Below are 137,831 nucleotides of genomic sequence, written 5' to 3'. Positions count from 1 at the left end.
AGGCAGGTAGCACGCAGCAGCCCCGGCGGGGTGCTAGGGGTGCCGAAAGGCAGGTCGCCCGCAGCAGGCCCGGCGGGGTGCTGCAGGTGCCGAAAGGCAGGTAGCCCGCAGTGCGGGTGCCAAAAGGCAGGTAGCCCACAGCAGGCCCGGCGGGGTACTGGGGGTGCCGAAAGGCAGGTAGCCCGCAGCAGCCCCGGCGGGGTGCTGGGGGTGCCGAAAGGCAGGCAGCCCGCAGCAGCCCCGGCGGGGTACTGGGGGTGCCGAAAGGCAGGTAGCCCGCAGCAGCCCCGGCGGGGTGCTGCGGGTGCCGAAAGGCAGGTAGCCCGCAGTGCGAGTGCCGAAATTGCAGAATTGACAAAAAAACGAAAATCACATTTTTTTCCTTTTGCTTTGCTTGAATTCATTCAAAAACTGTGGGGTCAAAATGGGCAGTTCACCTCTAGATAAATTGGTTAAGGGGTGTAGTTTTCAAAATGGGGTCACTTGTGGGGGTTCTCTTTGGTTTTGGCCGCTCAAGAGCCCTACAAATGTGCTATGGGGCCTAAAACGCCTTCAAGCAAAATTTATGTTCTGAAAGACACTGACTACTCCTTTCATTTTGGGTCCCGTTGTGCATCCAGACATAAGATTAGGGCCACAATGGCTATATTTCTGAACACGGGAGAAACGGGGGTATCCATTTTGGGGTGTAAATCCTCATTTTCATGGGCACTATAGGAAAAAATATGTCTTTAAAATGACATATTTGCAAAAATATGACATTTTATTTTTTCTCCTCTAAATTTAATTAATTCCTGAAAACAACTGTGGGGTCAAAATACTCATGACACCCCTCAGTGGATACATTAAGGGGTGTAGTTTTTAAAATGGGGTCATTTGGGGGGGAGTATCTATTATTCTGACACTAATGAGCCTTTGCAAACTTGGCTTGGTGCAGGAAAACAAAGTGTTCCTCAAAATGCTGAAAAGTAATGTTAAATTTGTATGTCCTATAAATGGTTAAAAAAACACAAAAGTTTTTCAAATGTGCATTCAGAATAAAGTAAACAGATGGAAATATATATCTTATCAAAAATGTGTACAGTATGTTTGGACATATTTAAAGGGGTTGTCCCGCGCCGAAACGGGTTTTTTTTTTTTTCAACCCCCCCCCCCCGTTCGGCGCGAGACAACCCCGATGCAGGGACGTACAGACAGCTTACCGGAGCGCTTACCTTGATCCCCGCGCTCCGGTGACTTCTATACTTACCTGTGAAGATGGCCGCCGGGAACCTCTTGCTTCGTGGACCGCAGCTCTTCTGTGCGGTCCACTGCCGATTCCAGCCTCCTGATTGGCTGGAATCGGCACGTGACGGGGCGGAGCTACACGGAGCCGCTCTGTGGCACGAGCGGCTCCATAGAAGACTACAGAAGACCCGGACTGCGCAAGCGCGGCTAATTTGGCCATCGGAGGGCGAAAATTAGTCGGGCTCCATGGGAACGAGGACGCTAACAACGGAGCAGGTAAGTATAAAACTTTTTATAACTTCTGTATGGCTCATAATTAATGCACAATGTATATTACAAAGTGCATTATTATGGCCATACAGAAGTGTATAGACCCACTTGCTGCCTCGGGACAACCCCTTTAAGATATTACAGTTGAAAATGTGAAAAAATGACAATTTTTTCAAAATTTTCCCAATTTTGGCGCTTTTAATAAATTTACACAAATTATATAGGTCTCTTTTTACAACGAAAATCAAGTACAACATGTGGCGAAAAAACAATGTCAGAATCACTTGGATATGTAAAGCCTTTACGGAGTTATGCTACGTTGAACAACGCATGTCAGATTTCCAAAATTTGGCTCCGTCACTAAGGCGCAAACAGGCTTCGTCACTAAGGGGTTAAAATGCAGCAGCCAATGTGCACGTCTGTTATATCTGCCACTCTGTTGTAGTAGACAATGTGCAAAACGACCTAGAATTGTCTTTCCTGCATTGGCTAATGAGTACAGACACGGCTCTTGGGGTACTTTTAGTACATTCGGTATACATGTTCCCCTGGATAGTGTGATGCAGCAGAAATAGTGAATGAATTATATTGATAACATTCTTCTTTTCCTACTTGATGACTTAAAAGCAAAAAAAAAAAACCAACCTACCGGAAAACCCATTTAAATACAAGGTTAATATTCCTTTAACGTGAGTTGGATCACAAGTCCTACCCACAATCTCTTCATACAGCTTCACATTGAGCAAAGCATAAGGGAGTGTGATAATTGCTTATTAATCTTGCGTTTCCTTTCTTCCATCTCTTTATCTCTTCCTTTCTCTCATCGCTTTCTAGCTGTACAGCTCTCGCCTTTCTTACCAGCCAACTGTCCTTGGAGCTGCATCCTCAGACCTGGGCTACCCTGTGGCCTTGGCTGCTGGAGTGAGCGCTACCCTTCCATACCAGGTACTCCTCGGGAGGAGGAGACGGGCTTAATGCACAAGAATAGGATTAATGAAACACGTTTATGGGGAGGTGGCGAATCTCATGGGTTCTGGTAATGTGAATAATGGCATCACAGAGAGTTTATCTGTCCTAAGCTCTAGTGCACCCAGATCAATGGGAGGAAAATTTGGATGGGGATCATGTATTGATTCTGCTTTTCCCCCTAAGCTTGTGCTGCTGCGGGGAGCTGATGGATAAAGCCGGCTGCTCTGAAGCTGATAACTTTGTAGTAAACTGTGGTCATGGGGTAGATTAGAACCAACATGCTGTGCTAGCTATTCTGGAAATGTTTTCTTCAAGTCTCATTAGTTCTATGGTGGTTTTTATCCTAAGGCCTATCTAGAGAATAGAGCACATGGAATATGTTGCAATAATGATTGTATCCCTAGACGCACCTAATACCCACCGTGCATTGGTAGTGTTCAACTATTGGTGTACTACACCCACTCTGATTGGCCAGAGTAGCTACATGAGAAATCCAAGGTCAGTGGTGGCCTCTGTATTAAGACAATGGGATGGGAGTCATTTATTAAAGGTTTTATGCCAATTTTGTGGCATCAAAAAAGTAAGTTGCGGGTTATGGTGTACATCAAATTTGTTCAGTAATTTGTGACTATTTGATTCTGGTAAGTAGGAGGGGCTTATTGGGAGGGTGGGGCCTCCTGTGGAGCAACACATTTACTATCATTTCAAATCATAACACACAAATCTACACCGGCTCATAGCTGGCATAGATGTGCTCTTCTGGCCAAAAGATGCGCCAGCTTATTTTGAAGTGTGAGCCCTTGCAAAGAATCCTGCTTGAATCCAAGGTTTAAAGTGTGTTTCCACAACTTGGAGCTGTGTTCTCAACTCCGTATAAGGAAACAGCATTCCTAACCATTCCTGAATATACTTGTATTAGCAGATTTGCTTAAATGGGTTGTTCAGGACTTTTACTGTTGATAATCTATCCTCAGGATAAGTCATCAGTAGTTGAACAGTGGGGGTCCGCCACTCGGGATCCCCTCTCATCTGCTGTTTTCTGGGCTGCTGTCAGTGTGAACAGCCTTGGAAGCAGATAGTGCTGTCCGTATTGCAGTGGTCGGTGATGGTACTGCAGGTACAGCATTGATTCAATGCAGTACCAACCCGGGTTGCTGCAATGTTGACAGTGCTACTTGCTTCCAGCGCTGTCAGCAGGCCCGGCGAACAGCTGATCGGTATGTATCCCAAGTGGCAGATCATCAATAGTGTAGAGAGAAAGGAAAAAAAACTCCCTGACATCTCCCTTAATTTCTGTATCGGGTTAAACAGAATGTAACGGGCCAACAACTGCAGGAATTAAAAATTTCCAAGGTGACTTGTCCATTAGCAGGCATAAATGGTCTGTAGTCAGTCAAGCTTACTTGGTTGGACCTTAAAGAATCCTAAAATATAACTTTTATTCTAATTAATTAAAAAGGTATAGAAGGACAAACATATACATGTATTTACAAAAAGAGAAAGGATTGTTGAAAATAATCCGTTTAGAGCCACTAAAGCACTAAGTTGGATGATTCCAGTCGTAATGAACCGGATAGTCCACCACCAGGGCTGACATGCCGCGTTTTTTTTCATTTATTTAGTTTTCATTTTGGATCTAGCTTGCGCCGTTAGCTATTTAGCTGCACTAGAAGTTATTATCCAGTTTGGGTTATATCTAGTTTCTGGCTGAGCTTTATTTCAGTGACCAGCTGGCATGATACTTACTCCAGATATCTTAGTGGAGGGTTCAGTTTGGATCACATGCATTAGAATATAACGGCATGACTGAGATTAGGACTTGTTATTCTATCATACTAGTCCTTATCAACGTGGGGGATTGATTGCCTATCCATCTTTTGGATTGCTATTATGCTCTTACTCAGATATGCAACTTTTTTAGCCACTATCTGGTCTGACTAAAGCTAATCTCTCTATATATTAATCTTCTAAGCCACTATCCGGTTCATTACGACTAGAATCATCCAATTTTTCTTGCCCCTGAGGAACCCTTTAATGGGGGAAACGAGTAGGGATAAACTTACCGTCCAGGTCTCCTTGTAGTAGTCACCCAGCTATCGGGTAGACACCTGCGCTGTAATCACTGTAAACAACCAAGATATCTGTTACGTTCTGGACTGATTGAACTAGTTGGTTGAGCGCCCACCATTGGAACTTAACCAAATCAGTCGTTATCTTAGTGCTTTAGTGGCTCTAAACGGATTCTTTTCAACAATCCTTTCTCTTTTTGTAAATACATGTATATGTTTGTCCTTCTATACCTTTTTAATTAATTCGAATAAAAGTTATATTTTAGGATTCCTTAAGGTCCAACCAAGTAAGCTTCTCGATATACACAATTCTTGGACTCACACTGCCGCTGTGAAATTCTGGTCTGTAGTCAGTCAGGGGTATAGTGAGCAGCCAGAATTATGAATTCCAGCAGCAAGTTTCCTTATATATAGTGAAGAGTGTAACTCCAAGGTCCTAATTGTTCGTTAACCCATTTTTTTTTTTGTATTAATAGATGATGGTGCCAGGAAAGGAGGGTGGGTTGCCCAATATTACTGCCCAACCTGCACATGGTACTCAAGCAGATCATGACAGAGCGGTTTTGACTTCACCATCACATGTAACTGGCACTACCTCCAGCAGGTAAGTCCTCAGCCTATGAGTCCATAGACCTTCCAATCTTACTGTGACTTAGTTTTTACAGTTATCCTTGCTTTTCTTTTCACCCGTAAAGTTGGGGCTTTTGTGGAAAAACCTTCCCCTCAGGTGAGTGAACACAGCTTTAGAGGATGTCCAAGTGGATGTCTGTGCTGATCCTATTAACCCCTTAAGGATATGGCCTCATTTGGTTCTTAGACTATCAGGCAAAAGCCAGGAGCCAAGTGCACTGGCTTAATACTATGTTATCCACATAGAAAATGGTAACCTTAAAGCAACCCTGCAATTTCGGAACAGGGGATTTATTGCCTACAGTTGTTCTTCTCTGCCAGTACTCCAATTCGCACGTTTTGGGCCCTCTTTTCGGCTGTCCAAGATGGCAGGATCAATTTTCTGTCTACCTAATGTTGATCATGATACCTGTTCTGGCCAATCAGAGAGCAGGTATAGTGCATTGGTAGTCTAACACTACCAATGCACTGTGGGAATTAGGTAGTCTAAAGATTGTCGGCCATCTTGGATGACTGAAAACAGGACCTGGAATCCGTGGAGGGAGGGACAGCAGAGAAAAATAGCTGTAGGTAATATGCCCCCTTCTGGTTCTGAGACAGAATTTTGTTCTTCCGGAAGGTTGTTTAAAGCAAGAAACAAAACTAATTCAAAGCTTCCTGAATCTTAGATTCTAGAAAAGTATAGTTTAATGAACAAAAACTATAAAAAAAAATGTTTAAAAAAAACTAGTAAAAAACATAAAAAATAGAAACCATACATCAAGCATCAGAACTTCAACCTGTTATAGGCTCCTTGCAGCCAAAATGCTAGTAATACAAATGTGTTGTACTGTGAGTATAATTCCTCATAAGGCTGCGTTCACACAGGGAATGTCCTGCGGGTTTTACAGAGCAGAAATATCCACGTCAAAATCGGCACCATTTGATAGAGGTTTTGGTGCAGATCTGTACAAGATTTCACCTTTTTGCTTTAATTCAAATCAATAGGGTGAGATCTGCTGCGGATTTACACTAAATAGTGCAGATTTATTTCTACTGTAAAGAATGTGTTGCAAATCCGCCACTTGTGAAGGCAGCCTTACAGACAAAGATCTCATATTTATAATGATTGTGTCCTCTTGGTATTCATGGTTCCTCCAGTAGAAAGGTAATGCAGTCACACAATTGTTGTAGGTCACCTCCCACGCGTATGCGCCCTTCACACTCTTTGGTGTACATATGTGTGAGTCTCTCCTTTTTGCTAAAATGTCAATGGATGAAATTCCCAAAGTGGGTTATTGGTGCTATGTGAGACGTTGATGGGGCCAACTCGTCTGTCTTCTCATGACAGTTTCTGCCAGCCATGATTTCCATTACTCACCAGCCATGTACTGCATGTAGCAGTGTGTGTCATTGGAGACGCCAGCGCATGTGCAGTGGTGTCCTTCAAAGTTCTGGGTGCAGTAGTAACCGCTCCTGTCACAGTGGTTCACATTAAATGCATAGCTGCCACAACGACCTAGGAGAGAATGAGTTAAACCACTGCCCATTGCTATATACACACTGTGAAAAGCATGAATTGTTTCTGATCTATTCTCAGGTCACTTATGCCAGCACAGATATACCATTCGCTGTGTTTGCACCCAGACTGATTGATGTGGAGGACACCGACCACATGGTATGTCCTCACCCCTGATCCTAGTACTTTAGTGCTATGAGTGTTCTAGCTCATAAGGATTGACTTACAGATTTTCCACTGATTTATGATACATGGTTTGCGGTAATTTTTTTCTTTCATTTTAGGTGGTTTGTCCCGAGACTCCGGAAGAGGTGACCCCAGATGCTCGCAGTTTGCAGAGCTCCTGCTCAAGCAATGAAGTACCCCAGGATGACTTTGTTATGGTGGACTTTGTAAGTGCTGCCCACTCTACCAATTAAATATGCTCATTTCAATATGGGATTGGAAGTCGCCAAAGTGTGTATATGCTATTTATGGCATAATGCTGGCAGTGCACACTATCAGGGATGTGATAGCTGGTGCACACAGAGGATCCGAGATATGACAAAGGCCCCCTGTCCACGGCCGTTGCGGAATATTGGCAGCGATATTCTACCGCGAGGGAGTAGGGGGGCTGCTGTCAGTTCTCTGCAGTGAGCCTATCTGACAGATAGACTCACCGCGGAGAATCGCGGCATGCTGTGATTTAGAACCCGCAAGCGGAGAATCGCTATCATTCTCCGCTCATGGATGCTGCAGCTGCGCTTTCCATAGCAATGCCGGATTATTGCTGCGGGTAACGCAATGAACAATCACCGGTGGACAGGCAGCCTAATATATAAAAAAGGATGCACCTTTTCATGTTTTAGGCGTATCGTCAACCAACAGCAATAATATTTAATAGTGTATAAGAATAACACAAGGTATCCATATAAGAGTAAGGCCAGTATTTGGTAGAAATGCCAAACAAATCAGTATTCCGTATCACTCCACCATATATTAAGCACAAAGGAATGTAGTGAGAACTACATACTATATATTTTTTATTATACAAAACACACAATACATTATAAGCATTTAATAGGAACAACACATTTAAAGAATCAATCATAGGTGGAATCACAATCGTATAAAATGTAAAGCAGAGCAAAGAGAGGCTATATATTTTTTGTGCCGAAAAAGCCTCGGCTTATACTTTAGTCAGGGAAGAGTTTAAAAAAAAAACCCTCCATACTCCCCTCCCAGCCGGCATCCGTGTCCCCAGCGGTGGTGCCAAGCTGCTTGAATTCCTGTGTTACCGGTGGTGATGCGGCAAGCTGCTTGAATTCTTCCCGCTGTCCTCCCCCGTCGTCCTCTCTGCTCGGCTCTGTCATCCCCTGCCGTCAACGCTGTGATGTGATCGAGCGCCAGACAATCACAGTCAGCGCTCGATCTTTCACAGCCAATCAGTGAATGACATTCACTGATTGGCTGGCGCTCGATCCCATCACAGTGCTTACTTACACGGCGCTGACAGCGAGGGATTTCAAAGCCGAGCAGGGAGATGACAGCAGCGAGAATTCTAAAGCAGCTTGCCGCACTTACTGTGTAAGTAAGCGCTGTGATTGGATCGAGTGCCGGCTGTGATTGGCTGGTGCTCAATCCAATCACAACGCTTACTTACAAAGCGATGACAGAGCTGAGCACAGATGACAGCGGGGAGAATTCAAGCAGCTTGCCGCACAGACACAGGCGCTGGCTGGGAGGTGAGTTTGTTGTGTTTTTTTTTTTACCCAGTATATACGAAAGTATAGCTCAGCTTATACTCGAGTCAATAAGTTTTCCCAGTTTTTTTGTGTTAAAACTTATTGACTCTGCTTATATTCGGGTCGGCTAATACTCGAGTATATATGGTACCCTATTATTTCAGCCAAGCTACTCTGAATCCTGAGCAGTAGAACTATATGACTTAGAGGAACTGCATTTTAAAAAAACTTTTGACATGTCGGAGCAAGCTTTGGTGAGTGTGGGTCCGGGACCCTCATTGATTGCTGAAACAAAGAGGCTGCAGCGCTAACCTGAGTGCTGCGCCCCTTCAGCTATCTCACTGTCTGTCAGCTCCTCTCTGCAGCGGAAGACTGATGCATACCTGTCTATTGAAGTCTGTGCGTCAGGCGCCTTCTGCTGCTGAGAAGAGCGAGCCAGCAAGTAACGAAGACAGCCGAAGGGGCACAGTGCTACAGCTCCTTCATCTCAGTGATCAGTAGGAGTTTCAGCACTCGGACCCAGGCTAATTAAAACTTCTAACATGTCAAAAGTTTTTAAAAAGTGCAAATACTTTTTAAACTTAGTAACGTTTTTCCTTAACAAAAAGTGAGACTTTATTCCATTTTCTAACGACCGGCTTTTTCTAAGGATGACCTTCCTATGGATGTGGGAACCTTCTACCGGGAGTTTCAGAACCCGCCTCAGCTGAGCAGCCTTTCTATTGACATTGCTGTCCAGTCAATGGCAGAAGACCTGGTGAGAAATTCTCTTTAAAGGTTATGCTTCTTAGACTTTATTAGTTGTAACCGCAGGTATAAATATTCAGTGGTGTATGTTTTACACGGAGGGTTCTCTGACAGTTTCCATCATGATTAAATATACGGTTTTGCTCATACTATAGGGCAGACCTCAGCAGCAACTGATTAAAATTGCAGCAAAAGTAAAGCCCTGTTTGCATACACAGCCACCATGGGTTTCTAGTGGACACATGTCTAACTTGTGTCCTTTCTTGAAAAACTTTTAGGTTTTTTTTTAAACAAGGTTACTAAAAAGTATAGGCAACCACTCAATACAACAAATAAGTAGAACACACAGTATGTGTGTTAATCCATCAGCAGATGTCAGATATATACTTGCTTTTGGCAGATCATTTTCATATCTTTTGGCCTCATGTCCACGGGCGGATTTCTGTTGCGTAATCCGGAGCCGGTGTCCGCCTCTGGATTCCGCAGCAATAACCCTCCGTAGCATGCTATGGAAAAACAATTCTTCATGCACATGAGCGGAAATCGCACTCTGTTTCCGCTCGCAGATGAAAAATCGCAGCACGCTCCATTTTATTGCGGTTCCTGCACGGACAGCTTCCATTAAAGTCAATGGAAGCTGTCCAACCCGCAGCCTGTCTGCAATTGACATTGTGGATGGGCCACGGATTCCACAGGAGATTAAAAAAAAAAATCTGTACTGCGCATGCGCGTCGGCACGTCCGCACACATCTGCAGTACAGAAGAAAGAAGACAGGCAGGTGCGTGTGCCATGGACATGATGCCTTTAGGTCACATTCAGAATGCTGTTATGTGGTTGCATCTTGGCATCCATATTACTCCTGCAGGACACCCCACTAAGGTTCAAGTTCAGTTCACATCGTGTCTAGATCCTACGTCAGGAGGGTCTCTGATGTAAACCTCTGATGGAAGGCTGCGACGTATCCCACTGTATAGGCATAGAATGGGATACATCACCTATAGTCTTCTATTGTGTGTATTTTAAATGAAAAGATCTACGCTGTTTCTTTATCACAAAACGTATGCCAGCTTATACTGGTCTGACAAAAAGGACTCAGGTGAAAGAAGTGGAAATTTGTGGCTCCAAACGTAATCTGAACAGAACCTCAGATCATCCTAGAACCTTATAGTGAGCCAACTGCACATCGCTTTACTGCCATAAGAAAGATGCAGAAATGCAGCCACATTATGGCCATCAAATTACTGAATGAATGTTTCTTTTTTGTTTTTTTTTTGCGATGGGAAGGCAAGTGAGGAAGTAATAGGAGAAACCTGTTTGGAAGGAGTTGCCCTTAAAAAGGATGATCCACTTTAAAATAAACTACTTAAAAAAAAAAACAAAAAAAAACAAAGCACGTAAATCACACATTTGATCTGGATTCGCCATCGCTTCTGCTTTCTTATTGGACAGATGGACAACCCTGAAGATTCAGTGACTTTAGGTTATTCTGTGATGTTTATGGGTGTATTCACACAGGTACGGTTTGGATACTGTAAAGACCGCACCACAAACTGCGGCGGGAAAACAGTGCTTGCTTTTGCCGCTGTTTGCCGATGCAGTTATGGTTGTGGTAAGTGTTCCCTTAACTATTAGAGATGAGCGAACGTACTCGTCCGAGCTTGATACTCGTTCGAGTATTAGGGTGTTCGAGATGCTCGTTACTCATAACGAGTACCATGTGATGTTCGAGTTACTTTCACTTTCTTCCCTGAGAAATTTGCGCGCTTTTCTGGCCAATAGAAAGACAGGGAAGGCATTACAACTTCCCCTTGCAACGTTTAAGCCCTATACCACCCCCCTGCAGTGAGTGGCTGGCAAGATTAGGTGTCACCCGAGTATTGAAATCTGCCCCTCCCGCGGCTCGCTACGGATGCATTCTGACATTAGTTCAGGGAAAGTGCTATCGTGTTGGAGCTGCTATAGGGAGAGTGTTAGGAGTATTTTAGGTTTCAAGAACCCCAACGGTCCTTCTTAAGGCCATAAATCTTCTCTATATGCGCTCAATGGGGCCGGCGGCAGCAGCGCCGACCCCATTGAGAACATATAGAAGACAAATCCTTCTTCTCTGCCACAGCTGTAACAGCTGTAGCAGAGAAGAACGATGTTTGCCCATTGAATTCAATGGAGCCAGCAATACAGCAGGTTCCACTGAAAGCAATGGGCTGCCGGCGATCGCAGGATGAATTGTCGGGAAGGGGTTAAATATATAACCCCTTCCCTGCAATTCATCCAGAAATGTGATACACTAAAAATATATACCGGCGTATAAGCCGACGGGGCGTATAAGACGACCCCACAACTGTCACCTTATACGCCGGGAATACAGTGGAGCAAAGAATAAAAATCATTACTTACTTCTTCTGACGTTCTGCGTTTACTTTACATTGACTCCAGGTAAAAGCTGAATTTATTTGGCTTTTGCCTAGAGGGTCACACATTTCTGAGCACTTTTTCTTCAGCATTTTCCATCAATGTAGATGAATTCTGTCACCAGCACAACACAAACTTTAATATATGGTCATTGCCTACTGCACTAAATTCACCCTCTGTCTCCTCTCCATAGGATTCGCTGCCGGAAAAGTTGGCCATGCATGAAAAAAACATGGAGGAGTTTGATGCCTTTGTGGATTCCCTGCAGTAAGCTGGAGTGTCTCCAGTTGCTCAGCCCTGCTTTTCAAACTCAGGCCATTTTTTGTTGTGCCCCTACTTGTAATTCTTATTTCCGGAAGCACTTTGTGGACTTCTGTAAGGCATTCTTGTAGCACAGCTGCTATAACTGTACAGGACTCGCAGATTGAGGAATGTGGTAATCCTACCACCAGGGAACTGGTTTCTTCAGGGAGACTTGACCATTTCTGGGTCACTGTTAAGAAATGAACAAGACGACCAGAGGAAGGATGAGAAAGCGAGATGTTGAGAATAACTCTACAACACTTGTATCTTCGCATTACTGTAAATATAATGCTGTGGTCCAGGACAGAGACTGCCAGGCTGCACTGCACCTTAAATGCCCCATGTGGGCAAAGTGCGCTTGTAAGATCAGCACTACCATTATATGGGAACCCCAGCGCGTCTTGCCTGTCTCCGTCTCAGGTATGTCAGTATGAAGGGGTTTCCTTATTTTACACAGGGTCAGCTATGGCTGACGTTGTGTAATACAATCACAAATGTTCATGGAAGTCATATTGTTTCTTAAAGGGGTTGTCCCGCGCCGAAACGGGGTTGTTTTTTTTTCAACCCCCCCCCCCCCCCGTTCGGCGCGAGACAACCCCGATGCAGGGACCTAAAGAAAGCTTACCGGAGCGCTTACCTTAATCCCCGCGCTCCGGTGACTTCTATACTTACCGGTGAAGATGGCCGCCGGGATCCTCTTCCTCCGTGGACCGCAGCTCTTCTGTGCGGTCCATTGCCGATTCCAGCCTCCTGATTGGCTGGAATCGGCACGTGACGGGGCGGAGCTACACAGAGCTACACGGAGCCCCATAGAGAACAGGAGAAGACCTGGACTGCGCAAGCGTGGCTAATTTGGCCATCGGAGGGCGAAAATTAGTCGGCTCCATGGGAACGAGGACGCTAGCAACGGAGCAGGTAAGTATAAAACTTTTTATAACTTCTGTATGGCTCATAATTAATGCACAATGTACATTACAAAGTGCATTATTATGGCCATACAGAAGTGTATAGACCCACTTGCTGCCGCGGGACAACCCCTTTAACATCTCCAGCCCTTGTGCTTTTTAACACTACTCACCACTGCCCCAAGTGGTGAAAAATGTAATTACAGCAGCACGGTCACCGGCATCTATCTGCAGACCCCTCCGACTTTTTCTCCTCACTCTCCTTCGCATTCTGATTTATCTGCCACTCAGCAAATGTAAGACATTGTACATTATAACACTAATAAGTGTTGGCACAAAGCAAAACGCTTCAGATCAGCATAATAGGAGGCGCTCAGGTACTCCGTAGATTAGGTGTGTCTGCAGGAGATGCATTACTCTGTGGGCTTCGTCACACACACATTTTGATGTTTTAATGTTAGTAGAAATCTTCGAAGGGTTTAATGCTGCTACCCCATCCCCTCCCAATACGTCCTTTGCATCCAGAAGGAGGAAATCCAGCACTGTAATAATGAAAGATGTCATAATTATATGTATTATAAAATAAATATATGTATTTCCAAGATCTGTGCAGTTTGTTGGTTCTGTACATCATTCATGTTGGTTGCACTTGTGGTGTATTAAATTTAATATTGAGTAGATCACCTTTCTTTGAATGTCAGCAGCGCATAGAGAACATGAACAGGAAGAAATCTCAGCATCAAAATGGTGCCTGATAAGTATCAGACAGGAGGCTGCACTGCATGCAAGTGACTGCAATATACATTAGAGACCGCCAGAGTGTGATAGGCAATAAAAGTGTGGGGGACAGAGATAGAAAAATGTATTTTTCACCGGAGCGGCCCTTTAAGGTGGCCATAAACATTAGATGTATAGCATGTATGGGGCCTCCTGACTGTCCCCCTCACAGCAGATGTCGGGACAGATAAGGGTCAAGCAGTTAAATTTCAACAGTCTAATGTGTTGTTTTTTTTGGAAGATAAGCCTTAGGTTCTGACAGCAACGTACACCTCGCTGTACATTCACTAAACATGCGTGCTTCACTGAGCAAGAACCCACTTGGGATGAGTGGTTTGGACACAATCAGTCTCCTTACCCTTCTGGCAGCTGACTTTTTACTTCACTGCAAAATCAGTCTTCTCATCTCTACTGCCATGGCAGAAAACTATTTCTACTGGCTGCCCTGCAGTGAACGGAGAATCACTATGCAGAGACCTGGCTGTGGGGAAAGGGACCGAGCATGTATGTCCTCCAGGACTCGTAGTAACATAGTATGATAGGCTGAAAGAAGACAACGTCCATCTAGTTCAGCCTGTTTCCACCCCCACCCCTGCCTTGTTGATCCAGAGAAAGGCAAAAAAAATGCAATAAGGCAGAAGCCAATTTTAGTCCATTTGGGGGAAAAATTCCTTCCCTACTCCATAATGGCAGTCAGAATAATCCCTGTCAGTTACGCGGATCCACAGCGATTTGGAAATTGACATTCTGAAATCCGCGTGGGAAGGATTGCTTACATTGACTGCAATGGAAACTGTCAGTGCAAGTCTCACACAAAAATAGAGTATGCTGCGATTCTTCCTCGTGAGCGGAAATCAAAAGGAATTTGCGCTCGTGTGCTTGGAAGAATCATTTTACGTTGCATGCTACGGACGGACATTGCTGCAGAACTCGCAAGCGGTGTGTGGCAGCGAATTCCATAGCAAAACTCCGTCCGTGTGCATTGGGCCTTAACCGCCCAATTTTTTTTTCAGTGTGAATGATCCCAGTTTTGAGCCTCTCTGGGTATTCCAGTCCTCCCATTCTGTTTATTAATTTAGTTGCCCTTCTTACCCCTCAAGCACTGCAACATCTTTCCTGAGCACCGGTGTCCAGAACTGTACACAGTATTCCATGTGGGGCCTGACAAGTGCCTTATATAGTGGAAGAATAATGTTCTCGCCCCTCTACCTCTTTTGATGCACCCCAAAACTTTATTTGCTTTTCCAGCAGCTGACTGGCATTGATTGCTCCAGTCAAGTCTACAGTCAACTAATACCCACAGGTCTTTTCCCATAGAATTGAAGGGTGACTACTCCCTACTGATCCTACTCGATCTCTCCGCAGCGTTTGACACTGTTGACCACAAACTCCTCCTCAGTATGCTTTGCTCCATCGGCCTAAAGGACACTGCTCTCTCCTGGTTCTCCTCCTACCTGTCTGACGCCTCTTTAGTGTCTCCTTTGCTGAGTAGTAGCCTTCTTGTAACGAGCACTATTCAATGAAGCAGAGGATTTTTTACTTTCATAAACCCAAGCTCCTATTTTACGTCTGTCTATGAAACGAAGAGCTACTGGGATCGAGTGGCTTAGGGTAGAAAGGATTGCTTGCTGAAAGAAGGATATGAAACAAACATAAGATGAAAGCAAGCACAACCTGATGCAAAGGTGAGAAAATTTTATTTTTCATCTCCTTCGCTGACTCTACCTCCTTTACTTTTCCCCTCACTGTTGGGATGCCCCAGGGCTTGGTTTAAACTTGCCACCTTCACCCATAAAGCTCTCCACAGCACCGGGCTGCCATACATTGCTTCCCTCATCTCAATCCACCACCCAGCCCGGGCTCTCCGCTCTGCTAATAAAATCAGACTGAGTGCCCCTTTAATTAGAACCTCTCATTCTCGCTTCCAAGACTTCTCCAGAGCAGCACCTGTTCTCTGCAACGCGCTACCCCAAACTATCCGGGCAATTCCTGACACACAAAACTTCAGGCGTGCTGTAAAAATGTACCTCTTCAGGGAGGCGTACCGCATCCCCTAAACCAAAGCCCTCTGTACTCCACCTGATTATATGCTGCCTGTCCTACTGACTGCAATCCCTACCATCTGCCATCAACTCCCCCTGCAGTCACACCGATTCTGCCACCACACAGCTCGAGTCTGACCATTGTCTGTGTATAGCACCCCTCACTCTCCACTCCACCATACCGTGCACATCTCCAGCCCCTTTACCTTCTGTATCACCCCCTTATTTGTAACATGTAAGCTCATTGGAGCAGGACCCTCACCCCTACTGTCTCCATCAACTGATTACTACACGTAACCATGGTTTTTGTACTTTTGTCATTCTGTATCCTCCTGTTATTGTGAGCGCTGCGGAATATGTTGGTGCTATATAAAGATTATTAAATCCCTTTTCCCTAGCAGTACCCCATTTAGTGTATATTGGTGGCATCCGTTTCTCCTGCCCATGTGCATAACCTTACATTTATCCACATTGAACTTAATTTGCCATTTTTCTGCCCAAGCCCCCAGCTTATCTAGGTCTGTTTGTAGCCGTACAAACATTGCATTGATTATATTGTATAATTTTGTGTCATCTGCAAATATTGATATTTTACTGTGTAGTCCCTCTATCAGGTCATTGATAAATATATTGAACAGAGTGGGGACTAATACTGAACCTGTGGCCCCCCACTAGCAACAGTGGTCCAATCAGAGTACGAACCGTTTATTACCATCCTCTGCTTTCTATCTCTGAGCCAGTTCTTTACCCAGATACACACGTTCTTGCCTATACTGAGCTGTGTCATGTGACCTATACGGGGAGGAGGTGAGCTGTGACCATCACTTATAGACTTGCTGTGTGGACATGCTTTGTGATCTGTGCCAGGAGGTGAGCTGTGACATAATTTATAGACTTCTATGGGAGAGTGTTGTACATATGCTCTGTGACTTATGCAGGCAGGAGGTGAGCTGTGATCATCTCCTATTGACGTCTGTGGGGGAGATCTGTGGGCATGCTCTGTGACTGTGCAGGGAGGTGGTAGGAGGTGAGCTGTGACATCACCTATTGTAAATGTTGGATATTTATGTATATAAGGACGGCTCCACACTGGAACCTAGGGAAACCTGTCTCGCCCTGGATGGTAACAGGCAGGAACACCAGACAAGGACGTAGCGTACAACAAACACAGTTGAGAATACTCCATTCAATTTTAAGAGAACCGTGAAAATCAGACAACGGCCATAGGCTGTGCAATGTTTGTTTGTGTCCAATTTTGCGGACAGAACAGATCCACGTCCCGTTACTTTCAGTCTAAACGTGTGATTTCTTTTCCATGCATAAAGCCACATGCTAAATAAAAAAAATAATGTCACTTCCTGACCCAAACTTCACGCTAGATCCACGTCAGGAGTTCCAGAAGCAGATTTACCCATTTAAAAGGGCTCCATCTGCAGGTATACATGTGCATAGCTTCTGCCGAAATCCACAGCTCTGCCACGTGGCTTCTGCCAGGGGAATTAGTAAAATTACCAAAAATATTTATGTATATTTAGACATTTTTAAACATACTGGGGTGATTTACTGACGCTAGTACTCTGGTGTCAAAAACGTCAAATTTTGGTGCACGTGAGGTTTTTTCACAAAACATTACTTTTTGCAGCTACCGTATGTGCAGCCTCTACCACTTTTCTGAATAATGGACAGGGCGCAGCAGTGTGGCCTCTTGCAGCACAAGACGGCTGGACATGCGAGAAATTTATTAAGATGCATGCCACCTAAACTTTACCCATCTAACATCGGCAGGCACATCATTACAACCAGTCTTCGTAAACCTACCCAGTTTAATAATTTTGTACAATTTAACCCTAATAGAAAAAAAAACTAATAATAAAAAAAAAAATTATGAAAAAAAAATGTAATCGACCAACAAAAAGCTTTGGCCATTAAACCACGATGTGCGCAAAACTCTAGAAACGTGTCTGTTCAGTAAGAGCTTGTTCACGTCCGCATTAACCTCGTTTGAAACAGAGAAACGTAATTCCCTTTCTTGTAGCATATTTTTTGTAACGATGTGCCGCCTCTGCCGCCGTCGCACCATCTCGCATCCAACAAAACCAAACGTTACCACCGGCCTGATTCACTGGGATAGATGTTGTCTCAAGCTATATATCAGCAGGGATGCGGCAGCCATCTTGGAAAATAGTGAGGTGGGGAAACATCAGAAATGGGGGACAGGATAAGAAAGTAACGGCTGTGTGATTTATACCCATAAAATGGCGCATACCCCTTTTATATATGGAAGTATTGTAAATTTCCTTCACAAGTGGAAAACCACTTTAAAGGGAACCCGTCACCTCCGAACAGCACCTTAAACTAAGTTATGGGTGCTGTGGGTGCCAAGGCAGGTAGCCTGCAGCCGTAGTGCTGTGGGTGCCGGGGCAGGTAGCCTGCAACTGGGGTGCTGTGGGTGCCAGGGCAGGTAGCCTGTAGCCTGCAGACACGTACTGTATATTAGATTGTAAGCTCTCAGGATCAGGACACATACTGTATATTAGATTGTAAGCTCTCAGGATCAGGACATGTCCTGTATATTAGATTGTGAGCTCTCAGGATCAGGACATGTACTGTATATTAGATTGTGAGCTATTAGGGCCAGGCAGTGAACCATATGGTAGGTTAAAAAAGCCTTTGCTGGCCTTATATATATATTAGGTTACCAACTCGTAGAGAAAAAAAAAACAGCAGTAGAATGTATGATGACATCACGAGTCACATGATGTTACAGGGCTTATGACATCTTAGACAGGACATGACATCATAATGGACCAGAATGTGAAAGTTCTAAAGCAGAAGCTTCTTGTGTCAACTCAGCAGGACAGCCTGGCGAGGACGGGTGCAGGTAAGTAGCTCCTCACTCAGCGCTGAGGCCGTGTTCACACATCGTGTAGCCGGGGGACAAGTGGTGAAGTTCAGTACTGCACCATTTTCTCCCCCCACATCTCAGCACAGACACCTGTAGGACGTGTTACTTGCTGCGATTTTCAGGAAAAAAACTTTGAAAGGAAATATTTTAAAGAACTGATCTTTGACCTGATTTTATGGAGAATGTGCGCATCTGGGCGCCATGTGTTCTGTCTCTCCAAAAAGAACAAAATGCGCCCTGTGTGAATCCGGACTCACAGGGGTTTCCTATAAAGCTATAGTAGACAGACAGGGTACAGTAGACAGGGAGGTAGCCTGCACCCGGAGTGCTGTGGGTGCCAGGGCAGGTGGCCTGCAGCCTAGGTGCTGTGGGTGCCAGTGCACGTAGCCTGTACCCGGAGTGCTGTGGGTGCCAGGGCAGGTAGCCTTCAGCCGGGGTGCTGTGGGTGCCAGGGCAGGTGGCCTGCAGCCTAGGTGCTGTGGGTGCCAGGGCAGGTGGCCTGCAGCCTAGGTGCTGTGGGTGCCAGGGCAGGTAGCCTGCAGCCGGGGTGCTGTGGGTGCCAGGGCAAGTAGCCTGCCGCCGGGGTGCTGTGGGTGCCAGGGCAAGTAGCCTGCAGCTGTGGTGCTGTGGGTGCCAAGGCAGGTAGCCTGCAACCGGGCTGCTGTGGGTGCCAAGGCAGGTAGCCTGCAACCGGGGTGCTGTGGGTGCCAAGGCAGGTAGCCTGCAACCGGGCTGCTGTGGGTGCCAAGGCAGGTAGCCTGCAACCGGGGTGCTGTGGGTGCCAAGGTAGGTAGCCTGCAACCGGGGTGCTGTGGGTGCCAGGGCAGGTAGACTGTAGCCTGCAGACACGTACTGTATATTAGATTGTACGCTCTTAGCATCAGGACACGTACAGTGTTTTAGATTGTAGGCTCTCAGGATTGGCACATGTACTGTATATTAGATACTAAGCTCTCAGGATCAGGAAATGTACCGTATATTAGATTGTGAGCTCTCAGGATCAGGACACGTACTGTATATTAGATTGTGAGCTCTCAGGATGTATATTAGATTGTAGGCTCTCAGGATCAGGAAATGTACCGTATATTAGATTGTGAGCTCTCAGGATCGGGACATGTACTGTATATTAGATTGTGAGCTCTCAGGATCAGGACATGTACTGTACATTAGATTGTGAGCTATTGGGGCCAGGAAGTGAACCATATGGTAGGTTAAAAAAGCCTTTACTGGCCTTATATATATTATGTTAGCAACTCGTAGAGAAAAAAAAAAACAGCAGTAGAATGTATGATGACATCACAAGTCACATGATGTCACAGGGCTTATGACATCATAAACACATTACCTCATAATGATGTCACAGGCCTTATGACATCATAAACACTACATGACCTCATAATGGGCCCAGAATGTTTAAATTCTAAACCAGATGCATCTTGTGTCAGTTCAGCAGGACAGCCTGGCGAGGATGGTTCCAGGTAAGTAGCTCTTAGCCTGAAGGTAAGGGGGGTGCGGGTGCCAAAAGCAGCCGGTGGGGTACTGCGGGTGCCAAAAGGCAGGTAGCCTGCAGCAGCCGGTGGGTGCTGCGGGTGCCAAAAGGCAGGCAGCCTGCATAGCCTGAAGGAAAGGGGGGTGCGGGTGCCAAAAGCAGCCGGTGGGGTACTGCGGGTGCCAAAAGGCAGGTAGCCTGCAGCAGCCGGTGGGGTACTGCGGGTGCCAAAAGGCAGGTAGCCTGCAGCAGCCGGTGGGGTGCTGCGGGTGCCAAAAGGCAGAGCCAGCCTGCAGCAGCCCGTCCGGGGTGCTGCGGGTGCCTTTTTAAAAGACAGAGCCAGCCTGCAGCAGCCCGGCCGGGGTGCTGCGGGCTGCGGGTGCCAAAAGGCAGAGCGAGCCTGCAGCAGCCCGGCGCCTTTTCGAAAAGGCAGAGCCAGCCTGCAGCAGCCCGGCCGGGGTGCTGCTGGTGCCTTTTCGAAAAGGCAGAGCCAGCCTGCAGCAGCCCGGCCGGGGTGCTGCGGGTGCCTTTTCGAAAAGGCAGAGCCAGCATGCAGCAGCCCGGCCGGGGTGCTGCGGGCGCCTTTTCGAAAGGGCAAGAGCCAGCCTGCAGCAGCCCGGCCTGGTGCTGCGGGCGCCTTTTCGAAAGGGCAAGAGCCAGCCTGCAGCAGCCCGGCCGGGGTGCTGCGGGCGCCTATTCGAAAGGGCAAGAGCCAGCCTGCAGCAGCCCGGCCGGGGTGCTGCGGGCGCCTTTTCGAAAGGGCAAGAGCCAGCCTGCAGCAGCCCGGCCGGGGGGCTGCGGGCGCCTTTTCGAAAGGGCAAGAGCCAGCCTGCAGCTGCCCGGCCGGGGGGCTGCGGGCGCCTTTTCGAAAGGGCAAGAGCCAGCCTGCAGCCGCCCGGCCGGGGGGCTGCGGGCGTCTTTTCGAAAGGGCAAGAGCCAGCCTGCAGCCGCCCGGCCGGGGGGCTGCGGGCGCCTTTTCGAAAGGGCAAGAGCCAGCCTGCAGCCGCCCGGCACTGGGGGCTGCGGGCGCCTTTTCGAAAGGGCAGAGCCAGCCTGCAGCCGCCCGGCACTGGGGGCTGCGGGCGCCTTTTCGAAAGGGCACAGCCAGCCTGCAGCCGCCCGGCACTGGGGGCTGCGGGCGCCTTTTCGAACGGGCGGACGCCTTTTCGAAAGGGCAGAGCCAGCCTGCAGCCGCCCAACACTGGGGGCTGCGGGCGCCTTTTCGAAAGGGCAGAGCCAGCCTGCAGCCGCCCGGCACTGGGGGCTGCGGGCGCCTTTTCGAAAGGGCAGAGCCAGCCTGCAGCCGCCCGGCACTGGGGGCTGCGGGCGCCTTTTCGAAATGGCAGAGCCAGCCTGCAGCCGCCCGGCACTGGGGGCTGCGGGCGCCTTTTCGAAAGGGCAGAGCCAGCCTGCAGCCGCCCGGCACTGGGGGCTGCGGGCGCCTTTTCGAAAGGGCACACAGCCAGCCTGCAGCCGCCCGGCACTGGGGGCTGCGGGCGCCTTTTCGAAAGGGCAGAGCCAGCCTGCAGCCGCCCGGCACTGGGGGCTGCGGGCGCCTTTTCGAAAGGGCACAGCCAGCCTGCAGCCGCCCGGCACTGGGGGCTGCGGGCGCCTTTTCGAAAGGGCGGACGCCTTTTCGAAAGGGCAGAGCCAGCCTGCAGCCGCCCAACACTGGGGGCTGCGGGCGCCTTTTCGAAATGGCAGAGCCAGCCTGCAGCCGCCCGGCACTGGGGGCTGCGGGCGCCTTTTCGAAAGGGCAGAGCCAGCCTGCAGCCGCCCGGCACTGGGGGCTGCGGGCGCCTTTTCGAAAGGGCACACAGCCAGCCTGCAGCCGCCCGGCACTGGGGGCTGCGGGCGCCTTTTCGAAAGGGCGGACGCCTTTTCGAAAGGGCAGAGCCAGCCTGCAGCCGCCCAACACTGGGGGCTGCGGGCGCCTTTTCGAAAGGGTAGAGCCAGCCTGCAGCCGCCCGGCACTGGGGGCTGCGGGCGCCTTTTCGAAAGGGCAGAGCCAGCCTGCAGCCGCCCGGCACTGGGGGCTGCGGGCGCCTTTTCGAAATGGCAGAGCCAACCTGCAGCCGCCCGGCACTGGGGGCTGCGGGCGCCTTTTCGAAAGGGCAGAGCCAGCCTGCAGCCGCCCGGCACTGGGAGCTGCGGGCGCCTTTTCGAAAGGGAAGAGCCAGCCTGCAGCCGCCCGGCCAGGGGGCTGCGGGCGCCTTTTCGAAAGGGAAGAGCCAGCCTGCAGCGCCCGGCAGGGGTGCTGCGGGCGCCTTTTCGAAAGGGCAGAGCCAGTCTGCAGCAGCCCGGCCGGGGTGCTGCGGGGGAGCCTTTTTAAAAGGCTTTCGAAAAGGCAGAGCCAGCCTGCAGCAGCCTGGCCGGGGTGCTGCGGGCGCCTTTTTAAAAGGCTTTCGAAAAGGCAGAGCCAGCCTGCAGCAGCCCGGCCGGGGGGCTGCGGGCGCCTTCTCGAAAGGGCAAGAGCCAGCCTGCAGCTGCCCGGCCGGGGGGCTGCGGGCGCCTTCGCGAAAGGGCCAGAGCCAGCCTGCAGCAGCCAGGCACGGGGGGCTGCGGGCGCCTTTTCGAAAGGGCACAGAGCCAGCCTGCAGCCGCCCGGCACTGGGGGCTGCGGGCGCCTTTTCGAAAGGGCACAGAGCCAGCCTGCAGCCGCCCGGCACTGGGGGCTGCGGGCGCCTTTTCGAAAGGGCACAGAGCCAGCCTGCAGCCGCCCGGCACTGGGGGCTGCGGGCGCCTTTTCGAAAGGGCACAGAGCCAGCCTGCAGCCGCCCGGCACTGGGGGCTGCGGGCGCCTTTTCGAAAGGGCACAGAGCCAGCCTGCAGCCGCCCGGCACTGGGGGCTGCGGGCGCCTTTTCGAAAGGGCACAGAGCCAGCCTGCAGCCGCCCGGCACTGGGGGCTGCGGGCGCCTTTTCGAAAGGGCACAGAGCCAGCCTGCAGCCGCCCGGCACTGGGGGCTGCGGGCGCCTTTTCGAAAGGGCACAGAGCCAGCCTGCAGCCGCCCGGCACTGGGGGCTGCGGGCGCCTTTTCGAAAGGGCACAGAGCCAGCCTGCAGCCGCCCGGCACTGGGGGCTGCGGGCGCCTTTTCGAAAGGGCACAGAGCCAGCCTGCAGCCGCCCGGCACTGGGGGCTGCGGGCGCCTTTTCGAAAGGGCACAGAGCCAGCCTGCAGCCGCCCGGCACTGGGGGCTGCGGGCGCCTTTTCGAAAGGGCACAGAGCCAGCCTGCAGCCGCCCGGCACTGGGGGCTGCGGGCGCCTTTTCGAAAGGGCACAGAGCCAGCCTGCAGCCGCCCGGCACTGGGGGCTGCGGGCGCCTTTTCGAAAGGGCACAGAGCCAGCCTGCAGCCGCCCGGCACTGGGGGCTGCGGGCGCCTTTTCGAAAGGGCACAGAGCCAGCCTGCAGCCGCCCGGCACTGGGGGCTGCGGGCGCCTTTTCGAAAGGGCACAGAGCCAGCCTGCAGCCGCCCGGCACTGGGGGCTGCGGGCGCCTTTTCGAAATGGCAGAGCCAGCCTGCAGCCGCCCGGCACTGGGGGCTGCGGGCGCCTTTTCGAAAGGGCAGAGCCAGCCTGCAGCCGCCCGGCACTGGGGGCTGCGGGCGCCTTTTCGAAAGGGCACACAGCCAGCCTGCAGCCGCCCGGCACTGGGGGCTGCGGGCGCCTTTTCGAAAGGGCGGACGCCTTTTCGAAAGGGCACAGAGCCAGCCTGCAGCCGCCCGGCACTGGGGGCTGCGGGCGCCTTTTCGAAAGGGCACAGAGCCAGCCTGCAGCCGCCCGGCACTGGGGGCTGCGGGCGCCTTTTCGAAAGGGCAGAGCCAGCCTGCAGCCGCCCGGCACTGGGAGCTGCGGGCGCCTTTTCGAAAGGGAAGAGCCAGCCTGCAGCCGCCCGGCCAGGGGTCTGCGGGCGCCTTTTCGAAAGGGAAGAGCCAGCCTTCAGCCGCCCGGCACTGGGGGCTGCGGGCGCCTTTTCGAAAGGGCACAGAGCCAGCCTGCAGCCGCCCGGCACTGGGGGCTGCGGGCGCCTTTTCGAAAGGGCACAGAGCCAGCCTGCAGCCGCCCGGCACTGGGGGCTGCGGGCGCCTTTTCGAAAGGGCACAGAGCCAGCCTGCAGCCGCCCGGCACTGGGGGCTGCGGGCGCCTTTTCGAAAGGGCACAGAGCCAGCCTGCAGCCGCCCGGCACTGGGGGCTGCGGGCGCCTTTTCGAAAGGGCACAGAGCCAGCCTGCAGCCGCCCGGCACTGGGGGCTGCGGGCGCCTTTTCGAAAGGGCACAGAGCCAGCCTGCAGCCGCCCGGCACTGGGGGCTGCGGGCGCCTTTTCGAAAGGGCACAGAGCCAGCCTGCAGCCGCCCGGCACTGGGGGCTGCGGGCGCCTTTTCGAAAGGGCACAGAGCCAGCCTGCAGCCGCCCGGCACTGGGGGCTGCGGGCGCCTTTTCGAAAGGGCACAGAGCCAGCCTGCAGCCGCCCGGCACTGGGGGCTGCGGGCGCCTTTTCGAAAGGGCACAGAGCCAGCCTGCAGCCGCCCGGCACTGGGGGCTGCGGGCGCCTTTTCGAAAGGGCACAGAGCCAGCCTGCAGCCGCCCGGCACTGGGGGCTGCGGGCGCCTTTTCGAAAGGGCACAGAGCCAGCCTGCAGCCGCCCGGCACTGGGGGCTGCGGGCGCCTTTTCGAAAGGGCACAGAGCCAGCCTGCAGCCGCCCGGCACTGGGGGCTGCGGGCGCCTTTTCGAAAGGGCACAGAGCCAGCCTGCAGCCGCCCGGCACTGGGGGCTGCGGGCGCCTTTTCGAAAGGGCACAGAGCCAGCCTGCAGCCGCCCGGCACTGGGGGCTGCGGGCGCCTTTTCGAAAGGGCACAGAGCCAGCCTGCAGCCGCCCGGCACTGGGGGCTGCGGGCGCCTTTTCGAAAGGGCACAGAGCCAGCCTGCAGCCGCCCGGCACTGGGGGCTGCGGGCGCCTTTTCGAAAGGGCACAGAGCCAGCCTGCAGCCGCCCGGCACTGGGGGCTGCGGGCGCCTTTTCGAAAGGGCACAGAGCCAGCCTGCAGCCGCCCGGCACTGGGGGCTGCGGGCGCCTTTTCGAAAGGGCACAGAGCCAGCCTGCAGCCGCCCGGCACTGGGGGCTGCGGGCGCCTTTTCGAAAGGGCACAGAGCCAGCCTGCAGCCGCCCGGCACTGGGGGCTGCGGGCGCCTTTTCGAAAGGGCACAGAGCCAGCCTGCAGCCGCCCGGCACTGGGGGCTGCGGGCGCCTTTTCGAAAGGGCACAGAGCCAGCCTGCAGCCGCCCGGCACTGGGGGCTGCGGGCGCCTTTTCGAAAGGGCACAGAGCCAGCCTGCAGCCGCCCGGCACTGGGGGCTGCGGGCGCCTTTTCGAAAGGGCACAGAGCCAGCCTGCAGCCGCCCGGCACTGGGGGCTGCGGGCGCCTTTTCGAAAGGGCACAGAGCCAGCCTGCAGCCGCCCGGCACTGGGGGCTGCGGGCGCCTTTTCGAAAGGGCACAGAGCCAGCCTGCAGCCGCCCGGCACTGGGGGCTGCGGGCGCCTTTTCGAAAGGGCACAGAGCCAGCCTGCAGCCGCCCGGCACTGGGGGCTGCGGGCGCCTTTTCGAAAGGGCACAGAGCCAGCCTGCAGCCGCCCGGCACTGGGGGCTGCGGGCGCCTTTTCGAAAGGGCACAGAGCCAGCCTGCAGCCGCCCGGCACTGGGGGCTGCGGGCGCCTTTTCGAAAGGGCACAGAGCCAGCCTGCAGCCGCCCGGCACTGGGGGCTGCGGGCGCCTTTTCGAAAGGGCACAGAGCCAGCCTGCAGCCGCCCGGCACTGGGGGCTGCGGGCGCCTTTTCGAAAGGGCACAGAGCCAGCCTGCAGCCGCCCGGCACTGGGGGCTGCGGGCGCCTTTTCGAAAGGGCACAGAGCCAGCCTGCAGCCGCCCGGCACTGGGGGCTGCGGGCGCCTTTTCGAAAGGGCACAGAGCCAGCCTGCAGCCGCCCGGCACTGGGGGCTGCGGGCGCCTTTTCGAAAGGGCACAGAGCCAGCCTGCAGCCGCCCGGCACTGGGAGCTGCGGGCGCCTTTTCGAAAGGGCAGAGCCAGCCTGCAGCAGCCCGGCCGGGGTGCTGCGGGGGAGCCTTTTTAAAAGGCTTTCGAAAAGGCAGAGCCAGCCTGCAGCAGCCCGGCCGGGGGGCTGCGGGCGCCTTTTCGAAAGGGCAGAGCCAGCCTGCAGTCGCCCGGCACTGGGGGCTGTGGGCGCCTTTCCAAAGGGCAGAGCCAGCCTGCAGCTGCCCGGCCGGGGGGCTGCGGGCGCCTTCTCGAAAGGGCAAGAGCCAGCCTGCAGCTGCCCGGCCGGGGGGCTGCGGGCGCCTCCGCGAAAGGGCTGCAGCCGCCCGGCACTGTGGGCTGGCGGGCGCCTTTTCGAAATGGCAGAGCCAGCCTGCAGCCGCCCGGCACTGGGAGCTGCGGGCGCCTTTTCGAAAGGGAAGAGCCAGCCTGCAGCGCCCGGCAGGGGTGCTGCGGGCGCCTTTTCGAAAGGGCAGAGCCAGCCTGCAGCAGCCTGGCCGGGGTGCTGCGGGGGAGCCTTTTTAAAAGGCTTTCGAAAAGGCAGAGCCAGCCTGCAGCAGCCCGGCCGGGGGGCAGCGGGCGCCTTTTCGAAAGGGCAGAGCCAGCCTGCAGCCGCCCGGCACTGGGGGCTGTGGGCGCCTTTCCAAAGGGCAGAGCCAGCCTGCAGCTGCCCGGCCGGGGGGCTGCGGGCGCCTTCTCGAAAGGGCAAGAGCCAGCCTGCAGCTGCCCGGCCGGGGGGCTGCGGGCGCCTTCGCGAAAGGGCCAGAGCCAGCCTGCAGCCGCCCGGCACTGGGGGCTGCGGGCGCCTTTTCGAAAGGGCACAGAGCCAGCCTGCAGCCGCCCGGCACTGGGGGCTGCGGGCGCCTTTTCGAAAGGGCACAGAGCCAGCCTGCAGCCGCCCGGCACTGGGGGCTGCGGGCGCCTTTTCGAAAGGGCACAGAGCCAGCCTGCAGCCGCCCGGCACTGGGGGCTGCGGGCGCCTTTTCGAAAGGGCACAGAGCCAGCCTGCAGCCGCCCGGCACTGGGGGCTGCGGGCGCCTTTTCGAAAGGGCACAGAGCCAGCCTGCAGCCGCCCGGCACTGGGGGCTGCGGGCGCCTTTTCGAAAGGGCACAGAGCCAGCCTGCAGCCGCCCGGCACTGGGGGCTGCGGGCGCCTTTTCGAAAGGGCACAGAGCCAGCCTGCAGCCGCCCGGCACTGGGGGCTGCGGGCGCCTTTTCGAAAGGGCACAGAGCCAGCCTGCAGCCGCCCGGCACTGGGGGCTGCGGGCGCCTTTTCGAAAGGGCACAGAGCCAGCCTGCAGCCGCCCGGCACTGGGGGCTGCGGGCGCCTTTTCGAAAGGGCACAGAGCCAGCCTGCAGCCGCCCGGCACTGGGGGCTGCGGGCGCCTTTTCGAAAGGGCACAGAGCCAGCCTGCAGCCGCCCGGCATTGGGGGCTGCGGGCGCCTTTTCGAAAGGGCACAGAGCCAGCCTGCAGCCGCCCGGCACTGGGGGCTGCGGGCGCCTTTTCGAAAGGGCACAGAGCCAGCCTGCAGCCGCCCGGCACTGGGGGCTGCGGGCGCCTTTTCGAAAGGGCACAGAGCCAGCCTGCAGCCGCCCGGCACTGGGGGCTGCGGGCGCCTTTTCGAAAGGGCACAGAGCCAGCCTGCAGCCGCCCGGCACTGGGGGCTGCGGGCGCCTTTTCGAAAGGGCACAGAGCCAGCCTGCAGCCGCCCGGCACTGGGGGCTGCGGGCGCCTTTTCGAAAGGGCACAGAGCCAGCCTGCAGCCGCCCGGCACTGGGGGCTGCGGGCGCCTTTTCGAAAGGGCAGAGCCACCGGGGTGCTGCGGGCGCCTTTTCGAAAGCGCAGAGCCAGCCTGCAGCGCCCGGCCGGGGTGCTGCGGGCGCCTTTTCGAAAGGGCAGAGCCAGCCTGCAGCAGCCCGGCCGGGGTGCTGCGGGTGCCTTTTTAAAAGGCTTTTGAAAAGGCAGAGCCAGCCTGCAGCAGCCCGGCCGGGGTGCTGCGGGTGCCTTTTTAAAAGGCTTTTGAAAAGGCAGAGCCAGCCTGCAGCCGCCCGGCACGGGGGGCTGCGGGCGCCTTTTCGAAAGGGCAGAGCCAGCCTGCAGCAGCCCGGCACTGGGGGCTGCGGGCGCCTTTTCGAAAGGGCACAGAGCCAGCCTGCAGCCGCCCGGCACTGGGGGCTGCGGGCGCCTTTTCGAAAGGGCACAGAGCCAGCCTGCAGCCGCCCGGCACTGGGGGCTGCGGGCGCCTTTTCGAAAGGGCACAGAGCCAGCCTGCAGCCGCCCGGCACTGGGGGCTGCGGGCGCCTTTTCGAAAGGGCACAGAGCCAGCCTGCAGCCGCCCGGCACTGGGGGCTGCGGGCGCCTTTTCGAAAGGGCACAGAGCCAGCCTGCAGCCGCCCGGCACTGGGGGCTGCGGGCGCCTTTTCGAAAGGGCACAGAGCCAGCCTGCAGCCGCCCGGCACTGGGGGCTGCGGGCGCCTTTTCGAAAGGGCAGAGCCAGCCTGCAGCCGCCCGGCACTGGGGGCTGCGGGCGCCTTTTCGAAATGGCAGAGCCAGCCTGCAGCCGCCCGGCACTGGGGGCTGCGGGCGCCTTTTCGAAATGGCAGAGCCAGCCTGCAGCCGCCCGGCACTGGGGGCTGCGGGCGCCTTTTCGAAAGGGCAGAGCCAGCCTGCAGCCGCCCGGCACTGGGAGCTGCGGGCGCCTTTTCGAAAGGGAAGAGCCAGCCTGCAGCAGCCCGGCCGGGGTGCTGCGGGGGAGCCTTTTTAAAAGGCTTTCGAAAAGGCAGAGCCAGCCTGCAGCAGCCCGGCCGGGGTGCTGCGGGCGCCTTTTTAAAAGGCTTTCGAAAAGGCAGAGCCAGCCTGCAGCAGCCCGGCCGAGGGGCTGCGGGCGCCTTTTCGAAAGGGCAGAGCCAGCCTGCAGCCGCCCGGCACTGGGGGCTGTGGGCGCCTTTCCAAAGGGCAGAGCCAGCCTGCAGCTGCCCGGCCGGGGGGCTGCGGGCGCCTTCTCGAAAGGCCAAGAGCCAGCCTGCAGCTGCCCGGCCGGGGGGCTGCGGGCGCCTTCGCGAAAGGGCCAGAGCCAGCCTGCAGCAGCCCGGCACGGGGGGCTGCGGGCGCCTTTTCGAAAGGGCAGAGCCAGCCTGCAGCCGCCCGGCCGGGGGGCTGCGGGCGCCTTTTCGAAAGGGCAGAGCCAGCCTGCAGCCGCCCGGCACTGGGGGCTGCGGGCGCCTTTTCGAAAGGGCACAGAGCCAGCCTGCAGCCGCCCGGCACTGGGGGCTGGGGGCTGCGGGCGCCTTTTCGAAAGGGCACAGAGCCAGCCTGCAGCCGCCCGGCACTGGGGGCTGCGGGCGCCTTTTCGAAAGGGCACAGAGCCAGCCTGCAGCCGCCCGGCACTGGGGGCTGTGGGCGCCTTTCCAAAGGGCAGAGCCAGCCTGCAGCTGCCCGGCCGGGGGGCTGCGGGCGCCTTCTCGAAAGGCCAAGAGCCAGCCTGCAGCTGCCCGGCCGGGGGGCTGCGGGCGCCTTCGCGAAAGGGCCAGAGCCAGCCTGCAGCCGCCCGGCACTGGGGGCTGCGGGCGCCTTTTCGAAAGGGCACAGAGCCAGCCTGCAGCCGCCCGGCACTGGGGGCTGCGGGCGCCTTTTCGAAAGGGCACAGAGCCAGCCTGCAGCCGCCCGGCACTGGGGGCTGCGGGCGCCTTTTCGAAAGGGCACAGAGCCAGCCTGCAGCCGCCCGGCACTGGGGGCTGCGGGCGCCTTTTCGAAAGGGCACAGAGCCAGCCTGCAGCCGCCCGGCACTGGGGGCTGCGGGCGCCTTTTCGAAAGGGCACAGAGCCAGCCTGCAGCCGCCCGGCACTGGGGGCTGCGGGTGCCTTTTCGAAAGGGCACAGAGCCAGCCTGCAGCCGCCCGGCACTGGGGGCTGCGGGCGCCTTTTCGAAAGGGCACAGAGCCAGCCTGCAGCCGCCCGGCACTGGGGGCTGCGGGCGCCTTTTCGAAAGGGCACAGAGCCAGCCTGCAGCCGCCCGGCACTGGGGGCTGCGGGCGCCTTTTCGAAAGGGCACAGAGCCAGCCTGCAGCCGCCCGGCACTGGGGGCTGCGGGCGCCTTTTCGAAAGGGCACAGAGCCAGCCTGCAGCCGCCCGGCACTGGGGGCTGCGGGCGCCTTTTCGAAAGGGCACAGAGCCAGCCTGCAGCCGCCCGGCACTGGGGGCTGCGGGCGCCTTTTCGAAAGGGCACAGAGCCAGCCTGCAGCCGCCCGGCACTGGGGGCTGCGGGCGCCTTTTCGAAAGGGCACAGAGCCAGCCTGCAGCCGCCCGGCACTGGGGGCTGCGGGCGCCTTTTCGAAAGGGCACAGAGCCAGCCTGCAGCCGCCCGGCACTGGGGGCTGCGGGCGCCTTTTCGAAAGGGCACAGAGCCAGCCTGCAGCCGCCCGGCACTGGGGGCTGCGGGCGCCTTTTCGAAAGGGCAGAGCCACCGGGGTGCTGCGGGCGCCTTTTCGAAAGCGCAGAGCCAGCCTGCAGCGCCCGGCCGGGGTGCTGCGGGCGCCTTTTCGAAAGGGCAGAGCCAGCCTGCAGCAGCCCGGCCGGGGTGCTGCGGGTGCCTTTTTAAAAGGCTTTTGAAAAGGCAGAGCCAGCCTGCAGCAGCCCGGCCGGGGTGCTGCGGGTGCCTTTTTAAAAGGCTTTTGAAAAGGCAGAGCCAGCCTGCAGCCGCCCGGCACGGGGGGCTGCGGGCGCCTTTTCGAAAGGGCAGAGCCAGCCTGCAGCAGCCCGGCACTGGGGGCTGCGGGCGCCTTTTCGAAAGGGCACAGAGCCAGCCTGCAGCCGCCCGGCACTGGGGGCTGCGGGCGCCTTTTCGAAAGGGCACAGAGCCAGCCTGCAGCCGCCCGGCACTGGGGGCTGCGGGCGCCTTTTCGAAAGGGCACAGAGCCAGCCTGCAGCCGCCCGGCACTGGGGGCTGCGGGCGCCTTTTCGAAAGGGCACAGAGCCAGCCTGCAGCCGCCCGGCACTGGGGGCTGCGGGCGCCTTTTCGAAAGGGCACAGAGCCAGCCTGCAGCCGCCCGGCACTGGGGGCTGCGGGCGCCTTTTCGAAAGGGCACAGAGCCAGCCTGCAGCCGCCCGGCACTGGGGGCTGCGGGCGCCTTTTCGAAAGGGCACAGAGCCAGCCTGCAGCCGCCCGGCACTGGGGGCTGCGGGCGCCTTTTCGAAATGGCAGAGCCAGCCTGCAGCCGCCCGGCACTGGGGGCTGCGGGCGCCTTTTCGAAATGGCAGAGCCAGCCTGCAGCCGCCCGGCACTGGGGGCTGCGGGCGCCTTTTCGAAAGGGCAGAGCCAGCCTGCAGCCGCCCGGCACTGGGAGCTGCGGGCGCCTTTTCGAAAGGGAAGAGCCAGCCTGCAGCAGCCCGGCCGGGGTGCTGCGGGGGAGCCTTTTTAAAAGGCTTTCGAAAAGGCAGAGCCAGCCTGCAGCAGCCCGGCCGGGGTGCTGCGGGCGCCTTTTTAAAAGGCTTTCGAAAAGGCAGAGCCAGCCTGCAGCAGCCCGGCCGAGGGGCTGCGGGCGCCTTTTCGAAAGGGCAGAGCCAGCCTGCAGCCGCCCGGCACTGGGGGCTGTGGGCGCCTTTCCAAAGGGCAGAGCCAGCCTGCAGCTGCCCGGCCGGGGGGCTGCGGGCGCATTCTCGAAAGGCCAAGAGCCAGCCTGCAGCTGCCCGGCCGGGGGGCTGCGGGCGCATTCTCGAAAGGCCAAGAGCCAGCCTGCAGCTGCCCGGCCGGGGGGCTGCGGGCGCCTTCGCGAAAGGGCCAGAGCCAGCCTGCAGCAGCCCGGCACGGGGGGCTGCGGGCGCCTTTTCGAAAGGGCAGAGCCAGCCTGCAGCCGCCCGGCCGGGGGGCTGCGGGCGCCTTTTCGAAAGGGCAGAGCCAGCCTGCAGCCGCCCGGCACTGGGGGCTGCGGGCGCCTTTTCGAAAGGGCACAGAGCCAGCCTGCAGCCGCCCGGCACTGGGGGCTGGGGGCTGCGGGCGCCTTTTCGAAAGGGCACAGAGCCAGCCTGCAGCCGCCCGGCACTGGGGGCTGCGGGCGCCTTTTCGAAAGGGCACAGAGCCAGCCTGCAGCCGCCCGGCACTGGGGGCTGTGGGCGCCTTTCCAAAGGGCAGAGCCAGCCTGCAGCCGCCCGGCACTGGGGGCTGCGGGCGCCTTTTCGAAAGGGCACAGAGCCAGCCTGCAGCCGCCCGGCACTGGGGGCTGCGGGCGCCTTTTCGAAAGGGCACAGAGCCAGCCTGCAGCCGCCCGGCACTGGGGGCTGCGGGCGCCTTTTCGAAAGGGCACAGAGCCAGCCTGCAGCCGCCCGGCACTGGGGGCTGCGGGCGCCTTTTCGAAAGGGCACAGAGCCAGCCTGCAGCCGCCCGGCACTGGGGGCTGCGGGCGCCTTTTCGAAAGGGCACAGAGCCAGCCTGCAGCCGCCCGGCACTGGGGGCTGCGGGCGCCTTTTCGAAAGGGCACAGAGCCAGCCTGCAGCCGCCCGGCACTGGGGGCTGCGGGCGCCTTTTCGAAAGGGCAGAGCCACCGGGGTGCTGCGGGCGCCTTTTCGAAAGCGCAGAGCCAGCCTGCAGCGCCCGGCCGGGGTGCTGCGGGCGCCTTTTCGAAAGGGCAGAGCCAGCCTGCAGCAGCCCGGCCGGGGTGCTGCGGGTGCCTTTTTAAAAGGCTTTTGAAAAGGCAGAGCCAGCCTGCAGCAGCCCGGCCGGGGTGCTGCGGGTGCCTTTTTAAAAGGCTTTTGAAAAGGCAGAGCCAGCCTGCAGCCGCCCGGCACGGGGGGCTGCGGGCGCCTTTTCGAAAGGGCAGAGCCAGCCTGCAGCAGCCCGGCACTGGGGGCTGCGGGCGCCTTTTCGAAAGGGCACAGAGCCAGCCTGCAGCCGCCCGGCACTGGGGGCTGCGGGCGCCTTTTCGAAAGGGCACACAGCCAGCCTGCAGCCGCCCGGCACTGGGGGCTGCGGGCGCCTTTTCGAAAGGGCACAGAGCCAGCCTGCAGCCGCCCGGCACTGGGGGCTGCGGGCGCCTTTTCGAAAGGGCACAGAGCCAGCCTGCAGCCGCCCGGCACTGGGGGCTGCGGGCGCCTTTTCGAAAGGGCACAGAGCCAGCCTGCAGCCGCCCGGCACTGGGGGCTGCGGGCGCCTTTTCGAAAGGGCACAGAGCCAGCCTGCAGCCGCCCGGCACTGGGGGCTGCGGGCGCCTTTTCGAAAGGGCACAGAGCCAGCCTGCAGCCGCCCGGCACTGGGGGCTGCGGGCGCCTTTTCGAAAGGGCAGAGCCAGCCTGCAGCCGCCCGGCACTGGGGGCTGCGGGCGCCTTTTCGAAATGGCAGAGCCAGCCTGCAGCCGCCCGGCACTGGGGGCTGCGGGCGCCTTTTCGAAAGGGCAGAGCCAGCCTGCAGCCGCCCGGCACTGGGAGCTGCGGGCGCCTTTTCGAAAGGGAAGAGCCAGCCTGCAGCAGCCCGGCCGGGGTGCTGCGGGGGAGCCTTTTTAAAAGGCTTTCGAAAAGGCAGAGCCAGCCTGCAGCAGCCCGGCCGGGGTGCTGCGGGCGCCTTTTTAAAAGGCTTTCGAAAAGGCAGAGCCAGCCTGCAGCAGCCCGGCCGAGGGGCTGCGGGCGCCTTTTCGAAAGGGCAGAGCCAGCCTGCAGCCGCCCGGCACTGGGGGCTGTGGGCGCCTTTCCAAAGGGCAGAGCCAGCCTGCAGCTGCCCGGCCGGGGGGCTGCGGGCGCCTTCTCGAAAGGCCAAGAGCCAGCCTGCAGCTGCCCGGCCGGGGGGCTGCGGGCGCCTTCGCGAAAGGGCCAGAGCCAGCCTGCAGCAGCCCGGCACGGGGGGCTGCGGGCGCCTTTTCGAAAGGGCAGAGCCAGCCTGCAGCCGCCCGGCCGGGGGGCTGCGGGCGCCTTTTCGAAAGGGCAGAGCCAGCCTGCAGCCGCCCGGCACTGGGGGCTGCGGGCGCCTTTTCGAAAGGGCACAGAGCCAGCCTGCAGCCGCCCGGCACTGGGGGCTGGGGGCTGCGGGCGCCTTTTCGAAAGGGCACAGAGCCAGCCTGCAGCCGCCCGGCACTGGGGGCTGCGGGCGCCTTTTCGAAAGGGCACAGAGCCAGCCTGCAGCCGCCCGGCACTGGGGGCTGCGGGCGCCTTTTCGAAAGGGCACAGAGCCAGCCTGCAGCCGCCCGGCACTGGGGGCTGCGGGCGCCTTTTCGAAAGGGCACAGAGCCAGCCTGCAGCCGCCCGGCACTGGGGGCTGCGGGCGCCTTTTCGAAAGGGCACAGAGCCAGCCTGCAGCCGCCCGGCACTGGGGGCTGCGGGCGCCTTTTCGAAAGGGCACAGAGCCAGCCTGCAGCCGCCCGGCACTGGGGGCTGCGGGCGCCTTTTCGAAAGGGCACAGAGCCAGCCTGCAGCCGCCCGGCACTGGGGGCTGCGGGCGCCTTTTCGAAAGGGCACAGAGCCAGCCTGCAGCCGCCCGGCACTGGGGGCTGCGGGCGCCTTTTCGAAAGGGCACAGAGCCAGCCTGCAGCCGCCCGGCACTGGGGGCTGCGGGCGCCTTTTCGAAAGGGCACAGAGCCAGCCTGCAGCCGCCCGGCACTGGGGCTGCGGGCGCCTTTTCGAAAGGGCACAGAGCCAGCCTGCAGCCGCCCGGCACTGGGGGCTGCGGGCGCCTTTTCGAAAGGGCACAGAGCCAGCCTGCAGCCGCCCGGCACTGGGGGCTGCGGGCGCCTTTTCGAAAGGGCACAGAGCCAGCCTGCAGCCGCCCGGCACTGGGGGCTGCGGGCGCCTTTTCGAAAGGGCACAGAGCCAGCCTGCAGCCGCCCGGCACTGGGGGCTGCGGGCGCCTTTTCGAAAGGGCACAGAGCCAGCCTGCAGCCGCCCGGCACTGGGGGCTGCGGGCGCCTTTTCGAAAGGGCAGAGCCACCGGGGTGCTGCGGGCGCCTTTTCGAAAGCGCAGAGCCAGCCTGCAGCGCCCGGCCGGGGTGCTGCGGGCGCCTTTTCGAAAGGGCAGAGCCAGCCTGCAGCAGCCCGGCCGGGGTGCTGCGGGTGCCTTTTTAAAAGGCTTTTGAAAAGGCAGAGCCAGCCTGCAGCAGCCCGGCCGGGGTGCTGCGGGTGCCTTTTTAAAAGGCTTTTGAAAAGGCAGAGCCAGCCTGCAGCCGCCCGGCACGGGGGGCTGCGGGCGCCTTTTCGAAAGGGCAGAGCCAGCCTGCAGCAGCCCGGCACTGGGGGCTGCGGGCGCCTTTTCGAAAGGGCACAGAGCCAGCCTGCAGCCGCCCGGCACTGGGGGCTGCGGGCGCCTTTTCGAAAGGGCACAGAGCCAGCCTGCAGCCGCCCGGCACTGGGGGCTGCGGGCGCCTTTTCGAAAGGGCACAGAGCCAGCCTGCAGCCGCCCGGCACTGGGGGCCGCCTTTTCGAAAGGGCACAGAGCCAGCCTGCAGCCGCCCGGCACTGGGGGCTGCGGGCGCCTTTTCGAAAGGGCACAGAGCCAGCCTGCAGCCGCCCGGCACTGGGGGCTGCGGGCGCCTTTTCGAAAGGGCACAGAGCCAGCCTGCAGCCGCCCGGCACTGGGGGCTGCGGGCGCCTTTTCGAAAGGGCACAGAGCCAGCCTGCAGCCGCCCGGCACTGGGGGCTGCGGGCGCCTTTTCGAAAGGGCAGAGCCAGCCTGCAGCCGCCCGGCACTGGGGGCTGCGGGCGCCTTTTCGAAATGGCAGAGCCAGCCTGCAGCCGCCCGGCACTGGGGGCTGCGGGCGCCTTTTCGAAATGGCAGAGCCAGCCTGCAGCCGCCCGGCACTGGGGGCTGCGGGCGCCTTTTCGAAAGGGCAGAGCCAGCCTGCAGCCGCCCGGCACTGGGAGCTGCGGGCGCCTTTTCGAAAGGGAAGAGCCAGCCTGCAGCAGCCCGGCCGGGGTGCTGCGGGGGAGCCTTTTTAAAAGGCTTTCGAAAAGGCAGAGCCAGCCTGCAGCAGCCCGGCCGGGGTGCTGCGGGCGCCTTTTTAAAAGGCTTTCGAAAAGGCAGAGCCAGCCTGCAGCAGCCCGGCCGAGGGGCTGCGGGCGCCTTTTCGAAAGGGCAGAACCAGCCTGCAGCCGCCCGGCACTGGGGGCTGTGGGCGCCTTTCCAAAGGGCAGAGCCAGCCTGCAGCTGCCCGGCCGGGGGGCTGCGGGCGCCTTCTCGAAAGGCCAAGAGCCAGCCTGCAGCTGCCCGGCCGGGGGGCTGCGGGCGCCTTTTCGAAAGGGCAGAGCCGGCCTGCAGCCGCCCGGCCGGGGGGCTGCGGGCGCCTTTTCGAAAGGGCAGAGCCAGCCTGCAGCCGCCCGGCACTGGGGGCTGCGGGCGCCTTTTCGAAAGGGCACAGAGCCAGCCTGCAGCCGCCCGGCACTGGGGGCTGGGGGCTGCGGGCGCCTTTTCGAAAGGGCACAGAGCCAGCCTGCAGCCGCCCGGCACTGGGGGCTGCGGGCGCCTTTTCGAAAGGGCACAGAGCCAGCCTGCAGCCGCCCGGCACTGGGGGCTGTGGGCGCCTTTCCAAAGGGCAGAGCCAGCCTGCAGCTGCCCGGCCGGGGGGCTGCGGGCGCCTTCTCGAAAGGCCAAGAGCCAGCCTGCAGCTGCCCGGCCGGGGGGCTGCGGGCGCCTTCGCGAAAGGGCCAGAGCCAGCCTGCAGCCGCCCGGCACTGGGGGCTGCGGGCGCCTTTTCGAAAGGGCACAGAGCCAGCCTGCAGCCGCCCGGCACTGGGGGCTGCGGGCGCCTTTTCGAAAGGGCACAGAGCCAGCCTGCAGCCGCCCGGCACTGGGGGCTGCGGGCGCCTTTTCGAAAGGGCACAGAGCCAGCCTGCAGCCGCCCGGCACTGGGGGCTGCGGGCGCCTTTTCGAAAGGGCACAGAGCCAGCCTGCAGCCGCCCGGCACTGGGGGCTGCGGGCGCCTTTTCGAAAGGGCACAGAGCCAGCCTGCAGCCGCCCGGCACTGGGGGCTGCGGGCGCCTTTTCGAAAGGGCACAGAGCCAGCCTGCAGCCGCCCGGCACTGGGGGCTGCGGGCGCCTTTTCGAAAGGGCACAGAGCCAGCCTGCAGCCGCCCGGCACTGGGGGCTGCGGGCGCCTTTTCGAAAGGGCACAGAGCCAGCCTGCAGCCGCCCGGCACTGGGGGCTGCGGGCGCCTTTTCGAAAGGGCACAGAGCCAGCCTGCAGCCGCCCGGCACTGGGGGCTGCGGGCGCCTTTTCGAAAGGGCACAGAGCCAGCCTGCAGCCGCCCGGCACTGGGGGCTGCGGGCGCCTTTTCGAAAGGGCACAGAGCCAGCCTGCAGCCGCCCGGCACTGGGGGCTGCGGGCGCCTTTTCGAAAGGGCACAGAGCCAGCCTGCAGCCGCCCGGCACTGGGGGCTGCGGGCGCCTTTTCGAAAGGGCACAGAGCCAGCCTGCAGCCGCCCGGCACTGGGGGCTGCGGGCGCCTTTTCGAAAGGGCACAGAGCCAGCCTGCAGCCGCCCGGCACTGGGGGCTGCGGGCGCCTTTTCGAAAGGGCACAGAGCCAGCCTGCAGCCGCCCGGCACTGGGGGCTGCGGGCGCCTTTTCGAAAGGGCACAGAGCCAGCCTGCAGCCGCCCGGCACTGGGGGCTGCGGGCGCCTTTTCGAAAGGGCACAGAGCCAGCCTGCAGCCGCCCGGCACTGGGGGCTGCGGGCGCCTTTTCGAAAGCGCAGAGCCAGCCTGCAGCGCCCGGCCGGGGTGCTGCGGGCGCCTTTTCGAAAGGGCAGAGCCAGCCTGCAGCAGCCCGGCCGGGGTGCTGCGGGTGCCTTTTTAAAAGGCTTTTGAAAAGGCAGAGCCAGCCTGCAGCAGCCCGGCCGGGGTGCTGCGGGTGCCTTTTTAAAAGGCTTTTGAAAAGGCAGAGCCAGCCTGCAGCCGCCCGGCACGGGGGGCTGCGGGCGCCTTTTCGAAAGGGCAGAGCCAGCCTGCAGCAGCCCGGCACTGGGGGCTGCGGGCGCCTTTTCGAAAGGGCACAGAGCCAGCCTGCAGCCGCCCGGCACTGGGGGCTGCGGGCGCCTTTTCGAAAGGGCACAGAGCCAGCCTGCAGCCGCCCGGCACTGGGGGCTGCGGGCGCCTTTTCGAAAGGGCACAGAGCCAGCCTGCAGCCGCCCGGCACTGGGGGCTGCGGGCGCCTTTTCGAAAGGGCACAGAGCCAGCCTGCAGCCGCCCGGCACTGGGGGCTGCGGGCGCCTTTTCGAAAGGGCACAGAGCCAGCCTGCAGCCGCCCGGCACTGGGGGCTGCGGGCGCCTTTTCGAAAGGGCACAGAGCCAGCCTGCAGCCGCCCGGCACTGGGGGCTGCGGGCGCCTTTTCGAAAGGGCACAGAGCCAGCCTGCAGCCGCCCGGCACTGGGGGCTGCGGGCGCCTTTTCGAAAGGGCACAGAGCCAGCCTGCAGCCGCCCGGCACTGGGGGCTGCGGGCGCCTTTTCGAAAGGGCACAGAGCCAGCCTGCAGCCGCCCGGCACTGGGGGCTGCGGGCGCCTTTTCGAAAGGGCACAGAGCCAGCCTGCAGCCGCCCGGCACTGGGGGCTGCGGGCGCCTTTTCGAAAGGGCAGAGCCAGCCTGCAGCCGCCCGGCACTGGGGGCTGCGGGCGCCTTTTCGAAATGGCAGAGCCAGCCTGCAGCCGCCCGGCACTGGGGGCTGCGGGCGCCTTTTCGAAAGGGCAGAGCCAGCCTGCAGCCGCCCGGCACTGGGAGCTGCGGGCGCCTTTTCGAAAGGGAAGAGCCAGCCTGCAGCAGCCCGGCCGGGGTGCTGCGGGGGAGCCTTTTTAAAAGGCTTTCGAAAAGGCAGAGCCAGCCTGCAGCAGCCCGGCCGGGGTGCTGCGGGCGCCTTTTTAAAAGGCTTTCGAAAAGGCAGAGCCAGCCTGCAGCAGCCCGGCCGAGGGGCTGCGGGCGCCTTTTCGAAAGGGCAGAGCCAGCCTGCAGCCGCCCGGCACTGGGGGCTGTGGGCGCCTTTCCAAAGGGCAGAGCCAGCCTGCAGCTGCCCGGCCGGGGGGCTGCGGGCGCCTTCTCGAAAGGCCAAGAGCCAGCCTGTAGCTGCCCGGCCGGGGGGCTGCGGGCGCCTTCGCGAAAGGGCCAGAGCCAGCCTGCAGCAGCCCGGCACGGGGGGCTGCGGGCGCCTTTTCGAAAGGGCAGAGCCAGCCTGCAGCCGCCCGCCGGGGGGCTGCGGGCGCCTTTTCGAAAGGGCAGAGCCAGCCTGCAGCCGCCCGGCACTGGGGGCTGCGGGCGCCTTTTCGAAAGGGCACAGAGCCAGCCTGCAGCCGCCCGGCACTGGGGGCTGGGGGCTGCGGGCGCCTTTTCGAAAGGGCACAGAGCCAGCCTGCAGCCGCCCGGCACTGGGGGCTGCGGGCGCCTTTTCGAAAGGGCACAGAGCCAGCCTGCAGCCGCCCGGCACTGGGGGCTGCGGGCGCCTTTTCGAAAGGGCACAGAGCCAGCCTGCAGCCGCCCGGCACTGGGGGCTGCGGGCGCCTTTTCGAAAGGGCACAGAGCCAGCCTGCAGCCGCCCGGCACTGGGGGCTGCGGGCGCCTTTTCGAAAGGGCACAGAGCCAGCCTGCAGCCGCCCGGCACTGGGGGCTGCGGGCGCCTTTTCGAAAGGGCACAGAGCCAGCCTGCAGCCGCCCGGCACTGGGGGCTGCGGGCGCCTTTTCGAAAGGGCACAGAGCCAGCCTGCAGCCGCCCGGCACTGGGGGCTGCGGGTAGCCGCCCGGCACTGGGGGCTGCGGGCGCCTTTTCGAAGGGCACAGAGCCAGCCTGCAGCCCGCCCCGGCACTGGGGGCTGCGGGCGCCTTTTCGAAAGGGCACAGAGCCAGCCTGCAGCCGCCCGGCACTGGGGGCTGCGGGCGCCTTTTCGAAAGGGCACAGAGCCAGCCTGCAGCCGCCCGGCACTGGGGGCTGCGGGCGCCTTTTCGAAAGGGCACAGAGCCAGCCTGCAGCCGCCCGGCACTGGGGGCTGCGGGCGCCTTTTCGAAAGGGCACAGAGCCAGCCTGCAGCCGCCCGGCACTGGGGGCTGCGGGCGCCTTTTCGAAAGGGCACAGAGCCAGCCTGCAGCCGCCCGGCACTGGGGGCTGCGGGCGCCTTTTCGAAAGGGCACAGAGCCAGCCCTGCAGCCGCCCGGCACTGGGGGCTGCGGGCGCCTTTTCGAAAGGGCACAGAGCCAACCTGCAGCCGCCCGCACTGGGGGCTGCGGGCGCCTTTTCGAAAGGGCCAGAGCCAGCCTGCAGCCGCCCGGCACTGGGGGGCTGCGGGCGCCTTTCGAAAGGGCACAGAGCCAGCCTGCAGCCGCCCGGCACTGGGGGCTGCGGGCGCCTTTTCGAAAGGGCACAGAGCCAGCCTGCAGCCGCCCGGCACTGGGGGCTGCGGGCGCCTTTTCGAAAAGGCAGAGCCAGCCTGCAGCCGCCCGGCCGGGGGACTGCGGGCGCCTTTTCGAAAGGGCACAGAGCCAGCCTGCAGCCGCCCGGCACTGGGGGGCTGCGGGCGCCTTTTCGAAAAGGGCACAGAGCCAGCCTGCAGCCGCCCGGCACTGGGGGCTGCGGGCGTCTTTTCGAAAGGGCACAGAGCCAGCCTGCAACCGCCCGGCACTGGGGGCTGCGGGCGCCTTTTCGAAAGGGCACAGAGTCAGCCTGCAGCCCGCCCGGCACTGGGGGCTGCGGGCGCCTTTTCGAAAAGGCAGGAGCCAGCCTGCAGCCGGCCCGGCCGGGGGTCTGCGGGCGCCTTTTCGAAAGGGAAGAGCCACCGGGGTGCTGCGGGCGCCTTTTCGAAAGGGCAGAGCCAGCCTGCAGCGCCCCGGCCGGGGTGCTGCGGGGCGCCTTTTCGAAAGGGGCAGAGCCAGCCTGCAGCAGCCCGGCCGGGGGTGCTGCGGGTGCCTTTTTAAAAGGCTTTTGAAAAGGCAGAGCCAGCCTGCAGCAGCCCGGCCGGGGTGCTGCGGGTGCCTTTTTAAAAGGCATTTGAAAAGGCAGAGCCAGCCTGCAGCAGCCCGGCCGGGGTGCTGCGGGTGCCTTTTTAAAAGGCTTTTGAAAAGGCAGAGCCAGCCTTGCAGCCGCCCGGCACGGGGGGCTGCGGGCGCCTTTTCGAAAGGGCAGAGCAGCCTGCAGCAGCCCGGCACTGGGGGCTGCGGGCGCCTTTTCGAAAGGGCACAGAGCCAGCCTGCAGCCGCCCGGCACTGGGGGCTGCGGGCGCCTTTCGAAAGGGCACAGAGCCAGCCTGCAGCCGCCCGGCACTGGGGGCTGCGGGGCGCCTTTTCGAAAGGGCAGAGCCAGCCCTGCAGCAGCCCGGCACTGGGGGCTGCGGGCGCCTTTTCGAAAGGGCACAGAGAGCCAGCCTGCAGCCGCCCGGCACTGGGGGCTGCGGGCGCCTTTTCGAAAGGGCACAGAGCCAGCCTGCAGACCGCCCGGCACTGGGGGGCTGCGGGCGCCTTTTCGAAAGGGCACAGAGCCAGCCTGCAGCCGCCCGGCACTGGGGGCTGCGGGCGCCTTTTCGAAAGGGCACAGAGCCAGCCTGCAGCCGCCTGGCACTGGGGGCTGCGGGCGCCTTTTCGAAAGGGCACAGAGCCAGCCTGCAGCCGCCCGGCACTGGGGGCTGCGGGCGCCTTTTCGAAAGGGCACAGAGCCAGCCTGCAGCCGCCCGGCACTGGGGGGCTGCGGGCGCCTTTTCGAAAGGGCACAGAGCCAGCCTGCAGCCGCCCGGCACTGGGGGCTGCGGGCGCCTTTTCGAAAGGGCACAGAGCCAGCCTGCAGCCGCCCGGCACTGGGGGCTGCGGGCGCCTTTTCGAAAGGGCACAGAGCCAGCCTGCAGCCGCCCGGCACTGGGGGCTGCGGGCGCCTTTTCGAAAGGGCACAGAGCCAGCCTGCAGCCGGCCCGGCACTGGGGGCTGCGGGCGCCTTTTCGAAGGGCACAGAGCCAGCCTGCAGCCGCCCGGCACTGGGGCTGCGGGCGCCTTTTTCGAAAGGGCACAGAGCCAGCCTGCAGCCGCCCGGCACTGGGGGGCTGCGGGCGCCTTTTCGAAAGGGCACAGAGCCAGCCTGCAGCCGCCCGGCACTGGGGGCTGCGGGCGCCTTTTCGAAAGGGCACAGAGCCAGCCTGCAGCCGCCCGGCACTGGGGGCTGCGGGCGCCTTTTCGAAAGGGCACAGAGCCAGCCTGCAGCCGCCCGGCACTGGGGGCTGCGGGCGCCTTTTCGAAAGGGCACAGAGCCAGCCTGCAGCCGCCCGGCACTGGGGGCTGCGGGCCGCCTTTTCGAAAGGGCACAGAGCCAGCCTGCAGCCGCCCGGCACTGGGGGCTGCGGGCGCCTTTTTCGAAAGGGCACAGAGCCAGCCTGCAGCCGCCCGGCACTGGGGGCTGCGGGCGCCTTTTTCGAAAGGGGCACAAGAGCCAGCCTGGCCAGCCCGCCCGGCACTGGGGGCTGCGGGCGCCTTTTCGAAAGGGCACAGAGCCAGCCTGCAGCCGCCCGGCACTGGGGGCTGCGGGCGCCTTTTCGAAAGGGCACAGAGCCAGCCTGCAGCCGCCCGGCACTGGGGCTGCGGGCGCCTTTTCGAAAGGCAGAGCCAGCCTGCAGGCCGCCCGGCCGGGGGACTGCGGGCGCCTTTTCGAAAGGGGCACAGAGCCAGCCTGCAGCCGCCCGGCACTGGGGGCTGCGGGCGCCTTTTCGAAAGGGCAACAGAGCCAGCCTGCAGCCGCCCGGCACTGGGGGCTGCGGGCGTCTTTTCGAAAGGGCACAGAGCCAGCCTGCAACCGCCCGGCACTGGGGGCTGCGGGCGCCTTTTCGAAAGGGCACAGAGTCAGCCTGCAGCCGCCCGGCACTGGGGGGCTGCGGGCGCCTTTTCGAAAAGGCAGAGCCAGCCTGCAGCCGGCCCGGCCGGGGGTCTGCGGGCGCCTTTTCGAAAGGGCAGAGCCACCGGGGTGCTGCGGGCGCCTTTTCGAAAGGGCAGAGCCAGCCTGCAGCGCCCGGCCGGGGGTGCTGCGGGCGCCTTTTCGAAAGGGCAGAGCCAGCCTGCAGCAGCCCGGCCGGGGTGCTGCGTGGTGCCTTTTTAAAAGGCTTTTGAAAAGGCAGAGCCAGCCCTGCAGCAGCCCGGCCGGGGTGCTGCGGGGTGCCTTTTTAAAAAAGGCTTTTGAAAAGGCAGAGCCAGCCTGCAGCCGCCCGGCACGGGGGGCTGCGGGCGCCTTTTTCGAAAGGGCAGAGCCAGCCTGCAGCAGCCCGGCACTGGGGGCTGCGGGCGCCTTTTCGAAAGGGCACAGAGCCAGCCTGCAGCCGGCCCGGCACTGGGGGCTGCGGGCGCCTTTTCGAAAGGGCACAGAGCCAGCCTGCAGCCGCCCGGCACTGGGGGCTGCTGGGCGCCTTTTCGAAAGGGCAGAGCCAGCCTGCCAGCCCGGCACTGGGGGCTGCGGGCGCCTTTTCGAAAGGGCACAGAGCCAGCCTGCAGCCGCCCGGCACTGGGGCTGCGGGCGCCTTTCGAAAGGGCACAGAGCCAGCCTGCAGCCGCCCGGCACTGGGGGCTGCGGGCGCCTTTTCGAAAGGGCACAGAGCCAGCCTGCAGCCGCCCGGCACTGGGGGCTGCGGGCGCCTTTTCGGAAAGGGCACAGAGCCAGCCTGCAGCCGCCTGCACTGGGGCTGCGGGCGCCTTTTCGAAAGGGCACAGAGCCAGCCTGCAGCCGCCCGGCACTGGGGGGCTGCGGGCGCCTTTTCGAAAGGGCCACAGAGCCAGCCTGCAGCCGCCCGGCACTGGGGGCTGCGGGCGCCTTTTCGAAAGGGCACAGAGCCAGCCTGCAGCCGCCCGGCACTGGGGGCTGCGGGCGCCTTTTCGAAAGGGCACAGAGCCAGCCTGCAGCCGCCCGGCACTGGGGGCTGCGGGCGCCTTTTCGAAAGGGCACAGAGCCAGCCTGCAGCCGCCCGGCACTGGGGGCTGCGGGCGCCTTTTCGAAAGGGCACAGAGCCAGCCTGCAGCCGCCCGGCACTGGGGGCTGCGGGCGCCTTTTCGAAAGGGCACAGAGCCAGCCTGCAGCCGCCCGGCACTGGGGGGCTGCGGGCGCCTTTTCGAAAGGGCACAGAGCCAGCCTGCAGCCGCCCGGCACTGGGGGCTGCGGGCAGCCTTTTCGAAAGGGGCACAGAGCCAGCCTGCAGCCGCCCGGCACTGGGGGCTGCGGGCGCCTTTTCGAAAGGGCACAGAGCCAGCCTGCAGCCCGCCCGGCACTGGGGGCTGCGGGCGCCTTTTCGAAAGGGCACAGAGCCAGCCTGCAGCCGCCCGGCCACTGGGGGCTGCGGGCGCCTTTTCGAAAGGGCACAGAGCCAGCCTGCAGCCGCCCGGCACTGGGGGCTGCGGGCGCCTTTTCGAAAGGGCACAGAGCCAGCCTGCAGCCGCCCGGGCACTGGGGGCTGCGGGCGCCTTTTCGAAAGGGGCACAGAGCCAGCCTGTAGCCGCCCGGCACTGGGGGCTGCGGGCGCCTTTTCGAAAGGGCACAGAGCCAGCCTGCAGCCGCCCGGCACTGGGGGCTGCGGGCGCCTTTTCGAAAGGGCACAGAGCCAGCCTGCAGCCGCCCGGCACTGGGGGCTGCGGGCGCCTTTTCGAAAGGGCACAGAGCCAGCCTGCAGCCGCCCGGCACTGGGGGCTGCGGGCGCCTTTTCGAAAGGGCACAGAGCCAGCCTGCAGCCGCCCGGCACTGGGGGCTGCGGGCGCCTTTTCGAAAGGGCACAGAGCCAGCCTGCAGCCGCCCGGCACTGGGGGCTGCGGGCGCCTTTTCGAAAGGGCACAGAGCCAGCCTGCAGCCGCCCGGCACTGGGGGCTGCATGCGCCTTTTCGAAAAGGCAGAGCCAGCCTGCAGCCGCCCGGCCGGGGGGACTGCGGGCGCCTTTTCGAAAGGGCAGAGCCACCGGGGTGCTGCGGGCGCCTTTTCGAAAGGGCAGAGCCAGCCTGCAGCGCCCGGCCGGGGTGCTGCGGGCGCCTTTTCGAAAGGGCAGAGCCAGCCTGCAGCAGCCCGGCCGGGGGGCTGCGGGTGCCTTTTTAAAAGGCTTTTGAAAAGGCAGAGCCAGCCTGCAGCAGCCCGGCCGGGGTGCTGCGTGTGCCTTTTTAAAAGGCTTTTGAAAAGGCAGAGCCAGCCTGCAGCCGCCCGGCACGGGGGGCTGCGGGCGCCTTTTCGAAAGGGCAGAGCCAGCCTGAAGCAGCCCGGCACTGGGGGCTGCGGGCGCCTTTTCGAAAGGGCACAGAGCCAGCCTGCAGCCGCCCGGCACTGGGGGCTGCGGGCGCCTTTTCGAAAGGGCACAGAGCCAGCCTGCAGCCGCCCGGCACTGGGGGCTGCGGGCGCCTTTTCGAAAGGGCACAGAGCCAGCCTGCAGCCGCCCGGCACTGGGGGCTGCGGGCGCCTTTTCGAAAGGGCACAGAGCCAGCCTGCAGCCGCCCGGCACTGGGGGCTGCGGGCGCCTTTTCGAAAGGGCAGAGCCAGCCTGCAGCAGCCCGGCACTGGGGGCTGCGGGCGCCTTTTCGAAAGGGCACAGAGCCAGCCTGCAGCCGCCCGGCACTGGGGGCTGCGGGCGCCTTTTCGAAAGGGCACAGAGCCAGCCTGCAGCCGCCCGGCACTGGGGGCTGCGGGCGCCTTTTCGAAAGGGCACAGAGCCAGCCTGCAGCCGCCCGGCACTGGGGGCTGCGGGCGCCTTTTCGAAAGGGCACAGAGCCAGCCTGCAGCCGCCCGGCACTGGGGGCTGCGGGCGCCTTTTCGAAAGGGCACAGAGCCAGCCTGCAGCCGCCCGGCACTGGGGGCTGCGGGCGCCTTTTCGAAAGGGCACAGAGCCAGCCTGCAGCCGCCCGGCACTGGGGGCTGCGGGCGCCTTTTCGAAAGGGCACAGAGCCAGCCTGCAGCCGCCCGGCACTGGGGGCTGCGGGCGCCTTTTCGAAAGGGCACAGAGCCAGCCTGCAGCCGCCCGGCACTGGGGGCTGCGGGCGCCTTTTCGAAAGGGCACAGAGCCAGCCTGCAGCCGCCCGGCACTGGGGGCTGCGGGCGCCTTTTCGAAAGGGCACAGAGCCAGCCTGCAGCCGCCCGGCACTGGGGGCTGCGGGCGCCTTTTCGAAAGGGCACAGAGCCAGCCTGCAGCCGCCCGGCACTGGGGGCTGCGGGCGCCTTTTCGAAAGGGCACAGAGCCAGCCTGCAGCCGCCCGGCACTGGGGGCTGCGGGCGCCTTTTCGAAAGGGCACAGAGCCAGCCTGCAGCCGCCCGGCACTGGGGGCTGCGGGCGCCTTTTCGAAAGGGCACAGAGCCAGCCTGCAGCCGCCCGGCACTGGGGGCTGCGGGCGCCTTTTCGAAAGGGCACAGAGCCAGCCTGCAGCCGCCCGGCACTGGGGGCTGCGGGCGCCTTTTCGAAAGGGCACAGAGCCAGCCTGCAGCCGCCCGGCACTGGGGGCTGCGGGCGCCTTTTCGAAAGGGCACAGAGCCAGCCTGCAGCCGCCCGGCACTGGGGGCTGCGGGCGCCTTTTCGAAAGGGCACAGAGCCAGCCTGCAGCCGCCCGGCACTGGGGGCTGCGGGCGCCTTTTCGAAAGGGCACAGAGCCAGCCTGCAGCCGCCCGGCACTGGGGGCTGCGGGCGCCTTTTCGAAAGGGCACAGAGCCAGCCTGCAGCCGCCCGGCACTGGGGGCTGCGGGCGCCTTTTCGAAAGGGCACAGAGCCAGCCTGCAGCCGCCCGGCACTGGGGGCTGCGGGCGCCTTTTCGAAAGGGCACAGAGCCAGCCTGCAGCCGCCCGGCACTGGGGGCTGCGGGCGCCTTTTCGAAAAGGCAGAGCCAGCCTGCAGCCGCCCGGCCGGGGGACTGCGGGCGCCTTTTCGAAAGGGCACAGAGCCAGCCTGCAGCCGCCCGGCACTGGGGGCTGCGGGCGCCTTTTCGAAAGGGCACAGAGCCAGCCTGCAGCCGCCCGGCACTGGGGGCTGCGGGCGTCTTTTCGAAAGGGCACAGAGCCAGCCTGCAACCGCCCGGCACTGGGGGCTGCGGGCGCCTTTTCGAAAGGGCACAGAGTCAGCCTGCAGCCGCCCGGCACTGGGGGCTGCGGGCGCCTTTTCGAAAAGGCAGAGCCAGCCTGCAGCCGGCCCGGCCGGTGTCTGCGGGCGCCTTTTCGAAAGGGCAGAGCCACCGGGGTGCTGCGGGCGCCTTTTCGAAAGGGCAGAGCCAGCCTGCAGCGCCCGGCCGGGGTGCTGCGGGCGCCTTTTCGAAAGGGCAGAGCCAGCCTGCAGCAGCCCGGCCGGGGTGCTGCGGGTGCCTTTTTAAAAGGCTTTTGAAAAGGCAGAGCCAGCCTGCAGCAGCCCGGCCGGGGTGCTGCGGGTGCCTTTTTAAAAGGCTTTTGAAAAGGCAGAGCCAGCCTGCAGCCGCCCGGCACGGGGGGCTGCGGGCGCCTTTTCGAAAGGGCAGAGCCAGCCTGCAGCAGCCCGGCACTGGGGGCTGCGGGCGCCTTTTCGAAAGGGCACAGAGCCAGCCTGCAGCCGCCCGGCACTGGGGGCTGCGGGCGCCTTTTCGAAAGGGCACAGAGCCAGCCTGCAGCCGCCCGGCACTGGGGGCTGCGGGCGCCTTTTCGAAAGGGCAGAGCCAGCCTGCAGCAGCCCGGCACTGGGGGCTGCGGGCGCCTTTTCGAAAGGGCACAGAGCCAGCCTGCAGCCGCCCGGCACTGGGGGCTGCGGGCGCCTTTTCGAAAGGGCACAGAGCCAGCCTGCAGCCGCCCGGCACTGGGGGCTGCGGGCGCCTTTTCGAAAGGGCACAGAGCCAGCCTGCAGCCGCCCGGCACTGGGGGCTGCGGGCGCCTTTTCGAAAGGGCACAGAGCCAGCCTGCAGCCGCCCGGCACTGGGGGCTGCGGGCGCCTTTTCGAAAGGGCACAGAGCCAGCCTGCAGCCGCCCGGCACTGGGGGCTGCGGGCGCCTTTTCGAAAGGGCACAGAGCCAGCCTGCAGCCGCCCGGCACTGGGGGCTGCGGGCGCCTTTTCGAAAGGGCACAGAGCCAGCCTGCAGCCGCCCGGCACTGGGGGCTGCGGGCGCCTTTTCGAAAGGGCACAGAGCCAGCCTGCAGCCGCCCGGCACTGGGGGCTGCGGGGCGCCTTTTCGAAAGGGCACAGAGCCAGCCTGCAGCCGCCCGGCACTGGGGGCTGCGGGCGCCTTTTCGAAAGGGCACAGAGCCAGCCTGCAGCCGCCCGGCACTGGGGGCTGCGGGCGCCTTTTCGAAAGGGCACAGAGCCAGCCTGCAGCCGCCCGGCACTGGGGGCTGCGGGCGCCTTTTCGAAAGGGCACAGAGCCAGCCTGCAGCCGCCCGGCACTGGGGGCTGCGGGCGCCTTTTCGAAAGGGCACAGAGCCAGCCTGCAGCCGCCCGGCACTGGGGGCTGCGGGCGCCTTTTCGAAAGGGCACAGAGCCAGCCTGCAGCCGCCCGGCACTGGGGGCTGCGGGCGCCTTTTCGAAAGGGCACAGAGCCAGCCTGCAGCCGCCCGGCACTGGGGGCTGCGGGCGCCTTTTCGAAAGGGCACAGAGCCAGCCTGCAGCCGCCCGGCACTGGGGGCTGCGGGCGCCTTTTCGAAAGGGCACAGAGCCAGCCTGCAGCCGCCCGGCACTGGGGGCTGCGGGCGCCTTTTCGAAAGGGCACAGAGCCAGCCTGCAGCCGCCCGGCACTGGGGGCTGCGGGCGCCTTTTCGAAAGGGCACAGAGCCAGCCTGCAGCCGCCCGGCACTGGGGGCTGCGGGCGCCTTTTCGAAAGGGCACAGAGCCAGCCTGCAGCCGCCCGGCACTGGGGGCTGCGGGCGCCTTTTCGAAAGGGCACAGAGCCAGCCTGCAGCCGCCCGGCACTGGGGGCTGCGGGCGCCTTTTCGAAAGGGCACAGAGCCAGCCTGCAGCCGCCCGGCACTGGGGGCTGCGGGCGCCTTTTCGAAAGGGCACAGAGCCAGCCTGCAGCCGCCCGGCACTGGGGGCTGCATGCGCCTTTTCGAAAAGGCAGAGCCAGCCTGCAGCCGCCCGGCCGGGGGACTGCGGGCGCCTTTTCGAAAGGGCAGAGCCACCGGGGTGCTGCGGGCGCCTTTTCGAAAGGGCAGAGCCAGCCTGCAGCGCCCGGCCGGGGTGCTGCGGGCGCCTTTTCGAAAGGGCAGAGCCAGCCTGCAGCAGCCCGGCCGGGGGGCTGCGGGTGCCTTTTTAAAAGGCTTTTGAAAAGGCAGAGCCAGCCTGCAGCAGCCCGGCCGGGGTGCTGCGTGTGCCTTTTTAAAAGGCTTTTGAAAAGGCAGAGCCAGCCTGCAGCCGCCCGGCACGGGGGGCTGCGGGCGCCTTTTCGAAAGGGCAGAGCCAGCCTGAAGCAGCCCGGCACTGGGGGCTGCGGGCGCCTTTTCGAAAGGGCACAGAGCCAGCCTGCAGCCGCCCGGCACTGGGGGCTGCGGGCGCCTTTTCGAAAGGGCACAGAGCCAGCCTGCAGCCGCCCGGCACTGGGGGCTGCGGGCGCCTTTTCGAAAGGGCACAGAGCCAGCCTGCAGCCGCCCGGCACTGGGGGCTGCGGGCGCCTTTTCGAAAGGGCACAGAGCCAGCCTGCAGCCGCCCGGCACTGGGGGCTGCGGGCGCCTTTTCGAAAGGGCACAGAGCCAGCCTGCAGCCGCCCGGCACTGGGGGCTGCGGGCGCCTTTTCGAAAGGGCACAGAGCCAGCCTGCAGCCGCCCGGCACTGGGGGCTGCGGGCGCCTTTTCGAAAGGGCACAGAGCCAGCCTGCAGCCGCCCGGCACTGGGGGCTGCGGGCGCCTTTTCGAAAGGGCACAGAGCCAGCCTGCAGCCGCCCGGCACTGGGGGCTGCGGGCGCCTTTTCGAAAGGGCACAGAGCCAGCCTGCAGCCGCCCGGCACTGGGGGCTGCGGGCGCCTTTTCGAAAGGGCACAGAGCCAGCCTGCAGCCCTTTCGTAAGGGCAGAGCCAGCCTGCAGCCGCTCGGCACTGGGGGCTGCGGGCGCCTTTTCGAAAGGGCACAGAGCCAGCCTGCAGCCGCCCGGCACTGGGGGCTGCGGGCGCCTTTTCGAAAGGGCACAGAGCCAGCCTGCAGCCGCCCGGCACTGGGGGCTGCGGGCGCCTTTTCGAAAGGGCACAGAGCCAGCCTGCAGCCGCCCGGCACTGGGGGCTGCGGGCGCCTTTTCGAAAGGGCACAGAGCCAGCCTGCAGCCCTTTCGAAAGGGCAGAGCCAGCCTGCAGCGCCCGGCCGGGGTGCTGCGGGCGCCTTTTCGAAAGGGCAGAGCCAGCCTGCAGCAGCCCGGCCGGGGTGCTGCGGGTGCCTTTTTAAAAGGCTTTCGAAAAGGCAGAGCCAGCCTGCAGCAGCCCGGCACTGGGGGCTGCGGGCGCCTTTTCGAAAGGGCAGAGCTAGCCTGCAGCTGCCCGGCCGGGGTGCTGCGGGCGCCTTTTTAAAAGGCTTTCGAAAGGGCAGAGCCAGCCTGCAGCCGCCCGGCACGGGGGGCTGCGGGCGCGCCTTTTCGAAAGGGCAGAGCCAGCCTGCAGCCGCCCGGCACTGGGGGCTGCGGGCGCCTTTTCGAAAGGGCAGAGCCAGCCTGCAGCCGCCCGGCCGGGGGGCTGCGGGCGCCTTTTCGAAAGGGCAGAGCCAGCCTGCAGCCGCCCGGCCGGGGGGCTGCGGGAGCCTTTTTAAAAGGCTTTCGAAAGGGCAGAGCCAGCCTGCAGCAGCCCGGACGGGGTGCTGCGGGTGCCTTTTCGGAAAGGCAGAGCCAGCCTGCAGCAGCCCGGCCGGGGGTGCTGCGGGCGCCTTTTCGGAAAGGCAGAGCTAGCCTGCAGCAGCCCGGCCGGGGTTGTGCGGGCGCCTTTTCGAAAGGGCAGCAGCCGGTGAGGTGCTGCGGGTGGCAAAAGGCAGGTAGCCTGCAGCAGCCGGTGGGGTGCTGCGGGTGGCAAAAGGCAGGTAGCCTGTAGCAGCCGGTGGGGTGCTGCGGGTGGCAAAAGGCAGGTAGCCTGTAGCAGCCATTGGGGTGCTGTGGGTGCCAAAAGGCAGGTAGCCTGCAGCAGCCGGTGGGGTACTGCGGGTGCCAAAAGGCAGGTAGGCTGCAGCAGCCGGTGGGGTGCTGCGGGTGCAAAAAAGGAAGGTAGCCTGCAGCAGCCGGTGGGGTGCTGCGGGTGCCCAAAGGCAGGTAGCCTGCAGCTGTCGGTGGAGTGCTGCTGGCGCCAAAACAGGTAGCCTGCAGCAGCTGGTTGGGTGCTGTGGGTGCCAAAAGACAGGTAGCCTGCAGCAGCCGGTGGGGTGCTCGATGTGCCAAAAGACAGGTAGCCTGCAGCAGCCGGTGGGGTGCTGCGGGTGGCAAAAGGCAGGTAGCCTGTAGCAGCCATTGGGGTGCTGTGGGTGCCAAAAGGCAGGTAGCCTTCAGCAGCCGGTGGGGTGCTGCGGGTGCCAAAAGGCAGGTAGGCTGCAGCAGCCGGTGGGGTGCTGCGGGTGCAAAAAGGAAGGTAGGCTGCAGCAGCCGGTGGGGTGCTGCGGGTGCCCAAAGGCAGGTAGCCTGCAGCTGTCGGTGGAGTGCTGCTGGCGCCAAAACAGGTAGCCTGCAGCAGCTGGTGGGGTGCTGCGGGTGCCAAAAGACAGGTAGCCTGCAGCAGCCGGTGGGGTGCTCGATGTGCCAAAAGACAGGTAGCCTGCAGCAGCCGGTGGGGTGCTGGACGTGCCAAAAGGCAGGTAGGCTGCAGCAGCCGGTGAGGTGCTGGAGGTGCCAAAAGGCAGGTAGCCTGCAGCAGCCGGTGGGGTGTTGCGGTTGCCAAAAGGCAGGTAGACTGCAGCAGCCGGCGGGGTGCTGCGGTAGCCATAAAGCAGGTCGCCTGCAGCAGCTGGTGGGGTGCTGCGGGTGCCAAAAGGCAGGTCGTCTGCAGCTGGGTTGCTGCAGGTGCCAAAAAGCAGGTAGCCTGCAGCAGCCGGTGGGGTACTGCGGGTGCAAAAAGGCCGGTAGCCTGCAGCAGCCGGTGGGGTGCAGCGGGTGCCAAAAGGCAGGTAGCCTGCAGCTGTGAGTGCCAAAAGGCAGGTAGCCTGCAGCAGCCGGTGGGGTGCTGCGGGTGCCAAAAGGAAGGTAGCCTGCAGAAGCCAGTGGGGTGCTGCGGGTGCCAAAAGGCAGGTAGCCTGCAGCTGTCGGTGGAGTGCTGCTGGCGCCAAAAGCAGGTAGCCTGCAGCAGCTGGTGGGGTGCTGTGGGTGCCAAAATGCAGGTAGCCTGTAGCAGCCATTGGGGTGCTGTGGGTGCCAAAAGGCAGGTAGCCTGCAGCAGCTGGTGGGGTGCTGCGGGTGGCAAAAGGCAGGTAGCCTGCAGCAGCCGGTGAGGTGCTGCGTGTGCCAAAAGGCAGGTAGCCTGCAGCAGCCGGTGGGGTGCTGCCAGTGCCAAAAGTAGGTAGTCTGTAGCAGCCGGTGGGGTGCTGGATGTGCCAAAAGGCAGGTAGCCTGCAGCCGGGGTGCTGCGGGTGCCACTGCAGGTAGTCTGCAGCAGCCGGTGGGGTGCTGGAGGTGCCAAAAGGCAGGTAGCCTGCAGCAGCCGGTGGGATGCTGCGGGTGCAAAATCGCAGGTAGCCTGCAGCAGCCGGTGGAGTGCTGCGGGTGCCAAAAGGCAGTTAGCCTGCAGCATCCGGTGGGGTGCTGCAGGTGCCAAAAAGCAGGTAGCCTGCAGCAGCTGGTGGGGTGCTGCCGGTGGCAAAAGGCAGGTAGCCTGCAGCAGCCGGTGGGGTGCTGCGGGTGCCTAAAGGCAGGTAGCCTGCAGCAGCCGGTGGGGTGCAGCGGGTGCCACAAGGCAGGTAGCCTGCAGCAGATGGTGGGGTGCTGCGGGTGCGAAAAAGCAGGGAGCCTGCAGCTGGGGTGCTGCGGGTGCCAAAAGGCAGGTAGCCTGCAGCAGCCGGTGGGGTGCTGCGGGTGACAAAAGGCAGGTAGCCTGCAGCAGCCGGTGGGGTGCTGCAGGTGCCAGAAGGCAGGTAGCCTGCAGCAGCCGGTGGGGTGTTGCGGGTGCCAAAAGGCAGGTAGCCTGTAGCAGCCGGTGGGGTGCTGCGTATGCCAAAAGGCAGGTAACCTCCAGCAGCCGGTGGGATTCTGTGGGTGCCAAAAGACAGGTAACCTCCAGCAGCCAGTGGGGTGCTGCGGGTGCCAAAAGGCAGGTAGCCTGCAGCCAGGGTGCTGAAAGGGGGGCCAAAAAGCAGGGAGCCTGCAGCAGCCAGTGGAGTGCTGCGGGTGCCAAAAGGCAGTTAGCCTGCAGCAGCCGAAGGGGTGCTGCAGGTAACAAAACGCAGGTAGCCTCCAGCAGCCGGTGGGATGCTGTAAGTGCCAAAAGGCAGGTAGTCTGCAGCAACCGGTGGGGTGCTGGATATGCCAAAGGGCAGGTAGCCTGCAGCGGGGGTGCTGCGGGTGCCAATGCAGGTAGTCTGCAGCAGCTGGGGTGCTGTGGTTGCCAAAAAGCAGGTAGCCTGCCGCAGCCAGTGGGGTGCTGCGGGTGCCAAAAGGCAGGTAGCCTGCAGCCGGGGTGCTGCGAATGCCAAAAAGCAGGTAGGCTGCAGCAGCCGGAGGTGTGCTGCAGGTGGCAAAAGGCAGGTAGCCTGCAGCAACCGGTGGGGTGCTGCGGGTGGCAAAAGGCAGGTAGCCTGCAGCAGCCGGTGAGGTGCTGCGTGTGCCAAAAGGCAGGTAGCCTGCAGCAGCCGGTGGGGTGCTGCCAGTGCCAAAAGTAGGTAGTCTGTAGCAGCCGATAGGGTGCTGCCAGTGCCAAAAGTAGGTAGTCTGCAGCAGCCGGTGGGGTGCTGGAGGTGCCAAAAGGCAGGTAGCCTGCAGCAGCCGGTGGGGTGCTGGAGGTGCCAAAAGGCAGGTAGCCTGCAGCAGCCGGTGGGATTCTGTGGGTGCCAAAAGACAGGTAACCTCCAGCAGCCAGTGGGGTGCTGCGGGTGCCAAAGGGCAGGTAGCCTGCAGCCAGGGTGCTGAAAGGGGGGCCAAAAAGCAGGGAGCCTGCAGCAGCCGGTGGGTTGCTGCGGGTGCCAAAAGGCAGGTAGCCTGCAGCAGCCGGTGGAGTGCTGCGGGTGCCAAAAGGCAGTTAGCCTGCAACAGCCGAAGGGGTGCTGCGGTTGCCAAAAGGCAGGTAGCCTGCAGCAACCGGTGGGGTGCTGGACTTGCCAAAAGGCAGGTAGCCTGCAGCAGCCGGTGGGGTGCTGCCGGTGCCAAAAGGCAGGTAGCTTGCAGCTGCTGGTGGGATGCTGCCGGTGCCAAAAGGCAGGTGACCTGCAGCAGCCTAAGGGGTGCTGGATGTGCCAAAAGGCAGGTAGCCTGCAGCCGGGGTGCTGCGGGTGCCAATGCAGGTAGTCTGCAGCAGCCGGGGTGCTGTGGGTGCCAAAAGGCTGGTAGCCTGCAGCAGCCGGTTGGGTGCTGCGGGTGCGAAAAGGCAGGTAGCCTGCAGCAGCCGGTGGGGTGCTGCGGGTGCCAAAAGGCAGGTAGCCTGCAGCAGCCGGTTGGGTGCTGCGGGTGCGAAAAGGCAGGTAGCCTGCAGCAGCCGGTGGGGTGCTGCGGGTCGCAAAAGGCAGGTAGCCTGCAGCCGGTGGGGTGCTGCGGGTGCCGAAAGGCAGGTAGCCTGCAGCAGCCGGTGGGGTGCTGCGAGTGCCAAAAGGCAGGTAGTCAGCAGCAGCCGGTGGGGTGCTGGAGGTGCCAAAAGGCAGGTAGCCTGCAGCAGCCGGTGGGGTGCTGCAGGTGCCAAAAGGCAGGTAGCCTGCAGCAGCCGGTGGGGTGCTATGGTTGCCAAATGGCAGGTAGCCTGCAGCCAGTGGGGTGCTGCGGGTGCCAAAAGGCAGGTAGCCTGCAGCAGCCGGTGGGGTGCTGCGGTTGCCAAATTGCAGGTAGCCTGCAGCAGCCGGTGGAGTGCTGCGGGTGCCAAAAAGCAGGTAGCCTGCAGCAGCCGATGGAGTGCTGCGGGTGCCAAAAAGCAGGTAGCCTGCAGCAGCCGGTGGGGTGCTGCGGGTGTCAAAAGGCAGGTAGCCTGCAGCAGCCAGTGAGGTGCTGCGGGTGATAAAACGCAGGTAGCCTCCAGCAGCCGGTGGAATGCTGCGGGTGCCAAAAGACAGGTCACCTGCAGCAGCCAGTGGGGTGTTGCGGGTGCCAAAAGGCAGGTAGCCTGCAGCCGCGGTGCTGCGGGTGCCAAAAAGCAGGGAGCCTGCAGCAGCCGGTGGGGTGCTGCGGGTGCCAAAAGGCAGGTAGCCTGCAGCAGCCGGTGGGGTGCTGGATGTGCCAAAAGGCAGGTAGCCTGCAGCTGCCGGTGGGGTGCTGGACGTGCCAAAAGGCAGGTAGCCTGCAGCAGCCGGTGGGGTGCTGGATGTGCCAATAGGCAGGTAGCCTGCCGCTGCAGGTGGGGTGCTGCCGGTGGCAAAAGGCAGGTAGCCTGCAGCAGCCGGTAGGGTGCTGCATGTGCCGAAAGGCAGGTAGCCTGCATCAGCCGGTGGGGTGCTGCGGGTGCCGAAAGGCAGGTAGTCTGCAGCAGCCGGTGGGGTGCTGCGGGTGCCAAATGTTGCGGATTTTCCGTGTGGAAAATTTGGATGGAAAATCTGCTCCATGTAGATGTAGCCTAAAGGAATGCTAAATCTGGAAGTACATAAAGCCAAAATACCGAAAACCCGTTTTTAAGTCGGTGGAGGGAAATTGTCCTAAAAGCCAATAAGGCATGCTGCAGTTTGATGTCACAAAAACTGCATTATTGAAGTGAACTGTGGTGGATTATGTGCAGTTTATTCGTGTAGCGTTCTAAGTAATGAGCATCTTATGAAACTATTCTGGATAGACCCTTAAAAAATGCTCTTACATACAAGCTCCTTTTTACTCCTATAGTAATCTGCTGTGCAAAGCTCGCTGCACATGGTTGGCAGTCCATGACCTAAAGCCCTAGGGCAGCACAGATTTTAATTCTATTGCTATTTCATGTGACTGAACTGTAATTGTCAGTGTATCTACAGATCACTCTAGTCCTTGGTGTAGTTGTCACTATCAGTCCTCATTGCTGTTTCTTTTTTGCAGGTTTCCAAGCAGTTTGTGTCGGGACCGTAGGGACCCCCATTGGAACCCTAACATTGACCTGCGCCTATAGAACCAATCTGGCTTTCATGTCTACTCGGTAAGCCAAGTCGCCACAGGTATGCAGTTATACGGTAGACTCCCGATAAAATAACGTGTACGTCATTATTCACAATGCACACTTCTAGACTAGTTCAGTGCCTTATCATACACTTCCATTATACTAGATTTGTATGCCAATACCCCTACACCCAAGGATAAATTTAGCTACAAGATAGATGGCAGTAAGCGTCTATAGGACAACTAGGCCCAGCAGCTCAATAACATCAATGTGTTTGTTGCATTTCAGGCAGTATGAAAGGACCCAGCCCATCATGGGGATTATTATTGATCATTTTGTTGACCGACCTTTCCCCAGTACCTCACACATGCATCCCTGCAACTACGGGTGAGGACACAGGCAGCATGCACACATACCGTCTAGAGCCACAGAGGACATCAGCTCAGAATCTACTCAGATTACACACATCTTGTAAATGTATAACAACTGATAGGACATATGTTGTAGCTCGTTTTAACCTTTCTGATCTCTTGTGGAAGTCAAGACACTATCTCTGCTGGTACATGTAGATTCACAGTTCGTGGAAATTGTCATTTTCTTTAAAATCAGGATCTATGGATCTCCCCTAATTACTTGACTTGTAAAAGAAAATACAGTAAAACCATAAGTCTTGTTATGGGAAATACATCATATCCCTCTGACTTCACTGTACTGCTCCAAATTGGTTACAATGAGAAGTGCATGCATGCAGAGTAATTGACACTGACACAATGTTTGTCAACATCAGTAAGCTTCTGATCTATTAATAGCATCACTATCCCAAATGACATAGCAATAGAGATACATGCCCCTAAAGTCATAACAACTCATGATTGGCTTAGTTTGCAATGACTAACATATGTTAACGCCTTAAGGTGTGTGTTACTACTAAAATACGTGATTCCTAAGAAAATAAACTTATCCTGTGTTCATTATCCTTTAAAATGCGATGGTGGGGGCCTCAGAGTGCTCTCAACAACTTTTGTCCTGGGAAAGAAGTGTGGGAGTCACAGAAGCATCTTGTACATTCCAGCATACAAAACGTTAACCATTTAGATGGAAGGAAGATATATATATATATATATATATATATATATATATATATATATATATATATATATATAATGTGTGTCTGCATAGGCTGATGTGAGAAGCATAGAAAATATATATAATATAGAATATATATTATTACTGTAACAGTCTATTCAGGTAGATGTCTAGTTATGGCCATGATGTCTTATCTGTTAACGATAACTACGTTATGGCGCTCAAACATGATGGAAGGAGTGGTGGTGTTTGATGCTCACCAGGCACCCAATTCCTGCGCTGTGCCCCCCTGAAGTTGGCACGTGCGTAGTGATACTTTTTTCAGCTTGCTGTTTGCATGCACTCTCCAATTTATATGTAGTAGAGCGTGCACACTGTGAGCAGAAAAGAGGTAAGCTGTGTTGCTGGCAGAGACAGCGCAGGAGTGTGGCATCCGGTATCAAACGCCACTCCGCATTCCTTCATGTCTGAGCCCCATAACATAGTTTATGGGGCTCAAACGTGATGACAAGTTAAAGAAGCACTCAGAAGTTATCCTGTTTGTACTCCCATTTGTAAACTTTAGGTAAAAGGTAGTTCTGGGAATTGTCTTACCCAGTGCTTTATCGCAGAATTATTAGCTCTCATCTTGGTCGCTGTTGACTATGTGACAATGCCAAACCTCCACAAACGCACATACAGACGCGCTGACAACCCAATTTGCACAGCGCGTACTGTGTGGACTAGCATTCAGTCTCACTGCACATCTATGAGAGCCTTGATGTGGATCTCCAAAGCTTGAATAGAAAAGACTGACTTCTAAGCTAAACAGCAGGAACTATGGGATTTAGGTTTTAAAATGTCCACATGGTATATAGAGAGGTCCATGTCCCGGGACCCCCCTATCTAGGGGGTATAACGTGACCTAGAGGATGTGGGGAGGACCCATGTGTTGGCTAGAGGCGCGTTATTGAAAGCAATAGCTCGGGCTTACCGGAGAATAGTGAGAGTGATCACTGAGTTGAACAGGTTACCACGGGAGGTGGTGAGTTCTTCTTCCATAGAAGTGTTCAAACAAAGGCTGGACAAATATCTGTCTGGGATGATTTAGTGAATCCTGCACTGAGCAGGGGGTTGGACCAGATGACCCCAGGGATCCTTCCAACTTTACCATTCTATGATTCTATGAATATATGCGAGAGAGGAGAGAAGCAAGAAATTGAACTAGTAATAAGTAGGGTGTCAACTTAGTTTATTGTTATTTGTACAGTTGTAAAGGATCAAACGATCAGACCCAAAGTTTGTGCCCCCCTCCACTCCAGTTTTCCCTCCCTTTCCATTTCTCCCCCTTCCCTTCACCCATTTCTTTGCCACCCTTACTCTTCCCTTTCATGCAAGACAGGCTGAAAAATATGGCAAGAGTTCCGAAATTCCATAGAATCGATGAAAGGTCATCTGACATGAACCCCCATCCCCCCAGAACATAACTCATACCGCAGTGGATATGACTGGGTATGCGAGGGGAAAATTTTGCGTAATTGTTAAAAGGAAAAATTTCTTTCAATAAAAATATTTAGAGGTAAAACAACCCTAACGGCAGCCTGGACCATAGCTATTAACCCTTTCCAATCCACTATATGACGTCTAAAGACATTCTGAATGAAGGCTGTACAGCTTCTGATATCGGAAGACGTACGGCAGGGTATTCTTACTGTATATTACTGGCCGCTCTGTTGTCAGGGGGCCTCTTCAGAATACCGCAGTACTGGCTCTAGCCAGCAGGGGGTGTCATTGTGTAATGGCAGAAAGAGAAAATTCCCTAAAAAACCCTGAATTCAAAATTGGACTGCAAAGGGTTAATTCTACATTAAAGCAACGGGTAAGCAATCGTTTACCTAATTCACTAACATCTGGATGCAATTTATGCCTGAACAACGTGCATTGCAACCAATGTCGCCATGTAGCCTTAGCTAAGAAGCCAAATTACCCCTTTCGGTGCCGACTTTGTACCTCGGGTATGTGCTTTGTTTTAGTTTGTGGTAAAAGACCTTAATAGGTGTCTTTGTGGCTACTGAAGCCACCAATCTGGTCAGTTCGGCCAGATAAGCAGATCTTTTGTGTCCGTCCTATAGCAGTGCTGGGTGTATCACACACTAAATAAGTATGGTGTTTGCACTTCTATAATAGTCTGGGATCATTCTTTTGCATGGGCTTTGTTTTAATGTATCCCAACAGGGCACCCGAGGAGCCAGGAGCTGCATACCCATCTGTGGAGGATTCCCAGGATGTCTGTGCCACATCCTTTTCTACATCCCCTCCATCACAGGTAAGTGTGCGCTGCATTTACAGCATAACCCATCATCCTGCCATGTGCAGATACTCACTGTAGCAGATTTCATTAACCACATCTCTTAAGAAAACTGAAGCCTTTCAGATGGTTGTGATGGTATCATTTCAATTTATAAAGTTGGTTCCTTCATGGTTTATTTAAAAAAGTATTTTAGCAGCGTGAGGTTTCAAAGCGAATGTCAACCCTTGACTACCCTTGTTAGAGTTAAAGAAAAGAAAGCGTTCAAAAACCGCTGAAGATTATATTCTTTATATCTTGATTATAGGAGGGGCTCAGTTTTTCTGACACAGCTGCATATTCGCTGCAGACATAGATTTAAAAGCTACCTGCAGCCACCACTAGAGGGAGCTGACTGCATAGTATTACAGACTAGACCCAATGACAACACAATATGTAGTCAGCTCATTTTAGTGGTGGCTGCAGAAGCCAAAACATCATCATTATTTTTAAAGATTGTGGGTGTATTCACGCAGGCAATATTTTTTCCCCGTTCACTGGGGGCTGCGGGCGCCTTTTCGAAAGGGCACAGAGCCAGCCTGCAACCGCCCGGCACTGGGGGCTGCGGGCGCCTTTTCGAAAGGGCACAGAGCCAGCCTGCAGCCGCCCGGCACTGGGGGCTGCGGGCGCCTTTTCGAAAGGGCACAGAGCCAGCCTGCAGCCGCCCGGCACTGGGGGCTGCGGGCGCCTTTTCGAAAGGGCACAGAGCCAGCCTGCAGCCGCCCGGCACTGGGGGCTGCGGGCGCCTTTTCGAAAGGGCAGAGCCACCGGGGTGCTGCGGGCGCCTTTTCGAAAGCGCAGAGCCAGCCTGCAGCGCCCGGCCGGGGTGCTGCGGGCGCCTTTTCGAAAGGGCAGAGCCAGCCTGCAGCAGCCCGGCCGGGGTGCTGCGGGTGCCTTTTTAAAAGGCTTTTGAAAAGGCAGAGCCAGCCTGCAGCAGCCCGGCCGGGGTGCTGCGGGTGCCTTTTTAAAAGGCTTTTGAAAAGGCAGAGCCAGCCTGCAACCGCCCGGCACGGGGGGCTGCGGGCGCCTTTTCGAAAGGGCAGAGCCAGCCTACAGCAGCCCGGCGCTGGGGGCTGCGGGCGCCTTTTCGAAAGGGCACAGAGCCAGCCTGCAGCCGCCCGGCACTGGGGGCTGCGGGCGCCTTTTCGAAAGGGCACAGAGCCAGCCTGCAGCCGCCCGGCACTGGGGGCTGCGGGCGCCTTTTCGAAAGGGCACAGAGCCAGCCTGCAGCCGCCCGGCACTGGGGGCTGCGGGCGCCTTTTCGAAAGGGCACAGAGCCAGCCTGCAGCCGCCCGGCACTGGGGGCTGCGGGCGCCTTTTCGAAAGGGCACAGAGCCAGCCTGCAGCCGCCCGGCACTGGGGGCTGCGGGCGCCTTTTCGAAAGGGCAGAGCCAGCCTGCAGCCGCCCGGCACTGGGGGCTGCGGGCGCCTTTTCGAAATGGCAGAGCCAGCCTGCAGCCGCCCGGCACTGGGGGCTGCGGGCGCCTTTTCGAAAGGGCAGAGCCAGCCTGCAGCCGCCCGGCACTGGGAGCTGCGGGCGCCTTTTCGAAAGGGAAGAGCCAGCCTGCAGCAGCCCGGCCGGGGTGCTGCGGGGGAGCCTTTTTAAAAGGCTTTCGAAAAGGCAGAGCCAGCCTGCAGCAGCCCGGCCGGGGTGCTGCGGGCGCCTTTTTAAAAGGCTTTCGAAAAGGCAGAGCCAGCCTGCAGCAGCCCGGCCGAGGGGCTGCGGGCGCCTTTTCGAAAGGGCAGAGCCAGCCTGCAGCCGCCCGGCACTGGGGGCTGTGGGCGCCTTTCCAAAGGGCAGAGCCAGCCTGCAGCTGCCCGGCCGGGGGGCTGCGGGCGCCTTCTCGAAAGGGCAAGAGCCAGCCTGCAGCTGCCCGGCCGGGGGGCTGCGGGCGCCTTCGCGAAAGGGCCAGAGCCAGCCTGCAGCAGCCCGGCACGGGGGGCTGCGGGCGCCTTTTCGAAAGGGCAGAGCCAGCCTGCAGCCGCCCGGCCGGGGGGCTGCGGGCGCCTTTTCGAAAGGGCAGAGCCAGCCTGCAGCCGCCCGGCCGGGGGGCTGCGGGCGCCTTTTCGAAAGGGCAGAGCCAGCCTGCAGCCGCCCGGCACTGGGGGCTGGGGGCTGCGGGCGCCTTTTCGAAAGGGCACAGAGCCAGCCTGCAGCCGCCCGGCACTGGGGGCTGCGGGCGCCTTTTCGAAAGGGCACAGAGCCAGCCTGCAGCCGCCCGGCACTGGGGGCTGCGGGCGCCTTTTCGAAAGGGCACAGAGCCAGCCTGCAGCCGCCCGGCACTGGGGGCTGCGGGCGCCTTTTCGAAAGGGCACAGAGCCAGCCTGCAGCCGCCCGGCACTGGGGGCTGCGGGCGCCTTTTCGAAAGGGCACAGAGCCAGCCTGCAGCCGCCCGGCACTGGGGGCTGCGGGCGCCTTTTCGAAAGGGCACAGAGCCAGCCTGCAGCCGCCCGGCACTGGGGGCTGCGGGCGCCTTTTCGAAAGGGCACAGAGCCAGCCTGCAACCGCCCGGCACTGGGGGCTGCGGGCGCCTTTTCGAAAGGGCACAGAGCCAGCCTGCAGCCGCCCGGCACTGGGGGCTGCATGCGCCTTTTCGAAAAGGCAGAGCCAGCCTGCAGCCGCCCGGCCGGGGGACTGCGGGCGCCTTTTCGAAAGGGCAGAGCCACCGGGGTGCTGCGGGCGCCTTTTCGAAAGGGCAGAGCCAGCCTGCAGCGCCCGGCCGGGGTGCTGTGGGCGCCTTTTCGAAAGGGCAGAGCCAGCCTGCAGCAGCCCGGCCGGGGGGCTGCGGGTGCCTTTTTAAAAGGCTTTTGAAAAGGCAGAGCCAGCCTGCAGCCGCCCGGCACTGGGGGCTGCGGGCGCCTTTTCGAAAGGGCACAGAGCCAGCCTGCAGCCGCCCGGCACTGGGGGCTGCGGGCGCCTTTTCGAAAGGGCACAGAGCCAGCCTGCAGCCGCCCGGCACTGGGGGCTGCGGGCGCCTTTTCGAAAGGGCACAGAGCCAGCCTGCAGCCGCCCGGCACTGGGGGCTGCGGGCGCCTTTTCGAAAAGGCACAGAGCCAGCCTGCAGCCGCCCGGCACTGGGGGCTGCGGGCGCCTTTTCGAAAGGGCACAGAGCCAGCCTGCAGCCCTTTCGTAAGGGCAGAGCCAGCCTGCAACCGCTCGGCACTGGGGGCTGCGGGCGCCTTTTCGAAAGGGCACAGAGCCAGCCTGCAGCCGCCCGGCACTGGGGGCTGCGGGCGCCTTTTCGAAAGGGCACAGAGCCAGCCTGCAGCCGCCCGGCACTGGGGGCTGCGGGCGCCTTTTCGAAAGGGCACAGATCCAGCCTGCAGCCGCCCGGCACTGGGGGCTGCGGGCGCCTTTTCGAAAGGGCACAGAGCCAGCCTGCAGCCCTTTCGAAAGGGCAGAGCCAGCCTGCAGCAGCCCGGCCGGGGTGCTGCGGGTGCCTTTTTAAAAGGCTTTCGAAAAGGCAGAGCCAGCCTGCAGCAGCCCGGCACTGGGGGCTGCGGGCGCCTTTTCGAAAGGGCAGAGCTAGCCTGCAGCTGCCCGGCCGGGGTGCTGCGGGCGCCTTTTTAAAAGGCTTTCGAAAGGGCAGAGCCAGCCTGCAGCCGCCCGGCACGGGGGGCTGCGGGCGCGCCTTTTCGAAAGGGCAGAGCCAGCCTGCAGCCGCCCGGCACTGGGGGCTGCGGGCGCCTTTTCGAAAGGGCAGAGCCAGCCTGCAGCCGCCCGGCCGGGGGGCTGCGGGCGCCTTTTCGAAAGGGCAGAGCCAGCTTGCAGCCGCCCGGCCGGGGGGCTGCGGGAGCCTTTTTAAAAGGCTTTCGAAAGGGCAGAGCCAGCCTGCAGCAGCCCGGACGGGGTGCTGCGGGTGCCTTTTCGGAAAGGCAGAGCCAGCCTGCAGCAGCCCGGCCGGGGTGCTGCGGGCGCCTTTTCGGAAAGGCAGAGCTAGCCTGCAGCAGCCCGGCCGGGGTTGTGCGGGCGCCTTTTCGAAAGGGCAGCAGCCGGTGAGGTGCTGCGGGTGGCAAAAGGCAGGTAGCCTGCAGCAGCCGGTGGGGTGCTGCGGGTGGCAAAAGGCAGGTAGCCTGTAGCAGCCGGTGGGGTGCTGCGGGTGGCAAAAGGCAGGTAGCCTGTAGCAGCCATTGGGGTGCTGTGGGTGCCAAAAGGCAGGTAGCCTGCAGCAGCCGGTGGGGTACTGCGGGTGCCAAAAGGCAGGTAGGCTGCAGCAGCCGGTGGGGTGCTGCGGGTGCAAAAAAGGAAGGTAGCCTGCAGCAGCCGGTGGGGTGCTGCGGGTGCCCAAAGGCAGGTAGCCTGCAGCTGTCGGTGGAGTGCTGCTGGCGCCAAAACAGGTAGCCTGCAGCAGCTGGTTGGGTGCTGTGGGTGCCAAAAGACAGGTAGCCTGCAGCAGCCGGTGGGGTGCTCGATGTGCCAAAAGACAGGTAGCCTGCAGCAGCCGGTGGGGTGCTGCGGGTGGCAAAAGGCAGGTAGCCTGTAGCAGCCATTGGGGTGCTGTGGGTGCCAAAAGGCAGGTAGCCTTCAGCAGCCGGTGGGGTGCTGCGGGTGCCAAAAGGCAGGTAGGCTGCAGCAGCCGGTGGGGTGCTGCGGGTGCAAAAAGGAAGGTAGGCTGCAGCAGCCGGTGGGGTGCTGCGGGTGCCCAAAGGCAGGTAGCCTGCAGCTGTCGGTGGAGTGCTGCTGGCGCCAAAACAGGTAGCCTGCAGCAGCTGGTGGGGTGCTGCGGGTGCCAAAAGACAGGTAGCCTGCAGCAGCCGGTGGGGTGCTCGATGTGCCAAAAGACAGGTAGCCTGCAGCAGCCGGTGGGGTGCTGGACGTGCCAAAAGGCAGGTAGGCTGCAGCAGCCGGTGAGGTGCTGGAGGTGCCAAAAGGCAGGTAGCCTGCAGCAGCCGGTGGGGTGTTGCGGTTGCCAAAAGGCAGGTAGACTGCAGCAGCCGGCGGGGTGCTGCGGTAGCCATAAAGCAGGTCGCCTGCAGCAGCTGGTGGGGTGCTGCGGGTGCCAAAAGGCAGGTCGTCTGCAGCTGGGTTGCTGCAGGTGCCAAAAAGCAGGTAGCCTGCAGCAGCCGGTGGGGTACTGCGGGTGCAAAAAGGCCGGTAGCCTGCAGCAGCCGGTGGGGTGCAGCGGGTGCCAAAAGGCAGGTAGCCTGCAGCTGTGAGTGCCAAAAGGCAGGTAGCCTGCAGCAGCCGGTGGGGTGCTGCGGGTGCCAAAAAGCAGGTAGCCTGCAGCAGCCGGTTAGAGCTGCGGGTGACAAAACGCAAGTCTCCTCCAGCAGCCGGTGGGATGCTGCGGGTGCCAAGAGACAGGTAACCTGCAGCAGCCAGTGGGGTGCTGCGGGTGCCAAAAGGCAGGTAGCCTGCAGCCGGGCTGCTGCGGGTGCCAAAAAGCAGGGAGCCTGCAGCAGCCGGTGGAGTGCTGCTGGCGCCTAAAGCAGGTAGCCTGCAGCAGCTGGTGGGGTGCTGTGGGTGGCAAAATGCAGGTAGCCTGCAGCAGCCGGTGGGGTGCTGCGGGTGCCAAAAGGCAGGTAGCCTGCAGCTGTCGGTGGAGTGCTGCTGGCGCCTAAAGCAGGTAGCCTGCAGCAGCCGGTGGTGTGCTGCGGGTGCCAAAAGGCAGGTAGCCTGCAGCAGCTGGAGGGGTGCTGCGGGTGCCAAATGGCAGGTAGCCTGCAGCAGCTGGAGGGGTGCTGCGGGTGCCAAAAGGCAGGTAGCCTGCAGCAGCCGGTGGGGTGCTGCGGGTGCCAAAAGGAAGGTAGCCTGCAGAAGCCAGTGGGGTGCTGCGGGTGCCAAAAGGCAGGTAGCCTGCAGCTGTCGGTGGAGTGCTGCTGGCGCCAAAAGCAGGTAGCCTGCAGCAGCTGGTGGGGTGCTGTGGGTGCCAAAATGCAGGTAGCCTGTAGCAGCCATTGGGGTGCTGTGGGTGCCAAAAGGCAGGTAGCCTGCAGCAGCTGGTGGGGTGCTGCGGGTGGCAAAAGGCAGGTAGCCTGCAGCAGCCGGTGAGGTGCTGCGTGTGCCAAAAGGCAGGTAGCCTGCAGCAGCCGGTGGGGTGCTGCCAGTGCCAAAAGTAGGTAGTCTGTAGCAGCCGGTGGGGTGCTGGATGTGCCAAAAGGCAGGTAGCCTGCAGCCGGGGTGCTGCGGGTGCCACTGCAGGTAGTCTGCAGCAGCCGGTGGGGTGCTGGAGGTGCCAAAAGGCAGGTAGCCTGCAGCAGCCGGTGGGATGCTGCGGGTGCAAAAACGCAGGTAGCCTGCAGCAGCCGGTGGAGTGCTGCGGGTGCCAAAAGGCAGTTAGCCTGCAGCATCCGGTGGGGTGCTGCAGGTGCCAAAAAGCAGGTAGCCTGCAGCAGCTGGTGGGGTGCTGCCGGTGGCAAAAGGCAGGTAGCCTGCAGCAGCCGGTGGGGTGCTGCGGGTGCCTAAAGGCAGGTAGCCTGCAGCAGCCGGTGGGGTGCAGCGGGTGCCACAAGGCAGGTAGCCTGCAGCAGATGGTGGGGTGCTGCGGGTGCGAAAAAGCAGGGAGCCTGCAGCTGGGGTGCTGCGGGTGCCAAAAGGCAGGTAGCCTGCAGCAGCCGGTGGGGTGCTGCGGGTGACAAAAGGCAGGTAGCCTGCAGCAGCCGGTGGGGTGCTGCAGGTGCCAGAAGGCAGGTAGCCTGCAGCAGCCGGTGGGGTGTTGCGGGTGCCAAAAGGCAGGTAGCCTGTAGCAGCCGGTGGGGTGCTGCGTATGCCAAAAGGCAGGTAACCTCCAGCAGCCGGTGGGATTCTGTGGGTGCCAAAAGACAGGTAACCTCCAGCAGCCAGTGGGGTGCTGCGGGTGCCAAAAGGCAGGTAGCCTGCAGTCAGGGTGCTGAAAGGGGGGCCAAAAAGCAGGGAGCCTGCAGCAGCCAGTGGAGTGCTGCGGGTGCCAAAAGGCAGTTAGCCTGCAGCAGCCGAAGGGGTGCTGCAGGTAACAAAACGCAGGTAGCCTCCAGCAGCCGGTGGGATGCTGTAAGTGCCAAAAGGCAGGTAGTCTGCAGCAACCGGTGGGGTGCTGGATATGCCAAAGGGCAGGTAGCCTGCAGCGGGGGTGCTGCGGGTGCCAATGCAGGTAGTCTGCAGCAGCTGGGGTGCTGTGGTTGCCAAAAAGCAGGTAGCCTGCCGCAGCCAGTGGGGTGCTGCGGGTGCCAAAAGGCAGGTAGCCTGCAGCCGGGGTGCTGCGAATGCCAAAAAGCAGGTAGGCTGCAGCAGCCGGAGGTGTGCTGCAGGTGGCAAAAGGCAGGTAGCCTGCAGCAACCGGTGGGGTGCTGCGGGTGGCAAAAGGCAGGTAGCCTGCAGCAGCCGGTGAGGTGCTGCGTGTGCCAAAAGGCAGGTAGCCTGCAGCAGCCGGTGGGGTGCTGCCAGTGCCAAAAGTAGGTAGTCTGTAGCAGCCGATAGGGTGCTGCCAGTGCCAAAAGTAGGTAGTCTGCAGCAGCCGGTGGGGTGCTGGAGGTGCCAAAAGGCAGGTAGCCTGCAGCAGCCGGTGGGGTGCTGGAGGTGCCAAAAGGCAGGTAGCCTGCAGCAGCCGGTGGGATTCTGTGGGTGCCAAAAGACAGGTAACCTCCAGCAGCCAGTGGGGTGCTGCGGGTGCCAAAGGGCAGGTAGCCTGCAGCCAGGGTGCTGAAAGGGGGGCCAAAAAGCAGGGAGCCTGCAGCAGCCGGTGGGTTGCTGCGGGTGCCAAAAGGCAGGTAGCCTGCAGCAGCCGGTGGAGTGCTGCGGGTGCCAAAAGGCAGTTAGCCTGCAACAGCCGAAGGGGTGCTGCGGTTGCCAAAAGGCAGGTAGCCTGCAGCAACCGGTGGGGTGCTGGACTTGCCAAAAGGCAGGTAGCCTGCAGCAGCCGGTGGGGTGCTGCCGGTGCCAAAAGGCAGGTAGCTTGCAGCTGCTGGTGGGATGCTGCCGGTGCCAAAAGGCAGGTGACCTGCAGCAGCCTAAGGGGTGCTGGATGTGCCAAAAGGCAGGTAGCCTGCAGCCGGGGTGCTGCGGGTGCCAATGCAGGTAGTCTGCAGCAGCCGGGGTGCTGTGGGTGCCAAAAGGCTGGTAGCCTGCAGCAGCCGGTTGGGTGCTGCGGGTGCGAAAAGGCAGGTAGCCTGCAGCAGCCGGTGGGGTGCTGCGGGTGCCAAAAGGCAGGTAGCCTGCAGCAGCCGGTTGGGTGCTGCGGGTGCGAAAAGGCAGGTAGCCTGCAGCAGCCGGTGGGGTGCTGCGGGTCGCAAAAGGCAGGTAGCCTGCAGCCGGTGGGGTGCTGCGGGTGCCGAAAGGCAGGTAGCCTGCAGCAGCCGGTGGGGTGCTGCGAGTGCCAAAAGGCAGGTAGTCAGCAGCAGCCGGTGGGGTGCTGGAGGTGCCAAAAGGCAGGTAGCCTGCAGCAGCCGGTGGGGTGCTGCAGGTGCCAAAAGGCAGGTAGCCTGCAGCAGCCGGTGGGGTGCTATGGTTGCCAAATGGCAGGTAGCCTGCAGCCGGTGGGGTGCTGCGGGTGCCAAAAGGCAGGTAGCCTGCAGCAGCCGGTGGGGTGCTGCGGTTGCCAAATTGCAGGTAGCCTGCAGCAGCCGGTGGAGTGCTGCGGGTGCCAAAAAGCAGGTAGCCTGCAGCAGCCGATGGAGTGCTGCGGGTGCCAAAAAGCAGGTAGCCTGCAGCAGCCGGTGGGGTGCTGCGGGTGTCAAAAGGCAGGTAGCCTGCAGCAGCCAGTGAGGTGCTGCGGGTGATAAAACGCAGGTAGCCTCCAGCAGCCGGTGGAATGCTGCGGGTGCCAAAAGACAGGTCACCTGCAGCAGCCAGTGGGGTGTTGCGGGTGCCAAAAGGCAGGTAGCCTGCAGCCGCGGTGCTGCGGGTGCCAAAAAGCAGGGAGCCTGCAGCAGCCGGTGGGGTGCTGCGGGTGCCAAAAGGCAGGTAGCCTGCAGCAGCCGGTGGGGTGCTGGATGTGCCAAAAGGCAGGTAGCCTGCAGCTGCCGGTGGGGTGCTGGACGTGCCAAAAGGCAGGTAGCCTGCAGCAGCCGGTGGGGTGCTGGATGTGCCAATAGGCAGGTAGCCTGCCGCTGCAGGTGGGGTGCTGCGGGTGCCAAAAGGCAGGTAGCCTGCAGCAGCCGATGGGGTGCTGGAGGTGCCAAAAGGCAGGTAGCCAGTAGCAGCTGGTGGGGTGCTGCCGGTGGCAAAAGGCAGGTAGCCTGCATCAGCCGGTGGGGTGCTGCGGGTGCCGAAAGGCAGGTAGTCTGCAGCAGCCGGTGGGGTGCTGCGGGTGCCAAATGTTGCGGATTTTCCGTGTGGAAAATTTGGATGGAAAATCTGCTCCATGTAGATGTAGCCTAAAGGAATGCTAAATCTGGAAGTACATAAAGCCAAAATACCGAAAACCCGTTTTTAAGTCGGTGGAGGGAAATTGTCCTAAAAGCCAATAAGGCATGCTGCAGTTTGATGTCACAAAAACTGCATTATTGAAGTGAACTGTGGTGGATTATGTGCAGTTTATTCGTGTAGCGTTCTAAGTAATGAGCATCTTATGAAACTATTCTGGATAGACCCTTAAAAAATGCTCTTACATACAAGCTCCTTTTTACTCCTATAGTAATCTGCTGTGCAAAGCTCGCTGCACATGGTTGCCAGTCCGTGACCTAAAGCCCTAGGGCAGCACAGATTTTAATTCTATTGCTATTTCATGTGACTGAACTGTAATTGTCAGTGTATCTACAGATCACTCTAGTCCTTGGTGTAGTTGTCACTATCAGTCCTCATTGCTGTTTCTTTTTTGCAGGTTTCCAAGCAGTATGTGTCGGGACCGTAGGGACCCCCATTGGAACCCTAACATTGACCTGCGCCTATAGAACCAATCTGGCTTTCATGTCTACTCGGTAAGCCAAGTCGCCACAGGTATGCAGTTATACGGTAGACTCCCGATAAAATAACGTGTACGTCATTATTCACAATGCACACTTCTAGACTAGTTCAGTGCCTTATCATACACTTCCATTATACTAGATTTGTATGCCAATACCCCTACACCCAAGGATAAATTTAGCTACAAGATAGATGGCAGTAAGCGTCTATAGGACAACTAGGCCCAGCAGCTCAATAACATCAATGTGTTTGTTGCATTTCAGGCAGTATGAAAGGACCCAGCCCATCATGGGGATTATTATTGATCATTTTGTTGACCGACCTTTCCCCAGTACCTCACACATGCATCCCTGCAACTACGGGTGAGGACACAGGCAGCATGCACACATACCGTCTAGAGCCACAGAGGACATCAGCTCAGAATCTACTCAGATTACACACATCTTGTAAATGTATAACAACTGATAGGACATATGTTGTAGCTTGTTTTAACCTTTCTGATCTCTTGTGGAAGTCAAGACACTATCTCTGCTGGTACATGTAGATTCACAGTTCGTGGAAATTGTCATTTTCTTTAAAATCAGGATCTATGGATCTCCCCTAATTACTTGACTTGTAAAAGAAAATACAGTAAAACCATAGGTCTTGTTATGGGAAATACATCATATCCCTCTGACTTCACTGTACTGCTCCAAATTGGTTACAATGAGAAGTGCATGCATGCAGAGTAATTGACACTGACACAATGTTTGTCAACATCAGTAAGCTTCTGATCTATTAATAGCATCACTATCCCAAATGACATAGCAATAGAGATACATGCCCCTAAAGTCATAACAACTCATGATTGGCTTAGTTTGCAATGACTAACATATGTTAACGCCTTAAGGTGTGTGTTACTACTAAAATACGTGATTCCTAAGAAAATAAACTTATCCTGTGTTCATTATCCTTTAAAATGCGATGGTGGGGGCCTCAGAGTGCTCTCAACAACTTTTGTCCTGGGAAAGAAGTGTGGGAGTCACAGAAGCATCTTGTACATTCCAGCATACAAAACGTTAACCATTTAGATGGAAGGAAGATATATATATATATATATATATATATATATATATATATATATATATATATAATGTGTGTCTGCATAGGCTGATGTGAGAAGCATAGAAAATATATATAATATAGAATATATATTATTACTGTAACAGTCTATTCAGGTAGATGTCTAGTTATGGCCATGATGTCTTATCTGTTAACGATAACTACGTTATGGCGCTCAAACATGATGGAAGGAGTGGTGGTGTTTGATGCTCACCAGGCACCCAATTCCTGCGCTGTGCCCCCCTGAAGTTGGCACGTGCGTAGTGATACTTTTTTCAGCTTGCTGTTTGCATGCACTCTCCAATTTATATGTAGTAGAGCGTGCACACTGTGAGCAGAAAAGAGGTAAGCTGTGTTGCTGGCAGAGACAGCGCAGGAGTGTGGCATCCGGTATCAAACGCCACTCCGCATTCCTTCATGTCTGAGCCCCATAACATAGTTTATGGGGCTCAAACGTGATGACAAGTTAAAGAAGCACTCAGAAGTTATCCTGTTTGTACTCCCATTTGTAAACTTTAGGTAAAAGGTAGTTCTGGGAATTGTCTTACCCAGTGCTTTATCGCAGAATTATTAGCTCTCATCTTGGTCGCTGTTGACTATGTGACAATGCCAAACCTCCACAAACGCACATACAGACGCGCTGACAACCCAATTTGCACAGCGCGTACTGTGTGGACTAGCATTCAGTCTCACTGCACATCTATGAGAGCCTTGATGTGGATCTCCAAAGCTTGAATAGAAAAGACTGACTTCTAAGCTAAACAGCAGGAACTATGGGATTTAGGTTTTAAAATGTCCACATGGTATATAGAGAGGTCCATGTCCCGGGACCCCCCTATCTAGGGGGTATAACGTGACCTAGAGGATGTGGGGAGGACCCATGTGTTGGCTAGAGGCGCGTTATTGAAAGCAATAGCTCGGGCTTACCGGAGAATAGTGAGAGTGATCACTGAGTTGAACAGGTTACCACGGGAGGTGGTGAGTTCTTCTTCCATAGAAGTGTTCAAACAAAGGCTGGACAAATATCTGTCTGGGATGATTTAGTGAATCCTGCACTGAGCAAGGGGTTGGACGCGATGACCCCAGGGATCCTTCCAACTTTACCATTCTATGATTCTATGAATATATGCGAGAGAGGAGAGAAGCAAGAAATTGAACTAGTAATAAGTAGGGTGTCAACTTAGTTTATTGTTATTTGTACAGTTGTAAAGGATCAAACGATCAGACCCAAAGTTTGTGCCCCCCTCCACTCCAGTTTTCCCTCCCTTTCCATTTCTCCCCCTTCCCTTCACCCATTTCTTTGCCACCCTTACTCTTCCCTTTCATGCAAGACAGGCTGAAAAATATGGCAAGAGTTCCGAAATTCCATAGAATCGATGAAAGGTCATCTGACATGAACCCCCATCCCCCCAGAACATAACTCATACCGCAGTGGATATGACTGGGTATGCGAGGGGAAAATTTTGCGTAATTGTTAAAAGGAAAAATTTCTTTCAATAAAAATATTTAGAGGTAAAACAACCCTAACGGCAGCCTGGACCATAGCTATTAACCCTTTCCAATCCACTATATGACGTCTAAAGACATTCTGAATGAAGGCTGTACAGCTTCTGATATCGGAAGACGTACGGCAGGGTATTCTTACTGTATATTACTGGCCGCTCTGTTGTCAGGGGGCCTCTCCAGAATACCGCAGTACTGGCTCTAGCCAGCAGGGGGTGTCATTGTGTAATGGCAGAAAGAGAAAATTCCCTAAAAAACCCTGAATTCAAAATTGGACTGCAAAGGCTTAATTCTGCATTAAAGCATCGGGTAAGCAATCGTTTACCTAATTCACTAACATCTGGATGCAATTTATGCCTGAACAACGTGCATTGCAACCAATGTCGCCATGTAGCCTTAGCTAAGAAGCCAAATTACCCCTTTCAGTGCAGACTTTGTACCTCGGGTATGTGCTTTGTTTTAGTTTGTGGTAAAAGACCTTAATAGGTGTCTTTGTGGCTACTGAAGCCACCAATCTGGTCAGTTCGGCCAGATAAGCAGATCTTTAGTGTGTCCGTCCTATAGCAGTGCTGGGTTTATCACACACTAAATAAGTATGGTATTTGCACTTCTATAATAGTCTGGGATCATTCTTTTGCATGGGCTTTGTTTTAATGTATCCCAACAGGGCACCCGAGGAGCCAGGAGCTGCATACCCATCTGTGGAGGATTCCCAGGATGTCTGTGCCACATCCTTTTCTACATCCCCTCCATCACAGGTAAGTTTGCGCTGCATTTACAGCATAACCCATCATCCTGCCATGTGCAGATACTCACTGTAGCAGATTTCATTAACCACATCTCTTAAGAAAACTGAAGCCTTTCAGATGGTTGTGATGGTATCATTTCAATTTATAAAGTTGGTTCCTTCATGGTTTATTTAAAAAAGTATTTTAGCAGCGTGAGGTTTCAAAGCGAATGTCAACCCTTGACTACCTTTGTTAGAGTTAAAGAAAAGAAAGCGTTCAAAAACCGCTGCAGACATAGATTTAAAAGCTACCTGCAGCCACCACTAGAGGGAGCTGACTGCATAGTATTACAGACTAGACCCAATGATAACACAATATGTAGTCAGCTCATTTTAGTGGTGGCTGCAGAAGCCAAAACATCATCATTATTTTTAAAGATTGTGGGTGTATTCACGCAGGCAATATTTTTCCCCCGTTCAAGTTCTGCCAGATTTCAAGATGGAAAAAGAACTCCTTTTAGAGATGAGCGAGCACCAAAATGCTCGGGTGCTCGTTACTCGGGACGAAATTATCGCGATGCTCGAGGGTTCGTTTCGAATAACGAACCCCATTGAAGTCAATGGACGACCCGAGCATTTTTGTATATCGCCGATGCTCGCTAAGGTTTTCATTTGTGAAAATCTGGGCAATTCAAGAAAGTGATGGGAACGACACAGCAACGGATAGGGCAGGCGAGGGGCTACATGTTGGGCTGCATCTCAAGTTACCAGGTCCCACCATTAAGCCACAATAGCGGCAAGAGTGCCCCCCTCCCAACAATTTTTACACACTGCCTATTTTTGCCTTTTGCACACTGCCTATTTTCTATTAATACGTCTTCTGTCCCTGCGTCACCACTACTGGCCCTGGAGTATGTCAACTAACTGCAAACTGTAGCACTGTGGACTGCAATACAGCGGTGATGTAACTGCCAACACAGAGCCAGGAAATAATTTTGCACAAGCCTGCTGTAACACTTAGCTGGCTGCATATGAATTAGGAGGACAACTACACCCAGCACATACCCAGTACACTGAGGACAGTCACAGGCAGCCCAAATAGATGTTTTTTCACAAATGTTTTTGGAAAGGCACACTGCCTATATTCTATTAATATGTCTTCTGTCCCTGCCTCACCAGCACTACTGGTCCTGGACGATGTATAATAATTACTGCAGGGCGCAATGCTCTGCACGGCCGATATGCAAAAAAAAAAAAAAAGTGCAACACTGCAAAAAGCAGCCTCCACACTACTGCACACGGTTAGATGTGGCCCTAAGAAGGACCGTTGGGGTTCTTGAAGCCTAAAATACTCCTAACACTCTCCCTATAGCAGCTCCGGCATCAGCAGCACTTTCCCTGAGCTACGGCAGAACGCATCTGTGGCGAGCCGCGGAAGGGGCCGATTTATATACTCGGGTGACACCTGATCTCGCCAGCCACTCACTGCAGGGGGGTGGTATAGGGCTTGAACGTCGCAGGGGGAAGTTGTAATGCCTTCCCTGTCTTTCTATTGGCCAGAAAAGCGCGCTAATATCTCAGAGATGAAAGTGAAAGTAACCCGAACATCGCGTGGTACTCGTTACGAATAACGAGCATCCCGAACACGCTAATACTCGAACGAGCATCAAGCTCGGACGAGTACGTTCGCTCATCTCTACTCCCTTTTTCTTCATTGATCCAGGGAATATTCTGACTGCCATTATGGAGTCGGGAAGGAATGTTTTCCCCTAGACTCGCTAATTGTCTTCTGCCTCATTCGGGGTTTTTTGCCTTCCTCTGGATCAACAAGGAGGAGGTGGAAACAGGCTGAACTAGATGGACATGGTCTCCCTTCAGCCTAACATACTATGTTACTATGTATTTTAGTGGGTTTAATTTTCTCTTTGACCAATTGTCCGAGTTTGAAAAATCACTGCATGTTCTGTTTCTTTGCCATTTTTTCCCAATATGAAAGCGTGGAGGAAAAAAAATTGCAGAACATTTGAGTGCGATCTGTTTTTTTATATTGGAACCAGATGCGATTGGGTTTTTTTTGTTTTCTCCACACGCGAAACGTTTAATATAAATCAGATTGTGTTTTTTGCGCAAAAACGCTTCGCCTGTGTGAATACCGCCTAACTGCAACTTCCAAAAGCTTTTGAGATGTCACAGAAACATGTCAAACGTTTTGATCATGATGAGAAACAATCGCCAGAACAAAGCAGCTGAAACCCTCATCCGAGTGCTGTCACTGCTGGCTGAAGACTGGCTCAATAGAAGGTCTATGAGCCCATCTTCAGCTAGAGAATGGTGGCAGCGCTCCGATGACTACTTCAGCTGGTTTGTTCTAGTGATCATTGGGGGTCTCTGCAATCCAAACTTGACATGTAACTGTGCTTTCCATAGCACATAGGTACACATGTAATCTAAGTACACGCAGGTGATTTTGTGCTCTGTGTCAAATAAATGGAGCGCCGACACATTAAGAAATCCAATCTACACAGAATTTTTGGATCTAATATTGACACGTTGTTAAACAGGTGGAGATTCAGTTCAAGGGTTCAGTTAAGTGAAGCCTGGTATCTGCAGCCATATTAGATAGCTACAAAGCAGGTAGCGTAGGAGCGAGGGACTGGGGGGCGGGAGATTAGGACAGGAAAGGGTTAAGCGACCAGAGGAGGTGGGAGGAGTTAATACAGGAAGAAGAGAGAGGGAGAAGGAGAAGTGTGCCATTCCACGTGGAGTAAGAGAAGAAGGAAGACGTGTGAAGGAAGGCAGAAGATTAAAAGAGAAGAAACATGGACCAGCTCGTTCTGCAGATCAAGGAAGCTGTTGCCAGCCACGGACCTGACTGGCTGATGAGGATGGCCGCGGAGTTCGGAGCCACGCCGTCGGGAGAAGCCGGGGCAGGAGAAGAACAGCCGGCGCAGATGGTTTCCAGTGCGCCCCGCGGAAGACCCCAGAGAAGGAGGATTCCCCCTACCAGGCTGAGCCCGAGCCCAGCCGTGAAGAAGGGGGGCCAGAACGCAAGCCCGAGACCTGCGCGTTCAAGTATCGGTGGCGGAGCGCGGCCGCAGCGAGCCGCGGCGGGAAGCAACATGGGTGCGACCGGAAGAAGCGCCGGAAGAATAGAAGAAACCCCCGAGGTACTTACCGGGACTTCAGCAGCGGCATCAGGAGCGGGTAAGTCCAGCGCGGGAAGGGGTTGCCCCGCGGCTGTCCAGCGTCAGGCAGAGAGAGAAGGGGGATGGCCTGCGCGCCGTGCCGGCAGCGGGCGGATGGATCCGCTGGCCGAAAGAAGTTCCGGCGCTAGGACTCCCGTGCGGAGGGAGACGAGCGCCAGCGGCAGCAGCGAGGCCGGCAACAGCGCAAGCGGCCGCAGCAGCGCGAGCGCAGTACAAGGGGAGGGGGGGTGGGGAGGGGGGGGAGGGAATAGAAGGAAGAGGCGCAGGGCGGGAAAACAGAGGGGGGGAAGGGGGGGGAGTACAATTAGGCAGTATGGCCCCCTTGTCACCCCAGGGCTCATGCCCTAATATGAGGGGCAGCGGAATTTACTATAAAGACGCCTCAGGCTGTCAAGGGGCTTACGGGGTACGAAGGAAGGAGGGAGGGGGAGGAGGGGCAGCGAGCAGCGGTCACATGTCGCCACGGGGTTCTTTCCCTTTTGGGGAGGACAGTCGAGCTCAAGCAATCGAAGGCACTTCAGGCCGGCAAGGGGCTTACGGGGTGGAGCAAAGCGGACAGGTGAGACAGAGGAAGGGTAAGAGGGGAGGGGGAAGCTACGTGCCCGGTAGTCAAGGGGGGGTTAGGCGGCAGGCGGGGGGTTGGCGGCATGGTGCGAGGAAGCTGGCGCAGTGAAGCAAGGATAGATAGCTCGTCTTCGGAGTCTGGTGAGCCTTGTACACGTCGGGAGGCGCCCCATTTCGCCAGAGGGTACAGGCGTTCGGAAGCGGTGGACAGGAGTGGTAGGCGCAGCGGCCATGGGACTTTGGTTTGCGCTTCGCAGCAGGCTTTACCATGTTCACCGGCTTCCTCCACAGATGAGAGGCAGGCCTCACGTACCGAAAGGCAGGGCGAACGGGCCGCAGCCTCCAGGGCGTCCTATGGCTATAGCATGCTACCCCGTGGTGTCTCCCGTAATAGGGACAGGGTACGACACGCGGTGGCGAGTCCGGAAAGGAGCCGACCGGGACCGAGTCACCCGTCTTTCCCCTCGGCAGGGCCGGAGGATGAATTGGAGGGTGAGTTACCATGCGATAGAGTTTGGGGTGCTTCGTCGCCCAATAACGTGAATAACTTTATGGTAGCGCTGAGAGCGCTGGTGGATGAGTTTGATAAAGGTAAAGGAACGGTGTTGTGTGGTAATACGGGGAGACGAGACTCGCCCGTGGTTGGTGATGTGGCTCACGCTACCGGGTGCTCGCCAGCGGTGGCGACCGGAAAAAGCGAGGAGTCGGTGAAAGATGGTTTACGTTTTTCAGACTCTCTATTTTGTGGCGTGGCCCCGCTGGGGGTGGGCCTCGCGGAGGACACAATTGAGAAAATTAAAAGTGGAATATACGTGGACATCTGGTCGCTCCTATCGGTGGAGCATGTGTCGGTTGATAAGGAGCGCTTCGCAGAACGGGACAAGAAGCCCAAAATAGCTAAAACATTTAGCAATTGGCTACAAGCCATGTTGACCCTGGCTCACGTTATATGCCAGCACCAGCCGGGAAAAGGCCCGGAGCTGCTGGTATATATTAACACTATTCATAGCGCTTACAAGCTGCACGGCGGTGCGGCATGGTGGCGCTATGACGAAGATTTTCGTCGACGGATTTCGGGAATGAGTAACGTGAGCTGGGCGACAAAAGCGACGGATGCTTGGATCCAGTTGATCCTGGCGCAAAAGCCGGCGAAGCCCCTTTTTCAGAGCAATAACACGGTAACTGGTGGACAGCAGGCACCCGTGGCACATAAGCCCTCGGGTTCTTGCTGGGCATTCAATGAGGGTAACTGTCGGTTTCTTGCAGCATGTAAGTTCCGGCACGAGTGCTCCTTTTGCGGCGGTGCGCACGCAGCGGTACGTTGTTTTCGGAGACAAAAGCAAAACTTGCCCGTGGCCACGGCGTCGCCCGGGGGCAACACCAGTGAACGCGCTGTTCCTGGAGGAGTGGTTAGGCAAGTACCACAGGAGACGGGAAGCAAACCTTCTTAAAGAAGGTTTTAACACGGGTTGCGTGATTCCGCATCAACCGGGTTCGGCGTTAACGCTTAGTCGTAATTTAAAATCGGCGTACGACAATAAAGAGATGGTGATGGAGAAGCTACTAAAGGAGGTTGAGCTGGGTCGGATGGCGGGGCCTTTTCAGGAACCGCCATTCGAGAACTTACGCGTTTCACCTTTGGGCTTGGTACCAAAAAAGGAACCGGGTAAGTTCCGGCTTATCCATCACTTATCCTACCCGACGGGCGAGTCAGTCAACGACGGGATTTCCAAGGAGCAAACAGCCGTATCGTATACTTCCTTCGATAGGGCTGTCTGCCTGATACGGCAGGCCGGAAAGGGGGCTCTGTTGGCAAAAGCTGATATCGAGTCCGCTTTTCGACTACTACCGGTGCATCCAGATTGCTTTCACTTGTTGGGCTGCCGCTTGGACGGCTTATATTTTGTGGATATGTGCTTACCGATCGGGTGTTCCATCTCTTGTTATTACTTGGAAGTGTTCAGTTCATTTCTGGACTGGATGCTTCGATACGAGACGGGCATCCGATCGGTGTTACATTATCTGGATGATTTCCTTTTCGTCGGGCCATCAGATTCAGAGGTATGCGGGTTGTTATTGGCATCATTTCAGGATCTGATGGGCAAAGCGGGAGTACCGCTGTCACGCGAGAAAACGGTCGGTCCGGTAACATGTCTTACATTTTTAGGTATTGAAATCGATACCATGGCAATGGTATTTCGTTTACCGGACGAGAAAGTAGCGCGGTTGCGGCAAGAAGTTAAGTTGGTTGGCAGTTCTAAAAAAGTTACACTGCACCAGCTCCAAGTAATTATAGGCTTGTTAAATTTTGCGTGTCGGGTCATTCTGATGGGCCACCCGTTTGCAAGGCGGCTGTCATTGGCGACAGTCGGGATAAAAGAGAAACACCACTTCGTCAGAGTGACAAAGGGTATGAAGGAGGACTTGCACACATGGCAAGTCTTTCTTCAAACGTTCAATGGTCAGGTGATTTGTCAAACTGCGGAGGTTGCAAACGAGGAGCTGGGACTGATGTCGGATGCATCGGGCTCCTGCGGTTTTGGTGTAATTTTGGAGGACAGTTGGTGCAGTGCACCATGGCCCAGAGAATGGTTCGAAAGACGGTGGGTGAAGAACATAACACTGCTGGAGATTTTTCCGCTAATGGTGGCGGTGGAGATCTGGGGGCCGGTTTTGGAAAACAGGAATATCTGCTTCTGGTCGGACAACCAGGCAGTAGTGACAGCGGTGAACAAGCAGACATCCAGATCTCCCTTGGTTTTGGCAGTTTTACGCCATTTGGTCTTGAGATGCCTGCAGAATAATATTAAGCTGAAGGCGAGACACGTACCCGGAGTAAACAATAACACGGCTGACGCTCTTTCTCGTTTCCAGATGGAGAGATTCAGGGAACTCCACCCGACAGCGGATGTCAAAGGGGTATGTTGCCCGGTGATCTTATGGGAAATAGTAGAAGAGAGCTCACGACTCTGATTCGCAACTCCGTTGCGGAATCGACGTGGAAGCGATATAATGCAATATGGAAAACATGGTTGATGGCAGCAGGGGGACAATTCCCTGATGGAGCGCGGGCGAGAGCGGTGACGTTAGACATTATGGCGGAGCTGCGGCGTCGGGGCGCATCGGCGAGCTCGGCGCGCAAGCATTTATCGGCCATTGCGTTTTTGTTGCGCCTGCACGGACGGCGCGATGTGACAAAGGATTTTGTCTTCGGACAGATACTTAAAGGCTGGAAAAAAAAAAGGTCGTCAAGAGACGACAGGCGGCCGATAACATTCGAATTGCTAAATGTAATGCTGAACGTTTTGGGAGCAGTGTGCAAAGACGAAAGCGAGGTGCTGCTCTTTCGGGTTGCGTTTTCGTTAGCGTTCTTCGCAGCATTGAGACTGAGCGAAATAGTGGCTCCCAGCTGTAAGAAGCTGGGGGGATTGCGTTTCAAGGATGTGCTGTGCAGTGCAGATGATATAAAGTTATGCATCAAAAAGTCCAAGACTGATGTGTATGGCGCAGGCGAGTGGCTGCGCTTGACGGCGTTGGGGACAGCTGCATGTCCTGTGGCGTTGCTGAAACAGTTTTTGTCGCAACACAGCGGAAAAGGACAACTGTTGGCGCATGCTTCAGGCGCCCCACTAACCAAGTTCCAATTTGGGGCGGTCATGCGCACATGCTTGAAGAGATTAGGTTTCGAGCCCAGCGAGTTTGGCACGCATTCGTTCAGGATTGGCGCAGCAACGTCGGCGTTCGCTTGCGGATTAAGAGGAGACGAGGTGAAGCGGGTTGGACGCTGGAGGTCGGAGGCGTACAAGTCGTACGTCCGACCAAACTTGAGAGTTCTATAGTTAAAGTTACATTGTGGTGTGCCGTTATGTGTTTTGTTTTGCAGGTTCGGAGTGGACAGTTTGGGTGGTGGGCCACTCTTTCATTCATTGGGCAGAGAAAAGAGCGGGGACCCGGCCCATTGGCAGGAACCTGGGCCTGAAAGAGGTCCAGGTGAAATGGCACTGGATAAGAGGTTTACAATGGGCCAGGCTGCTGCACGAGGTATTGTGTATCAGCAGATGGTCTCAAGTAAAGTAATCCTAGTAATTCATGCAGGCGGTAATGATCTGGGGAGGGCGAAGGTAGCGGAGTTACTCGCCCTCATGAAGGAGGATATGCTGATGTTTAAAAATTTTTTTGAGGAGACTGTTATAGTATGGTCCGACATAATCGATAGGAGAGTGTGGAAGGAAGCAAGGGACGTGGAGGCGATTGACAGGGTCAGAAAAAATGTGAATTTTAAATTTTCAAAATTTGTTAAGGCTATAGGAGGGGTAGCCATTAGGCATTGGGAGTTGGAGAAGAAGATGCCAGGGATGTGGAGGAAGGATGGTGTCCATTTAAGCGACATAGGCATGGACACATTCTTATCGGGGTTGCAGGACGGGGTTGAGGCGGCTATGACGCTGGCATGTGGGGGGCGGATGGCAGCGTAGGCAGGCTGCATCCTTCGTGGCGGTTTAGCGGTATTTCCATGCCAGCTGGAAGATTGAGGGTGCGTACAGGCCGTAACGGGCTTTCTCACGCCTCGAAAGGTTTAGAGCATTAGATGTTAAGAACAGGCGATAGGCATGGAAAGAAGGAAATAAGTTGATGTTATATACTAATAATAAATAAGCTGTGGCCTTCCCACATAACTTATGCCAGCATAGAGTGAGATACATGTTTAATAAAGAATTTTGGTTAATAAAGAAGTTTTGTTACTAAGAAGTGGTCACGTGTTTTATTGGAAGGGAGCGGGAAGTGTGGGGAGTCCCCCCAGTCTCAGAGCAGCCGGCTTTATCCATCAGCTCCCCGCAGCAGCACAAGCTTAGGGGGAAAAGCAGAATCAATACATGATCCCCATCCAAATTTTCCTCCCATTGATCTGGGTGCACTAGAGCTTAGGACAGATAAACTCTCTGTGATGCCATTATTCACGTTACCAGAACCCATGAGATTCGCCACCTCCCCATAAACGTGTTTCATTAATCCTATTCTTGTGCATTAAGCCCGTCTCCTCTTCCCGAGGAGTACCTGGTATGGAAGGGTAGCGCTCACTCCAGCAGCCAAGGCCACAGGGTAGCCCAGGTCTGAGGATGCAGCTCCAAGGACAGTTGAGTTGGCTGGTAAGAAAGACGAGAGCTGTACAGCTAGAAAGCGATGAGAGAAAGGAAGAAATAAAGAGATGGAAGAAAGGAAACGCAAGATTAATAAGCAATTATCACACTCCCTTATGCTTTACGCAATGTGAAGCTGTATGAAGAGATTGTGGGTAGGACTTGTGATCCAACTCACGTTAAAGGAATATTAACCTTATATTTAAATGGGTTTTCCGGTAGGTTGTTTTTTTTTTTGCTTTTAAGTCATCAAGTAGGAAAAGAAGAATGTTATCAATATAATTCATTCACTATTTCTGCTGCATCACACTATCCATGGGAACATGTATACCGAATGTACTAAAAGTACCCCAAGAGCCGTGTCTGTACTCATTAGCCAATGCAGGAAAGACAATTTCTAAAAAAGGTTTAGAGCATTATAAGTTAAGAATAGGCGATAGGCATGGAAAGAAGGAAATAAGTTGATGTTCTATATTAATAATAAATAAGCTGTGGCCTTCCCACATAATTTATGCCAGCATAGAGTGATATAGTTGTATAATAAAGAAGTTTTGTTAATAAAGAAATTTTGTTACTAAGAAGTGGTCACGTGTTTTATTGGAAGGGAGCGGGAAGAGTGGGGAGTCCCCCCAGTCTAGATAGCTACAAAGCAGGTAGCGTAGGAGCGAGGGACTGGGGGGTGGGAGATTAGGACAGGAAAGGGTTAAGCGACCAGAGGAGGTGGGAGGAGTTAATACAGGAAGGAGAAGTGTGCCATTCCACGTGGAGTAAGAGAAGAAGGAAGACGCCCACCCGCCCGCCCTCTGAGCTGAGGGGGGAATGGGGAAGGGGTTCCTGGTTGAGAGGTTGTGTTAAGTTGTCACAGCAGTAGGCGGTTTAGCGGTATTTCCATGCCAGCTGGAAGATTGAGGGTGCGTACAGGCCGTAACGGGCTTTCTCACGCCTCAAAAGGTTTAGAGCATTATAAGTTAAGAATAGGCGATAGGCATGGAAAGAAGGAAATAAGTTAATGTTCTATATTAATAATAAATAAGCTGTGGCCTTCCCACATAATTTATGCCAGCATAGAGTGATATAGTTGTATAATAAAGAAGTTTTGTTAATAAAGAAATTTTGTTACTAAGAAGTGGTCACGTGTTTTATTGGAAGGGAGCCGGAAGAGTGGGGAGTCCCCCCAGTCCAGCCTGGCGAGGACGGTTCCAGGTAAGTAGCTCCTCACTCAGCGCTGAGGCCGTGTTCACACATCGTGTAGCCGGGGGACAAGTGGTGAAGTTCAGTACTGCACCATTTTCTCCCCCCACATCTCAGCACAGACACCTGTAGGACGTGTTACTTGCTGCGATTTTCAGGAAAAAAACTTTGAAAGGAAATATTTTAAAGAACTGATCTTTGACCGGATTTTATGGAGAATGTGCGCATCTGGGCGCCATGTGTTCTGTCTCTCCAAAAAGAACAAAATGCGCCCTGTGTGAACCCGGACTCACAGGGGTTTCCTATAAAGCTAGAGTAGACAGACGGTACAGTAGACAGGGAGGTAGCCTGCACCCGGAGTGCTGTGGGTGCCAGGGCAGGTGGCCTGCAGCCTAGGTGCTGTGGGTGCCAGGGCAGGTAGCCTGCAGCCGGGGTGCTATGGGTGCCAAGGTAGGTAGCCTGCAACTGGGGTGCTGTGGGTGCCAGGGCAGGTAGCCTGCAGCGGGGGTGCTGTGGGTGCCAGGGCACATAGCCTGCATCCAGGGTGCTGTGGGTGCCAGGGCAGGTAGCCTGCAACCGGGGTGCTGTGGGTGCCAGGGCAGGTAGCTTGCAACCGGGGTGCTGTGGGTGCCAAGGCAGGTAGCCTGCAACCGGGGTGCTGTGGGTGCCAGGGCAGGTAGCCTGTAGCCTGCAGACACGTACTGTGTGAACCAGGACTCACAGGGGTTTCCTATAAAGCTAGAGTAGACAGACGGTACAGTAGACAGGGAGGTAGCCTGCACCCGGAGTGCTGTGGGTGCCAGGGCAGGTGGCCTGCAGCCTAGGTGCTGTGGGTGCCAGGGCAGGTGGCCTGCAGCCGGGGTGCTGTGGGTGCCAGGGCAGGTAGCCTGCAGCCGGGGTGCTATGGGTGCCATGGTAGGTAGCCTGCAACTGGGGTGCTGTGGGTGCCAGGGCAGGTAGCCTGCAGCCGGGGTGCTGTGGGTGCCAGGGCACATAGCCTGCATCCAGGGTGCTGTGGGTGCCAGGGCAGGTAGCCTGCAACCGTGGGTGCTGTGGGTGCCAGGGCAGGTAGCCTGCAACCGGGGTGCTGTGGGTGCCAAGGCAGGTAGCCTGCAACCGGGGTGCTGTGGGTGCCAGGGCAGGTAGCCTGTAGCCTGCAGACATGTACTGTGTGAACCAGGACTCACAGGGGTTTCCTATAAAGCTAGAGTAGACAGACGGTACAGTAGACAGGGAGGTAGCCTGCACCCGGAGTGCTGTGGGTGTGAGGGCAGGTAGCCTGCAGCCGGGGTGCTGTGGGTGTCAGGGCAAGTAGCCTGCAGCTGGGGTGCTGTGGGTGCCAAGGCAGGTAGCCTGCAAACGGGGTGCTGTGGGTGCCAAGGCAGGTAGCCTGCAGCCGGGGTGCTGTGGGTGCCAAGGTAGGTAGCCTGCAACCGGGGTGCTGTGGGTGCCAGGGCAGGTAGCCTGTAGCCTGCAGACACGTACTGTATATTAGATTGTACGTTCTTAGCATCAGGACACATACTGTGTTTTAGATTGTAGGCTCTCAGGATTGGCACATGTACTGTATATTAGATTGTAAGCTCTCAGGATCAGGAAATGTACCGTATATTAGATTGTGAGCTCTCAGGATCAGGACATGTGCTGTATATTAGATTGAGAGCTATTAGGGCCAGGAAGTGAACCATATGGTAGGTTAAAAGAGCCTTTGCTGGCCTTATATAAATTAGGTTACCAACTCGTAGAGGGGAAAAAAAAACAGCCGTAGAATGTATGATAACATCACAAGTCACATGATGTCACAGGGCTTATGACATCATAAACAGTACATGACCTCATAATGATGTCACAGGGCTTATGACATCATAAACAGTAAATGACCTCATAATGGGCCAGAAAGTTTAAATTCTAAACCAGAAGCATCTTGTGTCAGTTCAGCAGGACAGGTTCCAGGTAAATAGCTCTTAGCCTGCTGCCGGGGTGCTGTGGGTGCCAGGGCAGGTAGCCTGCTGCCGGGGTGCTGTGGGTGCCAGGGCAGGTACCTGCAGCCTGGGAGCTGTGGGTGCCAAGGCAGGTAGCCTGCCACCGGGATGCTCTGGGTGCCATGGCAGGTAGCCTGCACCCGGGGTGCTATGGGTGCCAAGGCACGTAGCCTGCGGGCCGGGGTGCTGTGGGTGCCAAGGCAGGTAGCCTGCAGCAGCCGGTGCGGTGCTGCGGGTGCCAAAAAGCAAGTAGCACGCAGCATCCCCGGCGGGGGTGCTGCGGGTGCCGAAAAAGGCTAAGGTAGCACGCAGCATCCCCAGCGGGGGTGCTGCGGGTGCCGAAAAAGGCTAAGGTAGCCCGCAGCATTCCCCGGCGGGGGTGCTGCGGGTGCCGAAAAAGGCTAAGGTAGCCCGCAGCATTCCCCGGCGGGGGTGCTGCAGGTGCCGAAAACTGCGGGTGCCGAAAAAGGCTAAGGTTGCCCGAAGCATTCCCCGGCGGGGGTGCTGCGGGTGCCGAAAAAGGCTAAGGTAGCCCGCAGCATTCCCCGGCGGGGGTGCTGCGGGTGCCGAAAAAGGCTAAGGTAGCACGCAGCATCCCCAGCGGGGGTGCTGCGGGTGCCGAAAAAGGCTAAGGTAGCCCGCAGCATTCCCCGGCGGGGGTGCTGCGGGTGCCGAAAAAGGCTAAGGTAGCCCGCAGCATTCCCCGGCGGGGGTGCTGCGGGTGCCGAAAAAGGCTAAGGTAGCCCGCAGCATTCCCCGGCGGGGGTGCTGCGGGTGCCGAAAAAGGCTAAGGTAGCCCGCAGCATTCCCCGGCGGGGGTGCTGCGGGTGCCGAAAAAGGCTAAGGTAGCCCGCAGCATTCCCCGGCGGGGGTGCTGCGGGTGCCGAAAAAGGCTAAGGTAGCCCGCAGCATTCCCCGGCGGGGGTGCTGCGGGTGCCGAAAAAGGCTAAGGTAGCCCGCAGCATTCCCCGGCGGGGGTGCTGCGGGTGCCGAAAAAGGCTAAGGTAGCCCGCAGCATTCCCCGGCGGGGGTGCTGCGGGTGCCGAAAAAGGCTAAGGTAGCCCGCAGCATTCCCCGGCGGGGGTGCTGCGGGTGCCGAAAAAGGCTAAGGTAGCCCGCAGCATTCCCCGGCGGGGGTGCTGCGGGTGCCGAAAAAGGCTAAGGTAGCCCGCAGCATTCCCCGGCGGGGGTGCTGCAGGTGCCGAAAACTGCGGGTGCCGAAAAAGGCTAAGGTTGCCCGAAGCATTCCCCGGCGGGGGTGCTGCGGGTGCCGAAAAAGGCTAAGGTAGCCCGCAGCATTCCCCGGCGGGGGTGCTGCGGGTGCCGAAAAAGGCTAAGGTAGCACGCAGCATCCCCAGCGGGGGTGCTGCGGGTGCCGAAAAAGGCTAAGGTAGCCCGCAGCATTCCCCGGCGGGGGTGCTGCGGGTGCCGAAAAAGGCTAAGGTAGCCCGCAGCATTCCCCGGCGGGGGTGCTGCGGGTGCCGAAAAAGGCTAAGGTAGCCCGCAGCATTCCCCGGCGGGGGTGCTGCGGGTGCCGAAAAAGGCTAAGGTAGCCCGCAGCATTCCCCGGCGGGGGTGCTGCGGGTGCCGAAAAAGGCTAAGGTAGCCCGCAGCATTCCCCGGCGGGGGTGCTGCGGGTGCCGAAAAAGGCTAAGGTAGCCCGCAGCATTCCCCGGCGGGGGTGCTGCGGGTGCCGAAAAAGGCTAAGGTAGCCCGCAGCATTCCCCGGCGGGGGTGCTGCGGGTGCCGAAAAAGGCTAAGGTAGCCCGCAGCATTCCCCGGCGGGGGTGCTGCGGGTGCCGAAAAAGGCTAAGGTAGCCCGCAGCATTCCCCGGCGGGGGTGCTGCGGGTGCCGAAAAAGGCTAAGGTAGCCCGCTGCATTCCCCGGCGGGGGTGCTGCGGGTGCCGAAAAATGCTAAGGTAGCCCGCAGCATTCACCGGCGGGGGTGCTGCGGGTGCCGAAAAAGGCTAAGATAGCCCGCAGCATTCCCCGGCGGGGGTGCTGCGGGTGCCGAAAACTGCGGGTGCCGATAAAGGCTAAGGTAGACCGCAGCATTCCCCGGCGGGGGTGCTGCGGGTGCCGAAAAAGGCTAAGGTAGCCCGCAGCATTCCCCGGCGGGGGTGCTGCGGGTGCCGAAAAAGGCTAAGGTAGCCCGCAGCATTCCCCGGCGGGGGTGCTGCTGGTGCCGAAAACTGCGCGTGCCGAAAAAGGCTAAGGTAGCCCGCAGCATTCCCCGGCGGGGGTGCTGCGGGTGCCGAAAAAGGCTAAGGTAGCCCGCATCATTCCCCGGCGGGGGTGCTGCGGGTGCCGAAAAAGGCTAAGGTAGCCCGCAGCATTCCCCGGCGGGGGTGCTGCGGGTGCCGAAAAAGGCTAAGGTAGCCCGCAGCATTCTCCGGCGGGGGTGCTGCGGGTGCCGAAAAAGGCTAAGGTACCCCGCAGCATTCCCCGGCGGGGGTGCTGCGTGTGCCGAAAAAGGCTAAGGTAGCCCGCAGCTTTCCCCGGCGGGGGTGCTGCGGGTGCCGAAAAAGGCTAAGGTAGCCCGCAGCATTCCCCGGCGGGGGTGCTGCGGGTGCAAAAAATTGCGGGTGCCAAAAAAGGCTAAGGTAGCACGCAGCATTCCCCGGCGGGGGTGCTGCGGGTGCCGAAAAAGGCTAAGGTAGCCCGCAGCATTCTCCGGCGGGGGTGCTGCGGGTGCCGAAAAAGGCTAAGGTACCCCGCAGCATTCCCCGGCGGGGGTGCTGCGTGTGCCGAAAAAGGCTAAGGTAGCCCGCAGCTTTCCCCGGCGGGGGTGCTGCGGGTGCCGAAAAAGGCTAAGGGAGCCCGCAGCATTCCCCGGCGGGGGTGCTGCGGGTGCCGAAAATTGCGGGTGCCGAAAAAGGCTAAGGTAGCCCGCAGCATTCCCCGGCGGGGGTGCTGCGGGTGCCGAAAAAGGCCAAGGTAGCCCGCAGCATTCCCCGGCGGGGGTGCTGCGGGTGCCGAAAAAGGCCAAGGTAGCCCGCAGCATTCTCCGGCGGGGGTGCTGCGGGTGCCGAAAAAGGCTAAGGTAGCCCGCAGCATTCCCCGGCGTTGGTGCTGCGGGTGCCGAAAAAGGCTAAGGTAGCCCGCAGCATTCCCCGGCGGGGGTGCTGCGGGTGCCGAAAAAGGCTAAGGTAGCCCGCAGCATTCCCCGGCGGGGGTGCTGCGGGTGCCGAAAAAGGCTAAGGTAGCCCGCAGCATTCCCCGGCGGGGGTGCTGCGGGTGCCGAAAAAGGCTAAGGTAGCCCGCAGCATTCCCCGGCGGGGGTGCTGCGGGTGCCGAAAAAGGCTAAGGTAGCCCGCAGCATTCCCCGGCGGCGGTGCTGCGGGTGCCGAAAAAGGCTAAGGTAGCCCGCAGCATTCCCCGGCGGGGGTGCTGCGGGTGCCGAAAAAGGCTAAGGTAGCCCGCAGCATTCCCCGGCGGGGGTGCTGCGGGTGCCGAAAAAGGCTAAGGTAGCCCGCAGCATTCCCCGGCGGGGGTGCTGCGGGTGCCGAAAAAGGCTAAGGTAGCCCGCAGCATTCCCCGGCGGGGGTGCTGCGGGTGCCGAAAAAGGCTAAGGTAGCCCGCAGCATTCCCCGGCGGGGGTGCTGCGGGTGCCGAAAAAGGCTAAGGTAGCCCGCAGCATTCCCCGGCGGGGGTGCTGCGGGTGCCGAAAAAGGCTAAGGTAGCCCGCAGCATTCCCCGGCGGGGGTGCTGCGGGTGCCGAAAAAGGCTAAGGTAGCCCGCAGCATTCCCCGGCGGGGGTGCTGCGGGTGCCGAAAAAGGCTAAGGTAGCCCGCAGCATTCCCCGGCGGGGGTGCTGCGGGTGCCGAAAAAGGCTAAGGTAGCCCGCAGCATTCCCCGGCGGGGGTGCTGCGGGTGCCGAAAAAGGCTAAGGTAGCCCGCAGCATTCCCCGGCGGGGGTGCTGCGGGTGCCGAAAAAGGCTAAGGTAGCCCGCAGCATTCCCCGGCGGGGGTGCTGCGGGTGCCGAAAAAGGCTAAGGTAGCCCGTAGCATTCCCCGGCGGGGGTGCTGCGGGTGCCGAAAACTGCGCTTGCCGAAAAAGGCTAAGGTTGGCCGCAGCATTCCCCGGCGGGGGTGCTGCGGGTGCCGAAAAAGGCTAAGGTTGGCCGCAGCATTCCCCGGCGGGGGTGCTGCGGGTGCCGAAAAAGGCTAAGGTAGCCCGCTGCATTCCCCGTCGGGGGTGCTGCGGGTGCCGAAAAAGGCTAAGGTAGCCCGCTGCATTCCCCGTCGGGGGTGCTGCGGGTGCCGAAAAAGGCTAAGGTAGCCCGCAGCATTCCCCGTCGGGGGTGCTGCGGGTGCCGAAAAAGGCTAAGGTAGCCCGCAGCATTCCCCGTCGGGGGTGCTGCGGGTGCCGAAAAAGGCTAAGGTAGCCCGCAGCATTCCCCGGCGGGGGTGCTGCGGGTGCCGAAAACTGCGGGTGCCGAAAAAGGCTTAGGTAGCCCGCAGCATTCCCCGGCGGGGGTGCTGCGGGTGCCGAAAAAGGCTAAGGTAGCCCGCAGCATTCCCCGGCGGGGGTGCTGCGGGTGCCGAAAACTGCGGGTGCCGAAAAAGGCTAAGGTAGACCGCAACATTTCCCGGCGGAGGTGCTGCGGGTGCCGAAAAAGGCTTAGGTAGCCCGCAGCATTCCCCGGCGGGGGTGCTGCGGGTGCTGAAAAAGGCTAAGGTAGCCCGCAGCATTCCCCGGCGGGGGTGCTGCGGGTGCCGAAAACTGCGGGTGCCGAAAAAGGCTAAGGTAGCCCGCAGCATTCCCCGGCGGGGGTGCTGCGGGTGCCGAAAAAGGCTAAGGTAGCCCGCAGCATTCCCCGACGGGGGTGCTGCGGGTGCCGAAAAACTGCGCGTGCCGAAAAAGGCTAAGGTAGCCCGCAGCATTCCCCGGCGGGGTTGCTGCGGGTGCCGAAAAAGGCTAAGGTAGCCCGCAGCATTCCCCGGGGGGTACTGCGGGTGCCGAAAAAGGCTAAGGTAGCGCGCAGCATTCCCCGGGGGGAGGGGGGGGGGGTGTGCTGCGGGTGCCGAAAAAGGCTAAGGTAGCCCGCAGCATTCCCCGGCGGGGGTGCTGCGGGTGCCGAAAAAGGCTAAGGTAGCCCGCAGCATTCCCTGGCGGGGGTGCTGCGGGTGCCGAAAAAGGCTAAGGTAGCCCGCAGCATTCCCCGACGGGGGTGCTGCGGGTGCCGAAAAAGGCTAAGGTAGCCCGCAGCATTCCTCGGCGGGGGTGCTGCGGGTGCCGAAAACTGCGCTTGCCGAAAAAGGCTAAGGTAGACCGCAGCATTCCCCGGCGGGGGTGCTGCGGGTGCCGAAAAAGGCTAAGATAGCCCGCAGCATTACCCGGCGGGGTTGCTGCGTGTGCTGAAAAAGGCTAAGGTAGCCCGCAGCATTCCCCGGCGGGGTTGCTGCGGGTGCTAAAAAAGGCTAAGGTAGCCCGCAGCATTCCCTGGGGGGGGGGGGGGGGGTACTGCGGGTGCCGAAAAAGGCTAAGGTAGCCCGCAGCATTCCCTGGGGGGGGGGGGGGGGGTACTGCGGGTGCCGAAAAAGGCTAAGGTAGCCCGCAGCATTCCCCGGGGGGGGGGGGGGGTGCTGCGGGTGCCGAAAAAGGCTAAGGTAGCCCGCAGCATTCCCCGGGGGGGGGGGGGGGGGGGGTGCTGCGGGTGCCGAAAAAGGCTAAGGTAGCCCGCAGCATTCCCCGGCGGGGTTGCTGCGGGTGCCAAAAAAGGCTAAGGTAGCCCGCAGCATTCCCCGGCGGGGTTGCTGTGGGTACCGAAAAAGGCTAAGGTAGCCCGCAGCATTTCCCGGCGGGGTTGCTGCGGGTACCGAAAAAGGCTAAGGTAGCCCGCAGCATTCCCCGTCGGGGGTGCTGCGGGTGCCGAAAAAGGCTAAGGTAGCCCGCAGCATTCCCCGGCGGGGGTGCTGCGGGTGCCGAAAACTGCGGGTGCCGAAAAAGGCTTAGGTAGCCCGCAGCATTCCCCGGCGGGGGTGCTGCGGGTGCCGAAAAAGGCTAAGGTAGCCCGCAGCATTCCCCGGCGGGGGTGTTGCGGGTGCCGAAAACTGCGGGTGCCGAAAAAGGCTAAGGTAGACCGCAACATTTCCCGGCGGAGGTGCTGCGGGTGCCGAAAAAGGCTTAGGTAGCCCGCAGCATTCCCCGGCGGGGGTGCTGCGGGTGCCGAAAAAGGCTAAGGTAGCCCGCAGCATTCCCCGGCGGGGGTGCTGCGGGTGCCGAAAACTGCGGGTGCCGAAAAAGGCTAAGGTAGCCCGCAGCATTCCCCGGCGGGGGTGCTGCGGGTGCCGAAAAAGGCTAAGGTAGCCCGCAGCATTCCCCGACGGGGGTGCTGCGGGTGCCGAAAAACTGCGCGTGCCGAAAAAGGCTAAGGTAGCCCGCAGCATTCCCCGGCGGGGTTGCTGCGGGTGCCGAAAAAGGCTAAGGTAGCCCGCAGCATTCCCCGGGGGGGTACTGCGGGTGCCGAAAAAGGCTAAGGTAGCCCGCAGCATTCCCCGAGGGGAGGGGGGGGGGGTGTGCTGCGGGTGCCGAAAAAGGCTAAGTTAGCCCGCAGCATTCCCCGGCGGGGGTGCTGCGGGTGCCGAAAAAGGCTAAGGTAGCCCGCAGCATTCCCTGGCGGGGGTGCTGCGGGTGCCGAAAAAGGCTAAGGTAGCCCGCAGCATTCCCCGACGGGGGTGCTGCGGGTGCCGAAAAAGGCTAAGGTAGCCCGCAGCATTCCTCGGCGGGGGTGCTGCGGGTGCCGAAAACTGCGCTTGCCGAAAAAGGCTAAGGTAGACCGCAGCATTCCCCGGCGGGGGTGCTGCGGGTGCCGAAAAAGGCTAAGGTAGCCCGCAGCATTACCCGGCGGGGTTGCTGCGTGTGCCGAAAAAGGCTAAGGTAGCCCGCAGCATTCCCCGGCGGGGTTGCTGCGGGTGCTAAAAAAGGCTAAGGTAGCCCGCAGCATTCCCTGGGGGGGGGGGGGTACTGCGGGTGCCGAAAAAGGCTAAGGTAGCCCGCAGCATTCCCTGGGGGGGGGGGGGTACTGCGGGTGCCGAAAAAGGCTAAGGTAGCCCGCAGCATTCCCCGGGGGGGGGGGGGTGCTGCGGGTGCCGAAAAAGGCTAAGGTAGCCCGCAGCATTCCCCGGGGGGGGGGGGGGGTGCTGCGGGTGCCGAAAAAGGCTAAGGTAGCCCGCAGCATTCCCCGCCGGGTTGCTGCGGGTGCCAAAAAAGGCTAAGGTAGCCCGCAGCATTCCCCGGCGGGGTAGCTGTGGGTACCGAAAAAGGCTAAGGTAGCCCGCAGCATTTCCCGGCGGGGTTGCTGCGGGTACCGAAAAAGGCTAAGGTAGCCCGCAGCATTCCCCGGCGGGGTTGCTGCGGGTGCCGAAAAAGGCTAATGTAGGCCGCAGCATTCCCCGGCGGGGGTACTGCGGATGCCGAAAAAGGCTAAGGTAGCCCGCAGCATTCCCCGGCGGGGGGGCTGCGGGTGCCGAAAAAGGCTAAGGTAGCCCGCAGCATTCCCCGGCGGGGGTGCTGCGGGTGCCGAAAAAGGCTAAGGTAGCCCGCAGCATTCCCCGGCGGGGGTGCTGCGGGTGCCGAAAACTGCGCTTGCCGAAAAAGGCTATGGTAGCCCGCAGCATTCCCCGGCGGGGGTGCTGCGGGTGCCGAAAAAGGCTTAGGTAGCCCGCAGCATTCCCCGGCGGGGGTGCTGCGGGTGCCGAAAAAGGCTAAGGTAGCCCGCAGCATTCCCCGGCGGGGTTGCTGCGGGTGCCGAAAAAGGCTAAGGTAGCCCGCAGCATTCCCCGGCGGGGGTGCTGCGGGTGCAAAAAATTGCGGGTGCCAAAAAAGGCTAAGGTAGCACGCAGCATTCCCCGGCGGGGGTGCTGCGGGTGCCGAAAAAGGCTAAGGTAGCCTGCAGCATTCTCCGGCGGGGGTGCTGCGGGTGCCGAAAAAGGCTAAGGTACCCCGCAGCATTCCCCGGCGGGGGTGCTGCGTGTGCCGAAAAAGGCTAAGGTAGCCCGCAGCTTTCCCCGGCGGGGGTGCTGCGGGTGCCGAAAAAGGCTAAGGGAGCCCGCAGCATTCCCCGGCGGGGGTGCTGCGGGTGCCGAAAATTGCGGGTGCCGAAAAAGGCTAAGGTAGCCCGCAGCATTCCCCGGCGGGGGTGCTGCGGGTGCCGAAAAAGGCCAAGGTAGCCCGCAGCATTCCCCGGCGGGGGTGCTGCGGGTGCCGAAAAAGGCTAAGGTAGCCCGCAGCATTCTCCGGCGGGGGTGCTGCGGGTGCCGAAAAAGGCTAAGGTAGCCCGCAGCATTCCCCGGTGTTGGTGCTGCGGGTGCCGAAAAAGGCTAAGGTAGCCCGCAGCATTCCCCGGCGGGGGTGCTGCGGGTGCCGAAAAAGGCTAAGGTAGCCCGCAGCATTCCCCGGCGGGGGTGCTGCGGGTGCCGGAAAAGGCTAAGGTAGCCCGCAGCATTCCCCGGCGGGGGTGCTGCGGGTGCCGAAAAAGGCTAAGGTAGCCCGCAGCATTCCCCGGCGGGGGTGCTGCGGGTGCCGAAAAAGGCTAAGGTAGCCCGCAGCATTCCCCGGCGGGGGTGCTGCGGGTGCCGAAAAAGGCTAAGGTAGCCCGCAGCATTCCCCGGCGGGGGTGCTGCGGGTGCCGAAAAAGGCTAAGGTGGCCCGCAGCATTCCCCGGCGGGGGTGCTGCGGGTGCCGAAAAAGGCTAAGGTGGCCCGCAGCATTCCCCGGCGGGGGTGCTGCGGGTGCCGAAAAAGGCTAAGGTGGCCCGCAGCATTCCCCGGCGGGGGTGCTGCGGGTGCCGAAAAAGGCTAAGGTAGCCCGCAGCATTCCCCGGCGGGGGTGCTGCGGGTGCCGAAAAAGGCTAAGGTAGCCCGCAGCATTCCCCGGCGGGGGTGCTGCGGGTGCCGAAAAAGGCTAAGGTAGCCCGCAGCATTCCCCGGCGGGGGTGCTGCGGGTGCCGAAAAAGGCTAAGGTAGCCCGTAGCATTCCCCGGCGGGGGTGCTGCGGGTGCCGAAAACTGCGCTTGCCGAAAAAGGCTAAGGTTGGCCGCAGCATTCCCCGGCGGGGGTGCTGCGGGTGCCGAAAAAGGCTAAGGTTGGCCGCAGCATTCCCCGGCGGGGGTGCTGCGGGTGCCGAAAAAGGCTAAGGTAGCCCGCAGCATTCCCTGGCGGGGGTGCTGCGGGTGCCGAAAAAGGCTAAGGTAGCCCGCAGCATTCCCCGACGGGGGTGCTGCGGGTGCCGAAAAAGGCTAAGGTAGCCCGCAGCATTCCTCGGCGGGGGTGCTGCGGGTGCCGAAAACTGCGCTTGCCGAAAAAGGCTAAGGTAGACCGCAGCATTCCCCGGCGGGGGTGCTGCGGGTGCCGAAAAAGGCTAAGGTAGCCCGCAGCATTACCCGGCGGGGTTGCTGCGTGTGCCGAAAAAGGCTAAGGTAGCCCGCAGCATTCCCCGGCGGGGTTGCTGCGGGTGCTAAAAAAGGCTAAGGTAGCCCGCAGCATTCCCTGGGGGGGGGGGGTACTGCGGGTGCCGAAAAAGGCTAAGGTAGCCCGCAGCATTCCCTGGGGGGGGGGGGTACTGCGGGTGCCGAAAAAGGCTAAGGTAGCCCGCAGCATTCCCCGGGGGGGGGGGGGGGGGTGCTGCGGGTGCCGAAAAAGGCTAAGGTAGCCCGCAGCATTCCCCGGGGGGGGGGGGGGGGTGCTGCGGGTGCCGAAAAAGGCTAAGGTAGCCCGCAGCATTCCCCGCCGGGTTGCTGCGGGTGCCAAAAAAGGCTAAGGTAGCCCGCAGCATTCCCCGGCGGGGTAGCTGTGGGTACCGAAAAAGGCTAAGGTAGCCCGCAGCATTTCCCGGCGGGGTTGCTGCGGGTACCGAAAAAGGCTAAGGTAGCCCGCAGCATTCCCCGTCGGGGGTGCTGCGGGTGCCGAAAAAGGCTAAGGTAGCCCGCAGCATTCCCCGGCGGGGGTGCTGCGGGTGCCGAAAACTGCGGGTGCCGAAAAAGGCTTAGGTAGCCCGCAGCATTCCCCGGCGGGGGTGCTGCGGGTGCCGAAAAAGGCTAAGGTAGCCCGCAGCATTCCCCGGCGGGGGTGCTGCGGGTGCCGAAAACTGCGGGTGCCGAAAAAGGCTAAGGTAGACCGCAACATTTCCCGGCGGAGGTGCTGCGGGTGCCGAAAAAGGCTTAGGTAGCCCGCAGCATTCCCCGGCGGGGGTGCTGCGGGTGCCGAAAAAGGCTAAGGTAGCCCGCAGCATTCCCCGGCGGGGGTGCTGCGGGTGCCGAAAACTGCGGGTGCCGAAAAAGGCTAAGGTAGCCCGCAGCATTCCCCGGCGGGGGTGCTGCGGGTGCCGAAAAAGGCTAAGGTAGCCCGCAGCATTCCCCGACGGGGGTGCTGCGGGTGACGAAAAACTGCGCGTGCCGAAAAAGGCTAAGGTAGCCCGCAGCATTCCCCGGCGGGGTTGCTGCGGGTGCCGAAAAAGGCTAAGGTAGCCCGCAGCATTCCCCGGGGGGGTACTGCCGGTGCCGAAAAAGGCTAAGGTAGCCCGCAGCATTCCCCGGGGGGAGGGGGGGGGGGTGTGCTGCGGGTGCCGAAAAAGGCTAAGTTAGCCCGCAGCATTCCCCGGCGGGGGTGCTGCGGGTGCCGAAAAAGGCTAAGGTAGCCCGCAGCATTCCCTGGCGGGGGTGCTGCGGGTGCCGAAAAAGGCTAAGGTAGCCCGCAGCATTCCCCGACGGGGGTGCTGCGAGTGCCGAAAAAGGCTAAGGTAGCCCGCAGCATTCCTCGGCGGGGGTGCTGCGGGTGCCGAAAACTGCGCTTGCCGAAAAAGGCTAAGGTAGACCGCAGCATTCCCCGGCGGGGGTGCTGCGGGTGCCGAAAAAGGCTAAGGTAGCCCGCAGCATTACCCGGCGGAGTTGCTGCGTGTGCCGAAAAAGGCTAAGGTAGCCCGCAGCATTCCCCGGCGGGGGTGCTGCGAGTGCCGAAAAAGGCTAAGGTAGCCCGCAGCATTCCCGGGCGGGGGTGCTGCGGGTGCAGAAAAAGGCTAAGGTAGCCCGCAGCATTCCCCGCGCGGGGGTGCTGCGGGTGCCGAAAAAGGCTAAGGTAGCCCGCAGCATTCTCCGCGCGGGGGTGCTGCGGGTGCCGAAAAAGGCTAAGGTAGCCCGCAGCATTCCCCGCGCGGGGGTGCTGCGGGTGCCGAAAAAGGCTAAGGTAGCCGCAGTACTCCCCGCGCGGGGGTGCGGCGGGTGCCGAAAAAGGCTAAGGTAGCCCGCAGCATTCCCCGGGGGGGGGGGGGTACTGCGGGTGCCGAAAAAGGGTAAGGTAGCCCGCAGCATTCCCCGGGGGGGAGTACTGCGGGTGCCGAAAAAGGCTAAGGTAGCCCGCAGCATTCCCCGGCGGGGTTGCTGCGGGTGCCGAAAAAGGCTAAGGTAGCCCGCAGCATTCCCTGGCAGGGGTGCTGCGGGTGCCGAAAACTGCGGGTGCCGAAAAAGGCTAAGGTAGCCCGCAGCATTCCCCGGCGGGGGTGCTGAAAAAGGCTAAGGTAGCCCGCAGCATTCCCCGGCGGGGTGCTGCGGGTGCCGAAAAAGGCTATGGTAGCCCGCAGCATTCCCCGGCGGGGGTGCTGCGTGTGCCGAAAAAGGCTAAGGTAGCCCGCAGCATTCCCCGGCGGGGGTGCTGCGGGGGCCGAAAAAGGCTAAGGTAGCCCGCAGCATTCCCCGGCGGCGGTGCTGCGGGTGCCGAAAAAGGCTAAGGTAGCCCACAGCATACCCCGGCGGCGGTGCTGCGGGTGCCGAAAAAGGCTAAGGTAGCCCGCAGCATACCCCGGCGGGGTGCTGCGGGTGCCGAAAACTGCGCTTGCCGAAAAAGGCTAAGGTAGGCCGCAGCATTCCCCGGCGGGGGTGCTGCTGGTGCCGAAAAAGCCTAAGGTAGGCCGCAGCATTCCCCGGCGGGGTTGCTGCGAGTGCCGAAAAAGGCTAAGGTAGCCCGCAGCATTCCCGGCGGGGTTGCTGCGGGTGCCGAAAAAGGCTAAGGTAGCCCGCAGCATTCCCCGGCGGGGTTGCTGCGGGTGCCGAAAAGGCTAAGGTAGCCCGTAGCATTCCCCGGCGGGGTGCTGCGGGTGCCGAAAAAGGCTAAGGTAGCCAGCAGCATTCCCCAGCGGGGGTGCTGCGGGTGCCGAAAAAGGCTAAGGTAGCCCGCAGCATTCCCCGGCGGGGGTGCTGCCGGTGCCGAAAACTGCGCTTGCCGAAAAAGGCTAAGGTAACCCGCAGCATTCCCCGGCGGGGGTGCTGCGGGTGCCGAAAAAGGCTAAGGTAGCCCGCAGCATTCCCCGGCAGGGGTGCTGCGGGTGCCGAAAAAGGCTAAGGTAGCCCGCAGCATTCCCCGGCGGGGGTGCTGCGGGTGCCGAAAAAGGCTAAGGTAGCCCGCAGCATTCCCCGGCGGCGGTGCTGCGGGTGCCGAAAAAGGCTAAGGTAGCCCGCAGCATACCCCGGCGGCGGTGCTGCGGGTGCCGAAAAAGGCTAAGGTAGCCCGCAGCATACCCCGGCGGGGGGGCTGCGGGTGCCGAAAAAGGCTAAGGTAGCCCGCAGCATTCCCCGGCGGGGGTGCTGCGGGTGCCGAAAAAGGCTAAGGTAGCCCGCAGCATTCCCCGGCGGGGGGTGCTGCGGGTGCCGAAAACTGCGCTTGCCGAAAAAGGCTAAGGTAGGCCGCAGCATTCCCCGGCGGGGGTGCTGCGGGTGCCGAAAAAGGCTAAGGTAGCCCGCAGCATTCCCCGGCGGGGTTGCTGCGGGTGCCGAAAAAGGCTAAGGCAGCCCGCAGCATTTCCCGGCGGGGGTGCTGCGGGTGCCGAAAAAGGCTAAGGTAGACCGCAGCATTCCCCGGCGGGGTGCTGCGGGTGCCGAAAAAGGCTAAGGTAGCCCGCAGCATTCCCCGGCGGGGTGCTGCGGGTGCCGAAAACTGCGCTTGCCGAAAAAGGCTAAGGCAGCCCGCAGCATTTCCCGGCGGGGGTGCTGCGGGTGCCGAAAAAGGCTAAGGTAGCCCGCAGCATTCCCCAGCGGGGGTGCTGCGGGTGCCGAAAAAGGCTAAGGTAGCCCGCAGCATTCCCCGGCGGGGGTGCTGCGGGTGCCGAAAACTGCGCTTGCCGAAAAAGGCTAAGGTAGCCCGCAGCATTCCCCGGCGGGGGTGCTGCGGGTGCCGAAAAAGGCTAAGGTAGCCCGCAGCATTCCCCGGCAGGGGTGCTGCGGGTGCCGAAAAAGGCTAAGGTAGCCCGCAGCATTCCCCGGCGGGGGTGCTGCGGGTGCCGAAAAAGGCTAAGGTAGCCCGCAGCATTCCCCGGCGGCGGTGCTGCGGGTGCCGAAAAAGGCTAAGGTAGCCCGCAGCATACCCCGGCGGCGGTGCTGCGGGTGCCGAAAAAGGCTAATGTAGCCCGCAGCATACCCCGGCAGGGGGGCTGCGGGTGCCGAAAAAGGCTAAGGTAGCCCGCAGCATTCCCCGGCGGGGGTGCTGCGGGTGCCGAAAAAGGCTAAGGTAGCCCGCAGCATTCCCCGGCGGGGGTGCTGCGGGTGCCGAAAACTGCGCTTGCCGAAAAAGGCTAAGGTAGGCCGCAGCATTCCCCGGCGGGGGTGCTGCGGGTGCCGAAAAAAGGCTAAGGTAGCCCGCAGCATTCCCCGGCGGGGTTGCTGCGGGTGCCGAAAAAGGCTAAGGCAGCCCGCAGCATTTCCCGGCGGGGGTGCTGCGGGTGCCGAAAAAGGCTAAGGTAGACCGCAGCATTCCCCGGCGGGGGTGCTGCGGGTGCCGAAAGAGGCTAAGGTAGCCCGCAGCATTCCCCGGCGGGGGTGCTGCGGGTGCCGAAAACTGCGCTTGCCGAAAAAGGCTAAGGTAGGCCGCAGCATTCCCCGGCGGGGGTGCTGCGGGTGCCGAAAAAGGCTAAGGTAGCCCGCAGCATTCCCCGCGGGGGTGCTGCGGGTGCCGAAAAAGGCTAAGGTAGCCCGCAGCATTCCCGGCGGGGGTGCTGCGGGTGCCGAAAAAGGCTAAGGTAGCCCGCAGCATTCCCCGGCGGCGGTGCTGCGGGTGCCGAAAAAGGCTAAGGTAGCCCGCAGCATACCCCGGCGGCGGTGCTGCGGGTGCAGAAAAAGGCTAAGGTAGCCCGCAGCATTCCCCGCGCGGGGGTGCTGCGGGTGCCGAAAAAGGCTAAGGTAGCCCGCAGCATTCCCCGGCGGGGGTGCTGCGGGTGCCGAAAACTGCGCTTGCCGAAAAAGGCTAAGGTAGGCCGCAGCATTCCCCGGCGGGGGTGCTGCGGGTGCCGAAAAAGGCTAAGGTAGCCCGCAGCATTCCCCGGCGGGGTTGCTGCGGGTGCCGAAAAAGGCTAAGGTAGCCCGCAGCATTCCCGGCGGGGTTGCTGCGGGTGCCGAAAAAGGCTAAGGTAGCCCGCAGCATTCCCCGGCGGGGTAGCTGCGGGTGCCGAAAAAAGCTAAGGTAGCCCGCAGCATTCCCCGGCGGCGGTGCTGCGGGTGCCGAAAAAGGCTAAGGTAGCCCGCAGCATCCCCCGGCGGGGTTGCTGCGGGTGCCAAAAAAGGCTAAGGTAGCCCGTAGCATTCCTCGGCGGGGGTGCTGCGGGTGCCGAAAAAGGCTAAGGTAACCCGGAGCATCCCCCGGCGGGGTTGCTGCGGATGCCGAAAAAGGCTAAGGTAGCCCGCAGCATTCCCCGGCGGGGGTGCTGCGGGTGCCGAAAAAGGCTAAGGTAGCCCGCAGCATTCCCCGGGGAGGGGGGGGGTACTGCGTGTGCCGAAGAAGGCTAAGAGGTAGCCCGCAGCATGCCCCGGTGGGGGTGCTGCGGGTGCCGAAAAAGGCTAAGGTAGCCCGCAGCATTCCTCGGGGGGGGGGGGGGTGCTGCGGGTGCCGAAAAAGGCTAAGGTAGCCCGCAGCATTCCCCGGCGGGGGTGCTGCGGGTGCCGAAAAAGGCTAAGGTAGCCCGCAGCATTCCCCAGCGGGGGTGCTGCGGGTGCAGAAAAAGGCTAAGGTAGCCCGCAGCATTCCCCGCGCGGGGGTGCTGCGGGTGCCGAAAAAGGCTAAGGTAGCCCGCAGCATTCTCCGCGCGGGGGTGCTGCGGGTGCCGAAAAAGGCTAAGGTAGCCCGCAGCATTCCCCGCGCGGGGGTGCTGCGGGTGCCGAAAAAGGCTAAGGTAGCCCGCAGTATTCCCCGCGCGGGGGTGCGGCGGGTGCCGAAAAAGGCTAAGGTAGCCCGCAGCATTCCCCGCGCGGGGGTGCTGCGGGTGCCGAAAAAGGCTAAGGTAGCCCGCAGCATTCCCCGGCGGGGGTGCTGCGGCTGCCGAAAACTGCGCTTGCCGAAAAAGGCTAAGGTAGGCCGCAGCATTCCCCGGCGCGGGTGCTGCGGGTGCCGAAAAAGGCTAAGGTAGGCCGCAGCATTCCCCGGCGGGGGTGCTGTGGGTGCCGAAAAAGGCTAAGGTAGCCCGCAGCATTCCCCGGCTGGGTTGCAGCGGGTGCCGAAAAAGGCTAAGGTAGCCCGCAGCATTCCCCGGCGGGGGTGCTGCGGGTGCCGAAAAAGGCTAAGGTAGCCCGCAGCATTCCCCGGCGGGGGTGCTGCGGGTGCCGAAAAAGGCTAAGGTAGCCCGCAGCATTCCCCGGGGGGGGGTACTGCGGGTGCCGAAAAAGGCTAAGGTAGCCCGCAGCATTCCCCGGGGGGGGGGGGGGGGGTACTGCGGGTGCCGAAAAAGGCTAAGGTAGCCCGCAGCATTCCCCGGCGGGGTTGCTGCGGGTGCCGAAAAAGGCTAAGGTAGCCCGCAGCATTCCCCGGCGGGGTTGCTGCGGATGCCGAAAAAGGCTAAGGTAGCCCGCAGCATTCCCCCGCGGGGTTGCTGCGGGTGCCGAAAAGGGCTAAGGTAGCCCGCAGCATTCCCCGGCGGGGTTGCTGCGGGTGCCGAAAAAGGCTAAGGTAGGCCGCAGCATTCCCCGGCGGGGTTGCTGCGGGTGCCGAAAACGGCTAAGGTAGCCCGCAGCATTCCCCGGGTGGGGGTGGGGGGTGTTACTGCGGGTGCCGAAAAAGGCTACGGTAGCCCGCAGCATTCCCCGGCGGGGGTGCTGCGGGTGCCGAAAAAGGCTAAGGCAGCCCGCAGCATTCCCCGGCGGGGGTGCTGCGGGTGCCGAAAAAGGCTAAGGTAGCCCGCAGCATTCCCCGGCGGGGGTGCTGCGGCTGCCGAAAACTGCGCTTGCCGAAAAAGGCTAAGGTAGGCCGCAGCATTCCCCGACGGTGCTGTGGGTGCCGAAAAAGGCTAAGGTAGGCCGCAGCATTCCCCGGCGGGGGTGCTGCGGGTGCCGAAAAAGGCTAAGGTAGCCCGCAGCATTCCCCGGCGGGGTTGCTGCGGGTGCCGAAAAAGGCTAAGGTAGCCCGCAGCATTCCCCGGCTGGGTTGCTGCGGGTGCCGAAAAAGGCTAAGGCAGCCCGCAGCATTCCCCGGCGGGGGTGCTGCGGGTGCCGAAAAAGGCTAAGGTAGCCCGCAGCATTCCCCGGCGGGGGTGCTGCGGGTGCCAAAAAAGGCTAAGGTAGCCCGCAGCATTCCCCGGCGGGGGTGCTGCGGGTGCCGAAAAAGGCTAAGGTAGCCCGCAGCATTCCCCGGGGGGGGTGTACTGCGGGTGCCGAAAAAGGCTAAGAGGTAGCCCGCAGCATTCCCCAGGGGGGGTGGGGGGGTGGGGTACTGCGTGTGCCGAAAAAGGCTAAGGTAGCCCGCAGCATTCCCCGGAGGGGGGGGGGGGGTACTGCGGGTGCCGAAAAAGGCTAAGGTAGCCCGCAGCATTCCCCGGGGGTGGGGGGGGGGGGGTGCTGCGGGTGCCGATAAAGGCTAAGGTAGGCCGCAGCATTCCCCGGCGGGGGTGCTGCGGGTGCCGAAAACTGCGCTTGCCGAAAAAGGCTAAGGTAGGCTGCAGCATTCCCCGGCGGGGGTGCTGCTGGTGCCAAAAAAAAGGCTAAGGTAGGCCGCAGCATTCCCCGGCGAGGTTGCTGCGGGTGCCGAAAAAGGCTAAGGTAGCCCGCAGCATTCCCCGGCGGGGTTGCTGCGGGTGCCGAAAAAGGCTAAGGTAGCCCGCAGCATTCCCCGGCGGGGGTGCTGCGGGTGCCGAAAAAGGCTAAGGTAGCCCGCAGCATTCCCCGGCGGGGGTGCTGCGGGTGCCGAAAAAGGCTAAGGTAGCCCGCCGCATTCCCCGGCGGGGGTGCTGCGTGTGCCGAAAAAGGCTAAGATAGCCCGCAGCATTCCCCGGCGGGGGGGTACTGCGGGTGCCGAAAAAGGCTGAGGTAGCCCGCAGCATTCCCCGGGGGGGGGGAAAGGGGGTGTACTGCGGGTGCCGAAAAAGGCTAAGGTAGCCCGCAGCATTCCCCGGGGGGGGGGGGGGGGTGCTGCGTGTGCCGAAAACGGCAAAGGTAGCCCGCAGCATTCCCCGGCGGGGGTGCTGCGTGTGCGGAACAAGGCTAAGGTAGGCCGCAGCATTCCCCGGCGGGGGTGCTGCGTGTGCGGAAAAAGGCTAAGGTAGGCCGCAGCATTCCCCGGCGGGGGTGCTGCGGGTGCCGAAAAAGGCTAAGGTAGCCCGCAGCATTCCCCGACGTCGGTGCTGCGGGTGCCGAAAAAGGCTAAGGTAGCCCGCAGCATACCCCGGCGGCGGTGCTGCGGGTGCCGAAAAAGGCTAAGGTAGCCCGCAGCATTCCCCGCGCGGGGGTGCTGCGGGCGCCGAAAAAGGCTAAGGTAGCCCGCAGCATTCCCCGCGCGGGGGTGCTGCGGGCGCCGAAAAAGGCTAAGGTAGCCCGCAGCATTCCCCGCGCGGGGGTGCTGCGGGCGCCGAAAAAGGCTAAGGTAGCCCGCAGCATTCCCCGCGCGGGGGTGCTGCGGGCGCCGAAAAAGGCTAAGGTAGCCCGCAGCATTCCCCGCGCGGGGGTGCTGCGGGCGCCGAAAAAGGCTAAGGTAGCCCGCAGCATTCCCCGCGCGGGGGTGCTGCGGGCGCCGAAAAAGGCTAAGGTAGCCCGCAGCACTCCCCGCGCGGGGGTGCTGCGGGCGCCGAAAAAGGCTAAGGTAGCCCGCAGCACTCCCCGCGCGGGGGTGCTGCGGGCGCCGAAAAAGGCTAAGGTAGCCCGCAGCACTCCCCGCGCGGGGGTGCTGCGGGCGCCGAAAAAGGCTAAGGTAGCCCGCAGCACTCCCCACGCGGGGGTGCTGCGGGCGCCGAAAAAGGCTAAGGTAGCCCGCAGCACTCCCCGCGCGGGGGTGCTGCGGGCGCCGAAAAAGGCTAAGGTAGCCCGCAGCACTCCCCGCGCGGGGGTGCTGCGGGCGCCGAAAAAGGCTAAGGTAGCCCGCAGCACTCCCCGCGCGGGGGTGCTGCGGGCGCCGAAAAAGGCTAAGGTAGCCCGCAGCACTCCCCGAGCGGGGGTGCTGCGGGCGCCGAAAAAGGCTAAGGTAGCCCGCAGCATTCCCCGGCGGGGGTGCTGCGGGTGCCGAAAAAGGCTAAGGTAGCCCGCAGCATTCCCCGGCGGGGGTGCTGCGGGTGCCGAAAAAGGCTAAGGTAGGCCGCAGCATTCCCCGGGGGGGGGGTGCTGCGGGGTGCCGAAAACTGCGCTTGCCGAAAAAGGCTAAGGTAGGCCGCAGCATTCCCCGGCGGGGTCGCTGCGGGTGCCGAAAAAGGCTAAGGTAGGCCGCAGCATTCCCCGGCGGGGTCGCTGCGGGTGCCGAAAAAGGCTAAGGTAGCCCGCAGCATTCCCCGGCGGGGTCGCTGCGGGTGCCGAAAAAGGCTAAGGTAGCCCGCAGCATTCCCCGGCGGGGTCGCTGCGGGTGCCGAAAAAGGCTAAGGTAGCCCGCAGCATTCCCCGGCGGGGACGCTGCGGGTGCCGAAAAAGGCTAAGGTAGCCCGCAGCATTCCCCGGTGGGGTCGCTGCGGGTGCCGAAAAAGGCTAAGGTAGCCCGCAGCATTCCCCGGCGGGGGTGCTGCGGGTGCCGAAAACTGCGCTTGCCGAAAAAGGCTAAGGTAGCCCGCAGCATTCCCCGCGCGGGGGTGCTGCGGGTGCCGAAAAAGGCTAAGGTAGCCCGCAGCATTCCCCGCGCGGGGGTGCTGCGGGTGCCGAAAAAGGCTAAGGTAGCCCGCAGCATTCCCCGCGCGGGGGTGCTGCGGGTGCCGAAAAAGGCTAAGGTAGCCCGCAGCATTCCCCGCGCGGGGGTGCTGCGGGTGCCGAAAAAGGCTAAGGTAGCCCGCAGCATTCCCCGCGCGGGGGTGCTGCGGGTGCCGAAAAAGGCTAAGGTAGCCCGCAGCATTCCATGCGCGGGGGTGCTGCGGGTGCCGAAAAAGGCTAAGGTAGCCCGCAGCATTCCCCGCGCGGGGGTGCTGCGGGTGCCGAAAAAGGCTAAGGTAGCCCGCAGCATTCCCCGCGCGGGGGTGCTGCGGGTGCCGAAAAAGGCCAAGGTAGCCCGCAGCACTCCCCGCGCGGGGGTGCTGCGGGTGCCGAAAAAGGCTAAGGTAGCCCGCAGCATTCCCCGGCGGGGGTGCTGTGGGTGCCGAAAAAGGCTAAGGTAGCCCGCAGCATTCCCCGGCGGGGGTGCTGCGGGTGCCGAAAACTGCGCTTGCTGAAAAAGGCTAAGGTAGCCCGCAGCATTCCCCGGCGGGGTTGCTGCGGGTGCCGAAAAAGGCTAAGGTAGCCCGCAGCATTCCCCGTCGGGGTCGCTGCGGGTGCCGAAAAAGGCTAAGGTAGCCCGCAGCATTCCCCGGCGGGGTCGCTGCGGGTGCCGAAAAAGGCTAAGGTAGCCCGCATGCGGGTGCCGAAAAAGGCTAAGGTAGCCCGCAGCATTCCCCGGCGGGGGTGTTGCGGGTGCCGAAAACTGCGCGTGCCGAAAAAGGCTAAGGTAGGCCGCAGCATTCCCCGGCGGGGGTGCTGCGGGTGCCGAAAAAGGCTAAGGTAGCCCGCAGCATTCCCCAGCGGGGGTGCTGCGGGTGCCGAAAAAGGCTAAGGTAGCCCGCAGCATTCCCCGGCGGGGTTGCTGCGGGTGCCGAAAAAGGCTAAGGTAGCCCGCAGCATTCCCCGGCGGGGGTGCTGCGAGTGCCGAAAAAGGCTAAGGTAGCCCGCAGCATTCCCCGGCAGGGGTGCTGCGGGTTCCGAAAAAGGCTAAGGTAGCCCGCAGCATTCCCCAGCGGGGGTGCTGCGGGTGCCGAAAACTGCGCATGCCGAAAAAGGCTAAGGTAGGCCGCAGCATTCCCCGGCGGGGTTGCTGCGGGTGCCGAAAAAGGCTAAGGTAGCCCGCAGCATTCCCCCGCGGGGGTTGCTGCGGGTGCCGAGAAAGGCTAAGGTAGCCCGCAGCATTCCCCCGCGGGGGTTGCTGCGGGTGCCGAGAAAGGCTAAGGTAGCCCGCAGCATTCCCCGGCGGGGGTTGCTGCGGGTGCCGAGAAAGGCTAAGGTAGCCCGCAGCATTCCCCGGCGGGGGATGCTGCGGGTGCCGAGAAAGGCTAAGGTAGCCCGCAGCATTCCCCGGCGGGGGTTGCTGCGGGTGCCGAGAAAGGCTAAGGTAGCCCGCAGCATTCCCCGGCGGGGGATGCTGCGGGTGCCGAGAAAGGCTAAGGTAGCCGCAGCATTCCCCGGCGGGGGTTGCTGCGGGTGCCGAGAAAGGCTAAGGTAGCCCGCAGCATTCCCCGGCGGGGGTTGCTGCGGGTGCCGAGAAAGGCTAAGGTAGCCCGCAGCATTCCCCGGCGGGGGTTGCTGCGGGTGCCGAGAAAGGCTAAGGTAGCCCGCAGCATTCCCCGGCGGGGGTTGCTGCAGGTGCCGAGAAAGGCTAAGGTAGCCCGCAGCATTCCCCGGCGGGGTCGCTGCGGGTGCCGAAAAAGGCTAAGGTAGCCCGCAGCATTCCCCGGCGGGGTCGCTGCGGGTGCCGAAAAAGGCTAAGGTAGCCCGCAGCATTCCCCGGCGGGGTCGCTGCGGGTGCCGAAAAAGGCTAAGGTAGCCCGCATGCGGGTGCCGAAAAAGGCTAAGGTAGCCCGCAGCATTCCCCGGCGGGGGTGTTGCGGGTGCCGAAAACTGCGCGTGCCGAAAAAGGCTAAGGTAGGCCGCAGCATTCCCCGGCGGGGGTGCTGCGGGTGCCGAAAAAGGCTAAGGTAGGCCGCAGCATTACCCGGCGGGGGTGCTGCGGGTGCCGAAAAAGGCTAAGGTAGCCCGCAGCATTCCCCGGCGGGGTTGCTGCGGGTGCCGAAAAAGGCTAAGGTAGCCCGCAGCATTCCCCGGCGGGGTTGCTGCGGGTGCCGAAAAAGGCTAAGGTAGCCCGCAGCATTCCCCGGCGGGATTGCTGCGGCTGCCGAAAAAGACTAAGGTAGCCCGCAACATTCCCCGGCGGGGTTGCTGCGGGTGCCGAAAAAGGCTAAGGTAGCCCGCAGCATTCCCCGCGCGGGGGTGCTGCGGGTGCCGAAAAAGGCTAAGGTAGCCCGCAGCATTCCCCGCGCGGGGGTGCTGCGGGTGCCGAAAAAGGCTAAGGTAGCCCGCAGCATTCCCCGCGCGGGGGTGCTGCGGGTGCCGAAAAAGGCTAAGGTAGCCCGCAGCATTCCATGCGCGGGGGTGCTGCGGGTGCCGAAAAAGGCTAAGGTAGCCCGCAGCATTCCCCGCGCGGGGGTGCTGCGGGTGCCGAAAAAGGCTAAGGTAGCCCGCAGCATTCCCCGCGCGGGGGTGCTGCGGGTGCCGAAAAAGGCCAAGGTAGCCCGCAGCACTCCCCGCGCGGGGGTGCTGCGGGTGCCGAAAAAGGCTAAGGTAGCCCGCAGCATTCCCCGGCGGGGGTGCTGTGGGTGCCGAAAAAGGCTAAGGTAGCCCGCAGCATTCCCCGGCGGGGGTGCTGCGGGTGCCGAAAACTGCGCTTGCTGAAAAAGGCTAAGGTAGCCCGCAGCATTCCCCGGCGGGGTTGCTGCGGGTGCCGAAAAAGGCTAAGGTAGCCCGCAGCATTCCCCGTCGGGGTCGCTGCGGGTGCCGAAAAAGGCTAAGGTAGCCCGCAGCATTCCCCGGCGGGGTCGCTGCGGGTGCCGAAAAAGGCTAAGGTAGCCCGCATGCGGGTGCCGAAAAAGGCTAAGGTAGCCCGCAGCATTCCCCGGCGGGGGTGTTGCGGGTGCCGAAAACTGCGCGTGCCGAAAAAGGCTAAGGTAGGCCGCAGCATTCCCCGGCGGGGGTGCTGCGGGTGCCGAAAAAGGCTAAGGTAGCCCGCAGCATTCCCCAGCGGGGGTGCTGCGGGTGCCGAAAAAGGCTAAGGTAGCCCGCAGCATTCCCCGGCGGGGTTGCTGCGGGTGCCGAAAAAGGCTAAGGTAGCCCGCAGCATTCCCCGGCGGGGGTGCTGCGAGTGCCGAAAAAGGCTAAGGTAGCCCGCAGCATTCCCCGGCAGGGGTGCTGCGGGTTCCGAAAAAGGCTAAGGTAGCCCGCAGCATTCCCCAGCGGGGGTGCTGCGGGTGCCGAAAACTGCGCATGCCGAAAAAGGCTAAGGTAGGCCGCAGCATTCCCCGGCGGGGTTGCTGCGGGTGCCGAAAAAGGCTAAGGTAGCCCGCAGCATTCCCCCGCGGGGGTTGCTGCGGGTGCCGAGAAAGGCTAAGGTAGCCCGCAGCATTCCCCCGCGGGGGTTGCTGCGGGTGCCGAGAAAGGCTAAGGTAGCCCGCAGCATTCCCCGGCGGGGGTTGCTGCGGGTGCCGAGAAAGGCTAAGGTAGCCCGCAGCATTCCCCGGCGGGGGATGCTGCGGGTGCCGAGAAAGGCTAAGGTAGCCCGCAGCATTCCCCGGCGGGGGTTGCTGCGGGTGCCGAGAAAGGCTAAGGTAGCCCGCAGCATTCCCCGGCGGGGGATGCTGCGGGTGCCGAGAAAGGCTAAGGTAGCCGCAGCATTCCCCGGCGGGGGTTGCTGCGGGTGCCGAGAAAGGCTAAGGTAGCCCGCAGCATTCCCCGGCGGGGGTTGCTGCGGGTGCCGAGAAAGGCTAAGGTAGCCCGCAGCATTCCCCGGCGGGGGTTGCTGCGGGTGCCGAGAAAGGCTAAGGTAGCCCGCAGCATTCCCCGGCGGGGGTTGCTGCGGGTGCCGAGAAAGGCTAAGGTAGCCCGCAGCATTCCCCGGCGGGGTCGCTGCGGGTGCCGAAAAAGGCTAAGGTAGCCCGCAGCATTCCCCGGCGGGGTCGCTGCGGGTGCCGAAAAAGGCTAAGGTAGCCCGCAGCATTCCCCGGCGGGGTCGCTGCGGGTGCCGAAAAAGGCTAAGGTAGCCCGCATGCGGGTGCCGAAAAAGGCTAAGGTAGCCCGCAGCATTCCCCGGCGGGGGTGTTGCGGGTGCCGAAAACTGCGCGTGCCGAAAAAGGCTAAGGTAGGCCGCAGCATTCCCCGGCGGGGGTGCTGCGGGTGCCGAAAAAGGCTAAGGTAGGCCGCAGCATTACCCGGCGGGGGTGCTGCGGGTGCCGAAAAAGGCTAAGGTAGCCCGCAGCATTCCCCGGCGGGGTTGCTGCGGGTGCCGAAAAAGGCTAAGGTAGCCCGCAGCATTCCCCGGCGGGGTTGCTGCGGGTGCCGAAAAAGGCTAAGGTAGCCCGCAGCATTCCCCGGCGGGATTGCTGCGGCTGCCGAAAAAGACTAAGGTAGCCCGCAACATTCCCCGGCGGGGTTGCTGCGGGTGCCGAAAAAGGCTAAGGTAGCCCGCAGCATTCCCCGCGCGGGGGTGCTGCGGGTGCCGAAAAAGGCTAAGGTAGCCCGCAGCATTCCCCGCGCGGGGGTGCTGCGGGTGCCGAAAAAGGCTAAGGTAGCCCGCAGCATTCCCCGCGCGGGGGTGCTGCGGGTGCCGAAAAAGGCTAAGGTAGCCCGCAGCATTCCATGCGCGGGGGTGCTGCGGGTGCCGAAAAAGGCTAAGGTAGCCCGCAGCATTCCCCGCGCGGGGGTGCTGCGGGTGCCGAAAAAGGCTAAGGTAGCCCGCAGCATTCCCCGCGCGGGGGTGCTGCGGGTGCCGAAAAAGGCCAAGGTAGCCCGCAGCACTCCCCGCGCGGGGGTGCTGCGGGTGCCGAAAAAGGCTAAGGTAGCCCGCAGCATTCCCCGGCGGGGGTGCTGTGGGTGCCGAAAAAGGCTAAGGTAGCCCGCAGCATTCCCCGGCGGGGGTGCTGCGGGTGCCGAAAACTGCGCTTGCTGAAAAAGGCTAAGGTAGCCCGCAGCATTCCCCGGCGGGGTTGCTGCGGGTGCCGAAAAAGGCTAAGGTAGCCCGCAGCATTCCCCGTCGGGGTCGCTGCCGGTGCCGAAAAAGGCTAAGGTAGCCCGCAGCATTCCCCGGCGGGGTCGCTGCGGGTGCCGAAAAAGGCTAAGGTAGCCCGCATGCGGGTGCCGAAAAAGGCTAAGGTAGCCCGCAGCATTCCCCGGCGGGGGTGTTGCGGGTGCCGAAAACTGCGCGTGCCGAAAAAGGCTAAGGTAGGCCGCAGCATTCCCCGGCGGGGGTGCTGCGGGTGCCGAAAAAGGCTAAGGTAGCCCGCAGCATTCCCCAGCGGGGGTGCTGCGGGTGCCGAAAAAGGCTAAGGTAGCCCGCAGCATTCCCCGGCGGGGTTGCTGCGGGTGCCGAAAAAGGCTAAGGTAGCCCGCAGCATTCCCCGGCGGGGGTGCTGCGAGTGCCGAAAAAGGCTAAGGTAGCCCGCAGCATTCCCCGGCAGGGGTGCTGCGGGTTCCGAAAAAGGCTAAGGTAGCCCGCAGCATTCCCCAGCGGGGGTGCTGCGGGTGCCGAAAACTGCGCATGCCGAAAAAGGCTAAGGTAGGCCGCAGCATTCCCCGGCGGGGTTGCTGCGGGTGCCGAAAAAGGCTAAGGTAGCCCGCAGCATTCCCCCGCGGGGGTTGCTGCGGGTGCCGAGAAAGGCTAAGGTAGCCCGCAGCATTCCCCCGCGGGGGTTGCTGCGGGTGCCGAGAAAGGCTAAGGTAGCCCGCAGCATTCCCCGGCGGGGGTTGCTGCGGGTGCCGAGAAAGGCTAAGGTAGCCCGCAGCATTCCCCGGCGGGGGATGCTGCGGGTGCCGAGAAAGGCTAAGGTAGCCCGCAGCATTCCCCGGCGGGGGTTGCTGCGGGTGCCGAGAAAGGCTAAGGTAGCCCGCAGCATTCCCCGGCGGGGGATGCTGCGGGTGCCGAGAAAGGCTAAGGTAGCCGCAGCATTCCCCGGCGGGGGTTGCTGCGGGTGCCGAGAAAGGCTAAGGTAGCCCGCAGCATTCCCCGGCGGGGGTTGCTGCGGGTGCCGAGAAAGGCTAAGGTAGCCCGCAGCATTCCCCGGCGGGGGTTGCTGCGGGTGCCGAGAAAGGCTAAGGTAGCCCGCAGCATTCCCCGGCGGGGGTTGCTGCGGGTGCCGAGAAAGGCTAAGGTAGCCCGCAGCATTCCCCGGCGGGGTCGCTGCGGGTGCCGAAAAAGGCTAAGGTAGCCCGCAGCATTCCCCGGCGGGGTCGCTGCGGGTGCCGAAAAAGGCTAAGGTAGCCCGCAGCATTCCCCGGCGGGGTCGCTGCGGGTGCCGAAAAAGGCTAAGGTAGCCCGCATGCGGGTGCCGAAAAAGGCTAAGGTAGCCCGCAGCATTCCCCGGCGGGGGTGTTGCGGGTGCCGAAAACTGCGCGTGCCGAAAAAGGCTAAGGTAGGCCGCAGCATTCCCCGGCGGGGGTGCTGCGGGTGCCGAAAAAGGCTAAGGTAGGCCGCAGCATTACCCGGCGGGGGTGCTGCGGGTGCCGAAAAAGGCTAAGGTAGCCCGCAGCATTCCCCGGCGGGGTTGCTGCGGGTGCCGAAAAAGGCTAAGGTAGCCCGCAGCATTCCCCGGCGGGATTGCTGCGGCTGCCGAAAAAGACTAAGGTAGCCCGCAACATTCCCCGGCGGGGTTGCTGCGGGTGCCGAAAAAGGCTAAGGTAGCCCGCAGCATTCCCCGGCGGGGGTGCTGCGAGTGCCGAAAAAGGCTAAGGTAGCCCGCAGCATTCCCCGGCGGGGGTGCTGCGGGTGCCGAAAACTGCGCGTGCCGAAAAAGGCTAAGGTAGGCCGCAGCATTCCCCGGCGGGGTTGCTGCGGGTGCCGAAAAAGGCTAAGGTAGGCCGCAGCATTACCCGGCGGGGTTGTTGCGGGTGCCGAAAAAGGCTAAGGTAGCCCGCAGCATTCCCCGGCGGGGTTGCTGCGGGTGCCGAAAAAGGCTAAGGTAGCCCGCAGCATTCCCCGGCGGGGGTGCTGCGAGTGCCGAAAAAGGCTAAGGTAGCCCGCAGCATTCCCCAGCGGGGGTGCTGCGGGTGCCGAAAACTGCGCATGCCGAAAAAGGCTAAGGTAGGCCGCAGCATTCCCCGGCGGGGTTGCTGCGGGTGCCGAAAATGGCTAAGGTAGCCCGCAGCATTCCCCCGCGGGGGTTGCTGCGGGTGCCGAGAAAGGCTAAGGTAGCCCGCAGCATTCCCCGGCGGGGGATGCTGCGGGTGCCGAGAAAGGCTAAGGTAGCCCGCAGCATTCCCCGGCGGGGGATGCTGCGGGTGCCGAGAAAGGCTAAGGTAGCCCGCAGCATTCCCCGGCGGGGGTTGCTGCGGGTGCCGAGAAAGGCTAAGGTAGCCCGCAGCATTCCCCGGCGGGGGTTGCTGCGGGTGCCGAGAAAGGCTAAGGTAGCCCGCAGCATTCCCCGGCGGGGGTTGCTGCGGGTGCCGAGAAAGGCTAAGGTAGCCCGCAGCATTCCCCGGCGGGGGTTGCTGCGGGTGCCGAGAAAGGCTAAGGTAGCCCGCAGCATTCCCCGGCGGGGGTTGCTGCGGGTGCCGAGAAAGGCTAAGGTAGCCCGCAGCATTCCCCGGCGGGGGTTGCTGCGGGTGCCGAGAAAGGCTAAGGTAGCCCGCAGCATTCCCCGCCGGCTAAGGTAGCCCGCAGCATTCCCCGGCGGGGGTGCTGCGGGTGCCGAAAAGGCTAAGGTAGCCCGCAGCATTCCCCGGCCGAAAAAGGCAGGTAGTCCGCAGCATTCCCCGGCCGAAAAAGGCAGGTAGCCCGCAGCATTCCCCGGCCGAAAAAGGCTGGTAGCCCGCAGCATTCCCCGGCCGAAAAAGACAGGTAGCCCGCAGCATTTCCCGGCCGAAAAAGGCAGGTAGCCCGCAGCATTCCCTGGCCGAAAAAGGCAGGTAGCCCGCAGCATTCCCAAAAGGGCAGGTAGCCCGCAGCATTCCCCGGCCGAAAAAGGCAGGTAGCCCACAGCAGCCCCGAAAGGGCAGGTAGCCCGCAGTAGCCCCGAAAAAGGCAGGTAGCCCGCAGCATCCCCGAAAAAGGCAGGTAGCCCGCAGCAGCCCCGAAAGGGCAGGTAGCCCGCAGCAGCCCCGAAAGGGCAGGTAGCCCGCAGCAGCCCCGAAAGGGCAGGTAGCTCGCAGCAGCCCCGTCGGGGTGCTGGGGGTGCTGAAAGGGGGTGCCGAAAAACTGTGGGGTCAAAATGGGCAGTACACCTCTAGATAAATTGGTTAAGGGGTGTAGTTTTCAAAATGGGGTCACTTGTGGGGGTTCTCTTTGGTTTTGGCCGCTCAAGAGCCCTACAAATGTGCTATGGGGCCTAAAACGCCTTCAAGCAAAATTTATGTTCTGAAAGACACCGACTACTCCTTTCATTTTGGGTCCCGTTGTGCATCCAGACATAAGATGAGGACCACAATGGCTATATTTCTGAACACGGGAGAAACGGGGGTATCCATTTTGGGGTGTAAATCCTCATTTTCATGGGCACTATAGGAAAAAATATGTCTTTAAAATGACATATTTGCAAAAAATGACATTTTATTTTTTCTCCTCTAAATTTAATTAATTCCTGAAAACAACTGTGGGGTCAAAATACTCATGACACCCCTCAGTGGATACATTAAGGGGTGTAGTTTTTAAAATGGGGTCATTTGGGGGGGAGTATCTATTATTCTGACACTAATGAGCCTTTGCAAACTTGGCTTGGTGCAGGAAAACAAAGTGTTCCTCAAAATGCTGAAAAGTAATGTTAAATTTGTATGTCCTATAAATGGTTAAAAAAACACAAAAGTTTTTCAAATGTGCATTCAGAATAAAGTAAACAGATGGAAATATATATCTTATCAAAAATGTGTACAGTATGTTTGGACATATTTAAGATATTACAGTTGAAAATGTGAAAAAATGACAATTTTTTCAAAATTTTCCCAATTTTGGCGCTTTTAATAAATATTATTATAGGTCTCTTTTTACAACGAAAATCAAGTACAACATGTGGCGAAAAAACAATGTCAGAATCACTTGGATATGTAAAGCCTTTACGGAGTTATGCTACGTTGAACAACGCATGTCAGATTTCCAAAATTTGGCTCCGTCACTAAGGCGCAAACAGGCTTCGTCACTAAGGGGTTAAAATGCAGCAGCCAATGTGCATGTCTGTTATATCTGCCCCTCTGTTGTAGTAGACAAAGTGCAAAACGACCCAGAATTGTCTTTCCTGCATTGGCTAATGAGTACAGACACGGCTCTTGGGGTACTTTTAGTACATTCGGTATACATGTTCCCATGGATAGTATGATGCAGCAGAAATAGTGAATGAATTATATTGATAACATTCTTCTTTTCCTACTTGATGACTTAAAAGCAAAAAAAAAACCCAACCTTCCGGAAAACCCATTTAAATATAAGGTTAATATTCCTTTAACGTGAGTTGGATCACAAGTCCTAGCCACAATCTCTTCATACAGCTTCACATTGAGCAAAGCATAAGGGAGTGTGATAATTGCTTATTAATCTTGCGTTTCCTTTCTTCCATCTCTTTATCTCTTCCTTTCTCTCATCGCTTTCTAGCTGTACAGCTCTCGCCTTTCTTACCAGCCAACTGTCCTTGGAGCTGCATCCTCAGAGCTGGGCTACCCTGTGGCCTTGGCTGCTGGAGTGAGCGCTACCCTTCCATACCAGGTACTCCTCGGGAGGAGGAGACGGGCTTAATGCACAAGAATAGGATTAATGAAACACGTTTATGGGGAGGTGGCGAATCTCATGGGTTCTGGTAACGTGAATAATGGCATCACAGAGAGTTTATCTGTCCTAAGCTCTAGTGCATCCAGATCAATGGGAGGAAAATTTGGATGGGGATCATGTATTGATTCTGCTTTTCCCCCTAAGCTTGTGCTGCTGCGGGGAGCTGATGGATAAAGCCGGCTGCTCTGAAGCTGATAACTTTGTAGTAAACTGTGGTCATGGGGTAGATTAGAACCAACATGCTGTGCTAGCTATTCTGGAAATGTTTTCTTCAAGTCTCATTAGTTCTATGGTGGTTTTTATCCTAAGGCCTATCTAGAGAATGGAGCACATGGAATATGTTGCAATAATGATTGTATCCCTAGATGCACCTAATACCCACCGTGCATTGGTAGTGTTCAACTATTGGTGTACTACACCCACTCTGATTGGCCAGAGTAGCTACATGAGGAATCCAAGGTCAGTGGTGGCCTCTGTATTAAGACAATGGGATGGGAGTCATTTATTAAAGGTTTTATGCCAATTTTGTGGCATCAAAAAAGTAAGTTGCAGGTTATGGCGCACATCAAATTTGTTCAGTAATTTGTGACTATTTTATTCTGGTAAGTTGGAGGGGCTTATTGGGAGGGTGGGGCCTCCTGTGGAGCAACACATTTACTATCATTTCAAATCATAACACACAAATCTACACCGGCTCATAGCTGGCATAGATGTGCTCTTCTGGATCATCGGCGGCCAAAAGATGCGCCAGCTTATTTTGAAGTGTGAGCCCTTGCAAAGAATCCTGCTTGAATCCAAGGTTTAAAGTGTGTTTCCACAACTTGGAGCTGTGTTCTCAACTCCGTATAAGGAAACAGCATTCCTAACCATTCCTGAATATACTTGTATTAGCAGATTTGCTTAAATGGGTTGTTCAGGACTTTTACTGTTGATAATCTATCCTCAGGATAAGTCATCAGTAGTTTAACAGTGGGGGTCCGCCACTCGGGATCCCCTCTCATCTGCTGTTTTCTGGACTGCTGTCAGTGTGAACAGCCTTGGAAGCAGATAGTGCTGTCCGTATTGCAGTGGTCGGTGATGGTACTGCAGGTACAGCATTGATTCAATGAAGTACCAACCCGGGTTGCTGCAATGTTGACAGTGCTACTTGCTTCCAGCGCTGTCAGCAGGCCCGGCGAACAGCTGATCGGTATGTATCCCAAGTGGCAGATCATCAATAGTGTAGAGTGAAAGGAAAAAAAACTCCCTGACATCTCCCTTAATTTCTGTATCGGGTTAAACAGAATGTAATGGGCCAACAACTGCAGGAATTAAAAATTTCCAAGGTGACTTGTCCATTAGCAGGCATAAATGGTCTGTAGTCAGTCAAGCTTACTTGGTTGGACCTTAAAGAATCCTAAAATATAACTTTTATTCTAATTAATTAAAAAGGTATAGAAGGACAAACATATACATGTATTTACAAAAAGAGAAAGGATTGTTGAAAATAATCCGTTTAGAGCCACTAAAGCACTAAGTTGGATGATTCCAGTCGTAATGAACCGGTTAGTCCACCACCAGGGCTGACATGCCGCGGTTTTTTTCATTTATTTAGTTTTCATTTTGGATCTAGCTTGCACCGTTAGCTATTTAGCTGCACTAGAAGTTATTATCCAGTTTGGGTTATATCTAGTTTCTGGCTGAGCTTTATTTCAGTGACCAGCTGGCATGATACTTACTCCAGATATCTTAGTGGAGGGTTCAGTTTGGATCACATGCATTAGAATATAACGGCATGACTGAGATTAGGACTTCTTATTCTATCATACTAGTCCTTATCAACGTGGGGGATTGATTGCCTATCCATCTTTTGGATTGCTATTATGCTCTTACTCAGATATGCAACTTTTTTAGCCACTATCTGGTCTGACTAAAGCTAATCTCTCTATATATTAATCTTCTAAGCCACTATCCGGTTCATTACGACTAGAATCATCCAATTTTTCTTGCCCCTGAGGAACCCTTTAATGGGGGAAACGCGTAGGGATAAACTTACCGTCTAGGTCTCCTTGTAGTAGTCACCCAGCTATCGGGTAGACACCTGCGCTGTAATCACTGTAAACAACCAAGATATCTGTTACGTTCTGGACTGATTGAACTAGTTGGTTGAGCGCCCACCATTGGAACTTAACCAAATCAGTCGTTATCTTAGTGCTTTAGTGGCTCTAAACGGATTCTTTTCAACAATCCTTTCTCTTTTTGTAAATACATGTATATGTTTGTCCTTCTATACCTTTTTAATTAATTCGAATAAAAGTTATATTTTAGGATTCCTTAAGGTCCAACCAAGTAAGCTTCTCGATATACACAATTCTTGGACTCACACTGCCGCTGTGAAATTCTGGTCTGTAGTCAGTCAGGGGTATAGTGAGCAGCCAGAATTATGAATTCCAGCAGCAAGTTTCCTTATATATAGTGAAGAGTGTAACTCCAAGGTCCTAATTGTTCGTTAACCCATTTTTTTTTTTGTATTAATAGATGATGGTGCCAGGAAAGGAGGGTGGGTTGCCCAATATTACTGCCCAACCTGCACATGGTACTCAAGCAGATCATGACAGAGCGGTTTTGACTTCACCATCACATGTAACTGGCACTACCTCCAGCAGGTAAGTCCTCAGCCTATGAGTCCATAGACCTTCCAATCTTACTGTGACTTAGTTTTTACAGTTATCCTTGCTTTTCTTTTCACCCGTAAAGTTGGGGCTTTTGTGGAAAAACCTTCCCCTCAGGTGAGTGAACACAGCTTTAGAGGATGTCCAAGTGGATGTCTGTGCTGATCCTATTAACCCCTTAAGGATATGGCCTCATTTGGTTCTTAGACTATCAGGCAAAAGCCAGGAGCCAAGTGCACTGGCTTAATACTATGTTATCCACATAGAAAATGGTAACCTTAAAGCAACCCTGCAATTTCGGAACAGGGGATTTATTGCCTACAGTTGTTCTTCTCTGCCAGTACTCCAATTCGCACGTTTTGGGCCCTCTTTTCGGCTGTCCAAGATGGCAGGATCAATTTTCTGTCTACCTAATGTTGATCATGATACCTGTTCTGGCCAATCAGAGAGCAGGTATAGTGCATTGGTAGTCTAACACTACCAATGCACTGTGGGAATTAGGTAGTCTAAAGATTGTCGGCCATCTTGGATGACTGAAAACAGGACCTGGAATCCGTGGAGGGAGGGACAGCAGAGAAAAACAGCTGTAGGTAATATGCCCCCTTCTGGTTCTGAGACAGAATTTTGTTCTTCCGGAAGGTTGTTTAAAGCAAGAAACAAAACTAATTCAAAGCTTCCTGAATCTTAGATTCTAGAAAAGTATAGTTTAATGAACAAAAACTATTAAAAAAAATGTTTTAAAAAAACTAGTAAAAAACATAAAAAATAGAAACCATACATCAAGCATCAGAACTTCAACCTGTTATGGGCTCCTTGCAGCCAAAATGCTAGTAATACAAATGTGTTGTACTGTGAGTATAATTCCTCATAAGGCTGCGTTCACACAGGGATGTCCTGCGGGTTTTACAGAGCAGAAATATCCACGTCAAAATCTGCACCATTTGATAGAGGTTTTGGTGCAGATCTGTACAAGATTTCACCTTTTTGCTTTAATTCAAATCAATAGGGTGAGATCTGCTGCGGATTTACACTAAATAGTGCAGGTTTATTTCTACTGTAAAGAATGTGTTGCAAATCCGCCACTTGTGAAGGCAGCCTTACAGACAAAGATCTCCTATTTATAACGATTGTGTCCTATTGGTATTCATGGTTCCTAGAAGGGTAATGCAGTCACACAATTGTTGTAGGTCACCTCCCACACGTATGCGTTCTTCACACTCTTTGGTGTCCATATGTGTGAGTCTCTCCTTTTTGCTAAAATGTCAATGGATGAAATTCCCAAAGTGGGTTATTGGTGCTATGTGAGACGTTATAGGGCCAACTCGTCTGTCTTCTCATGACAGTTTCTGCCAGCCATGATTTCCATTACTCACCAGCCATGTACTGCATGTAGCAGTGTGTGTTATTGCAGACGCCAGCGCATGTACAGTGGTGTCCTTCAAAGTTCTGGGTGCCGTAGTAAAAGCTCCTGTGTCAGTGGCTCACATTAAATGCATAGCTGCCACGACCTAGGAGAGAATGAGTTAAACCACTGCCCATTGCTATATACACACTGTGAAAAGCATGAATTGTTTCTGATCTATTCTCAGGTCACTTATGCCAGCACAGATATACCATTCGCTGTGTTTGCACCCAGACTGATTGATGTGGAGGACACCGACCACATGGTATGTCCTCACCCCTGATCCTAGTACTTTAGTGCTATGAGTGTTCTAGCTCATAAGGATTGACGTACCGATTTTCCACTGATTTATGTTACATGGTTTCATTTTTTTCTTTTATTCCAGGTGGTTTGTCCTGAGACTCCGGAAGAGGTGACCCCAGATGCTCGCAGTTTGCAGAGCTCCTGCTCAAGCAATGAAGTACCCCAGGATGACTTTGTTATGGTGGACTTTGTAAGTGCTGCCCACTCTACCAATTAAATATGCTCATTTCAATATGGGATTGGAAGTCGCCAAAGTATGTATATGCTATTTATGGCATAATGCTGCCAGCGCACACTATCAGGGATGTCTATTGATAGCTGGTGCACACAGAGGATCCGAGATATGACAAAGGCCCCCTGTGCACGGCAATATTCCGCTGCGAGGGAGTAGGGGGGCTGCTGTCAGTTCTCTGCAGTGAGCCTATCTGACAGAGACTCACCGTGGAGAATCGCGGCATGCTGCGATTTAGATCCTGCGAGCGGAGAATCGCTATGATTCTCCGCTCATGGATGCTACAGCTGCGCTTTCCATAGTAACGCCGGATTATTGCTTCGGGTAACGCAGTGGACAGGCAGCCTAATATATAAAAAAAAATGCACCTTTTCATGTTTTAGGCGTATCGTCAACCAACAGCAATAATATTTAATACGGTTATATGGATACAGATAGTCCCCGACTTGCGAACATTCGAGTTACGAATTTCGCTAGATACGAACTATCTGTTTTGCACAGTATGATGTAACGGTATGGCATTACATCATACTGTGCAGGGACCGGACGGGCTTGTATCAAGCCTGTCCGGTCAGATCGCGGCTGCTAGGCAGCCGGGGGCCTTGATGGGCACTCTGCATAGGCAGCCCTGGGGCCTTTCAGGAGGTCCCCGGCTGCCTAGCAACCACACAGCGTCCCGCGATCTTATCGTGGGACGCTGTACGGGCCCCCTGAACGTCGGGTGCAGGCTGTTTCTTACAGCGGGCACCCGGCGGCAGCAGTTCTGACGAGCCGCGCCGCTCGTCAGAACTATTAACACTTTAAATGCCGCTGTCAGAGCAGTATTTAAAGTGTTAACAGTTCTCACAAGCGGCGCGGCTCGTAGGAACTGCTGCCGCCGGGTGCCCGCTGTAAGAACAGCCTGCACCTGACGTTGTAGGGAGCGGGATCCACCCGCGATTCTGCTCCATACAAGCATTTGTTCGACTTGCGAACAAATCGACTTCCGAACAGGTTCCTGGAAAGGAACCTGTTCGCAAGTCGGGGACCATCTGTACCTTGTGTTATTCTTATACACTAAGGCCAGTATTTGGTAGAAATGCCAAACAAATCAGTATTCCGTATCACTCCACCATATATTAAGCACAAAAGAATGTAGTGAGAACTACATACTATATATTTTTTATTATACAAAACACACAATACATTATAAGGATTTAATAGGAACAACACATTTAAAGAATCAATCATAGGTGGAATCACAATCGTATAAAATGTAAAGCAGAGCAAAGAGAGGAGATATATAATAATTTTTATTTTATTTTTTTTTAAACAAGGTATGGATGTATAAATGTACAAATTTTGTATAAAATGTGTGTATTTATAAGTCACCCCCATGTTGCTTATTACCACTGATCGATCCCTTTAAATAGGCACAATTGTCAACATCACCGCCTAGTGCTGCTCCTCTCTATCTAACCTGTTACACCGTTAAAATATTTATTTAATGAATTATTTACTGTGTTGTATGAGCTTAGTGATGAGGGTCTGCTGCTGTGATACCAAGCACAATGCGGAAAACCTATTTTCATATACCATATATACTTGAGTATAATCCGAGTTTTTCAGCACATTTTTTTTGTGCCGAAAAAGCCCCCCTCGGCTTATACTTGAGTCAGGGAAGGGTTTAAAAAAAAAAACCCTCTATACTCCCCTCCCAGCCGACATCTGTGTCCCCGGCGGTGGTGCCAAGCTGCTTGAATTCCTGTGTTACCGGTGGTGATGCGGCAAGCTGCTTGAATTCTTCCCGCTGTCCTCCCCCACTGTCCTCTCTACTCGGCTCTGTCATCCCCTGCCGTCAACGCTGTGATCGAGCGCCAGACAATCACAGCCAGCGCTCGATCTTTCACAGCCAATCAGTGAATGACATTCACTTATTGGCTGTGATTGGCTGGCGCTCGATCAAATCACAGTGCTTACTTACACGGCGCTGACAGCGAGGGATTTCAAAGCCGAGCAGGGAGATGACAGCAGCGAGAATTCTAAAGCAGCTTGCCGCACTTACTGTGTAAGTAAGCACTGTGATTGGATCGAGGGCCGGCTGTGATTGGCTGGTGCTCAATCCAATCACAGTGCTTACTTACACGGCGCTGACAGCGAGGGATTTCAAAGCCAAGCAGGGAGATGACAGCAGCGAGAATTCTAAAGCAGCTTGCCGCACTTACTGTGTAAGTAAGCGCTGTGATTGGATCGAGTTCCAGCTGTGATTGGCTGGTGCTCAATCCAATCACAGTGCTTACTTACAAAGTGATGACAGAGCTGAGCACAGTTGACAGCGGGGAGAATTCAAGCAGCTTGCCGCACAGACACAGGCGCCGGCTGGGAGGTGAGTTTGTTGTGTTTTTGTTTTTTTTACCCAGTATATACTAAAGTATAGCTCGGCTTATACTTGAGTCAATAAGCTTTCCCAGTTTTTTTGTATTAAAATGTATTGACTCGGCTTATATTCGGGTCGGCTAATACTCAAGTATATATGGTACCCTATTATTTCAGTGAAGCTACTCTGAATCCTGAGCAGTAGAACTATATAACTTAGAGGAACTGCATTTAAAAAAAACTTTTGACATGTCGGAGCAAGCTTTAATGAGTGTGGGTCCGGGACCCTCATTGATTGCTGAAACAAAGAGGCTGCAGCGCTAACCTGAGTGCTGCGCCCCTTCGGCTATCTCACTGTCTGTCAGCTCCTCTCTGCAGTGGAAGACTGATGCATACCTGTCTATTGAAGTCTGTGCGTCAGACGCCTTCTGCTGCTGAGAAGAGCGAGCCAGCAAGTAACGAAGACAGCCGAAGGGGCACAGTGCTACAGCTCCTTCATCTCAGTGATCAGTAGGAGTTTCAGCACTCGGACCCACGCTAATTAAAACTTCTAACATGTCAAAAGTTTTAAATAAGTGCAAATACTTTTTAAACTTAGTAACGTTTTTCCTTAACAAAAAGTGAGACTTTATTCCATTTTCTAGCGACCGGCTTTTTCTAAGGATGACCTTCCTATGGATGTGGGAACCTTCTACCGGGAGTTTCAGAACCCGCCTCAGCTGAGCAGCCTTTCTATTGACATTGCTGTCCAGTCAATGGCAGAAGACCTGGTGAGAAATTCTCTTTAAAGGTTATGCTTCTTAGACTTTATTAGTTGTAACCGCAGGTATAAATATTCAGTGGTGTATGTTTTACACGGAGGGTTCTCTGACAGTTTCTATCATGATTAAATATATGGTTTTGCTCATACTATAGGGCAGACCTCAGCAGCAACTGATTAAAATTGCTGCAAAAGTAAAGCCCTGTTCGCATACACAGCCACCATGGGTTTTAGTGAACAGACACATGTCTAACTTGTGTCCTTTCTTGAAAAACTTTTAGGTTTTTTTTAAACAAGGTTACTAAAAAGTATAGGCAACTACTCAATACAACAAATAAGTATAACACACAATATGTGTGTTAGTTCATCAGCAGATGTCAGATATATACTTGCTTTTGGCAGATCATTTTCATATCTTTTGGCCTCATGTCCACGGGCGGATTTCTGTTGCGTAATCCGGAGCCGGTGTCCGCCTCTGGATTCCGCAGCAATAACCCTCCATAGCAAGCTATGGAAAAACAATTCTTCATGCACATGAGCGGAAATCGCACTCTGTTTCCGCTCGCAGATGAAAAATCGCAGCTCGCTACATTTTATTGTGGTTCCTGCACGGACAGCTTCCATTAAAGTCAATGGAAGCTGTCCAACCCGCAGCCAGTCTGCAATTGACATTGTGGATGGGCCACGGATTCCGCAGGAGATTTAAAAAAAAAATAAATAAAAAAATTTGTACTGCGCATGCGCGTCGGCACGTCCGCACACATCTGCAGTACAGAATAATGAAGACACAGACAGGTGCGTGTGCCGTGGACATGATGCCTTTAGGTCACATTCAGAATGCTGTTATGTGGTTGCATCTTGGCATCCATATTACTCCTGCAGGACACCCCACTAAGGTTCAAGTTCAGTTCACATCGTGTCTAGATCCTACGTCAGGAGGGTCTCTGATGTAAACCTCTAATGAAAGGCTGCGACGTATCCCACTGTATAGGCATAGAATGGGATACATCACCTATAGTCTTCTATTGTGTGTATTTTAAATGAAAAGATCTACGCAGTTCCTTTATCACAAAACGTATGCCAGCTTATACTGGTCTGACAAAAAAAGCTCAGGTGAAAGAAGTGGAAATTTGTGGCTCCAAACGTAATCTGAACAGAACCTCAGATCATCCTAGAACCTTATAGTGAGCCAACTGCACATCGCTTTACTGCCATAAGAAAGATGCAGAAATGCAGCCACATTATGGCCATCAAATTACTGAATGAATGTTTCTTTTTTGTTTTTTTTTGCGATGGGAAGGCAAGTGAGGAAGTAATAGGAGAAACCTGTTTGGAAGGAGTTGCCCTTAAGAAGGATGATCCACTTTAAAATTAACTACTTAAGAAAAAAAAAAAAAAAAAAACACACGTAAATCACACATTTGATCTGGATTCGCCATCGCTTCTGCTTTCTTATTGGACAGATGGACAACCCTGAAGATTCAGTGACTTTAGGTTATTCTGTGATGTTTATGGGTGTATTCACACAGGTACGGTTTGGATACTGTAAAGACCGCACCACAAACTGCGGCGGGAAAACAGTGCTTGCTTTTGCCGCTGTTTGCCGATGCAGTTATGGTTGTGGTAAGTGTTCCCTTAACTATCTTTTAAGTCAGTCATTCCCTTGACAAATGGAGTCACTTTGTGAGCAGACTAGAGGTGGAGGTTTACTTTACATTGACTCCAGGTAAAAGCTCAATTTATTTGGCTTTTGCCTAGAGGGTCACACATTTCTGTGCACTTTTTCTTCAGCATTTTCCATCAATGTAGATGAATTCTGTCACCAGCACAACACAAACTTTAATATATGGTCATTGCCTACTGCACTAAATTCACCCTCTGTCTCCTCTCCATAGGATTCGCTGCCGGAAAAGTTGGCCATGCATGAAAAAAACATGGAGGAGTTTGATGCCTTTGTGGATTCCCTGCAGTAAGCTGGAGTGTCTCCAGTTGCTCAGCCCTGCTCTTCAAACTCAGGCCATTTTTTGTTGTGCCCCTACTTGTAATTCTTATTTCCGGAAGCACTTTGTGGACTTCTGTAAGGCATTCTTGTAGCACAGCTGCTATAACTGTACAGGACTCGCAGATTGAGGAATGTGGTAATCCTACCACCAGGGAACTGGTTTCTTCAGGGAGACTTGACCATTTCTGGGTCACTGTTAAGAAATGAACAAGACGACCAGAGGAAGGATGAGAAAGCGAGATGTTGAGAATAACTCTACAACACTTGTATCTTCGCATTACTGTAAATATAATGCTGTGGTCCAGGACAGAGACTGCCAGGCTGCACTGCACCTTAAATGCCCCATGTGGGCAAAGTGCGCTTGTAAGATCAGCACTACCATTATATGGGAACCCCAGCGCGTCTTGCCTGTCTCCGTCTCAGGTATGTCAGTATGAAGGGGTTTCCTTATTTTACACAGGGTCAGCTATGGCTGACGTTGTGTAATACAATCACAAATGTTCATGGAAGTCATATTGTTTCTTAACATCTCCAGCCCTTGTGCTTTTTAACTCACTCACCACTGCCCCAAGTGGTGAAAAATATAATTACAGCAGCACGGTCACCGGCATCTATCTGCAGACCCCTCCGACTTTTTCTCCTCACTCTCCTTCGCATTCTGATTTATCTGCCACTCAGCAAATGTAAGACATTGTACATTATAACACTAATAAGTGTTGGCACAAAGCAAAACGCTTCAGATCAGCATAATAGGAGGCGCTCAGGTACTCCGTAGATTAGGTGTGTCTGCAGGAGATGCATTACTCTGTGGGCTTCGTCACACACACATTTTGATGTTTTAATGTTAGTAGAAATCTTCGAAGGGTTTAATGCTGCTACCCCATCCCCTCCCAATACGTCCTTTGCATCCAGAAGGAGGAAATCCAGCACTGTAATAATGAAAGATGTCATAATTATATGTATTATAAAATAAATATATGTATTTCCAAGATCTGTGCAGTTTGTTGGTTCTGTACATCATTCATGTCGGTTGCACTTGTGGTGTATTAAATTTAATATTTAGTAGATCACCTTTCTTTGAATGTCAGCAGCGCATAGAGAACATGAACAGGAAGAAATCTCAGCATCAAAATGGTGCCTGATAAGTATCAGACAGGAGGCTGCACTGCATGCAAGTGACTGCAATATACATTAGAGACCGCCAGAGTGTGATAGGCAATAAAAGTGTGGGGGACAGAGATAGAAAAATGTATTTTTCACCGGAGCGGCCCTTTAAGGTGGCCATAAACATTAGATGTATAGCATGTATGGGGCCTCCTGACTGTCCCCCTCACAGCAGATGTCGGGACAGATAAGGGTCAAGCCGTTAAATTTCAACAGTCTAATGTTTTTTGGGTTTTTTTGGAAGATAAGCCTTAGGTTCTGACAGCAACGTACACCTCGCTGTACATTCACTAAACATGCGTGCTTCACTGAGCAAGAACCCACTTGGGATGAGTGGTTTGGACACAATCAGTCTCCTTACCCTTCTGGCAGCTGACTTTTTACTTCACTGCAAATCAGTCTTCTCATCTCTACTGCCATGGCAGAAAACTATTTCTACTGGCTGCCCTGCAGTGAACGGAGAATCACTATGCAGAGACCTGGCTGTGGGGAAAGGGACCGAGCATGTGTGTCCTCCAGGACTCATAGTAACATAGTATGATCAGCTGAAAGAAGACAACGTCCACCTAGTTCAGCCTGTTTCCACCCCTTCACCCCTGCCTTGTTGATCCAGAGAAAGGCAAAAAAAATGCAATAAGGCAGAAGCCAATTTTAGTCCATTTGGGGGAAAAATTCCTTCCCTACTCCATAATGGCAGTCAGAATAATTCCTGTCAATTACGCGGATCCACAGCGATTTGGAAATTGACATTTTGAAATCCCCGTGGGAAGGATTGCTTGCATTGACTGCAATGGAAACTGTCAGTGCAAGTCTCACACAAAAATAGAGTATGCAGCGATTCTTCCTCGTGAGCGGAAATCAAAAGGAATTTGCGCTCGTGTGCTTGGAAGAATCATTTTACGTTGCATGCTACGGACGGACAATGCTGCAGAACTCGCGAGCGGTGTGTGGCGGCGAATTCCATAGCAAAACTCCGTCCGTGTGCATTGGGCCTTAACCGCCCAATTTTTTTTTCAGTGTGAATGATCCCAGTTTTGATAGCCTCTCTGGGTATTCCAGTCCTCCCATTCTGTTTATTAATTTAGTTGCCCTTCTTACCCCTCAAGCACTGCAACATCTTTCCTGAGCAGCAGTGACCAGAACTGTACACAGTATTCCATGTGGGGCCTGACAAGTGCCTTATATAGTGGAAGAATAATGTTCTCGCCCCTATACCTCTTTTGATGCACCCCAAAACTTTATTTGCTTTTCCAGCAGCTGACTGGCATTGACTGCTCCAGTCAAGTCTACAGTCAACTAATACCCACAGGTCTTTTCCCATAGAATTGAAGGGTGACTACTCCCTACTGATCCTACTCGATCTCTCCGCAGCGTTTGACACTGTTGACCACAAACTCCTCCTCAGTATGCTTTGCTCCATTGGCCTAAAGGACACTGCTCTCTCCTGGTTCTCCTCCTACCTGTCTAACCGCCTCTTTAGTGTCTCCTTTGCTGAGTAGTAGCCTTCGTGTAATGAGCACTATTCAATAAAGCAGAGGATTTTTTACTTTCATAAACCCAAGCTCCTATTTTACGTCTGTCTATGAAACGAAGAGCCACTGGGATCGAGTGGCATAGGGTAGAAAGGATTGCCTGCTGAAAGAAGGATATGAAACAAACATAAGATGAAAGCAAGCACAACCTGATGCAAAGGTGAGAAAAATTTTATTTTTCATCTCCTTCGCTGAGTCTACCTCCTCTACTTTTCCCCTTACTGTTGGGGTGTCCCAGGGCTCGGTCCTCGGCCCCTTCCTCTTCATCTACACAGCCCCCATTGGACAAACCATCAGGAAATCTGGCCTCCAATACAACCTCTACGCAGACGACACGCAGTTATACACCTCTTCCCGTGACATCTCTGCACCCGTCCTCCAGAGCACCACCGACTGTCTGTCCGCTGTCTCTAACACTATGTCCCCTCTCTGCCTAAGCCTGAACCTCTCAAAAACTGACTTACTGGTGTTTCCGCCCTCCACTAACCGACCTCATCATGACATCTCCATCTCAGTATGTGGCACCATAACTCCCAACACGCCCGCTTCCTTAGGGTTATATTCGACTCTGATCTCTCCTTCACCCCCTACATCCAATCTCTCACCCAAACATGTCAGCTGCACCTCAAGAACATCGCAATAATACGCCCTTTTTTCACCATGGACACGTTAAAAACGCTCACTGTTGCCCTCATCCTCTTGGCTCGATTACTGCAACTCTGCTGATCGGCCTTCCCCATGCCACACTCCACACCCCCCCACGCATCTTAAAAGGGGCAGCCAGGCTCATCTTTCTGTCCAGCCGCTACTCGGACGCCTCTGCCCTGTGCCAGTCATTGCACTGGCTGCCCGTCAATTATAGAATTCAATTTAAACTTGCCATCCTCACCCATAAAGCTCTCCACAGCACCGAGCTGCCATACATTGCTTCCCTCATCTCAATCCACCACCCAGCCCGGGCTCTCCGCTCTGCTAATAAAATCAGACTGAATGCCCCTTTAATTCGAACCTCTCATTCTCGCTTCCAAGACTTCTCCAGAGCAGCACCTGTCCTCTGCAACGCGCTACCCCAAACTATCCGGGCAATTCCTGACACACAAAACTTCAGGCGTGCTCTAAAAACATACCTCTTCAGGGAGGCGTACCGCATCCCCTAAACCAAACCCCTCTGTACTCCACCTGATTATATGCTGCCTGTCCTACTGACTGCAATCCCTACCATCTGCCATCAACTCCCCCTGCAGTCACACCGATTCTGCCACCACACAGCTCAAGTCTGACCATTGTCTGTGTATAGCACCCCACACTCTCCACTCCACCATACCACGCACATCTCCAGCCCCTTTACCTTCTGTATCACCCCCTTATTTGTAACATGTAAGCTCATTGGAGCAGGACCCTCACCCCTACTGTCTCCATCAACTGATTACTACACGTAACCATGGTTTTTGTACTTTTGTCATTCTGTATCCTCCTGTTATTGTGAGCGCTGCGGAATATGTTGGTGCTATATAAAGATTATTAAATCCCTTTCCCCTAGCAGTACCCCATATAGTGTATATTGGTGACATCCGTTTCTCCTGCCCATGTGTATAACTTTACATTTATCAACATTGAACTTGATTTGCCATTTTTCCACCCAAGCCCCCAGCTTATCCAGGTCTGTTTGTAGCCGTACAAACATTGCATTGATTATATTGTATAATTTTGTGTCATCTGCAAATATTGATATTTTACTGTGTAGTCCCTCTATCACAGGGGTGGGCAATTAATTTTCCCATGGGGCCACATGAGAAATTGGAATGGTTTTAGAGGGCCAGACCAACATACGAAGGTCTTTACGGCTGCATCCCTGGATGAGTGAAGCTTTTTAAAAAATCCTTGCTGACTTTGCAGTTTTGCTAGCAAATCTTCAGATACCCGTGCCCGCTCTGCCTCCGTCAAGTTCTTGTATTTCTCTCCGTGTTTAGTCTCATAATGGCGATGCAAATTGTAATCTTTAAATACAGCTATCTGCTCTCCACAAACTAAACACACAGCTTTACCTTTGGTTTCAGTAAATAGATATTTAGAAGTCCATTCTTTGTTAAAAACTCGGCATTCTGCATCAATTTTTCTTTTTTTAATGTTAGCCGCCATATTTAAGGGTTAACAGCTAACCTTGGAAAATAGATTTTTTTAATACACAGTAGTATGCTCCTAGGAGAGGGCACAGAGAGCTGCCCCAAGAAGAGAGATTAAAAAGTGAATATTATTAGTATTATTATTCTAATTACAATGCAAAGGGAAAAGTCCTGACACTTACCAATGACGAGCGTGGAACGATTGTCCTGGCACTCCCCAAGGTCCGCAACGAGCATCCTGGCACTCAGAAGTTACAGTGGCATCACTTACTCAGCATCGGGAAGCAGTGAAACTACAAACTCCGAAGCCTTGTCCATTTTGTTAACTTATGTGCTGTTTAATAAAGTTATTCAAGCCTACGTCATTGGTAGAGGTGCTTGAATAAGTAAGGCCTGAATAACTATTAGCACAGCACAGAAGTGAACAAAATGGACAAGGCTTCGGAGTGCATAGTTTCGCTGCTTCCCGTTGCTGACACCGGACTCATTGGTGAGTCACCAAGACACTCTTTGCGGGCCGGTCCGAGCTATTCAGCGGGCCGGATGTGGCCCGCGGGCCGTGCTTTGCCCAGGTCTGCTCTATCAGGTCATTGATAAATATATTGAACAGAATGGGGACTAATAGTGAACCTGTGGCCCCCCACTAGCAACAGTGGCCCTATCAGAGTACGAACCATTTATTACCACCCTCTGCTTTCTATCTCTGAGCCAGTTCTTTACCCAGATACACACGTTCTTGCCCAGACTGAGCTGTGTCATGTGACCTATACGGGGAGGAGGTGAGCTGTGACCATCACTTATAGACTTGCTGTGTGGACATGCTTTGTGATCTGTGCAGGAGGAGGTGAGCTCTGACATCATTTATAGACTTCTATAGGAGAGTGTTGTACATATGCTCTGTGACTTATGCAGGCAGGAGGTGAGCTGTGATCATCTCCTATTGACGTCTGTGGGGGAGATCTGTGGGCATGCTCTGTGACTGTGCAGGGAGGTGGTAGGAGGTGAGCTGTGACATCACCTATTGTAAATGTTGGATATTTATGTATATAAGGACGGCTCCACACTGGAACCTAGGGAAACCTGTCTCGCCCTGGATGGTAACAGGCAGGAACACCAGACAAGGACGTAGCGTACAACAAACACAGTTGAGAATACTCCATTCAATTTTAAGAGAACCGTGAAAATCAGACAACGGCCATAGGCTGTGCAATGTTTGTTTGTGTCCAATTTTGCGGACAGAACAGATCCACGTCCCGTTACTTTCAGTCTAAACGTGTGATTTCTTTTCCATGCATGAAGCCACATGCTAAATAAAAAAAATAATGTCACTTCCTGACCCAGACTTCACGCTAGATCCGTGTCAGGAGTTCCAGAAGCAGATTTACCCATTTAAAAGGGCTGAATCTGCAGGTATACATGTGCATAGCTTCTGCCGAAATCCACAGCTCTGCCACGTGGCTTCTGCCAGGGGAATTAGTAAAATTACCAAAAATATTTATGTATATTTAGACATTTTTAAACATACTGGGGTGATTTACTGACGCTAGTACTCTGGTGTCAAAAACGTCAAATTTTGGTGCACGTGAGGTTTTTTCACAAAACATTACTTTTTGCAGCTACCGTATGTGCAGCCTCTACCACTTTTCTGAATAATGGACAGGGCGCAGCAGTGTGGCCTCTTGCAGCACAAGACGGCTGGACATGCGAGAAATTTATTAATAGGCATGCCACCTAAACTTTACCCATCTAACATCGGCAGGCACATTATTACAACCAGTCTTCGTAAACCTACCCAGTTTAATAATTTTGTACAATTTAACCCTAATAGAAAAAAAAACTAATAATAAAAAAAAAATTTATGAAAAAAAAATGTAATCGACCAACAAAAAGCTTTGGCCATTAAACCACGATGTGCGCAAAACTTTAGAAACGTGTCTGTTCAGTAAGAGCTTGTTCACGTCCGCATTAACCTCGTTTGAAACAGAGAAACGTAATTCCCTTTCTTGTAGCATATTTTTTGTAACGATGTGCCGCCTCTGCCGCCGTCGCACCATCTCGCATCCAGCAAAACCAAACGTTACCACCGGCCTGATTCACTGGGATAGATGTTGTCTCAAGCTATATATCAGCAGGGATGCGGCAGCCATCTTGGAAAATAGTGAGGTGGGGAAACATCAGAAATGGGGGACAGGATAAGAAAGTAACGGCTGTGTGATTTATACCCATAAAATGGCGCATACCCCTTTTATATATGGAAGTATTGTAAATTTCCTTCACAAGTGGAAAACCACTTTAAAGGGAACCCGTCACCTCCGAACAGCACCTTAAACTAAGTTATGGGTGCTGTGGGTGCCAAGGCAGGTAGCCTGCAGCCGTAGTGCTGTGGGTGCCGGGGCAGGTAGCCTGCAACTGGGGTGCTGTGGGTGCCAGGGCAGGTAGCCTGTAGCCTGCAGACATGTACTGTATATTAGATTGTAGGCTCTCAGGATCAGGACACATACTGTATATTAGATTGTGAGCTCTCAGGATCAGGACATGTACCGTATATTAGATTGTAAGCTCTCAGGATCAGGACACATACTGTATATTAGATTGTGAGCTCTCAGGATCGGGACATGTACTGTATATTAGATTGTAAGCTCTCAGGATCGGGACATGTACTGTATATTAGATTGTAGGCTCTCAGGATCAGGACACATACTGTATATTAGATTGTGAGCTCTCAGGATCGGGACATGTACTGTATATTAGATTGTAAGCTCTCAGGATCAGGACATGTACTGTATATTAGATTGTAGGCTCTCAGGATCAGGACACATACTGTATATTAGATTGTGAGCTCTCAGGATCGGGACATGTACTGTATATTAGATTGTGAGCTCTCAGGATCAGGACATATACTGTATATTAGATTGTAGGCTCTCAGGATCGGGACATGTACTGTATATTAGATTGTAGGCTCTCAGGATCAGGACACATACTGTATATTAGATTGTAGGCTCTCAGGATCAGGACATGTACTGTATATTAGATTGTAGGCTCTCAGGATCAGGACATGTACCGTATATTAGATTGTGAGCTCTCAGGATCAGGACATGTACTGTATATTAGATTGTGAGCTATTAGGGCCAGGCAGTGAACCATATGGTAGGTTAAAAAAGCCTTTGCTGGCCTTATATATATATTAGGTTACCAACTCGTAGAGAAAAAAAAAACAGCAGTAGAATGTATGATGACATCACGAGTCACATGATGTTACAGGGCTTATGACATCTTAGACAGGACATGACATCATAATGGACCAGAATGTGAAAGTTCTAAAGCAGAAGCTTCTTGTGTCAACTCAGCAGTCCAGCCTGGCGAGGACGGTTCCAGGTAAGTAGCTCCTCACTCAGTGCTGAGGCCGTGTTCACACATCGTGTAGCCGGGGGACAAGTGGTGAAGTTCAGTACTGCACCATTTTCTCCCCCCACATCTCAGCACAGACACCTGTAGGACGTGTTACTTGCTGCGATTTTCAGGAAAAAAACTTTGAAAGGAAATATTTTAAAGAACTGATCTTTGACCGGATTTTATGGAGAATGTGCGCATCTGGGCGCCATGTGTTCTGTCTCTCCAAAAAGAACAAAATGCGCCCTGTGTGAATCCGGACTCACAGGGGTTTCCTATAAAGCTATAGTAGACAGACAGGGTACAGTAGACAGGGAGGTAGCCTGTAGCCGGAGTGCTGTGGGTGCCAGGGCAGGTGGCCTGCAGCCTAGGTGCTGTGGGTGCCAGTGCACGTAGCCTGCACCCGGAGTGCTGTGGGTGCCAGGGCAGGTAGCCTTCAGCCGGGGTGCTGTGGGTGCCAGGGCAGGTGGCCTGCAGCCTAGGTGCTGTGGGTGCCAGGGCAGGTAGCCTGCAGCCGGGGTGCTGTGGGTGCCAAGGCAGGTAGCCTGCAACCGGGCTGCTGTGGGTGCCAAGGCAGGTAGCCTGCAACCGGGGTGCTGTGGGTGCCAAGGTAGGTAGCCTGCAACCGGGGTGCTGTGGGTGCCAGGGCAGGTAGACTGTAGCCTGCAGACACGTACTGTATATTAGATTGTACGCTCTTAGCATCAGGACACGTACAGTGTTTTAGATTGTAGGCTCTCAGGATTGGCACATGTACTGTATATTAGATACTACGCTCTCAGGATCAGGAAATGTACCGTATATTAGATTGTAAGCTCTCAGGATCAGGACATGTACTGTATATTAGATTGTAAGCTCTCAGGATCAGGATATGTACTGTATATTAGATTGTAAGCTCTCAGGATCGGGACATGTACTGTATATTAGATTGTGAGCTCTCAGGATCAGGACATGTACTGTATATTAGATTGTAAGCTCTCAGGATCGGGACATGTACTGTACATTAGATTGTGAGCTATTAGGGCCAGGAAGTGAACCATATGGTAGGTTAAAAAAGCCTTTACTGGCCTTATATATATTATGTTAGCAACTCGTAGAGAAAAAAAAAACAGCAGTAGAATGTATGATGACATCACAAGTCACATGATGTCACAGGGCTTATGACATCATAAACACATTACCTCATAATGATGTCACAGGCCTTATGACATCATAAACACTACATGACCTCATAATGGGCCCAGAATGTTTAAATTCTAAACCAGATGCATCTTGTGTCAGTTCAGCAGGACAGCCTGGCGAGGATGGTTCCAGGTAAGTAGCTCTTAGCCTGAAGGTAAGGGGGATGCGGGTGCCAAAAGCAGCCGGTGGGGTACTGCGGGTGCCAAAAGGCAGGCAGCCTGCATAGCCTGAAGGTAAGGGGGGTGCGGGTGCCAAAAGCAGCCGGTGGGGTACTGCGGGTGCCAAAAGGCAGGTAGCCTGCAGCAGCCGGTGGGGTACTGCGGGTGCCAAAAGGCAGGTAGCCTGCAGCAGCCGGTGGGGTGCTGCGGGTGCCAAAAGGCAGAGCCAGCCTGCAGCAGCCCGTCCGGGGTGCTGCGGGTGCCTTTTTAAAAGGCAGAGCCAGCCTGCAGCAGCCCGGCCGGGGTGCTGCGGGCTGCGGGTGCCAAAAGGCAGAGCCAGCCTGCAGCAGCCCGGCGCCTTTTCGAAAAGGCAGAGCCAGCCTGCAGCAGCCCGGCCGGGGTGCTGCTGGTGCCTTTTCGAAAAGGCAGAGCCAGCCTGCAGCAGCCCGGCCGGGGTGCTGCTGGTGCCTTTTCGAAAAGGCAGAGCCAGCCTGCAGCAGCCCGGCCGGGGTGCTGCGGGTGCCTTTTCGAAAAGGCAGAGCCAGCCTGCAGCAGCCCGGCCGGGGTGCAGCGGGCGCCTTTTCGAAAGGGCAAGAGCCAGCCTGCAGCAGCCCGGCCGGGGTGCTGCGGGCGCCTTTTCGAAAGGGCAAGAGCCAGCCTGCAGCAGCCCGGCCGGGGTGCTGCGGGCGCCTTTTCGAAAGGGCAAGAGCCAGCCTGCAGCAGCCCGGCCGGGGGCTGCGGGCGCCTTTTCGAAAGGGCAAGAGCCAGCCTGCAGCCGCCCGGCCGGGGGGCTGCGGGCGCTTTTTCGAAAGGGCAAGAGCCAGCCTGCACCCGCCCGGCCGGGGGGCTGCGGGCGCCTTTTCGAAAGGGCAAGAGCCAGCCTGCAGCCGCCCGGCCGGGGGGCTGCGGGCGCCTTTTCGAAAGGGCAAGAGCCAGCCTGCAGCCGCCCGGCACTGGGGGCTGCGGGCGCCTTTTCGAAAGGGCACAGCCAGCCTGCAGCCGCCCGGCACTGGGGGCTGCGGGCGCCTTTTCGAAAGGGCACAGCCAGCCTGCAGCCGCCCGGCACTGGGGGCTGCGGGCGCCTTTTCGAAAGGGCAGAGCCAGCCTGCAGCCGCCCGGCACTGGGGGCTGCGGGCGCCTTTTCGAAAGGGCAGAGCCAGCCTGCAGCCGCCCGGCACTGGGGGCTGCGGGCGCCTTTTCGAAATGGCAGAGCCAGCCTGCAGCCGCCCGGCACTGGGGGCTGCGGGCGCCTTTTCGAAAGGGAAGAGCCAGCCTGCAGCCGCCCGGCCGGGGTGCTGCGGGCGCCTTTTCGAAAGGTAAGAGCCAGCCTGCAGCGCCCGGCCGGGGTGCTGCGGGCGCCTTTTCGAAAGGGCAGAGCCAGCCTGCAGCAGCCCGGCCGGGGTGCTGCGGGAGCCTTTTTAAAAGGCTTTCGAAAAGCGGGCGGCTGCGGGCGCCTTTTCGAAAGGTAAGAGCCAGCCTGCAGCGCCCGGCCGGGGTGCTGCGGGCGCCTTTTCGAAAGGGCAGAGCCAGCCTGCAGCAGCCCGGCCGGGGTGCTGCGGGAGCCTTTTTAAAAGGCTTTCGAAAAGGCAGAGCCAGCCTGCAGCAGCCTGGCCGGGGTGCTGCGGGCGCCTTTTTAAAAGGCTTTCGAAAAGGCAGAGCCAGCCTGCAGCAGCCCGGCCGGGGGGCTGCGGGCGCCTTTTCGAAAGGGCAGAGCCAGCCTGCAGCAGCCCGGCACGGGGGGCTGCGGGCTCCTTTTCGAAAGGGCAGAGCCAGCCTGCAGCCGCCCGGCACGGGGGGCTGTGGGCACCTTTCCAAAGGGCAGAGCCAGCCTGCAGCCGCCCGGCCGGGGGGCTGTGGGCGCCTTTTCGAAAGGGCACAGAGCCAGCCTGCAGCCGCCCGGCACTGGGGGCTGCGGGCGCCTTTTCGAAAGGGCACAGAGCCAGCCTGCAGCCGCCCGGCACTGGGGGCTGCGGGCGCCTTTTCGAAAGGGCACAGAGCCAGCCTGCAGCCGCCCGGCACTGGGGGCTGCGGGCGCCTTTTCGAAAGGGCACAGAGCCAGCCTGCAGCCGCCCGGCACTGGGGGCTGCGGGCGCCTTTTCGAAAGGGCACAGAGCCAGCCTGCAGCCGCCCGGCACTGGGGGCTGCGGGCGCCTTTTCGAAAGGGCACAGAGCCAGCCTGCAGCCGCCCGGCACTGGGGGCTGCGGGCGCCTTTTCGAAAGGGCACAGAGCCAGCCTGCAGCCGCCCGGCACTGGGGGCTGCGGGCGCCTTTTCGAAAGGGCACAGAGCCAGCCTGCAGCCGCCCGGCACTGGGGGCTGCGGGCGCCTTTTCGAAAGGGCACAGAGCCAGCCTGCAGCCGCCCGGCACTGGGGGCTGCGGGCGCCTTTTCGAAAGGGCACAGAGCCAGCCTGCAGCCGCCCGGCACTGGGGGCTGCGGGCGCCTTTTCGAAAGGGCACAGAGCCAGCCTGCAGCCGCCCGGCACTGGGGGCTGCGGGCGCCTTTTCGAAAGGGCACAGAGCCAGCCTGCAGCCGCCCGGCACTGGGGGCTGCGGGCGCCTTTTCGAAAGGGCACAGAGCCAGCCTGCAGCCGCCCGGCACTGGGGGCTGCGGGCGCCTTTTCGAAAGGGCACAGAGCCAGCCTGCAGCCGCCCGGCACTGGGGGCTGCGGGCGCCTTTTCGAAAGGGCACAGAGCCAGCCTGCAGCCGCCCGGCACTGGGGGCTGCGGGCGCCTTTTCGAAAGGGCACAGAGCCAGCCTGCAGCCGCCCGGCACTGGGGGCTGCGGGCGCCTTTTCGAAAGGGCACAGAGCCAGCCTGCAGCCGCCCGGCACTGGGGGCTGCGGGCGCCTTTTCGAAAGGGCACAGAGCCAGCCTGCAGCCGCCCGGCACTGGGGGCTGCGGGCGCCTTTTCGAAAGGGCACAGAGCCAGCCTGCAGCCGCCCGGCACTGGGGGCTGCGGGCGCCTTTTCGAAGGGGCACAGAGCCAGCCTGCAGCCGCCCGGCACTGGGGGCTGCGGGCGCCTTTTCGAAGGGGCACAGAGCCAGCCTGCAGCCGCCCGGCACTGGGGGCTGCGGGCGCCTTTTCGAAAGGGCACAGAGCCAGCCTGCAGCCGCCCGGCCGGGGGACTGCGGGCGCCTTTTCGAAAGGGCAGAGCCACCGGGGTGCTGCGGGCGCCTTTTCGAATGGGCAGAGCCAGCCTGCAGCGCCCGGCCGGGGTGCTGCGGGCGCCTTTTCGAAAGGGCAGAGCCAGCCTGCAGCAGCCCGGCCGGGGGGCTGCGGGCGCCTTTTCGAAAGGGCAGAGCCAGCCTGCAGCGCCCGGCCGGCGTGCTGCGGGCGCCTTTTCGAAAGGGCAGAGCCAGCCTGCAGCTGCCCGGCCGGGGTGCTGCGGGCGCCTTTTTAAAAGGCTTTCGAAAAGGCAGAGCCCAGCCTGCAGCAGCCCGGCCGGGGTGCTGCGGGCGCCTTTTTAAAAGGCTTTCGAAAAGGCAGAGCCAGCCTGCAGCCGCCCGGCCGGGGGGCTGCGGGCGCCTTTTCGAAAGGGCAGAGCCAGCCTGCAGCGCCCGGCCGGGGTGCTGCGGGCGCCCTTTCGAAAGGGCAGAGCCAGCCAGCAGCTGCCCGGCCGGGGTGCTGCAGGCGCCTTTTTAAAAGGCTTTCGAAAAGGCAGAGCCAGCCTGCAGCAGCCCGGCCGGGGTGCTGCGGGCGCCTTTTTAAAAGGCTTTCGAAAAGGCAGAGCCAGCCTGCAGCAGCCCGGCCGGGGGGCTGCGGGCGCCTTTTCGAAAGGGCAGAGCCAGCCTGCAGCAGCCTGGCACGGGGTGCTGCGGGCGCCTTTTTAAAAGGCTTTCGAAAAGGCAGAGCCAGCCAGCAGCAGCCCGGCCGGGGGGCTGCGGGCGCCTTTTCGAAAGGGCAAGCCAGCCTGCAGCCGCCCGGCACTGGGGGCTGCGGGCGCCTTTTCGAAAGGGCACAGAGCCAGCCTGCAGCCGCCCGGCACTGGGGGCTGCGGGCGCCTTTTCGAAAGGGCACAGAGCCAGCCTGCAGCCGCCCGGCACTGGGGGCTGCGGGCGCCTTTTCGAAAGGGCACAGAGCCAGCCTGCAGCCGCCCGGCACTGGGGGCTGCGGGCGCCTTTTCGAAAGGGCACAGAGCCAGCCTGCAGCCGCCCGGCACTGGGGGCTGCGGGCGCCTTTTCGAAAGGGCACAGAGCCAGCCTGCAGCCGCCCGGCACTGGGGGCTGCGGGCGCCTTTTCAAAGGGGCACAGAGCCAGCCTGCAGCCGCCCGGCACTGGGGGCTGCGGGCGCCTTTTCGAAGGGGCACAGAGCCAGCCTGCAGCCGCCCGGCACTGGGGGCTGCGGGCGCCTTTTCGAAGGGGCACAGAGCCAGCCTGCAGCCGCCCGGCACTGGGGGCTGCGGGCGCCTTTTCGAAAGGGCACAGAGCCAGCCTGCAGCCGCCCGGCACTGGGGGCTGCGGGCGCCTTTTCGAAAGGGCAGAGTCAGCCTGCAGCCGCCCGGCACTTGGGGGCTGCGGGCGCCTTTTCGAAAGGGCAGAGCCAGCCTGCAGCCGCCCGGCACTGGGGGCTGCGGGCGCCTTTTCGAAAGGGCAGAGCCAGCCGGCAGCCGCCCGGCACTGGGGGCTGCGGCCGCCTTTTCGAAAGGGCAGAGCCAGCCTGCAGCGCCCGGCCGGGGTGCTGCGGGCGCCTTTTCGAAAGGGCAGAGCCAGCTTGTAGCCGCCCGGCCGGGGGGCTGCGGGCGCCTTTTCGAAAAGGCAGAGCCAGCCTGCTGCAGCCCACCGGGGGGCTGCGGGCGCCTTTTCGAAAGGGCAGAGCCAGCCTGCAGCTGCGGGCGCCTTTTCGAAAGGGCACAGCCAGCCTGCAGCAGCCCGGCCGGGGGGCTGCGGGTGCCTTTTTGAAAAGGCAGAGAGAGCCAGCCTGCAGCAGCCTGGCCGGGGTGCTGCGGGCGCCTTTTCGAAAAGGCAGAGAGAGCCAGCCTGCAGCAGCCCGGCCGGGGTGCTGCGG

General features: G+C 58.5%; 1 long non-coding RNA gene and 1 pseudogene across 1 annotated transcript; both read left to right on the top strand.

Annotated features, from left to right (window-relative positions):
* Positions 1–5,212: 5,212 nt before the first annotated feature.
* Positions 5,213–7,066, top strand: LOC136605010 (uncharacterized). The gene is made up of 3 exons (XR_010789925.1): positions 5,213–5,262; positions 6,745–6,822; positions 6,948–7,066. It is a non-coding gene; the product is annotated as an uncharacterized lncRNA (long non-coding RNA).
* Positions 7,067–69,183: 62,117 nt separating this feature from the next.
* Positions 69,184–124,267, top strand: LOC136605009 (autophagy-related protein 13-like; annotated as a pseudogene).
* Positions 124,268–137,831: the final 13,564 nt, after the last annotated feature.

Source organism: Eleutherodactylus coqui, unplaced genomic scaffold (assembly GCF_035609145.1).
Source record: "Eleutherodactylus coqui strain aEleCoq1 unplaced genomic scaffold, aEleCoq1.hap1 HAP1_SCAFFOLD_167, whole genome shotgun sequence".
Classification (NCBI taxonomy): domain Eukaryota; kingdom Metazoa; phylum Chordata; class Amphibia; order Anura; family Eleutherodactylidae; genus Eleutherodactylus; species Eleutherodactylus coqui.
The sequence above is the reverse complement of the archived record's forward strand: the minus strand, read 5'-3'. Positions and strand labels throughout refer to the sequence as shown.